At 39.0% G+C, this 144,179-nt stretch overlaps 1 protein-coding gene across 2 annotated transcripts; it reads left to right on the top strand.

The window, feature by feature from the left end:
* Positions 1-31,789: 31,789 nt before the first annotated feature.
* On the top strand, positions 31,790-101,429 carry CCDC50 (coiled-coil domain containing 50). Of its 2 annotated transcripts, XM_037039864.1 has the most exons (12): positions 31,790-32,252; positions 59,745-59,807; positions 61,331-61,457; positions 64,772-64,862; positions 72,183-72,300; positions 76,659-77,183; positions 85,591-85,706; positions 86,117-86,161; positions 86,275-86,379; positions 88,068-88,147; positions 91,522-91,628; positions 95,179-101,429. In XM_037039864.1, exons 1-12 carry the CDS (start codon positions 32,204-32,206, stop codon positions 95,196-95,198), a joined length of 1,446 nt encoding a protein of 481 aa, XP_036895759.1. In that variant the 5' UTR covers positions 31,790-32,203; the 3' UTR covers positions 95,199-101,429. The 2 variants fall into 2 exon arrangements, with proteins under 2 accessions (XP_036895759.1, XP_036895816.1); XM_037039921.1 differs by lacking the exon at positions 76,659-77,183 and having other exon boundaries at positions 31,802-32,252.
* Positions 101,430-144,179: the final 42,750 nt, after the last annotated feature.

Here is a 144,179-nt window from a genome sequence, read left to right on the forward strand (position 1 = left end):
TCCAGTTACATGAATAGAACCACACTTCAGACATAATGTGGATGGTTTCTATGACCTAATCTGGGCATCTGGTTCATATGTTTATCACCACAAATATTTACTTTGTATGTACTGCACACAGATATGTTTTCATTTCTCCTTGCTTAAAAACAACAAAAACCTTCCTTGATCCCCTCGAGCTCCTCAAGCTCATATCCCAAGTTGTTTTTTCTTCCCTCTAGAACAAAATTCCTCAAAATAGTGGTCTATTGTCAGTGGTTTCTACTGTTTCACCATATTCTGTTTAATCAAAAGTCCATCAGACTGTTCCTGTCAAAGCCAATAATAACCTTTTCATTGATGTTCTCAATGAAATGGGAAAGTCTCAGTTCTCATCTCACTGGACCAATGATCGCTTCAGATGCAGTTGAACTACTTTTTCCTGGAGACAGTTTTTTATTGGAATTCTAGAGCATTCCTTTTTTTGTCCCCTCTTTCTTGGTAGCTATTCCCACCCAGTCTCCTTTGCTGATTCTTATCTGCCCATTCTCTAACCTTGGAGTGACCTGGGTCTCAACCTTGGATGTTTTCTCTTTCTTATCTAGAGTTGATCCCTAAATGGTGTCATCACAATACTGAGCAATATGGATCTGCTGAAAACTGTCAAATATGTATTTCCAACCAGGGCTGCTTCTCTAAATTCCAGATTTACATATTTAATGGTCAACTCAAATCACTGTTGGGAAGATTTTGTTACACATGTCATAACAAGCCCAAAATATCTGTGGTAAGGATGGGACTTTCTAAATAGTCCCTGTGTGTCTCTACATTTCCCGGGTATTTCCCTGACTCTGCTAATTTAGATTGAGATCATGTGCCTAATGGTGGCATTTGAGAGTGTGCTCACCTCCGTTTCTCTTATTCTGTTCGAGGGATGGATGGTGTAGGCACAACGAGGAGGAAAATGCTAATGTAAATAAGGCTTCATGTAAACACAAAATAGGTCTTAAAGCAAGTTAAATCGCTCCGATTATAACATTGTAACACTAAGATTTGTTAATGTAGTTCGCCTAATTTATCCCAAAATACAATTTGATAATTTGAAGTAGAGTGCTGCTCTAAGAAGAGCCTAAATTATGGCACAATTTCAGCAGCTGTCAGACACTCACTCTGATATTATTGGTTGTGAAAATGAAGAGACATTTGCTGAAGAAGCAAAATATGTGGTACAACTGACATCTGTCACAGTTCAGATGTACATGTGTTTCTCTTGAACATATGGAGGGAAAGATTAGAAAATAGACTATTGGCAATATTGTTATGTTGATGTAGGGCACAGGCAGTGAACTATTGCAATAGACTGATGAGTGTAGGAAGAAAATAGCATCTTGGCAAACAAACAAAAAGGACTAGTGTTCAGAAATAGAAAGTCTTGAACTGTTGAAAGAGCTGTCTACTTTTAGATCCCAAACACTATAAAATAAAATTTAGAATGCCTAAGTAAGAGAGGCTCAGTAAATATTTTAGGATAAAGGGCATAAGTCAGATTCAGTATGTAGTCTTTAAGGTATGTTCCAGATACTGTAAAGGCAATTGCTACTAAGTTGTGGAGTGAGGATGCAAAATAATCAAAATGTTTTTTAAAAAATCTCTGTGTGTAGCAAATAGTTTAGAAGCTTCCCAGATTTTTAAAGTCACGTCATTGCCAAAGAAACGCTGGTTGAAAAATGTCTGATACTTTGAGACAAAATGAACTTTGAGCCTCCAACTTTATGAGAGTAGAATGAGATCTGAAAAAAAAACATTCAATCCTCAGGGAGGAAATATTACCCAAGTAGTACATAACCGTGTCCAAGAATAATAATGAAAAAGCAAAAACTTCAGAAATGGTGGAGCCAGCAGAAACAATACAGTGGGCAGAGGACTCCTCCTAGACCCTGACAGCCCTAATCAAGAAACCCTCTTCATCCCCAGGGTAGAAGATCTTTATAACATCTGCCAAGTGGGATTTCAGAACTGCTGGAGGTCTGCATTCTAGATGTTGTATGTTTCTGGTTCTTTTCATTTATCAGTGGGACTACTGGTGATGGTTATTCTGGCCCTCTTTCCCTGCCAATTATTGAATTTGTGTGGTATGAATAACTTGTCCTTTAAAGTTACAGGTCTGTGAATGAAGAGGACTCACACTACATCTGATAAGGACTAGTCGGTATCTCTTGGAGAGCCTGTTCTGTCCTGCATACAGTCAGTGAAAGGGATTTAACCTAGTCTCTAATGGGACTCAGTTGAGTAGAGTCTATGTGTTTAGGAAGAGACTGAAGGATTGACTTCAATAGAGGGAGCACTCCCCAAGTGCTATAGGTACTTCCTAGCATTTAGATATCCAGGCTTTCTTGCCAATATTTTGGTGGCAGCACAAGTGACTAATTCTGGCCAATGGGCTTCAGTGGAGGTGATGCTTATCACTTGAGAACTGAGGCAGTTGAGAACTAGGCTGTGTCCTCTGCCCCTCTCTTCTGTCTTGGCAATTTTGAAAACAAGCAAGATATAGCAACATCCAGATGTTGTAGCCAAAATAGTAGAAGGTTGTACTACATGAGTTAAATTTAATGTTTGGATTCTATTATACTAAGCCTCTGAAATTTGTATTAAAATTGGTATCGTCATAGCCTAGGTCAAACTGACTGTGGAAAGGTGGAACAACTTTTTACTCCAACTCTCTCCAACACCAAACTGGCTCTTGCTCTAGCTACAACTGGCTCAATAAGTAGAAAGTGCCCTTTTTACCTTGTTGCCCAGAACACACACCTTGGAGTCAGTTTTGAACCTTGCCTTTTTTTTTTACACTGAATGTAACATTAAAGAACATTTTGTGGGCATTTTGTCCAGAATCAGATTCCTACTTATCAATTCACTACTGCTACTCTAATTTAAACTGTCCCCATATATCATCTGGAATATTAAAGTTGCTTAACTAAAGATTTTTCTACTTCCACCTTTGTTCCTCTTTCATAGTGTATTCTATACAAAGCATCAAGAATGATGTCATTAAAACTTATTTCACATTATTCACTTCCTCCTAACTTTCCAGTGAATTCCCATATGATACCCAGTGAAAGCTCAAGTCCTTTTAAATATCCTGAAGATTCCCTCCCTTCCACCTTTCACTCCATCTTCTTCCATTCTCCTTCAAGCACTAGCTAAGTCACTTAGAAATTTGGTTAGTTTCAGCATATAATTTAACCTCTCTAAGTCATAATTTTCTCACCTATAAAACAGGCCTAGTGATAGCTATCATATGGTATTTGTGTGAGAATAAAATAATAATTATAGAAATAATGATTAAAGTGATAAAAACAAGTTAAAGCCCTGGCTGGGGTAGCTCAGCGGATTGAGCGCGGACTTGCGAACCACACGATCGTGGTTCGATTCCCAGTCAGGGCACATGCCTGGGTTGCAGGCCAGTTCCCAGCAGGGGACTCATGAGAGGCAACCATACATTGATATTTCTCTCCTCTTCTTCCCTTCCCTCTAAAGATAAATAAATAAAATCTTTAAAAAAAACAAGTTAAGCTTACATACTACTTACTGTATGTCAGGTACTAGTCTAAATGACTTTCACATATTAGCCAAATTATCCCAGCACTCTCATAAACATTATTATTATCCTTTGAATTGGGGGAGACAGAGAAAATGAAGCACAAGCAGGTATATAATTGCCCAAGGTCCCATAGGTAGGACATACCAAACTTAAGATTTTAACCCAGGTATGTAGCTCTAGAGTTTATATGCTTAACTGTGACATTTTGAGATATTAAAATATAAAATGTCTGGCATATGCTAAGTGTTTAAATAATATTAGCTCATCTCTATCCTTTTAGTAACATTGTAAAAATAACTTTTTGCAGAAGTTACACACAAATCTGGGAGAAGAACAAGTGAAAATAAAATATGCCTTAGGGAATCTCACTTTATTACACAGGTAGAGAAAAATGTATTACACATACATTTTTTTCAAACATGAGAACAACTTCAGCAAGAAACAAAAATTTCCCAGGAAATGTTATGAAATGTTAGAGGTATACAACAGATGAGTCATTCCAAAGTTAAATGCGATGAATCAAACTTTGGTCCTAACATTAAGCAATAGTGTTTCTCCTCATTTATATGAAATGTTCTAAAATTCTAACTTAATTTAAAACTTTATGATTTCTATTTGTGGTTTACCCAGTTCCACTGTTTATGCCAAAATAGAGAGAGTAGGCCACAGTTTTAAATGGTAAAGGCCTATCTCACTTTAACCTGGAGTAGACGACCTTGCCGCCCACTGTTAGCATGACAGACGTCAGATGCATCCACAGAGGAGCAATTCCACTGGAATCTTTTCTGAAAATATGAGCCCTGATCTTGATCACCACTATAGGATTAAGAAATGTCAACTTAATTTCCTTCCTCTTAGATATAATTGCAAAAATAATATTTTAGAAGTCAATTATAAACTTTGAAATGAAAACTTACCTTATTTATTAGGCTGAGAGGACGTTAGATAGTCTATAACTATCTAGGCAAAGTCTATCCTTTGCCTCTATGGGTTAGTGTTTTAGCTTTTCTAGGTATTAAAAATTAAATATAGTAATTATTAGTCTTTAATAGCAACCATACTGTTTTCCAGTGAAGAAGAGGAAGGTGAAAGCAAGATAAAAATTTTTAAAAAGATGAAAGGAAGCAGAAAAGTGAACAGAAAAAATATAACAATAAAAAATAAACAAAAATAATTAAATAGAAAAAAAGAGTTTTTTTCTTTTATTTAGAGACCAGCTGGGAATGGTGTATGACTCAAAGGGAAATCAGAAGAAGCAGCGTTAGGGTGCAAGAAGTCAGCACTGGGCACAAATAATGGGGAGCCTGGAAACACAACTGGTGTAGCTGGACTTGATTATACGTCACTTATACTGAGCAGTCCTATTCAAGGAGCTGCAAAGGGTGATGTGAATACTTGGATGTCCTGAAATATTTGTCCTTTCTCTCAGGAAGGGAGAAGTATTTTCAAGCCCTAGGGTTTCTACCCAGAATGCAATCTATGTTAACTTTTGGTAAGCTGTCTGATCGCCTAAGACCTGAAGACCTCACAACTGAAGGAGAGTTTGGCCTGGGCTACCACTGCGTGTGTCCCTGCCTGGCTGCTCAGAAGGGTGTGATGGGCTGGAACTCTTTCTCCCATTTCAAAAGCCTGTTGCATTTGAAAGCCTTTAGAACTAATCGAATCTAATGACTTTCAAATGTTCTTAGCATTATAAAGGAGTAGGGACAGGGGGTTGCTGAGGGGATCCCTGTCCGGAGACCAAATGAGGGTCAAGAAGGCAGCGCTTCAGGTCCCCAAACCAGCTGCTTCAAGCCAAACAGCTTCACTCCCATATGTTTCATTTACTAGGACCACATAAAATTTTGTTTGGAAAAAAAATATTTCTACTTTTAAAAATAATAATAACTTTTGAAAACCACCAATATTGTTTTAGCTTACTATTTTGCAAATGAGGATACTTGGGTCTAAAGAATTTTACTTTGGCCACAGTCGCATAGTTAGGTAAGTGGAGAGCTAGGACTGGAATCCAGATTTCTAGACATTTTGCCTCATGGTCACTTCAGCTATAAGTTTTAAAGTATGGTATTAATAATTTTTAAAAATGCCATTAAAAACAATTGCTTTGTACTTATTATTAAAACTGAACACATAGTACTTCGCATTCTTACCTGGTTAAGATCTGATATTAGCTAGTTCTTTATCTGCAAGATACATTTGTCAAGTGAAAATGAAAATTGCAAGTAACCTTTAACTCACTTCAGAACACACGGTCAGGATCTTATGTGAAAGGAGAGGTCTTTTCGTATGATTTGAGATCACCCACCCATCCCTAATGTAAAGTCTCCAATAATTTTTTAATGTCTATAATATTGAAATGTAATCACTTAGGTCATGAGAAAATATCTAACTTCCAGCAATAAGCACAAAGTTTTCTAAAATAGATCATAATAATAACAACAGGAACTCTTATTTAGAAATAAACTATTTTACTGACTTGGGGATATTTTCATGAAATGTATTAAGTAGACAAAAAAAAAAAGCAGACCACAACTCTTATTGAGATAATTTAAATTGAGAAGAAAATTCCCCAAAATATTAAATAGGAACTACATCTGCATTTTATAATTTGAGTATGAAGTTCTTTTTTTTATAATTTCATTCACTTTCTTCAATGGGAATATCTTATTTTTAATTTTAAATTCCTGTATTTAAAAAACTATTTATTAAGGTATTACTTTGACCAGTACATTATCCCGTGGATAGACAGTTTCTTAAAGGACTTCAGATGTTTCCTGAAAGGGTTACCATGTTGCCCTATTGGCACATTTGTGATAGACTAAGTTTGCTAAGTTTCTGACAATATCTGTCATTCCTGAGAGAGCATCACTCTGATGCACAATCATATATCAGATTCTCTTGTTCCTCAAAGAAAAAGCATCTGTTTGTGTAGCATTTATTTCCCAATGGTCTCTGATCCAACCATTTCCCAAACTGAAAAAAGTTTGATTTAAAAGGTTGCTAATTTAGCTGTAGCAAACTGCAGTTAATTTTTGAAATTTTTAGTTGAAATCTCTGAATGGATTTGAAGCATTTAGTAACATTCTTGAAACATTTAGTTAAAAAAAAATTAACTGTACCAGTGGGGAGCTTTATATGTGAGAATAAATAACTGTTTTATAACCTGATGGTTATTGATCCTATTAGGACTTTCTAACTGAAAAACAATAGGATATCAATATTTTGAACAAGTGGATTCCTTTTAGCATGAATATAAAACAAAAACACATATGCTTTCAACACATATGCAGCATTAAGGGAGTGGTTATTTTTTATTTAATATTAATTAATGTTTAGGAAAAAGCAGCTCAGAAGATTCTATTATCTCCTCTAATAAATCACGTTTTACTTCGTTCTTAACTCACCAATGCTGAACATCTTTGAAGATCAGAAATTTTACTCAATGGAGCCGGAAATAGTTCCTGTTGATTTGTATCTTATTTATCTAGAAACAATTCACTTCCTGTAATGATCAACTTCATGTAATGAAACTTCCATTTTTAGTGTGTGTCACTGGAAGTGTTTCTAATGAAATAGGCTTTACAGGTACCTATTAATCTGTATACTCATCAATAAAAGGAGTTGTAGAGTGAGATGTGTAATGCAAAGAGACGGGCTGTTTCAAAGACCACTGAATGTGTATAAACACTAAAAGGAGAGATTGTGAGAGAGAGATGTGTAGACAGAGAATAGGATGCCTACAAGGTTATAACTTAAAGTTAATGTGTGATGATTTCTGGGTAGTAAAATAGCAGGTAAATTTTAATTCCTTCTTTTTCATCTGTGTTTTTGAAATTCTCTACTATCGTATTTTTAATTGAATATGTTATTGCTGTTCTATGGCAGTTGGTCCAGTTTTTCCCCATCACTTTCCCCTGCCCTGCCCACCCCTACACCCCCAAATCCCACAGTCAATCCCTACCCTGTTGTGCATGTCCATGGGTCACTCACATATGCTCCTTGACTAGTCCCTTCCCCTTCCTCCTCCTCCCCTCTGGTCACTGTCAGTCTGTTCCTTGTTTCCACGCCCTTGGTTCTATTTTGCTCATTTATTTTGTTTATTAAGTTCCACTTATAGCTGAGATCATATGGTACTTGTCTTTCACCCCCTGGCTTGTTTCCCTTAGCATACTTTTTTTCCAATTTCATCCATGCTATTGGGAAAGGTAGGAGCTCCTTCTTTCTTTCCTGTGTAGTATTCCATTGTGTAAATGTACCACAGTTTGATCCACTCACTTACAGATGGGCACTTAGGCTGTTTCCAGCACTTGGCTATTGTAAATAACACTGCTATGAATATAGGGTTGTATGCACAGGTTCTTTTGAATTGGTGTTTCAGTATTCTTAGGGTATAATCCCACCAGTAGAACTGCTAGGTCATAAGGCAGTTTCACTTTCAGTTTTTCTGAGGAAATTCCATTCTGTTTTCCAGATTGGCTGCACCAGTCTGCATTTCCACCAACAGTGCACTAGGGTTCCCTTTTCTCCACATCCTCACCAGCATTTGTTCATTGATTTGTTTATTGTTAATGATGGCCATTCTGACTGGGGTGAGGTGTATCTCATTGTTCTTTTAATTTGCATCTCTCTAATGGCTAGTGATGTTGAGCATCCTTTCATATGTCTCTGGGGTCTCTGTATGTACTCCTTGGAAAAGGATCTGTTCAGGTCTTTTGCTCATTTTTTAATTCAATTGTTTGTCTTCCTGGTGTGGAGTCCTGTGGTTCTTTATATATTTTGGAGAGCAAACCCTTGTCTGAGGTATCATTGGCAAATATGTTTTTGCATATGTTTGGAATCCTTTTTCATTCTGATGATGTTTTCTTTAGCCATGCAGAAGCGTTTTATTTTGATGTAGTTTTCATTTGTTTATTTTTTCCTTTATTTCTCTTGCCCGAGGAGATATATCAGTGAAAATATTGCCTTGTGGAATATCTGAAATTTTCCTTCCTATGTTCTCCTATAAGACCTTTATGGTGTCACAGCTTATATTTAAGTCTTTTATTCCTCTTGAGTTTATTCTTGTGTATGGTGTATGTTGGTGGTCTAGTTTCATTTTTTCAGCATGTACCCATCTTTAATGTAAAATATATATAAATCGAAAGTTATTTTTAATAGAAAAACATAAAAACATTTGATTTTGAGATTTTATTTGATATTACACATCTAAATATGAGCCATTTTCTGTTCTGGGGATGGCTGTTAAACTGCCTAAGGAAAACTTCTAGAAGAGGTAAGATATCTATCTTTTCTACCTGTGTCTATTTACCTCACAACCCATTCATTGGTCATATACCAAACTCTAATAGCACTCTAAAAACAGAAATGTCACTCAAATTTTTCTAAACATGTTTATTCTGGAGTAGAGATGAGAGCAATAAATTTTATCCAAGCTATAAAACATGAAGATTCAGGAAGATATCTATTAACAAATAATGCAATTGAAATGATAATCAGTTTATTACAAACAAAATGAACTTTTTGAAGTGGCCTGAAAAAAATGAAACTTTTATTATATAAGTTTATCTAATCATCCTTCCCCCTTCTTATTTTCTTGTACCAACTGATGGAGTTTCGTGTAACAACTGAAGATAGTGGAGTGAGGTAGATGTTTTAGGAATGAGAATGTTGTGGTTTCAGCTGGGGAAAAATGGCTTGTAATTTCACTAGAGTCTTCCCTTAAATCATTTCTCTTTCTCTTTCTCTACCAAATGTCACTTAATGAACTTAAGTAGCTAATTAAAGTAATGAAAGTGTTGCTGAAGAAGAAAATGGGTGACTTGGGGCAGATGACAGCATTTTTCTACACTGAGCAAACACGCTTAATTGTTTCTCAGTTCTTCGATAACTTTTACTTTGTAGACATAAAAATTATCTGCGAAATTTTGTTTTTTTCTATTGAGTAATTGTAATGTTAATAGAATATCAATACAATTGTTGGTTAAAATCAATTATACAAAGACCATTCATTTTAAGAGAATGATATGACTATGCAATAATGTAATTTTATTATCGTTGTATATTAAAATGTTAAATTATATTTAAAGTGTTTTCATGGAAATAATAAGGTACATTTTATTGCCAGGTGATAATGAGTGTATGTTTTAGAAAGAGAACTCCTGTAAAAGAAGCAGATTTATTATCTTGAATTTATAAGACTAGGAAGAAGGTAATTAGGAAAATGTCAATATGAAGCTTTTATTTACTTAATTCATAGTCCTCTTCTCTGCATATTTAAGTGGATCATCTTTCAAAAAGCAAATTAATACATATGCCTTTCATTACTGTTTTGTTTCCAATGATTACACCTACATAACTCTCCTCAGAAATTTTCATCACTATTTTTAAGAAAACCATTTTTATAGGAATCTCTGAAGAAAAGTTTTTTAAAGAATTTTAAAACCTTTTGTTCCTTTTTTTAGTAAAATGTCAGCATTCGTTCTTTCACCAGAGATGACATTTATTAATTAAAAATATTTTTCAAACTGCTTTAGATACAGAATATATTTCACTTAAACATAAACATCCAGAGTCTATTGGGTATTTTTACAGCATCCCACACAGATTTGCTTTATTATTATGATGTAATATAAATGTGTTTACTAACATTGGTGTATGTTTTCTAAAGTAGGACATTGGCTAGTTAAAATAATATAAAAAGTCTTCTTTTCTTGTTTTCATTTCTAGTTTTTAAAAAGATATGGCTTTGAAAGAAAAGACCGCATGTATTTTAAATATGTTTCTGTCTTAGAACTAAAAATTAACATTGCTAAAAAAATATTTGAATAAAAAATACCTGAGTAGGAACACCTTTAGAACAGAGATAGCAAAGAGTGACTACTTTTGCAAATACACACCAGAAATACGAATTTGTTACTACTTGAGATACTGAATCTTAAAAAATGTAGTTGTCTCCTTGCTTATCATTCAAATATGATGATTTCTACTGGACATAGACAAGACATTTTGCCAGAAAGATACCCAAAACGCCCCAAACAATAATATACCACCAAGTAAAATTTCCATACTTGCCTTGGTCATGATATTTGCTCTTCCACATTTTGTGGTAGGCGGTTTGCCCATCTTCCAGATTATTCACAGAGGCGCTCTTTTCTACTGTGCAGCTGAATAAAAGCTGGCACATTGTATATTTGTCTTGCGTATTGTTTAACATAGAGGAAGCTGGTGACCCTAACTCTGTTGTTGGCTGATAGACAAATTCGCATTTAAAAATATGCTTAAAGACTAATATAAGTCAAGCATTTGCTTACTTTGAAATCTGTGTACATGGAGAGAGGTTTGCGCTAATCTGGGACAATTTAGATCAGAAACTAACCTTACTGGTAATTCATTCTTCCCCATTTACATATAATAAAACCGAGATCAAAGGGGTCCCAGAAAGAAACCTTTTCAATATGCTGTCAGCGATGCGTGCATCTCAATGTGTGGCCCTCTCTGGGTCAGAGGCATTGTTTAATTGTAATCTAGCAAAATGCTTTGGAGTTCGATTTTTCTGTATTTTCTATGCATAGAAATCAGAAGTTAATTTTATTATTAATCAACATCGCAGTTTGGCAAAACCCTCAGTGAATGACCACATTTCCTCACGCACTTACATTGAAAAAATCTCATTATTTTACAGGAAGAGCAACAGAAACCCCCCAAGAGCAATGACTTTGACTAGTCAAAGACAAAATGTGAGTGCTGCGGATAAACTCCAAAATGATTGATTCCCAATTTTGTATTTAGGTTTTTCAGACAATTTGTTTTCCAGTAGGAGAATCCCTATAAATAAGTGACAAGAGGCTACACATTACTTCCACTGCCAAAAGAACTGCTTTAATTTTCACTGACTTTTAAAGCCACACTTGACAATATGGTCTTGTAAAGTTGAATTAGATTCAAAAGCAAGAAACTAGATCTCTTTTCTCAGCCCAGTGGCGTATAAACAGTAGTACATTCTATGTTGGTTCTCCTCAACACAAAAATAAAAGATAACTCCCTCTTCCTGACAAAGAGGTAGGTCAGTTAGATGACAGATAGCTCTAAAATTTCAAACTGGAGTAAATAGTATTTTAAGTTACTATTTTTAAAATGTAAAGCAATCTATACAAGCTTTAATGAGGGTAAGTTACCTGCCTAAGAGGCAGCATTATATGAATCTAGCTCCAATGATTCTCATTGAGTTATTTTTACTAGAAAATGCATCAAACATTTTTTAAAAAGATAAATGTAATATTACAAGAATAGAAACTTATTTTCTCTGACTTTCAACGTATACATTTGTAGATGTCATAGGCTAAATTATTTCATTTTACCTAAATCCCCTACATATGTTAGGAATGTGATAAATATAGTCAATGCATAATGTGCATGTTCACGTTGTCCTTCTGGGAGTACTGAATAGACATCCCCTTGCATTATTACCCTCAAATTTCTTTACAACACAAGTTTTTGTCTTGATGTGTGTCTCTGAGGCACTCTCCTTTCACAAGTAATTTACTAACACACTCATTGGATGAAAATTTTATTTTTCTTCCCCCAAGATCTACTTTTGAAATACAAAGAGATTGACAGTATTATTATTTATGCATCCCCCATCTTTGGTCATGGAATAGAAATAAGAATCGAGTTCCCCCTAATTAGAAAAAAATAAGCTGTAGTTGACATTGATTTAGTACAATGTTGGTTAAAGTTAATGTACTTGAGAAGATCAGCATCACAAATTACATTTAATTTAAAACAGCAATTACTGAAGGGATGCATGATGATTGATTTATATAATGTCTTAAAACATTATTGCAATAATGCCATAAAAATCAAAGTGATGAAAACAGGAAGATCAGGATTAATTTATTCACGTGTAGGATTTTCAGTTCATATGTTTGTACCTTGGGTAAGATATGGCCATACACACAATGATTCTGAAAGACTATTACAGATAATAAAGTTGGGAGTCTAAAGCAAAGAGTGGTCGAAAGGCTCTTATTCATATTAAAAATCTTCTGTGCTAGCAGATGTTACTGGACTAAAAGAATCCATTTGTCTGTGAGTACCAAAACCCAATAGGACATGAACAGGAGTTTGCAACTAAGTAAGGGTTTATTTTTAGGAAATGGACCATACCTGGAGAAAGTTGAGCTCTCCAATGGCTTCCAGAGGATGAGTTATATAATGGAAAAGTAATTAATTGTGGTGACTAAGGGAGTTAGGGTCGTAGTCAGGTGTTGGTCCCTACTGATTGATTGGCACTAGGGTAGAGGGTCATTGAACATTGCATCTAGTTCTGACGTTAGCCCTGGTGCCACCTCATCTGGTGTTGCTGCTTTTCTGGGCATGGAGCTGAAACACTGCTGAGGCCTAGATTTTATCTCTAGTTTGACCAAAATTTGTCTCTGTGATCATCAGATCAAAGGCTTTGTTCTTAAAATTATTCTATGCTGAGTCCTGAGGGCTCAATGATTTAAGGGAGTGGACATGCAAGGGAGAAGGAGGCAGATGAGGCAAGGTGATAGATGAGGCCAGTTTGAATCAAAAGCAATTAAAAGAGGAAAGTTCATATTAAAGAAGTAGAATTTCTTCATAGTTACACAGAGCAAAATTTACTATCCAGGTCAACATGAATATGTTAATGGCTGGGGAACGTTGCAGAGCTCGCTTTTAAATGGTGGTAAGTGTGCTTAAATTACAAAATAGAACCAGACACATGGAAATAAAGAACAAACGGACAGTATCCAGAGGGGAGGCTGGAGGGACATAACGGGCAAGAAAGGTTAGGGGAAAGCAAAGGGACATGAATAGAGGACTCGTGGACACCAACATTGCCGGGGATTGACTCCCGGAGTGGGGGCGATGGGGTAGGGATGAGCAATGGGGAAAAAGGTGGGACACCTATAACTGAACAACAATAAATAAAAAAATTACAATGATGTGTTCAAAGAAAAACATTTATAAAATATAATGCATTCTGTCAACATGATTCATTACTTGGAGAAGTGACAGTACTACTCCATTAATGATAGGAAGAACCTAATCTATATATCTATATCTATATTATAATAGAATGTAATATATTATAATATATCTATATTATATTATAGCTGCTCATTTTATTAAAAGCAGGCATTCCTATGCATGCCCATGCACTCAGACACATACCTAAGCTTAAAGCAGAAGCTAGGAATGTAGAATCTTTGGTTAGATTTTCATAATTTGCTGCTTAACTTCCTGATCCCAGGAGTACTTAACCTCAACCCTATTCATACTAAGACTGAGCGAATGCAAGGCAGGTGAAAATGGGAACAACGCCTTTCATTTGACTAACCTAGAGGCAGATGGAGGTCTTCCGGACCGTGATGTTACTTGCAACCATCACTTCATTTTAAACAACCAGATAAATTAGAATGGGGAAGAGCTCAAAGTTGAAATGAGTGATAATGGGAACATTAATGTCTCACTATGTTGGGGAAGGATGGCTTTATTTTGCTGCAAGCAGCACTTTTAAAAATTAAAGCTAAATCCAATTAATTCAAGGTTGGCAAATGACCAATTACTCTCTTTAATAATTGCTTTAATTGTGATGGTTTTCTTTTTGAAGTCAAATCCTCAGTATATCTCCAATTCTAATTTTATGGCTCTGAAGATGTGCCAGTGACCTATGACCTTGGCATTTACTTCTTCTACCAAAAGATTTTAGATGTATTAGTTGCGACACTGACTCAGTTCCAAATGCATAAACTGAAGTGTATGATGATGTTAAAGAGGTGCAATCACTAAACTTTACACTAACTTTTCATTCCTTTAATAAATTTCATGAATAATAATCACTTCTCAGCCTTTTGGCTGGGTGTTCTATAGTATTCTGAGTACAGGTCTTTTACCTCATTGTTTAAGTTACTAGATATTTTATCTTTCTTGTTGCTATATTAATGGGATTTTTTCCTAGTTTCTCTTTCCAATACTTCATTGTTGGTGTACAAAAATGCCACCAATTTCTGAATATTGACTTTGGATCCCGCTAGTTCTATGGATTATATTTTCAGTTTCTTGAAGCACAGAAGACTTACTTGGGATAAAGTCCAATTTATCTATTTTTTCTTTTTCTTCATACATTTTTAGTATCATGCTTAAGAAATGATTGCCTAATCCAAAATCAGGAATATCAATGCCTATGTTTTCTTTTAGAATTCCATAGTTTTATCTCTACGATGTAGGCCTTTGATGTACTTCGCATTGTTTTGTATGTGGTGTGAGGAAAGTGTCCAACTTTATTCTGTCACATGGGGATATTTACTTGGCCCAGCACCATTTGTTAAAAAAACATACTTTTTTCATTAAATGGTCTCCACATGTTATATAATTCAACTGGTATGTTTTTATCTCTGAATTCTCAGTTTCATTCTATTGATTAATTTGTCTATCCTTATGCCTGTACTACACTGAAGATTCATTTAACTTTGAAATAAGATTTGAAATTGGGAAGTATTTTGGATCTGCCTTTTTTTTCCTTTAAATTTTAGGATAAGGTTGCTAATTTCTGTTAAAAGGAACAACTGGGATCTTGATGGGAGTTCCACTAAATCTGAAGATGGATTTGGGAAGTACTGCCATATGAAAAATATTAAGTCCTCCAAGATGAACACAGGATGTCTTTCTAATTAAATTTTCATTTCAAGGCTGTTTCGTAGTTTTTGGTAAACAAGTGTCACTCTAATTTTGTTTAATTTACTCCTAAATATTTTACCTTTTCATGCTATAATAAACAAAATTATCTCTTAATTTAATTTTGCATTGTTTGTTGCTAGAATATAAAATATAATTTATTTTTATGTATTGATCTTGTATCTTGCATCCTCAATGAATTCATTTATTAACTCCAAGTTTTTTTTGTTTGCTTGTTTGTTTGTTTGTATACAGATTCTTTAATATTTTCTATGGGGAAGACTGTGTCATCTCTAAATATAGTTTCTCTCTTTCCTTTCCTATCTGTGTGTCTTTTCCAGCTTCATTGTTCTGTCTATAATTTTCAGCACAATGTTGAATAGAAATGATGAGAGCAGATCTACTTGTCTTGTTCCTGATCTTAGGAGGGAAAGCTTTCAGCTTTTCACCTTTTGGTGTGATATTAGCTCTGGATTTTTTGTAGATGCCCTTTACCAAGTTTAGAAAATTCCCTTCAACTCTTGCTTTGTTGGGTGTTTTGTTATAAAAGAGTGTTAGACAAATACAAGCGTTTGTCAAATGCTTTTCTTCCTCCATTGAGATGATAATGTTTTGTTTTTTATTCTGTTAATATGTTGTATTACACGGATTGATGTTTGTATGTTAAACAAACCTTGTATTTCTAAGACTAGTTCCATTTGGTCATAGTGTATGATCCGCTGTACAAGTTACTAAATTCAGTTTGCTAGTATTTTATTGAGAATTTTTGCATCTAAATCTATAATGGATATTGTTCTGTAGTTTTCTTGTTATGACATCATCCAGTTTTGGTATCAAGCAAATACTGGCTTCATAAAATTCATTGGAAAGCATTTTTTCCTCCATTATTTTTTTAAGAGTTTCTGAAGAATTGTGGGTTTTTTTTTCCTCAAAGATAGGGTTGAAGTAAATAGTGATGTCATCTGTCCTTGAACTTTTCGGGAAGTTTTTTAAAAAATACAAATTCAATATTCTTACTTCTTATGGGTCTATTCCACTTCTTAATTTGGATTTGGTACTTTGTGTCTTTCTAGGAATTTACCCATTTTACCTAGGTTATCTAATTGTTGATATATGATTGTTCATAGCATTACTTTATAAGTATTTTTACTTCTGTGTGGTTAACAGTAATTTCCCCACCCCATGGAATTTGATTATATATTTTTTTAAATTTAGAAATAAGACACTGAGATATTTTATCACATCTTTGTTATGAAGAGCCATGAGATAGGAAGACTTATTTGGCAGAATTCAGGGTAAAGTATATTAATAATAACATATTCACCAAATATTAAACACCAACAAGAATTAACATCTAGAGAGAACTTTACTCCAGTGAATGGGCACGACAGCAAATATTTCCAACAAATACCCTACAATGTGGGAGTTTAGTCTGTTTTCAAGTAACATTTTTGACAGTGGCTGAGAGCATGGAAATGCCTGGTTATAAGTGAGTATTGGCTTTAATTCTGGTCCAGAGTGGGAACTTCAAGGATCAAATATATGGTCCTTCTCTTATAGTACCTGATACAAAACCAAACACCTTTCAGAATCATAACTAATATGAAATCATTGAGCAAAGATTTGACTGAAATATATTCAATGGAAACAGGAAGAGAGGAAAAACTGGCTGCAAAATCCAGGGTCTATTAAAGATAATGCAAAATTAAATTAGCAGTGTCTGTATAAGAAAAAAAGAAAAGATTCTCTAAGTCTAAAAATTTTTAAGCAGCAGGAAACCAGACTCTTAGAATTCAGAACAGAGGAAGAAACTATGAAGAAAAAAGGTTTGGGCCTTGGTTTAAATAGTAGACTCCTCGGCCAACAGGGCCTCTTGGTTATGATGAATGACTCCAAACTCACCTTCTGCCTCCAGCTACCGCGGTGCTGGGGGTTGTAAAGGTGATACAGCACTCTACCAAGTGTCTGGATCTCCATGTGCCACTATCATTAAAACAAACATTTTTCTTCTCCATCTTTAAACAACAAATATTTTCTAAACCACCCATTAAGTCTTCCCCCTACTGGCTCTAGTTTCTCCATCCCCACAAGGTCAAATTTCTTGAAATAATTTCCTGCCTCCAGTTCTTTACCACATATTTAATTCTACCTATTTCAATGTTACTTTTACCTTCATCTTTTCAACTCCCCCCAAACAGTCCTTTTCAACAATCTCCTTGACACTAAACCCAGCGAACACTCTTCAGTCCTCATTTTCCTAGATAACTTGATGAATCACTTTGGTTGACCACATTCTGCTCACTGAAAACCCCCCTGGTTTTTTCTTATTTTGCTAGTCATTCTTTTTTAGTTTCTTTTATAATTGCCTCCACTCCTGACCTTTAAAAGATGAACTTTCTTGAGATCTGGTTCTAGATTCTCTTTTCATATCATGTTTCAATTCTTTCTAGGTAATGCATGACTTTAATCAGTACCTACATGCCAGTGACTCCCAAATGATTTCCTATGTTCTCACCCTTCTTCTGAGTATATACTGTACTTCTTTTTTTAAATTTTATTGAGTCTAGAGAGATAGGAGGGGAGAGAGAAAGAGGGGGAAAGAAACATCAATGTGAGAGAAAAACATCAATTGGCTGCCTTTTACACATGCCCCAACTGGAGTCCAAACTTCTACCCAGGCCTGTGCCTTGACCAGGAATCAAAATGGTGACCTTTTGGTTCACAAGATGATGCTCAACCAACTGGGCCACACTGGCCAGAGCTATACACATATTACTTACTAGCTTCTCAACCATGTCCAAAATTAAGCTACTCATTTTTCTTTTAAGGCTTCACTTCACTTCCAATATTTACTACCTGAGGAAGCAACGTGACCATTTACCCAGATATTCATTCAAGAAACCCCCTTTTCTCTCTAACTCCCCATTGTTTTCAACTAATTGCAAAGTTCTTTCAATTATCCTCAAATATTTTTTCAATCTTTTCACTTCTGTCTTGCCATCTCCCTAGATTAAGAAGCTATTACCTGCACAGTTGAAATATCCATATTCCCAAATCTCTTCTCATCCACTGTTCTTTTCCTTAGATCCATTTTCCATGCAGCTTTTAGTGTAATCTTTTGGAAATGCACATACCAGTCTGTAATACTCTTATTTAAAGCCCTTCAGCTCTTTTCACTTATACTTGAGATAAAGGTTGAAAGTCACAATATGGTCTATAAGGTTCTGAATTATCTGCCTGCAGCTACATCTGCAATTTTACCCAGACCCATTGTTCCATGCCCACAGTTTAGCCACACTGACCTCCTTTCAGTTCTTCGAAAGGGTCAAGATACTTTCTGCCCCAAGGACTTTGCACCTGCAGGGAAGCACACTTCCCTCTACACACTCACGCATGTACACACACAAACAATCCATTTTAAGCCTCAGTTAAAATGATCACTTCCTAAGGAAAATCTTCTTTGATTTTTCCAAACTAGATGGGTCTGCCTGTCATAGTCTCTCCCTGCCTTGTGCGTTTCCTGAAAAGCTCATGTCCCAAATCTTAAGTCAATTGCTTATGTTTGCTCACTCAAGCTCTGAGTGATGTGGCTCAGTTGGTTGGGCATCCTCCAGCAAAGCAAAAGGTCACAGGTTTGATTCCCAGTCAGGGCACATGAGAGACGCAACTGATCTATGTTTCTCTTTTACATCAAGGTTTCTCTCTCTCTTCCTACCTCTCATCCCTTTCTCTAAAAATAGATAAATAAAAGTTTAAAACTATATAACAAGATAATTCAAGATTCTTGTCATACATTTTCACACCCAACGTTGTATCTAGTTCAATAATAGATCCATAGTAGCCTCACAAAAAATTGATTTGAATTATGAAAAATCCACTGCTTTCTTTAACTTGGAATGGTTGTCCTTTTTTCTCAGTAGACCTGTTTTGTTTTGCATGCATGCATTCTAGTTTATTACTTCCTTTTCTTTCATTTATAGGAGTGACTTGCTGCTTACCCACAACATATCATTATGTTACCTTCTCCTTGACTGAGCTGTCTCCTCTTCATTAGGTGGTTGCCAGTAAGTCTTTTTGGGTGGTAAAACATTATTTAAGAGTCTACGTAAGCCTAGTCAAACCAAGAGGGGGACTCGTATCATTTTACATGATGGCCTGAAGATTTAAAGGAAAACCATAAAGTTGTTCAAACATTCTTGACTTTGCATAATTTATTTTTCTTAGATCTAGTTGGTTCACAGTGCAACCTTGCCTTCCACAAATTTCTCTTCATTCTTCACCATGATATTTTTCAAGATTTCATTGTGAGAAACCTTCTATGTTATTAATATATTAAGTGATGGATTAAGTGAGATATTGAGAAATTCAGTTTTATTAACTAAATTCTTGGCGATATAAATACTTCTATAGGCCATCAGCCAAAAGAGCAGTGCTTTAGGGAGAAAATGTCATTATCATAACAAGTATTTTTCCCCTCTGACAGAAACCACTGGGCAGAGTCTATTTATGAAGCTTTTATCCTGATTTGTATAATTTGTAACTCCTGCCTGGGTATGAATTTTTAGCTCAGCTGTTCATGACTCCATTAACCATTACAACAGGATGAACTCAAATTTATTGGCACTACTGGGAGCTTTGCTAACAGGTGGGGTTGAGAGGAAAAAGAGTACTGGAAGGTGGAGAATATGCGATCAATCAATTTTGTTGGCTGCTGGGATTCAGCTCGATACACAGCTTTGGCATGAGGCACCTCCATCAAGACACCCCTTACATATTTTGAATGGACATTCTCTCTGTGAAAGGAGAATTTAAGACAAGAATTTGGACCGTATTATCTAGAAACACATTCCCATTTCCTTTTGAAATATCTCTGTTAATTCACAGTTAATACCTATTTATCCCTAACCATGTGACCATCAGTGAACTAAGTGGTATAAGGGATAAAATCATCCAAGAAGCTGTGTTCCATTATGAAAAGACCCTTCGGTAGGATTCAGAATGCCTAAACTCAATCCGTGATGCACTGCTCAAGAATGTCATGACGACTGATGATGAGTCCTGATTTCTTTACCGTCTTCTTGGTGTTTCAGGCTAATGGTACAATAAGCAATTGCCCGTGGAGGATAATACACATGATCCTGACTCACACTCACACTCACACCACTTAGAGTTACAGTTTTCTGCGTAAACAAATGTAGAATAGAATGGGGCACACTTGTTTGGATGGAACTTGATAGCAGATCTTTTACTGGGAACAGATATATGTCAGAGGAGAAACTTGGATGATGGATTTAAAAAGGAATCTAGTAGAACTCCTTAAAACAGCCCTTATGCAAGGAAAGACAGGGATTTGAAAACTAAAAGTGCTAACTTCCTTCACCTTGACTGGGGCAACTCTGAAGTGAGTTCTTCATTGTCACTGCAAGTTCCCTATCGGATTATGCTCCAGTTGCCCACAGTGGTAACTTGCTTGATTACGGACTCTATTGGCTAGCTTCCTTTCCCAGGCTCACTTTACTCTCCTCATTGATCTGGTCCAGCATCTCCTTCAAATAAACTACTTACGCTTGAATCCTTGTCTCCTTGTCTCAAGGGGTGCCTCTGGAAAAAGCAAATTAAGACACCTCTAATACGATGTGAATATAATTCTCACATCTTGTTTATAACCTTAAAGCTCCATTGTACAGAAACTCACCAAACATAGGTATGTTGATATCATTTTACACTTTCCCTCAGGTATAAGATAAAAATTAGATTGCTTTAATAACTAAAAAGGACAGGTGACATTCAGTGATATATTGAGCTTGTTCACTGATTTCATCTATAAATTAGGCATAATGGTGATGGAACCATAGTATATCTCACAATTTGCAAATAATCTATTTGTCATCTATTTTATTAGTTGACATCTATTCTTGTTTTACACACAAGACTCCATGTTAGTTTCATGAATTGCCTAAAGCACCACAGAAATATTGATAATAGTACAGAAGACCTATTTGAGGGTCCTTAAGCTGCTTGAGCACTAATTAGGCTCCTCTGCTAAGGAGGGGACATTTTCATGCTGGAAGTTGCTGTAGATTTCTCATTAGCCAATTCCCTGAAGGAACTTTGGGTCACCTCTGGCAGACCTTTCCTCCCCAGCACATGAGAAATGGGCAACTGACAGGAACGAAAGTGCAATCCACCTCATTAAAGGAAAGAGAGATTCATAGAGATTATGGGAAGAGAGAGAATCAAGATTATTCACTCTCCAGTTTAATTAGCTAATGAATGCCTGGACAGGAACTGAGTCACTTTAATGATACAGAATTCTGTCCCTACTGCACCATGTGAATACATAAACATAGATCCTTGGAACCTGAGCTTACATTGAGTCCTTAGCTTGACACTGAAGTCTGTCCAAGCCCTAGTCTCCGCCTGTCTCTAACTGTTTTCTTGCTGACCTTGCTTCCACGTGCCCTCCATATTTTAGTACAGTGTGTTTTACCCTGAGTCCTTTAGAAAAAAAAACAAAAGAAAACCCCCCAAACGAATGCAAACAACTAAACCTGAAGCAAAATTACATTCCAGTATTTTACTGGAGGGTGCTGAAGGATGGCAGAAGATGCCACCTCAAAATATGCTGCTTTGATGTGGGACTATTTTGTGCTAAAGACACTTGAAAAACAGCAGGTGCAATAGGGCTCTCTGACTTCCCCCTTCTCTTCCTGAAAGCAGGAGATCAGATCCCCAAATGGAAGATATCTTCCCTATACCCGGGGAAAAATAACAGTTTTATCACTGAGGAAAATATATAAATAAGTCTTTCTATGCTCACAATTATCTTTCTAGCCACTTCTCTGTCCAATTAACTACCCTAGCCCAAACTCCTCCACCTTGTCATGTTTCCACAATCTATTATTCTTTGTTCTACTCCGTATATATAGGCATTTAAATCTAACTGCTTCTTTAGGTTTTGTTTAATTATAAGGTTACCTACTAGACCATCTAGACTATCTTTCAAAGGATGTTTATTTAGCAAACAGCCTTGGAAGACAAAGTATCTCCTCCAGAGCCTATGGTAGTTTTGTTTACAGTACAGTATAAGATTTTATCTCCCATCAAGGCAAAGGTCAAGATTAGGGGTTCCTAAGTGCCAGGTTCCTCTGTAACGTACCTCACTGAGAGTGAAAGAATCACCTGGCCCTCCATGCATTACCCTGTGTGATTTGGGAATTGGGGAACTGGTGCAAATGTTGATGTTGTGTCTGTAGTTGTTTCTATAACAAAGTACTTTAGTCTTTCGCCCAGGAATCTTGTGTTTTCTGCCACTGTCCATGAAACTGTGACAGGCTAACTTATTAGCTTGCAAGAGTGGAGTAAAATCTCAGACCTTTCGTGGTTCTTGATATCTGATAGAACATCACTGATTGGAGTTTTAATCTGCTTAAGGGTACATTAAGGTTACATTTAATCTGCTTAAGGTTATTACATCTTCCAACATCTACCAAGATCCAGCTGATTTTTACAGAGCTCATGCAGATGAATTTATTAGGAGGATGCTGATGACTAACTTTGCTACATTTCTTAAATCTTTGAAGATGTGTCAAATCTCTTAATTCCTTTGCAGTGTGGCACTGTTTTTTATTTACTATTTTGGGGGTGGGGGAATGCAGCTACAGGGTCTTCCAACTGGCATCCCTAGCTGGCTCTTATTCCAAAGGTCAGATAATATAAGAGTTCTGCCAGTTGTTGAGTATATACACCCTGGTTACACATTTGTTGACTGCGGAAATAAACACAGTGCTATAGTCATGTGGGCCCAATGAGAGACAGATTTTGATCAAAACTCCACTAACACTTGTTCTATAAGCTCCCTCTATCATCAGGGGTCTAAGATGACAATTCAGGTCTGATTATCAGTCACATCAAATCTTGTGTCTTTAACAGTCTTTTAAAAATCACCCAGGATTAATTATCTTGCTGTGGGGAAGCTTTGCCTGCAGAGCCCCCTCCGTCTGCCATGGATGAGAATAAGTCTACCAAGTCATGATCTGCTTGGGGAGGAAAAGTGGCCCATCTCTCAAAGGAAAACAGCCAGGAGCCTTTTCCTCAATGGGCTTTTATTGGGTTCAATTTGCAGAAGAATACAGGTAAAGCTGATCAACCATTGTCAGACAGTAAAGATCAAACAATAGATAATATACCAAGAACTATGAGGGCTTATTCTGAGTCGGGGTCTGTTAGCTAAAGGGCTACAAAACTTTAGGAAACAAACTTATTTCCTTCTTGGGCCTTTATCAGGAAATTAAGGGCATTCTTAGCAAAGCAGGTTTCACAGGATTTTGTGTATTCTTTCTTAGGCCTGATTGCCCCAGGGAACCCGCCCTTTCCAGCACAGAGCTGCACCGCCCTCTGTCATTGCTTCAGGTTTAAATCAAGCAGGGGAAGTAAGACAGCCAAGAGATTAGGAGATTTCTTGCAGACAGAATATAGACTCAGGCTATATCAAAGCTCAGGGGCGAGCATCCATCACCCCCTTTTTTATAAGCCCCCCAAGTCCTTCCCTGAGGGGCCCTTCATGACAATGCTTGTTTTAGGTTGTCCTTCCTTTGAGGAATCTTCCCCATCATTGGCTAACTGGTCAGACTCAGGGCCAGGCAGGGTGAAGTAAAGGGAGCAGAGGTGCCCTGCCAGGGAGATAAGCTTTGTCTCCTTAGTTGCTTATGGTCCCAAGGTCTCTTCACTCAGCCTCAGCCATGGGGGGTTACAGCTTCTGAAACCAGGCAGGGTGGTTCCCAGCATCTTGTCAAATGGCTACAAGTCCCTATGGTGAAGGTTGAAGGAAATTTATATGCCCGCAGTGACCCAGTTTCCTTTTCAATCAATAGCACCTAGCTCTGTGAATAGACAGATACGGAAACTAAAAAAGGACCGTGATTTTCCATGTGGCATTTAATGCCAGGCACATTCTCATTTTCTTTCTCTCTCCTCTCTCTCTTCTTTCTACTTTCATTCCCTCTGCATGTATATTACAACTGTCCATCTCTGTTGTTCCTAGGAAAACCACGGTAATCAATCATTAAGTTCTCCTAATTGGCACTCCACGTTTTCTGAACGTTAACTTTTTACTTTTTAAAATATATATTTGATAGGCAACTCCCTAGCAGCATTCTCACTGATGAAGGCAGCCACTACTAAGCTTTTCAGTGATGTCAATGCGTTTCTCACCTGTGCATTCACCATCTCCTTAAGAAAGGTGGTATCCTTTGGGTTTCAGGTTGCTTGCTCTCCCGTGTTGCATAATAAATTCATTCTAACATTTTCACTTCCCCGAGCCTTCTGAAAAATTTCTCAGTGACAGAGGATGTTCTGGTATCTCCACTTCATTTACTGTAGTGTAGGCCATCACCAATTCCAGGCTTCAAGAGATCAGCAAATTCTTAAGCTCATCCCTCCCTACTCAGGATGTACTAAATCTGATTCTGGGCATTACCCTGGAGGCAATGAGGAATGGTAGGCATGGCTCCTGAGAACAGGAAAGGCCATATTATGTCATTGGCTTTGAGAAAAGTTCTTACGTGGACTTTAGGTTAGGCTGTTTTCCTCTGGCAAGTGGAAAGGACTGATTCTGCTAGCTGTGATGTAGCCATGCTAGGTCTCAGCCACTTGGTGCCTTCAATCTACATGACTCAACAATTAGTGCTGAAGGAAACAGTTTTTTATTAAAAGGGTTCCCACCTTGGGGGTACTGAGAGCGCTCCTGCACAGAGCCCTCCTTTTCCATAAGACCTAGAATTTCTGTTGATCCCCAAAAGACTATAAGCCAAAACCATGCCCAGAACTTCCCCATATTCTTATCCATCCACTGAAACAATGACGAAAACAGATCTTCATCCTCTCTGGGACATGCACTCGTGGGTTTCAGAGTCACCATCCTCTCTCAGCAACCCTCTCCTTCAGGATCTGGGGTGCGTGGTTCCCAGCCTCTGTGTAGCACTTCAGGAAACCATGTGCCATGTCACCCTCTCCCAGCGTGGGACCCTGCCTCGAGGAGTGGGATCCCATCCTCTGCAGTATCTCAGCATCTGGTGGGCCCTGCATCTCCTGGTCCCATCAGTGGTCCCATCCATACAGGGAGCAGGGCCAGAAGCCCAGAATATTCAAATGCCAAAAACCCCAAAGGAGAGATAGTGTATACCATGCTCTAAAGTCCCATACCAAAAGTCCCCATACCAAGAGTGACTTCTCCATCCATCTTTCAGAGAGACAGAGTCTGTGGCTCAGCATCCTGGTCGCAGTTCAGCTCCAAGCTTCCTTCCTGTGTCTGTGTTTGTCCTGGCAGGTCCCCGCAGCTCTGTTGCTCTGCCGTCATCTTCTCTAGACAGACAGACCTCATGGCTGACTTCTCTGCAGACCTCCTCTGACCTTGAGGCTGCCCCACACCCTGACATTTGGCCTGCCCTGATACAAACGCTCAACTTAGAACTTCCTATGTGACCTCATATCCTTCCTAGGGTGCATTAGTGTCCACCATTTTTGTCAGCTCCCCAGTGTCTTCTACCCTCTTTTGGCTGTCATTTTTAGTCAGGGCAAGAGTTCTCAGTGACGCACAGGCATCGTGAGGGCTTCTGCCCCCCCCCCCCCATGTAACAAGCCCACCACGCACTCTCACGGTCACACACACAGTTCGCCCTGGGCAGCAGCCTTCTTCCCTTCAGGAAGGGTGTGGCTGCTAATTTTGCCTCTATTATGCAACGTGCCTTAAAATGCTGTACCTTCTGCTGTTCCCTTCCCATAATCCTGCCGTGATTGTTGGGTGTTCCCCTATTATCGGGGCACCCATGCTATGCACCCCATTACAATGAGAAAGCAGGGAATTTGAAAGGTTTAAACTCCCAAATATCCTTATGCCAGACCCCAGGGACATATTCCTTTCCTTTGTTTTAGGAGACCCATCAAGTCTGAACTTTTTTTTCTTTTTTTTTAAATATATTTTATTGATTTACCATTACAGTTGTTGTTCTGTTCCCCCCTTCATTCCCCTCTCCCCTGAACCCCCCTCCCCCACCATTCCCCCCTTTAGTTTATGACCACATGTCTCAAGTTCATTAAATTCTATATTTCCCCTACTATTCTTGCCCTCCCCCCTATTTTCTACCTACCATCTATGCTATTTTCTGTACCTTCTCCCCTCTTCTCCTCCTCCTACTCCCTTGTTGCTAACCCTCCATGTGATCTTCATTTCTATGGTTCTGCTCTTGATCTAGTTGTCCTCTTGGTTTGCTTTTGTTTTAGGTGTGGTTGTTGATGAACCTTTTTTTTTTTTGGTAGCTCTTGCAACTTTGTAATTACAAATGCTCCTGTACTGAGCATGTGTGACAGCCACTTAACCTCAAAATTCCTTTCCTTCCATCTACATTTCTTTCCTCTTAACCAAAGGTGAGGGAAAGCTTTAATAATTATTATTCCATTACAAGCTAGGAATTTTTGCCACTCCATTTAATAATACAGCGGTGGAATGAGTTGTTTTGGCTTCCAGAAAATGAGTGACCTAATACCAAAATCTTATCCTGAGGACTGGTTTTTGAAGGTCAATTTTTGTATCAGTTATATTTGCCTGGGGCCATTAGAAAACAGAATTTGTGGTCAAATTTACTACAGTTAACACTTTTTAGGAGGTGNAATAATTATTATTCCATTACAAGCTAGGAATTTTTACCACTCCATTTAATAATACAGCGGTGGAATGAGTTGTTTTGGCTTCCAGAAAATGAGTGACCTAATACCAAAATCTTATCCTGAGGATTGGTTTTTGAAGGTCAATTTTTGTATCAGTTATATTTGCCTGGGGCCATTAGAAAACAGAATTTGTGGTCAAATTTACTACAGTTAACACTTTTTAGGAGGTGTAAGAGCAGTGGGAATAAAGAGGAAAGGAAAATGAAACTGAGAGCAAACGAATGCAAAGTGGTGTTTTCTTTGCCGGCCACATTTTGTCAGGAAGTGAAGGGTAATAGGATGATATTTTTCACATTAACTCTCAAGCAGTTAAGCAATTGTGACGTTTCAGGAACAGCAGTGATGTATGAGTTCCAGTTTCCTCAGTTGTTGAAAGACTCTTTTCCCCCATTGAATTACCTTGGCATCTTTCCATATATATATATGTAAGTTTCAACTAAATGCATATATGTCATTTTTGGATGACATATAAACATTTGGGTTTTCTTATGCCAATAGTAAACTATCCTGATAACTGTAATTTTATAAGAACACTTAAAAACAGGTAGTGTAAGACCACCAAATTTGTTTGTTTTCAAAGTTGTTTTGACCATTTTAATCATTTGCATTTCTATATTAGAATCAATTTCTACTTTAAAAAGCCCATTAGAATTTTAGATGAAATTGCATTGTATCTACAGTTCAATGTTGGGAAAGGTGGCCTGTTAAAAATATTAATTCTTCCACTTTATGAATACAGAATAATTCTTCACTTTAGATCACCTTCAATTCTATGAGCAATATTTTGCAGTGTTCAGATTAGAAGCCTTACATATACTTGTTAAACTTATTCCCAAGAATTTTATATATTTTGGTGCTACAGTGCATAGGTTTAAAAAATTTTTATTCTCTAATTGTTGCTAGTATATAGATATACAATTAATTTTTGATTATTGATCTTGTACTCTATGCCTTTGCTAAATTTATTATTTCTAATAGTTGATTTGCAGAAAACCCAAGAAAACTTGAGTTTTCTACTTAGACAATCATATCTAATCTAAATATAGTTAAGTTCTTTTCCAGTCAACGTGCACTTTATTCTCTCCCGTTTTGTTGCACTGGGGAATGTCGCATGGTAAATTGCTGAATCAAATCAAGGAGATTGTCTACCTTTTACTGTTCCCAGTCTTAGGAGAAAACAGTGCAATATTTCACCAAGCTGTGTGTTTTTCATAGAAACCTTTTATTATTGGGAAAGATTTCTTCTATTCCTGGTATTCTGAGAGGTTTTTAAAAAAAATTGTGAATTGGTGTTCCGTTTTGTCAGATATCTATTGAGATGATCAAGAGGTTGAATTGAATTACATTGACTGATTTTTGAATACTAAATCAATTTTGCATTCCTGGGAGTAACTGAATTGATGTTATGTGTTATTCTGTTTATGTATTTCTAGATCTGATTTACTAATATTTCATTGAGGATTTTTGTATCTATCTTTATAAGGAATATTGGTCTTACAGTGCTCTCTTATATCTCTGTCGGGTTTTACTATGCGGGACACATAAAATGCGATCAATGGGCACGTTTCCTCCTCCCAACATTGCCTTTATAGCAATTTAATTTCATTTATCCATCCACTACTTTGTGCTCTTATTGTCATCAATTTTACTTCTACATACTTTATAACCACTTCTTTTTAATGATTTTTCCTTAGAAACATCTTTATTGTAAGTGTCCTTTAATACTTCTCTCTTTGTATATATACTGCAGAATTTGTATAACTTCCAAAACTGTCTTTAGGAATATTTAAAAAAAGAAAAGAAAAGAAAAAGAAAAGATTAAAAACACCTAGTCTTTTGATAACTTATCCTCATATTTAGATTTTTTCTTTCCTTTAAATCTGAAATTCCATGTTATCTTTTCTTTCAGCCTCTTGAACTTCTTTTTGTATTTATTGTAGTAGTGTAGCTATGGTGATTACAAATTTTACTTATCTGAATTCATTCATTACAGATTTCATTAATCTGAAAGTATTTTTATTCTATTTTTATTTTGAAGGACAATTTTATTACATATTAAATGCTGATATAAAAGGTATTTTTTCTTTTTATCACTTTAAGTTTGTGATTTTATTAGTTTCTGATCTGTATTCCTATGTCAGTCATGTTCCTTTTGCAATGGCGTCCACTGCATAATTCCACTGCATGATTCTTTAATGGACCATACCATCAAAGCCCACAAAAGAATAAGGATTTGGGACTTTATCAGGTTTTCAGAGCAGGTTTATGACTTTTTTGCACCTACTTGCTGAAATATGTGTATGTATATCTACAAATATGAATTGGGTTTCAGACTTACTTTTTTATAACCTGTTAGGGTGATTTTGGGTGGCATTGCTACCCTGTATTAAATATCTGCAATAATTGGCAGGTACCATGATCCAAGAGAATCCCCAAATTGAATTTTCATTGACTTAGGTCACTTTTTAACAATGTGGCCAGTGGTGTAGAATCATCCTGGGAGATAAATGAGATAAGGAATCATAAATAAAAGAAACAATATTTCAAGAAGGCAGGTAGTGTCATGTCTATTACATGCTAACAATTAGCCAATAGAAGGTGGACTGAATTGACATCTCAGTATGGCAACATGGAGGTCATTGTTAAAGCCAATAAAAACAGCTTTATGTTTTGACTGATGGGGCTAAAATGTATGATTGGAATGATAGGAGAGTGGAGAGTGGAGATCATATGGATAGGTGGATAGGTCTTACGACCTTGTAGAGATCCCATGAAATGAGGGGAATTTTTAAGGAAAACAAAGCTGTGATCCTTTGGCATATCTTTCAATATTAGAGTCTTCGCAGGAAATAGAAGCCACATTCAAAACGATTTAAATGAAAATAATATAATGAAGGGATTATTTAGAAAGGGTTGGAATACATCAAGGTTACCAGGGAGAGTGAGAAGACATTACCATCCTAGGCCTGAAAGGGCACTGGAAAGGAATAGTATTAGAGTCCCAGGAGAGTTGGAGCCACAGAAAAGAGGCCTCTACAGAGGAACTGTAGGTAAAGAAACACTGTATGGGCAAAATGTTGGCCTAGCCTCAGGACGGGGGAGTGGAGTACCCATGCTGAAATCTCTCTCCTCCCTTGTTTTGGTGGCTGCCAGTGCTTTGTGTTGGTCTAACTCAACAGGAAGCCACAAGGCAAGGAGGCCCTGGTCATGTTTTCAGTGTGAGCCACCCAGGGCAGAGCATGACCCAGCAGTGGAGTCAATGGATTTGGGGAGGGAAACAGAAAATACTGCTATTATAAATACTCTCCATGACCATAAGAAGTTTAAAAGTAATAGTCATGAGAATACAGGGAACTTAAAAATCCCCATAAAAGTACCTTTTTAATATTGCCTCCTTCCTACTTACACATTTTACAAGGTGTCCTTTTTGCCTAGTACAGGGGTCAGAAAACTTTTTCTGAAAAGGGTCCAACAGTATGTATTTTAGACTTTGAGACCTAAGTGGCAAAACTGAAATATTGTATCTATATAATCACTTAAAGTGTGATCACAGAAACACATAAAAAACCAGTTATTCAAATCCAGTGGGATGGATTTGACGTGTGAGCCCTGGTTGGCTAGCCTGTTGCCTAGAAAGCCTTCTCCTAACTTTTTGCTAGGCTTGGGTCTGCTTTATTCAATGTCAAGTCCAAATAAAACTTCTTTAATGTGGCCTCTCATACTGGGACTCTGAGCTGAGTGTTGGAAAAAATCAACTTTTACTCTATTAAGATTGTTAAATTTTTATTTATTTATTTATTTTATATTTTATATTTTTTTTATTTTTAAGATTGTTAAATTTTACTAGTTTAAATTTTTAAATTGAAAGGGTGCCGGGGCAGGGGCGGGGGAGGGGTGCGTAGATTTCAGAGTCCAGGAGCCTGCAGAAACCCTAGCTGCTCCCGGGGCCTCCTGGTTCGCTGCTGTTGTATCAGCAGAACATGTCCTCTTCATCTCTCTCTTACCGTTGATTCTGGCTTGTCTACTCGTGAAAGCAAACCTTCCCCACAGGAAGTAGAATGCGTGTCTGTTCCAGTTTATACAATAGGCATAGGCGGGTATTCTGCTTGACCTGTCTTGACCACACACACCCATCCTTAGTTGAAAGTGTGTGGGTGGGGGAGGAAGGAAGAGTGGTGGCGGCGGCTAGAGGTTCTATGATTACACACGTTTGGGAGAGAGGCCACTTATAGGGGCGGGTTTTCCATAGGACCCAAGAATTCTGTTGCCAGGAGATGGCAGACAGAAGATGTTGCCTATTTCGGGGCGGTGCGGGGGCGTGGGGGGGGGCGGATAAAAATGTCACAACGCTAGTCCAATGTGTGACATTCCCTAAGAAAGAGATTTCCGACACAGGCTTTTATCAGCCCCCAACTTCACATTTGGTAGACATGCGTGCGTTTCTGATGAATGGATGACTCAGTTCCCCCAGCTGGTGTGAATTGGCCCACGTTTTTCTCAGCTGCTCTCCAGTTCTAGTACGCTGTATCAGAGATTTTTTTATGCCCATACATAAAAGCAGCACACAGCATGCGTTTGTGGAAATCTCAGCCCAAAGCCAGAGTACAGAATACTATGTACACGGCTGGCTAATGATTATATTCTGGGTGACCCGTGTGGCCCTCTGTTGAGGCCTTCAGGACGCGGAGCCCCCACCAAAGGCGCGACCCTGGCGCGGGGGCGGGGGCACAGCGGGGCCCCGGCCTCAGGCGCGTCACGCCGCACAAAGGAAACAGCTGGGAGGCGGCCGCGGGAGCCGCGCGTCGCTAGCCAGCCACTCGCAATTGCGGTTTCAGACCTGCAGCTCCCCTCTCCGCCCCTCCCCACCCAGGCCCGCCCGCCCTCCTTTCTGACTCCTTTCTCCCTCCGTACTGGACGGCCCGAGTCCATTTCCGGGCTCCGGATAGTTGGTATTGATCAGGGCGGGGGGCGCGGGAGCAGGTGGCTGTGGCGCGGCAGCTGGGCCGCCAGCCTGCGGTGCCAGAGCCGGTCTCCCTCGGCCTTTGTCGCCAGCCTTTGCCCTGCCCCTCTCCCTGTTCCCGGCCCGCGCACGCTGCCGGCTGGATTAGCGTCGGGCGCTGTTGCTGCGCGCGGGCCGAGCTCCTTGCCGCCAGCGGCGGGGAAGCGGGTGGCCAGGGGCAGCCAGGACCCCGGCCCATCATGGCTGAAGTCAGCATAGATCAGTCCAAGCTGCCTGGAGTCAAGGAAGGTAGGCGCCGGGGCGTGTAGCGCTCGCGTGGGCCCCTCCCCTCTCCCAGCCTGGGTTCGCTCTGGGCAGGGGCGTCGTCCCTTCGGCCCCAAGGCGGTCGCTCGTCGCCCACCTGGTGCTGGCCTGCCCTGGACGTGAAGGGAATTGAATTTAGGCTCTACTCGGGGACCTTGGGCAAATCACTTATGTTCTAAGCCGTAGTATTACCCTGTGTAAGGAGATTGGTGGCGGTGGGGGGTGGGGGCGAGGATAGCAGCACCCTCATCAAGTGGTTGTGCAAATATTCTGGTGTACAACAAGGAACTGGGTAAATCTGATTTATTTGTGTTCTTAAAAATCGAGGCCCAGCATAGCTGGCTTGAAGGCTTGGACGCGGGGAGGGTTTGACATTCAGTTCCTAGTGGAGCCTTTGTTTTGAAACTTGACTCTTTCCCTCCTTGTCTCTACTTTTCCTAGCCCAGCGTCTGGCTGGCTGACTTTCCCACCTTCCCCAAGGTTTAAAAGTTTAGTCTTGGCACTGCCCAGCGCTGCGAGCTTGTGGGAAGCTGTATAAGCATTTTCTTACAGAAAGCACTGAGCAAGGGGGAACGGACTGAACGGTGTCCTTGATTTTTTAATGGTTCTTTGTACAGATATCCAGGAAAATAAAGCCTGATTAGTAGTGACCTGTCTTGGCTACCAGCAAGTATTCCTTTGACTTCCCTTCCCCTTGTTTCCATCAGCTGCTCCAAGACCTAGCTTTTTTTTTTTTTTTCATTGAGATCCTGGGTGCTGGATCACCTTAACCTTTAGTTAGCTGTCTTCAGCTGTTCTTTGTCCCTAGGAAGCATAGAAGTTCCAGAGTACTATCTGGGTTTGCAAAGGCTGTCTTTGTTGTGGCTGTCATCTATATCAAACGTGCATTGTGGCTTGAGGTGCCTTGGGAATGTAGAATTGAAAAGAGGAATCTTGGCTTTCTTGAAACTTCATGTTTCTTTGTCGACTGATTTGACTCAAATGGTCTTGTGGGTCCTCAAGTTGACCCCAAATCAAAAGAAAGCTTGACTGTTTTGTTTCCCAGAGATCCAAACACTAGGACAGAGTCGCAGGTTTTGTGTGGAATTTTTAGTGGGGCTGGGCTGGGCCTAGGCTTGTCCTCTTGTTTCTGAAGGATGCTAAAGTTTAGGCCCTAATCTCGATGGTAGTACTTTTCAGTCCTTCAATTCCCACCCTAGCTTTGGTGAAGATTGTGGCATTCATATGTAAATGTGGTTTTCACAGCACTGTCCAGACTAGGGAACCCAACTGATTGATAGGAAGGGCAGATTTACACTTTGAAATTCCTAGTCTTTGAAATTTTTTGTATGCCTTTAGCATTTTGGGTCTGAGTTGTGTTTGTGGGGGGAGGAGGTGTGGGGAATGGGGGCTTTGGTGTCTTTGCCGTAGGGAAAGTGACACTTGAGTAGTGTGTGGTGCTTAGGATGGGGATTAGAGTTCCAACACAACTTCAACAGCTAAGAATCTTTACACAGTGCTGTGATTTTGCCTAGCTCCCTCTACCTGTCAGTGACCTGGAAGAAACTTGAAACTCACTTTATGCCAATGCAATTATATTACTCTTAGGTCTTCTGATTTCTAACCAAGACATGAATGATTTATTCTAGTATATTCATCTTCAAGGGGTGCAGCGAACACTTTCATCTATAAATACATGATGTTTCTGTTGCTAAACTCTAGTTTAACACACGTGATTTGCTTTCATGTCACATAATACAGTGTTTGGTAATCCAGTTTACATAATAGGGTACAGTGTTAAGGAAACTCAGTTGGCTCTTTTGTTAAGTTAGAGTTAAATATTGGTTGATTTTGAAAGTGTTCAGAAATTGTTGAAGATCATTGTCTTTGTAAGCATCTGACTTTTCTGGTTCAGAGATTATCAAAGGAAATGATGTATTGTATACTAGCGCCGTCCTAATGGTGGTTTAGTTTTTGATCTGGGAAGTAGTCAAGTCTAATAAAGTGTAGCTTTCTCTAATATAACTCTTAATTATGCCATAGTTACTCCCTAACAATGTCTTTGGACCCTAATTAAAGAGTATAAAGCTCGTGCCTATGATTAGGTAAAACATACCCAAACATTGAGACTGTTCTTAGTTCTGAGACTCCAACTTAGTTTGAAAAGGAAGTTTAGTTTGCTTAATATTCTGGCACAGATTTTTAAACCCCATTAAAAAAAATCTGCTGTACTTTTCTTTTTTCCTTTTAAACCTCAAGTAGGTTTATATACAATTACAATTGGGGATCATGGGGGAGGTTACAGAAGAGGTTGAGAATAATGCAGTGGCCGTGGCTCTTTCCCACTGCATTATTGCTTTGGCGGGATGGGGAGCCCTGTGACTTTTGTTGTGAATATCTCAACAGAGGTCATGGGTAGCAGCTGACATCAGGCAAAGGGAATATTTGAAATTTTTCTTTTCTAGGTTAAAATCCAGTGCTTGTTTACTTAGTTTTAAAGCAGTCAAAGATATTTATCATTTGGACAGATCTTTTTTAAAAAAACAAACCAGGGCAGTATTTTTATCTTGGGAAATCTCTCTTAAAATAGGAGAGAAAGGGACAAATTTGAGTTCATATGTAGGTGAAAAGAATGAAGTCTAACTAAATGTCAATACATGCTCCTGGTTTAAAAGTGTACTTAGAACATCTGCATGCTTTCTGTTATAGAAATACTGTTGCCAGTGTTTAGGAATAATGCTTTATTTCTTCTGAAGCATTTGCAGTTCTATGCAACAACATTTGAAATAATTCCCAGATATTGTTTATCAGCATATAACTCAAATGCATCATGTAATCTGTGAATGCTAGACAAAGGTACAGTCAGATTCCAACAATATTCTGGAAGTTTCTTAGTTTAGATCATAGATGGGAACATATTTTTCTGAATATGAGCTATTTCCATCAATTAACTTTATTGCTGAATTGTTTTTCTGAAACAACAATTCTGGCTTTCCTTTTTGCTCTTTCCAATCCTATTTAATTCCTTTGTCACTATTTACTTTTGTTTGCTTATCACTGTAATCTTTCCTTTCCTTTATCTAATAATGCTTTCACATTATCTTAAACTTGTGGTTCAAGAGTGTTAGCCTGTCTAGACCCTTTTAAACTTTATTAACTCCTTTGTAATCTCCCCACTTTTAGCCATGGAGCACTTACGTTCTACCCATCCCATCTTCTGCCAGTGCCAACCTTTTTCTTCCTTGTATTTCGTACCCTTACTGTCCTTCAGATGGAAGGACAGTAAGTTAACTGTGTGTGTGTGTGCACTCACACACTTAGCATCTGAAGTCCATGCACCTAGTAGTGACTTACTTCTTTTAAGTAAAGTTAGCTAGCTATTTTGTGAGCAAATCCTTTTTCCTTTAATGAAAGGTAAAGATTAATACATTTTCAGAAATATACCTAGAAAGCATTTTAGGTGCTTAATTTTAGGTGATTCATTTCAGGCCAAGAACACCCCAGTGGCATAAAGTGATAAATTAAATTAATGGCATAAATCCAGAACTTTAGGGAGAAAGATACAGAATCATGTCTGGCTCAATAAGTTAGGTAAGAAGTCTGGGAGGATCTACACTCACATCACTTGCACAGGAGGCAGCCAGTGAGATGCACAGTCTCTGGCTCCAGGTCAGACTCCCTTTCTTTTTGCTTCGGAATTCTACAGCATACTTTTCTGGTTGTTTTTGAATAAGACCATGGCTGGATCTTCTGGAGTTGGAGGTTTGTTTCTTAGCTTTTTAATCCTCATCTGGTTTCAGGTCTTCGACTTAGACAGCAAATACTCAACAAATATTTGAATGTGCAAAAGAATGAATACATTAATAGATCCTGTCTGTTAGTGCAGGATTCTGTCTTTGGCATAATTATTTTATATTCCTTCTCAGAGTATAAACTCTTATAGGGTAGGCCTCATACCTTTTAACCATGACTGTCATGTATCATAATGCTAGTAATAAATTTAGAAAAACTTCAAAAAATTGTTTATTTCTCATAGGTGCATATTATAAGTAGAATTCATCCAACACAGACAGGTATAAAAGAAAGTAATAAAGAAAAAAAGAAAATAATTCCATACCCTTCCTTCTGACCTTGGAAGTAATCATTATTAAGGATAGCATTTTAATGAAAACATTTTAAAACGCTGTTTCGTGGTTTTGATTTTTATTGGAGTTATAGGTTTAATTCTTTTTCCTTAAGTGCAAAGCAACATTACATAATTTGGCAGCTGGAGAGAATGTTTTGCCATCTATTGAGGGAGGGGTGCTCTCACAATGAAGCATGCCCTGTGGTGCATGGACATTATCTGCCTGTGGTGGACAGGCCGTCATGTGGTATTCAAGGAGATGTGAAGAATTCTGTAAATTAATATGGGGACCCCTCACACACTTCTCACGTAAAGGAGAAAGAAATCTTTCAGTTTTTTGCTATGTGCAGATATGCAATACTTTGCTGAGTGAATCAGTGATTTTTAAAAAATGGATATAGCTGTTATTTTCCAAATGATTCTTTAAGTAGCATTTCTGAAGCCATTAAACATTTTTGTTTGTTTGTTAGTTTGAATTAACTAACAGATACTTAGAGGACAACCCCTGCTTTGTGGGAGACTGTAAAGTTAATTGGCATTTTTAGAAAGGGTCTCAGAGTAGAAAGCATTAAAAGCCACTGATCCAGGCCAGCAGCCTCATTTTCCAGCTGAAAATCTGAGGCCAGGTTGGAGAAGTTACTATACCACACCACAGAGGCCACGGTGCTAGGAATTGGGACCTTGAGACCTAGCCTTAGAAAACTTTGTGTATTCACACAGTTCAGCCTTCCCACCACTCTCCTTTCCCACCTTCTGCGTTCTTTCTCACTTTCCTCTCTTTTTCTTACCTTCTCTGTTTCTTTCTCCCTATCTGCCCCCTTCTTCTCTTTATTTTAAATTATTCTGTAGATATGTGAGATCCATTCCTGATATGTTTCGTATGTTTGAAACTGTAGAAAGAAAATGATGTATGACAAAACAATTTCAGATTTTCTGAAGTTATTTTAGGGATAGTGTTGGGTATGAAAGTTAATATAAGTTAACACAGTTTTTACTGTATTTTTTTAGAAGATTTTATTTATTTATCTCAGAGGGGAAGGGAAGGAGAGAGGGAGAGAAACATCAGTGTATGGTTGCCTCTGGTGTGTCCCCTGCTGGGAACTGGCCTGCAACCCAGGCATGTGCCCTGACTGGGAATCGAACAGCGATCCTGTGGTTCACAGGCCTGCGCTCAATCCACCGAGCTACACCAGCCAGGGCGATTACTGTATTTTTATTTAAGAACATTTTTTAGGTATTACTTTGATTCAGCAAATGAATTACTGGGTGAACTACAGGGGTTTACACTCCTGCCTCAGTGGTTTTTTCTGCACACACAAAAAAACACATTTCCACTCTTAGAACACTCAGTTTGAAAGGACTAATGCTTACTGGCATGGACACTTTAAGATGAAATGAATTAGGGAAGAAAACTCGAAAGTCATAGGCTATGCTTTTTCCTCAGTTCTTATCTCAATAAAAACATAGGAGTTAAAAAAAGGGGGGGTGGGTCTAAAAAATAGGAGTTTTTTGGAATAAATGATTTTTGTCTCGGTAACAAAAAACAATGTTCAATTTTAATAGAAATACCATAAGACATAAGTAAACTCTGCTTAAAATTCTACTTCTCTAAGTACAGGAGCATATTTTGAAATGAACTACCCTGCTCTGTAGGGGAAACACAAACCTTGCACCAGGTATATTTGAAATTTCAGAAGTAGCCAGTGGAAAGGCCTCAGGATTAATATTTTTGACAGATGACCCATTTAAATGTGTGCTGTGCTTCAGACTGGAACATCAGGATGTCCTAGGTCTTGGGTGAGACCTACAAAGGATAATTGGTTTTTTTATTCAGAGGGACCTTGGGGATTATTTAGACCATGTAGTCCTAGATGTTTGACTTTAGAAACTGGTCTAAAAGAGTTTAAAGATATACTTTTAAAAGTACATGACACAAAAAATTATTTTTGCCATCATTTAAAAAAACACATGTATGTTAAGATTTGCAGCAACATGAATGGACCTCGAGGACATTATGTGAAGTCAAATAAGTCAGAGAAAGACAAAGTATGATCTTCATTTTATGTGGAATCTGATACATACATACATACATACATACAGTCATACATAACCAAGCTCATGGATACAGAGAACAGAGATTGGTGGTTGCCGGAGGTGGGATGTGGAGTTGGGGGGCGGTGGGTGAGAAATGGGTGAGCTGTTTTTTTTTTGAAAAAACACAATATTGTATCTTAAAGAATTTATTCCTGTGATTACAGAAGAATACATATATATTACAGAAAATTTAGAATAGTACAAGGAAGAAATTTACAATAATCTATAATTCACTTTTGGGTGAGGGTATGTGGAGCTGGTCTTCAAAGATGACCTCTGAATGAGCCATGCCTCCCAGTATTCACGCCTGTGTGTAGTCCCCTTTCCTTGAACTTGGGCTGGCTCTGAGATTTGTGTGTGACCAGTAGTAGGGTAAGTGATGTAGCGTGACTTCTGAGTCTCAGTCGCCGGGAGCCTTGAGGTTTCAGCCCCTGGTCTCTTGGAACACTTGTTCTTGGCAAGCACCCTTGTGGAATTCAGCTGCCATGCCAGGTGAAGCCAAAACCCCAGGGAGAGCCCACATGAAAGGGCTCTGGTTGACAGTCCCCGCTGAGCGCTTTGCCGACAGCCGGTGTCCACATCTAGCAATGTCTGTGATTCGAGTGAGTCTTTCAGTGACTGTGGCCTCAGCCACCACGTTCCACATTAGAGAACCCTTGTGAGGACTGCCCAGCTAAGCCTGGATGACCCACAGAACCATGAAGGATACTCAAATTATTTTAAGCTACTAAGCTTTTTTTGCAGGGAGGGGTATTGTTACACAGCAATAGGTAAATGGCAAGGGTATATATTGAGGCAAGAGAGCTAGACTCTAGGGCCATGTGGGCTTGATGTACATTGCTGCTCATTCATATACTCACTCACTGTGTGACCTGAGGCAAGATATTAGGTACTGTGAACCTTAATTTTCTATATTTGTTAAATGGAAATTGAGAAATTTAAAAGTATTCCAGTGTCTGGCACATTGTAGGTATCGAGTCAATGTTAGCTTTCATTAAAAAACATGCATATACACATTAAGGTATGTAGGTATGCATATGACAGCAACTACACACTGTCATAAAAATAGTGACAACTTTGTAATAAACTAGAACCAGTATATAACCAGTATATATACTGGTATATATATTGTTTTGTTTTTAGTCAAATTAATTGAGGCATAATTTACATGCCATGAAATGTTATCATTCTTAGTATATAGTTTTAAATTTTGACAAATGTGTAGTCTGGTAACCACCACAATAACCAAGATATAGAACAGTTGCATAACCTCTAAACCTTTTTCCCATCTCTGCCAGCCACTGATTCATTTTCTGCCCCTACAGTTTTTTGTCTGTGCAAACATACCATATAAATGCAATCACACAAGAAGTAGCTTTCTTGAGTTTAGCTCCTTTCACTTAACATAATATTTAGTTATTATGTTGTATTAGTCATTTTGTTCATTTTTTAGCTGAGCTCTGCTGTATGGCTGCACCACAATTTGCTTTTCTGTTCACTGGTGGTTTGCACTTTTTGGTGATTATAAAGTCACTGTAAACATGCATAAAGGGTTTTTTGGGGGAATGTAAGTTTTCATTTCTTGTGTGTAAGCACCTAGGGTGTGATTAGTGGGTATAGGGATGAGTGTATGTTTAGCTTTAGAAAAACCTGCCAGACTCTTTTGCAAAGTGGCTGTACTACAGGTCTTTTTTTTTAATTAAAATTTTAGCTCTTTTAATAGATGTGTAATGTTACCTTATGTGGCTTCAATTTGCATTTCTCTGTTGACTAATGGTGTTGAACCTCTTGTCTTGTAGTTATTTGCCATGATATCATTTGTTGAGTATCTTCTAAGCTTTTGTCCTTTTAAAAAATAATCAGACTTTTATTTTTGAGTTTTGAGAGTTCTTTGGATATTCTGGATTCAAATCTTTTATCAAATATAAATACATACATGCACGCTCATATGTGGTCTTCAGCTGTGCAGTATGAAAAATAGAGACATTTATTGAAGCGGATAAAAGATACAAGAATCATTGCACTTAGAACAATGATGCCTCAGTCTCCTTCAAAGATAGCACCTTGGGACCTCATACAGATTGCCCAGTTGCCATCAGGTACCCTCTCGTATTTTCCTGAAACTCATTGACAGACTGAAATGTCTTGCCTTTCAAAGCTGATTTTATTGGGAAAAGCCACAAGTTGCAGGACACCAAATCTGGGCTGTAGAGGGCTGCATCGCCCGGGTGATTTGATGTTTCAATGAAAAAATCTGCACAAGACGTGATGCATGAGCAGGTGTGTTGTGATGAATCTGGCAATCACCTGTAGCCCATAGCAGCAGCCTTCTGAATCATCCAAACAGTTTCCATGGGTAAGTGTTTAGGGTTAACAGAAAATTTGATGCAGTTTTGTTGCTCTACTCACTCATTTTGAATGCGATGGCCACACAGTACACATACTCCTCAACAGTGTCTCCTGTACCCACTGACTAGACAGTGAAATCGTCATTGTTTGCACATGCCCATTTCAGTCCACTGACCTTGGCTGCCAGGTTACATGGATGTTGTACAAACTATTCTCGTTGTATTAACAATGGTTGGACTTTTTTCAGAGTGTGTCCATGTTAGCCTTATAAGAAACTATCAGTTGTTTTTACACCTTGGTACAACATGAGAATGATCTGGGGAACTTTCCTGTAAACACATTCTTGGCTCTATTTACTATCAATTGAATCTTTAAGAGATGGTCCGAGAAATCTGTAGTTTTTATACCCAGATTACACACTTGGATTTACACAATGAACATTTGGGCTATCCTGAGTATTGAGAATACTGTGGTATCTTAAAGCAGAGATGCTACCCTATTATTTCTTGTAAGGTTTTACAGTGGCAACTCATTTCTCCACCAGTGTTGAAGAATAAGTGGCATCTTGTTTTCTCTTCCAGTGATTGAAATTTGCTGCCCTAAAATAGGGACCTGCAAGTTACGGCACTTGGTCCAACCCATTTCACCCCTGCTTGTTTTTGTATGTATTCGGCCAGTGAGCTGAGAGTGGTCTTCACGTTTTTTATGATTGAAAAAAAGAGAGGGAGAAGAATGTTTTGTGACATGTGAAAATAATACAAAATTTCAGTGCCTACAAGCCAAGTTTTATTGGAATATGTCCATGCTCATTTGTGTATATATCTCTAGTGGCTGCTGTCATGCCGGTGTGACAGATGAGTAACTGTGCAGAGACCCTATGACTAGCAAAGATTAAAATTTTTACTGTCTGGTACTTTATAGAAAAATATGGTCTCTTTTAGACCATTTCAATGAAATTAAAAATAAAACTTCCGTATTCATCTTTTTTTCTGATGTTTCATTTATCACTGTATTAGTTATTATAACTATTATTTAATCTAGTGGTGCTGGTCAGGACTATTGTTGATAAAAGCTTTATGACAGGATTTTTTAAAAGATTTTATTTATTTATTTTTAGAGAGAAGGGAAGGGAGGGAAAAAGAGAGGGAAAGAAACATCAATGAATGGTTGCCTGTCATGCACCCCCTACTGGGTACCTGGCCAGTAACCCAGGCAGATGCCCTGACTGGGAATCAAATCTGTGACCCTTTTGTTTGCAGGCCAGCATTCAATTTGCTGAGTCACACCAGCCAGGGCAACAGGATATTTTTGTTATAGTGACTTTTAAAAATATAGACATGTTTGGTTTAAGAAGGAAAAAATTGAACTCTTTATAAATTTCTGGGGGCTTCAAAATTGACTAAATAAATAGAATCTTATGTAAAACAAAAGTATGCCATATACCAGCTCTGAGAAAGGGTCTGCGGAGTTTCACGAGTGAAGTGCATAAGTGAACAGATTCAATTTTTTTTTTAAGTTTGCTTATGGTTTTTAGCTTATCATTATTACCAACTCTCTTCACATGGTGTTACTGACATTTACGTGAGTGAAGTATCACTCTGTCTTCTTGGAAACCTGGATAAGAAGTACTTAGGTTTATTTACCACCCGACTTTTGAAGGCTTAGTGTATAATGAGCATTAACAGTCCTGATACAGCTCCTTACTGGTCAAATACCAGGGGAGTCTTCACTGGACTTTTTTGGCTTTTACTTTTCTAATGAGTCATGAAGGTTGAGTCACTTTCCATTAACTTTACTCCAGGACGTTTAACTGCATATGGTAAAACCGTGAATGACTTATAAGGAGATCTTTTACCTCTTCACTGCCTCATCATCAGCAGTAAAATTTGTTTGTTTTTTTTTTATTGACTCCATAGAAGAGTCCCTGATTTTTAAGTATTATTCACTAATTTTGAGTAGCACCTTTCCACCAAATACTTTAAAATACTAGCTTTTTTTTCATGTCTTGAGGTTCTGTTCAGATTGGTAAATACTGACAGAAAGTCATGTCTAGATGGGAAACCTCAAGTAGAAAAAGAGAAAGAAGGAACTTGATTAATAGCCTCACCCTCCCATCTGTGCATCGTGAGTGTAGCCTAACATGTGGGGAGGCAGCTATTCCGTTCACTCTCGATGTCTGCAATTTCAAATCACTTTCTGGCTTTGTCTACAGTGGGTTTCTTACCCTGTCAGTGGTTGCTGGACCCTGATAGGTCTGCTTCTATTGTTTCCCCAGGTTTCCATGGTCAGACCTCATTATTTCAAGTTAGGCTTTAGTGTACCCACAAAGCATTTTTGATTTTTTTTACAGTTACCCCAGTAAAGCTCCGCAACATTATCTTTGTCAGATAATTTTGGCTGTGTGTATGTTGCAGGGTACAGACAGGTTTAGAAAATGGTTAGAGAGCTATTGATAACGGCTTCACCATGCTTTTAACATCTCTGAATTCTAGGAGCTTGGTTTCAGAGGCACTTAAGCTCCCAAACTAGGATAACTACTGAGGCTTAAAGGCAGGGCTGTTAAATAATTTATAGGCCAAACTCGGACACTGGGTGAGTGAAAAGGGTATGATCCTAATAATTTTACTGTGATAGGTATTTACTGATGACCATACAACTGAGGGAGACATTGCTGAAGTCCTAGGGGCAGTTGAATGTGATGGCTGAGTGAGGTCCTTATTATAAAACCTTTTCTGGGTATGTAATGTAAAGTTTTGGCAGTTGGAATCCAAAGGGCACCTGTCTCCCGTAAACTGTCTGGAGGTTCTTAGTTCATTTTCTATTTCTAATTGATCACTAAATGAAACCTGATGACTGTTCTGCAGAATGTATTGGAGTACCTATCATTAGGATTTTATTTAGCTCTTCATATTTGGGTATCAGAATTCTATTTTTCTTTAGTTGTCCTTTTGTTTCCTATTTATGGTTTCTCTCCATGTACCTCCCTAAATGTGGGGAGCAGGTGCTGAAAGGATTTGTGCAACTGAAAGGAGGTGCCTGCACACACTTAGATTCTCACTTACTTCGCAGTATGTAACTGTCATATTCTTTGTCATTTTAAATAGAGCAGGAGGCTATCTTTTTACTGGATACATTTCTGCTATGCATCTTTTCAGTAGTTGAGTTCCTTCCAGAATTATTTTGTAGTATTTGCTCTAGTTTACTGATATACTTAAATAATATATCCAAGTTGAAATCAAGCCTGTAGTATAAAATTTAACTTCAGCAGACTTAATTTCTTTGTAAAGGGAAGTGTCCTGAATGTAGACTGTGAAACCTGGTTTTATGTTTCCTTTTTACCTCTTACTAGGTGTGAAGACTCAGAGAGAACACTCAGTATTTCTAAGCTTCGGTTTCTTTAACACTGGTATAGTCTCTTGACCTTACTGTTCAAGTTGCCCTGTAAATGCTCATACTTTTCCTCCTTTCAGACTATTTTTTCTGTGACCCCCTCTAATCCTCTGCCTGGGATTTTTTTCTCCACTGGCCAAATATAGGCTACGTGTGTCCACCCCACCCTTCCCTGATCTGCCAAATGCTGATCTCTTCAACTCTGCTTCTTTCCTGAGTGTGACTTCAGCCGACTCGGAAGTACATCCTTAAGCAACATGTCTTAGTCTCTTTGTTGGTCTGCTGGTTCTCTGGCAAGAAGGTTGTTATCTGACTGATCTCAGTGTTTCTTGGGCATCCTCTGCATAGCAGATACTGCAGAAGACCTGTCACGGTCTGACAGCTTGTGCTCAGCAGGCCAGTGGATCCTGCGCTGACTACACTAATGACACTGGAGTAAGAGCTGTGCTCATTTGCGTGAATTCACCAGGATAGGACTAAAGAGAGCAAGTCATTTACTTCTTCTTGTATGAGTTTTTCCCATCTCTCATTTCTATGAGAGGGTTTATTGGTGTTAAGCTTAACTCAAGACTGAAAAGTGTAGTAGTCTCCTTTGGAGACAATGATCTTACCTGCTTAGGGATCGATTTTAATTATGTATGGCCCCGTTGTAGCGTGCGCATTTTCAAAGAGGGTGATATGGTGCCATTTTGTTGCTATTACTGGAAGATGCAGTTATTTTCTCAGATGGTGTTGGAGTCATTCAGAACTTTTGTTTACTCTTTTCTTCTTTAGATTTGTTTTTAGGTAAAGGAGGCAAGGTTCTTACAAGTTTTTAACTAGAGATCAAACATAACATGTATGATGTTCTTAAATGCTTGGTTATAATGGGTGCTATGTGTGAAGAATAAGAAAATGTTAGGTTGGAAACAACCAATGAATTCACAGATTGCAAACTTGGAATGGCTTATGGTCAAAAGAGGATTGGAAATCTCAAGAGCTTTTGCTTTGGGGATGGATATATTTAATTTTTACTTATTTTAGAATAGTTTTCTAAGTTAGGGAAAACTAGTCTCTTTCAGCTTCATAGAGCACGTTAGATGTTAACACTGTTCTAAAAACATCCAGTACCACAAAAATGCATACTGCTAGACAGATACTATATTAGTTTTTAAAAAATCATCAAAATAATTTTTGGCTCTTTGAAAAACAGGTTAGGCAGATGAACCCTCTAGAGCAGGAAGGTGTTTGGATAGCATGTCTTCCTGTTCACAGGTGCAGACTGCCCTGATTTTCTTTCACTTCCTCTGCGGGGAAATCACAACCAAGTCTACTTAGGGTAGACTGAAGCCAGTTTTAATAGCAGTACGTGGAGAAATCCAGGCCATCTAAAACACATCCCAGTTCAACTTTCATAATTCGGTGATCATCAAGAAACTTTCTAAATATAAAAGGTGTTCACCTTCTAGCCTGTGCTCTGATCATCGGACCCCAGGTAAACTGGTAGGTGGCTCAGCCTACATTTGTGCTCATTGGGCAATAACATGATTGCATTTTCCTCTGATACCAAAGGCTCTATGAGAGGCACTAGTTGAAAACAGGGTAAGTCTGCCTTTTTATCAGGCATCAGATTAAATGAAAGGTTAGTTTAAGACTTATTGGCAGTTAAAGCTATTGTACAGATGGATAAAAGCAGACCGTAACCATTTCTATGGTAGAAATCGTAAAACTCAGCAGCAGCAGTGGAGAAGGTGGAGCAGTATTTGGTGGAGGAGAAAGTTAAAACACACAGCCATCCTGTCTGGAGAGTCTTTCATAGAGGATGTGACTGTCCTATTTCAAATGATGCGCTTGCATCCAGGAGACAACTATGTATCACTTATACTCAGTCCGTTACATTTCATGCACCCCTGTGTCAATGTTGAAGGTGTTCCTAAAGAGAATTTGGACTATTTCTTTACAGGTGAGGGCACTGAGGCTCTGATTTGCAAAGTGACTTGCTAACGGTCACTTGGTGAGCTGCTGATAGGCAGAATTAAAACTCGGACAGTACCTGGAATTATTGATCAGAACAGGGTTCTTTGTACTTCAACTTGTTTTGTTCCTTACATGCTCCAATGAAGCAATTATATTTCTATAATATAGGTAAGAAATGTCCACCTTTCTTACAGTAAAGATATTAAAGTGGCACTTGGATTTGGCAGAAAGCTTTCAGTACAGCAGCTCAAAGAGTAGAAGTTAGGAACTTTTTCTAGTTTTACACATGCAGTATTTTTAATCTCCTTGTTAATACAGGGTTTAGATTTTGACTGGCTATACTTTGACTCAGTAGACTACCTTCCTGTCTTTCTTTTTTAATCCTCACCTGAGGATACTTTTATTGGTTTTAGAAAGAGAGGAAGAGAGAGAGAGAGAGAGAAGAAGGGGGAGAGAGACACACACGCACAGAAACGGACATTGCTGTGAAAGAGAAACACCAATAGGTTGCCTCTGCTATGTGCTTTGCTCTCTCGCATGTGCCCCTGCTGGCAGTGGAACCCACCACCCGCCCTGACCAACCGGGGAGCAAATCTGCACGCCACGCATGTGCCCCGACTGGGACTCAGATCAGTGACCTTTCACTTTGCTGAACGATGTCCAATCGTGCCACCCTGGTCAGGGGCTCTCCTGCCTTTCCTGATGACTCTTCCGTTTTCATGATCTGTAATTACATGACTTTCACATAGAATTATACTTTGCTTTCTGGTCCTGGAAATCTAACTGAAAAAGTTCGGAGTGGTGGAGCTTATCAGACAGCGTAGACAAACAGATTTTTCCTTTCCCTCAGGCCTACAACATGTATATGAAGCGTGTTCACCCTCCACTGGACAGAAGAGTTTAAAGAGCTCTAGAAATGTAGTGAACTACTGATTATATTTTAATTCCTTTCCAGGAAACAATTCCTTTTCATGCCTTCATAAGAGGAAGTGGTGATTGCATAGTCCACTCTAGATTTATAGTACAGAAGTGACTGGACCTGTGAAAATCAGTGACTTAGTAGGACCTGATTAACTAATGAGAAGAATTTGTTACCTCTGGCGATGCCAATATACTAGGTTTCATTTATTGAACTTCCTCTTACTGAGTGACAGATGTTTCCTTTGGCCCTTCACTTGTCTAATTTAGTCCTTACACTATTTAGTTCATTGTATAAATGAGGAGCCTGATGCTTAAAGATATGAAATAACTTGCCCAAGGATTTTTAGCCTGTAAGTAAGTAGCATTTGAATCCTGATCTGTAAAGTTGTCCTTCTCCGAAATACTCTTTAAAAACCAGGCAGAATCCAAACAACCAAGTTGCCACTTCATGCAGGCTGTTTACTTTTGTATTGTTGAGGACATCTCAGTTTCCTTTTTATTGGAGTTTATAACTAAGGTTCATTCAGTTTTTGCTTCTCTCTTCCTATAGCACTAGCTGAGTTTCTGACTTTCTTTGGGAAGAGAGAACCACCAACAGTTCACATTTAACTTAAATACCACCAAGGTGAATGCAGATTTCTTTCTCAGAAAAACAAAATACCTCCTCTGATGAACTACATGGAGAGCCACAGTGGTTGTTGGAAGAATTGGGCTCAAAATCTACACACGCCTTCCTGTTGTCTGAAGAGGGCTTTTCTGGTTGTGCTTTGAGACGTGGGCTGGCTTCTTCCACTTGAGTGTTGAGTTATTTCCTTCTGTGTAGACTGTTCATAGGAGAGGGAATCTGATTGTAATGTAAGCCTACTCATATTATGATTAGGAAGATAAATCTCCTGATCTTCTGGCAGGCATTCCCCTAGATTAGAGTGAACTGAGTTGATTCTGAAAATGTACCCATGATCTCAAGGTATCTTTCAGAAAAATGTTTCTGGTCAGTAAACATCACCAGTAACTGAGCATGTGGGAGTAGAATTTCAGAAGTCTCAAGATTTACCCATTTGTTTTCTGTTTATGCTTTTGGACTTATGTAGTCCAGGATTACCGGAAATGTGTGTGGAGTTCTGACAGATGGTTACCGGAGTGGAAATGTGAATGTTGCGATTTGCTTGACGCCAGCAGGATTCTGGGAGGATATCTTTACGGTGCTCTCTTATCCCATGACCGTTATTTACAATAAAGTTTTTGGAGGGAATTTTGAGTATTACTCACGATGTTTTTGAAAGTGAAATCAATTTACTAATCATAATAGCAAAGAAAGTGCTAGCTAAAGTTATCTCTTTGCAGAAGAGAAGTAGAAAGTTTGAAATATCTGACTCCAGGGTACACAGAACTTGCAGTAGCTGGTACTTAAGGAAACTCTCCTGTAACATGAAGCCAATAAACCTAAATGGTTTTTCTTCTCTTGGTGTAAACTTGTACTTAAGTTGGGTTGGATGTGATCTTTTGGGTTTTAATGGGCAGGACTGGGTTTATCCTGCAGAGGTTTAAGGAGATGCGTGGCTTTTCTTTCTAGGCTAAGGCAAACAGAAACCAAACCACCTGGGAGCTGCCAAACCATCTGAGGGCTCGCGTAAGTGCCAGGAAAAGAGCCATTCAGACAGTGGGGCTGCCCGAGGTTGGGGTTGCCTTAGGGATACATGAACTCGACATAAAAGAAGTTCTTACTATCTGGATTTTCTTAGTGGAAAATTGCTTTGGAAAAAATCCTGTCTGCTTTGCTTGTCTAATGGTATTTAGCCTTTTGAGGACCCCAAGTGTTTATCAGTGGTCCATTGTTTTCTACCTAGAATGTCTCTCCCTGTCAGAATAGTTTGTGAGTACTTTTTAGAAATACATACAGTTTTCCTGCAGTGCACAAGTACTTACAGTGGTTAGTATTACTCTCATGTTACAGATGAGCAAATTTAACTAATATTAATTTGTTGAAGATGACTCATCTAGTAAGTGTTAGCGCCGGGACTAAACTCTCAGTTACACCCCACTGCATCCTTGTGCTGTAAGTGGTAACGGAATGCGCGTGTCACCAGTGTACGACAGGGAAAAAAAGCTGTATGAGACTTTCTTCTTTTTTAAGCATAATTTTGATAGTCATTTTCATGTTTAATTATGAAGTTTTATAAATCCCTTAAAATGTTTTAAAGCAAGAGTTCTTTCTTGTAATCATTTCTGTGATATTAAGAGTAGTTGCTTACTTAGCTTCTGGGTGATTCATATGTTCGTACCTTGTTCTGCAGTGGAGCATCCGTGTAAGATATGACTGTTCTTTAAAGAAGGCACTGCAAGTAGTACATCTAGGAAAATACTCTCCAGTGGTGATCAGTTTAGTTCTCAAGGCCAGTCAGAATTCACCAATGCATACATTTGCTAATTGGAATCCAGTTTCTTTAATGTTTGGTGTACATTATTAGTTATCTGGTTGGGGGTTATTCAGTAGCAGTTCTCTTTCCCAAAATTGAATTTCTTTAACTGCACTGAATACTAGTTCACCTTCCTTTCCAGAAAGAGATTTGTTCACTTGGTTCCTGTGACTGTGTATACACAGTGCCTGCTTGATCTTTTCACCCTGTTGAGGTTAGCTGAACTACCACCCCATTAGGGCCGATGAAGAAGAAGCATGTGAGAATAATGTGCAAGCACTTTGAAGATAATTCAGTGGCTGACACAGACCAGTCATATATATCCGAGGCCTTTGATTGTCCACACTGGTAAAGTGGGTTATATCTGTTGAGTAAATATAAGCACACATGCACACTCACACACACACAGTTAAAATGGTTTTACATGTTACTGAGTGGTCTAGTTATCTAAATGAGCACTATTCTGTCTATCACACTGTGATTATTATTTTGAGCAGTGCCGTCCGATAGAACTTCTGTAGCGGTGGAGATGTTCCGTATTCCTCATTGTCCAAAATGGTGGGCACCAGCCCCATTTGGCTAGTTCGTGCTGGAAATGTAGCTAAAGAAACTAAAGAACTGGATTTAAAAATTTTACTTAGTTTGGAGAAATGGCTACATGTGACTAGCGGCTATCATAACTATAACATTTTTGTGTGTGTGATCTAGTAGATGGAATAATGATGAATAGGTAGAACATACAGATTGGTCCAGTTTAAAGAAATCTTTTCTAATATCCATTCCATCCAACATCCATTCCATCCAACATCCGTTCCATCCACGGTCTGTGTGGATGCAGGTCGTGTGGCATTTGGAAGAGAGCGTAGTGATTGCTTGGTGGGAATACAGGTGCAGAACTCAGGCATCAATTTATTGGGAACTCAGACCGAGTGACCTCTGGTTGAGCTCATTTTGAGATTATGAGATATTTCTCGAGAAGAAAGGAAGCCCCCGATGTGAGTGATCTGAGTTAATATCTGCGTCTGCATTTTCTAAGAATAGACAAGATCTGAGTTAGTACTTTCCTTGGGTGGCTTTTTGTTTTTTGTTACTGCCGACACGGAAAAGTTTGGCTTCAAAGTCACCAGTCTGTCAAGTTGACGCCTGCAGCTCAGGAACCTTGTGAGGTTGTCTGTGGATATATGTGTTTTTTATCATTCATGATAACTCGAGTCAGATATTTCCTATGGAAAGTGCAGTCTCGATCCAGCAGTTCTGCCAGAAAAATTGCAGTTTTCCCTGGCTACCTTTCCTCATCCCCCTTTTCACTGACCTGCTCACTCACTCACAGTCTTGATGGAAATTTCTGACTCTGTCATTTTCACTTTTCCAATAAGTTACCCAGTTACCCTGTGGTCTCTGATAATGATGTAGATGGTCGTGATATTAAAGTAGTACTTCTGATTTGAAGACATATTACCTCAGCATTTTCAAAACCCACTTGCCTACAACCTAGTGTGTCTGTGGTTAGCTGTAATGCATCTGCTTGCCAAACAAGTGGTTTGGGTTGCTGAAATTTTCATTTAGCTTTGAATTTGGGGGATTAGAAAAAAATAACTCAGGAACCTATTTTGATAAATTGCATCAAAGTGAAGTTTTGGGATTAAATCATTTGTTTTGCTTTTGAAAGTGTCTCTGTACTCTGCTCTGTCTTGTGCTTTTGTCGAAGGTGTGTGTGTGTTTATGTGTGTAGGCACACACTTAAAACTAATGCTTGAACTACTGATAATGTGCACCATATAGTTTAATTGTTTCTCTTTAGATTCTAGCATGATAACTGGGATTACTTTCATGTTTAGTACTAGTGACCCACTTTTCTCTAATGAAGAATTAGTGTTATTTCTCCCCTATTATAATGAGCAACTTTTCATATTTCTCTGCTTGCTTTGTTTCTCAGGAAGATGGGATACATATTTGGGGTCTTATGTAGACTTTATTTTTGTTAGCATACTTGTTTCCATTAAAAAAACACAGTTTTCATTCTGTGACCTTAAGGAAATGGTATAGTTCGGCTGAATCAATGAATAGTGCTACTACAGCTCAGTTTTCTTCCTAGTAAATATTTGTTGCTTCACTGTTGAGATGCTTAAATAAGGTTAAAATATATATATATCTTTTGTTATAAAATAGAATTAAAAAGATGATAGATAATAAGATTCCCCTTCTTGGTAGATAAATTGGGAAATAGAGCAATTTTTAAAAAGGAAGATTAAACTACAGTTTAATCCTAGAGTACCTAATCAATGTTAGGATTTTGATGTTTATCCCTTCTAGTAGTTTCTAAATAAAAATTAAGTTGAAAGTGAGGTAGTTCAACTGTAGTCGGAGTACACAGTAGACTTAGGTTACAAGGTCAGTCCTGGGATCTACCCGTACCGTGGAGAGGACCTTCAGGACTGTGTGCGCGTGGCCTGTGTGATAAGCCACGTGGCTGGTCATCTGTGGGGTATATAAAACAACAGAGTGCCTGTGGTTACACATAATATCCGCATACGCTCTGGGGAATGTGAGCGCTCCAAGGCGGACCGAGGACCAGTGGATAATCTGTACTGGCTGGCCAGTTTTGTCCTTCTGAGGACAGTTTTACCTGCAGTTATTTGGAAGGGAGATGAGTTGAAAGAAAGTGGACCTTCTGTGGCTGAAATATTTAAGAGGACTCCAGGTGATTATTTGGACAGAATGAGATTTAACTATTTGACAACCACTAAAATCCCTTCTGATGATCAGTTTCTGTATTTTAAGAAAGTGATTAATCAGTCAGCACGTTTTTATGAACAGTGACTGAGACCACCTTGGTGGTCTAACCAAGGTGGTGGTTTTAGCGGGTCAGGTATTTGGTAGACCTTTGTAGAGGCTCCTCTGAATTACACCATTCTGGTCCTTGTGTTACTGGGCGGGGGACCTGGCACTGAGTGGGTCTGCCTAGGGCCAGCTGTAGTGTGTGGGTTCTTGACTTCCTGCAGGAAAGAATTTCCCAACACGGATCCAAGTGACTTTAAGGGTATGTTTATTAATGCTGGGTACAGTGAGACAAAGGCTTAGCATAGAAGAAGCAACAGGGAAACCCAGGCTGGGCTGCTGTAGCTCTCACTGGGAAGTCAGAGAAAAGCAGGCTTTGGAGACAGGTTCAGGGGATCAGCCTGGGATGAGCTGTTGCAGCTCATTGCTATCCTGGTTGCCAGTCTCACATAGACCCTTAGAGTTGGGGACATGTGGGTGGGGGGAGAAGAAAGGGAGTGAGGAAGGTGGGGGCATGGTCCCCCAAGGGAGAGCATGCGCTGGGTCCTTTGTCTTGAGAATTTTATCTGTCTTTTGTAGGTGGGAATCTTAGGGAAGGTCTCAGGGGAGGGTTTCAGCAGAATATTCATCAGTTCTCCAGGTGTGCCCTTTCAGGGGCGTGGTCCGTACTGATTGGTCAGTGCCAGGGCACCGGGTCTTTAGTTATTGCAGTTGGCCCTGGCATTGCCCACCCAGTGTGACTGCCTTTCTGGTCCTGGAGCTGAATGAAACACAACCGCGGCCTAGATGTTATCTCTAGGGAGGTGACCTTCTGCATGGCTGTAAATTGCTCTCAGCCAGTTTGTTCAGCTCTCTGTCTTAGTTTTCCCCATTCTCCTTGCCAAGGAATTTTCCTAGCTTCTTACTGTCCTGCCTCACAGCTTTTTATAGAAAGGGTAGCTTTCTATTTTCCTATACTGTTTATAGTAGGATAATTAACCCTGAAAATGTCTTTCTGTTACTAGGATTACTGAAAATTACATCCCTTCCTCATTCATTCATTCATTCATTCATTTGTTTATTCATTCATTTTTTTTGTTTTATTAACCTTGACTTGTTTTTCATTCACCTTACACTTAATTTATTAACATTTTCTAATTTTCAAGATTATTTGGTAGTCTGCAGCTGTAGGAAACGTCTGAGGATGTGATCCGGTTTTCTCAAATGGCCAGAAGACCAGATCCAGATTCTGATGAGAGTGTCTGCCAGCCCTCCGGCACACTTCCCATTCACTGCTTCCAGAGGCCACCCACACGTGCTGTGTGCAGTCAGGTCGCTTAGCTCAGCGAACGTGTTCTCGTGTGAACGCCTTTCTCACAGCCCTGGGTTCCAGTCTTGGAACACCACTGGTTTCTCAACGTTATTCCATACCTTAGAGCCGTCGTTTCTTCGTGAATTGACTGATGTGTTTATTGTGGTCTGAAGGGCCCAGCGTTTGGCCACCTGCCTGAGTGTGCCATCTTTCTGGGTATCCTAGTATTTTATCAGGGACTTGAACCTTTTCATTTTAATCCTTCTGAACTTTGGGGTGATGGGAGCCGACCCCTTTTACTGACATTTGAGGCAGTGTGGGTAGACAGGCAGCCCCTTTGCCCTGTTTTAGGTGAGCTGGGGGGTGTGGATGGGTCACTCCTGCAAAAATATGCAATATTTCATGGTGCATCCTGTCTACTAGTAATCATTTTTTCCCTCAGGAAGCCCCTTCCTCACAAGTATTTTTTTGAAAGTGTTATCTCAGGTTCTGGGGTAAAGGTTGGAGAGAAAACGATTCATAAGATTTTTCCTGCCTTTCAGGATTTTTAATGTATGCTGGGGAGGCAGATGAGTAAAAGTAATTATAATGTGATTAGTGATATAATACTATATTTAGTACATACTATGAGATCACTGAAAAAAAGCATAGATGAATCTGTTGGGTGGGTGTGAGAGAGTCAGTTGTATTGGTTTTGGTTGTCTGTCTTTGGGATTGGATTAACAGAGAGGTAACATTTGAATGGGGGTTTTGAGGTTGATGATGAAATTTTTCAGACAATGTAGTGTTCTCACTTACCCCTCCCGCCATCTATGTAACGGTGACTGGGTTTTCTTTAGACTTGCAAGTCTTTCTCATTCTCTGCTCCCCTCCCCACCCACACCAACCAGCCAACTAGAACACACGAAAACCATAACCATACAAATCCCCAAACAGTTGAAACATTGTAATGATACTCGATGCCTTAATCGTGTGTAGAATGTGTGGAGTTAATGTCTTTGTCTTTCATAACAGATGCAGAAATGTGTGTGCAGTTTGTAGGTAGTTGAGTAAAAGGGAATACACTAAGGATAACGACTACAGGGAGGTGCATGTGATTTAACTGTATGATCTATCTCTGCTCAGAGGATCTTCAGTCTCCCAGACAGATGGAGTAACCATAGCATGTTGGAAAGACTAGGGAATCTGGGGACTTGATCATCAAAGTCGCCCTGCTATTGGCTACTTTAGGAATTGTAAGGAAGGCCAAAAAAATTTGTATCCTTCTAGGTTCTTTCAGAGCTCTAATAATTAAATTAATATAAGATAGATTAATTGGAGAAAAACAAGTGTACATATGTACTTACGGGGGCCCAATAAGGATATGGACCCACAGACAGTCTGAAACAATTGAGGCTTATATGCCCTCCTGAGCTGGGGAGAAGGGATAGGGATCTGGGGTTTCAGAGGGAGGAAGACAATAGGAAGATGGAGGAATGGATGTTTGGTGAAAGGGATGTTTATTATGCTGTGCAGAGACTATGAGGCAGGAGAGGAATTTGATCTCCAGGCCCTACTGAAACCCCCCAGCCCCCCTCCCCCCCAGCTGTACTCTTTGTAGTTATCTCTAGTAATGACTCTTCCTCTGAGCCAGGCTTCCATCTAAATTCTTTTAGGTAGTTAAGGGAGACTAAAACTTGTTCTTGAATCTTCTGGGTTGCCTTCAGCTCAGAACAGCCCATTGCCAAAGTGGCACATTTTGGGCATGCTCATTTTGAACCCCTTCAGAACAAAGTAAGTGAGAATGCCGTCAATGCCTGTGTCCTTTACCTGTTAGCACCTGCAAGAATTAGGTGTCATTCTCCTCCCTTGTACTTAGATGTCATGAATTTCAGTAAGATGGAAATTTTTGGACACTGAACATCGGAGAAGTATTGAAGGTTCCAGTTACCCTTTCTTCCTTTGTATAGTCACAAGTTACTTAATGATAGGGATAGGTGCTGAGAAATTCGTTATTCGGTGACTTCATCCTCACGGGTAACACCACAAGGTGCACTTACCCAGACCTGGATGGTATAGCTTACTACACACCTGGGCGTGTGGGATGGGCTACTGCTCCTGGGCCACGAGCCTGTACGGCTGTTACTGTACGAAATGCTGTAGGTAGTTGTGTATCTATACATTTTCTAAACATAGACAAGGTGTAGTAAAAATATGGCGTAAAGGATAAAATGTGTGTGCGTCTGTACCTGGGCAGGGGCACAGGAAATAGTGCTGTGGAGGGAGGTTAGACAGCGGACAAGGGAGGGAATAATGGGGAGAGGGAAGGAAAAGGTGGGGGAAAGAAAAAGCACAGAGAGAAGAGAGATAAAGCTTGAAAAGAGAACTAATAAAGGGGAGAAGGGAAGAAGAGAAAGAAAGAAATGGGGAGTGGAGAGAGGGAAGAACTGGACTGGGAGGAAGGAGAGAAAGAGGAAGGGAGGGAGGGAAGGGAAGGGAGTTTGTGTGCATGTGTGGGTGTGCACTTGCATGTGGGGGAAGGTGTAGGCCTGCTCATGGGCTCCGCTTCTCCCCAGCCCACTCCTCTGGCCCCCGCTGGGGCCGGGGGACACGTGGCGGGGGGACAGCATGCTGAGCTTCCTCATCTGGTTAAACCACCCAGTGCTGGCAGTTAATTTTACATCGTAGTTGCGTCCAGCCTTTTCTTTCAACATGGCAAACAAGGCTTTTGCTCGTAATCCATTACAATCGGTGGAACTGCTGTTGTATGCAGGGGTTGTTGTTGAAACGTGCTTATGTGGCACATGACTGTAAGTGAATGGTTCAAACATTACTTAGATATTATTCTCATCATTTTCATCGTTCTGCCCGAAAGAAATTTCGGTTGTCAGAGGGACCAGCTGTGTTTGCTGTTTGGGGACTCATAATTGGGGCAGATGGTTAGGGGAGTGTCCGCCGTCCCTAGGTGCTGCTCTTTGCGAGGACGGTAGTGGCTCTGGGGTGGGGGTGCGTTTTGGTGTTGGCACCCGGTGCTGGTGTTGATGTCACCACAGTCACATGTATGAACCCTGCTGGTGCTGAGAATGTCGGCGATTTGGCATTGGGATGAGGTTTCTCCAGTTTCCCAGCATCCCACTTCTTCTCTTCTGCAGAAGCAGTTTTATTAAAGCTTAAATAAGGAGAAGAGACTCTTCTTTCATAAATTAGGAGCCATTTTTTGTAGGGTAGCACATAAAGGCATGGAATTTATGTGTTATTTCTTAGTTCAGATCGGGGTAACATCTCTCAGGCACACCCATCTAAAATTCATTACTACTCTCTTCCCAAAGAGGGAAACTCTTCGATGTTGGATGGAGAGTGGCGGAGAGGTGAGGGAAAAGTGGTCAGATCTCAAATGGAAACTTTCTTCGGGAGTCTCCACTGCAGTCACTGCCTGGGTTTTTCTTGTAGATCACCTGTGAAACACTGAAAATAAAAGGAACTTTTTATTGTCTTTCTTTTCAGAAGTGCATACAGGCCAACTCTGATTGCTAGAGGCTTATTCTTGGGAGATGGTGAGACAAAGTAACCTGCGTCCCATTTGTATTGCTTTATTTTGGGATCTAGAAAATTACCTATGTTTTATTTCATCCTCAGTTTCCAAGGATCTAGTGCATATTTGTCTTATTTTAATTAGTGTTGAATAACATCACTCTGCTGACATACTAAAGCATAAACCTGGGAGACCCGGTTTTTTCTAGGAGCTACTTGAGCAGAAGTGTTTGGGGCCAGAAGAGCTCGGCTTGGTTTCCAGTTCATTTGTTTGCTTGTTGGATTATGTTGCTCAGGCTACTTTATTTCTCTGAGCCTTATTTCCTCATTAATGAGGATATTGATAGAACCTTTTTCTTCGAGTGGTCAGGAGGAATAAATGTGAGAGTGCATTGTAAGATACAATGCCCATTATCAATGTCAGTTGTGCCTGAGTGTCATTACTAAACTTTTTAAGACAGAGTGAGAGTCTGGAACGTCTTTCTCATTCTTGGAGAGCGAGTGCAGAACAGAGGATAGCCATCATAATCCCTGGTCCCAGAACAATGAGTATGTATTCCGTCTGCTAATAGCATTTACACACACACAAAACCAGAATAATTCACAAAATTATACCAGAATTTAAAAAGCAATTACAGACAAAGTTGAAAGAAAGCTTTTAGTGAATGTATTATTAGTCCAGGCCTTTTTATGTGGGTGGAAGCTAGTAAAGATTGAGTCATAGGAATTATATTTTCAGACGGTTCTGGGATGTGGGTGAAAGAGTGACAGAGGTGGATGAATGACATCACGCCTCTTCAGGCTCCAGTGGAGGTAAGGGGCCCTCTGTTCAGAGTGCTTACCTCTGCTGCTCTTCCTTTGTGATTCGTTTCGTGTATTAACTCTTGGAAGTGTCTTGATGTGCTCTGCTCAGGTCACGCCCCTCCTTAACCTACTTGCAAATGATAACAAACGTAACTGCACCACTGTTTATACTTTCAAAGAGTTTTTCTGTAGGTCTTTCTAATATTTATCAAGTTATATTTTTGTTTATCTTTTTGTCATTTTCACCTCCTTAATGTCTTGGATGTGACTTATTCGTCCTAAGTGAGTGCTCTGCAACTGTTTGTGGAATAAATGTGTTTATTAGGTATACACTACGCTGTTTATTTAGGGGAATCCGCATGAGAATCGAAAGTGAATGAGAATCATCTTTCTCTTCAAGGGTATGCATATATACAGGGTTGGGCATGGGCAAAAGTAGGTTTATAGTTGCACTGTGACATTCTTTTGAATTACTAGTTATTGTAATACTCATAACCTGCAGGTTAACTAGCTTATCTTACAGGCACTTCCATCCTGTGAAATACTGGGTAACTCACATCTGGGCCTCGGGTTGTTAGGATTTCTCAGAATATATCTGAACAGGACTTTTTATTAGAATGACTGGCATAGCAGTTGCGTTTGAGCAAGGGGTAAGCTAATCTGATCAGATTTAGTTTAATATGGTTTTGGGGGCAGAAGTGATTGCTCCATCATAACACCATTTTGGAGAACCTTCCTGTCTCCAAGCACTGCCTACCTTTTTGTTGCAGTAAGGGACAAGGCTATGTGCATGTATGTGTAAACATACGTAATGCTAAGAGTGGACAAGGTGCGTTTCTTCATTTCATTTTAGTTACATGTCCTTAGAGGCAAATCCAAAGCTGCAGAAAGAAATCTGTAACTTCCGGTAAGCTGTAGGGGGCATTTTAATAAGTCCTACCCATTGCAGTAGTCTGAAACTTTGGGGAATTTTCTTTTTCAATGTCAGCTTGTCATTTGGAATAGAGTAAGGACATATGACTGAGACACAAACAAACGAACAAAACAGCACTTTTCATAAGAGCCCTGGCTATATATTTGTTTTAAGAAGCAGGAGTTTGAACTGCAATTTGGGGCAGAATGGACCTTGGAGACTACCTCTTTACATTTTCTTCTAAGAAAATAGATCAGCAAATACTCTTGTCTGGATCTCCAGTTGGAGGCAAAGTTAAGGGCAGATTCCTTGTATATGCCCAGATTCCTATTTTCTTTGGGTTTGCAGATTCTTTTTAGGTAGCTTCGTCTTTAGAGAGACCCAGAGAACCAGTTCTAACTTGTGTCTAAGGGTGTGGACCTGTTAAAGAATGATAATCCTTAGAGTAGAGATCTTACCTGAGGAACTAATGAAGATGCAGATTTCCTTTTTGACACCAGGACAGGCATAAGTCTGTGGAAGAGGACTCTCTGAACCCAGAAAGGCGGAAGCATTAGCTAGGTTTATTTATTCCTCTGACCCTGTGAGAAGTCAGCTTTCTCTCAGCTGCAATATGCAAAACATTGTTGTCTTACTATTTCAGCAATACTTGCCCTTCGTTTGTGGAAGTGGGTTCGAATTTCTGGACCTCTGGGTTCTGATTCTGTGGTTAGTATCTTTAGGCTAGGGACCAGAGGCACCCATTATTTTGTGCTCGTCACCAAGTGGGTAGTATGTGAGATTCTTTGTGAATGAAAACTGTTAACTAGACACAGTTTTATGCAATGCAAATTATAAAGTTGATCATCCTAAAATGTGAGAACTGACTTTTGAAGTAAAGAAAATGCTTTTTCTTTTTATGTTAAAATGCTGCTAACGAGCCTTCCTGTCTGCTCTTCATCCTCTGCAGTGTGTCGAGATTTTGCTGTCCTGGAGGACCACACCCTGGCCCACAACCTGCAGGAACAAGAGAGTGAGTAACAGCCCTCATCCATGTTTTCTTTTTAGTAGTGGCAGCTTGAGGCAGGTTTCTCAGGGTGAGGCAGGGAGAGAACACAGCCACCGGGCAGCGCCATCCATCCCTCTGAGGGGTTTGTCTAGGCAGCTGACGCCTGGGTGACGAATGAAGTTCTGGGTGTTTTGAAGTATGACAGCTGCCAGAAATTAGAAGACTGCAGGGCACATTGCAGAAAAAGAGGGACTTGAAACTTTTTGTTGCTTAGATGAAGCTTTTCTTTGCCTAAATGTTGTAGGAGGAAGGCATTGGTTATACAGGTGTCAACGCAGGGAATGCCCAGATCCGCAGAGAGGTTTTACGAGTTTGAGCCAAACTGATGACAGTTGCCCGGAAGCAGAATATCAACAATTTGAGAAAACGTGCCTAAGAATGGCGGTTTTGCAGTTTATTTTATACATTACAGTCAAAGAAGGAGGCACAGGGAGAATTACATGAAATCCATTGGTGGTAGATTAGGGAGGTGGGAGAAGGCAAATCTCTGAGACCGGATAGAGGGCAAAGTGGAGAGACACACCCTTCTTTTACATTGGCGGGTACAAGATGGCTAGTGATTAGTGTTCCTAACACAGAGCGGTGGTGTGCAGGGGAACAAGGTGGCGGTGGGGTTCTGTGGTCTCCCACTCTGGTGCGGGTGTATGCTCAGGAGTCGGGAAAAATGGATTCCTCTGACATTCCAAAGGTGTGTTATCTTAGGGGCAGAAAGACAGTAGACAGGCTCAGTTAAGGTAAAGATTGACCTTTGTCACGGAAGCTACCAGACTGGGACATGACTACCTGCTATGACTCACTTTTAGTTAAGATAGTTCAGTTTCACACTGACCTATGTGGTTACGTCAGTCTCTAAGTTTGTAAGGCCCCCAGGCAGGCGTCCCCTGACCTTGTTAGGATTAGTGTGTAGCTCTATTTTCGTCCACACGTGCATCTGGGGTGTGTAGAAGGCTGGTGTAGGGATCTGTTTCTCCCCTTAGGAACAGGGGCCTGAAGGTCTTGGTCCAGACAATGAACGTGTCTAGACTGTGGATTTTTCTGAATATCTGTGTATATAATTATGAAAAATGAATTTGTTATATACTATACAAAAGTGCATGTTAATCAATATGTAATTTTTGAATCATTAATTAATGTGTCACAATAAAAATAAACATTGAAACATGTGGGTTACAAGCAGGTGGCAACTTGTGCAGCAGAAAGAACACTGGCCTTGGCTTTAGGGTATTTGTGAGGAAGTCCTGGCACTGACACTGCTTTTCCAGGTGACCAAAGGCACATCACTTACCCTTTCTGATCCTCTTTTTTACTTAATGGAAAGATGGGGATACTAAGTCCTGTGCTGCCTATTTATACAGTGTTATTGAGAGCATACACTGATGTGGTGGATATGAAGCTCTTTAATGGCAAAGCTCTTCTTATGTTTATTATGTGGTTTATTATTAACAAGCCAGTGCATTGTAATTCCTCTTCTCAATCTTTCTGTCCAGTTGAGCATCATTTGGCATCGAACATTCAGCGGAACCGTTTGGTCCAGCATGATCTGCAGGTGGCGAAGCAGCTCCAAGAGGAAGATCTGAGAGCTCAGGCGCAGCTTCAGAAGCGCTACAAAGACCTGTGAGCGCCTCGGGGAGCGGGAGGAAATCATACTGGACCGGTTTTCTGTGGAGCCAGCAACCAGGGCAAAGAGGAGTAACTCCTGTTACTCTGATTCCTCTGTTAGATTAAAAGTTTGTGTGTATTTGTGTGTGTGTGTCCATCCTTCTCTTTGATTTGGAAAATTGTCTTTGGAACACTGACTTGATTTGGGGATGTGTGGATTCTGGTGTGACATCTTAGCATTTTGACTGTGTGACCTTGAGGCATTTGGTCCACCTATTTTCCTTCCCTGTGACATGGGTAAGGTGATTTCTGTCTCTCTGCTGCAAAGGTTGGCTGGGGTGTCCAGTGAAATAGTGCATATGAGAGAACTTCATGAGTTGTGTTGGGTTCTTTTACTATTCCCTAGCAGTGTTCCTGGCTCTTATATTCTTTAAACCCCTTGCTTTTCAGGTATAGGTAGAATCTTCCAGAAAACTTGGAATTGTACACTCACTTTTCTTAATAGCCTCAATGTCTGACTGAAGGTCTTTCTCAGTTTCCTCCTTTAATAGATAATGGAAAGGTCTTATCTCAGTTCCCTTATATAGTGCAATAATGTTTTTTTTTTAATTTTTCAGTACCCTAAAACTCAGGGCACATTTCTTCTTTGATAGTAGCTCTTTGATATACCTAAATCTCTAATGATGGATTTAAGCACAAGATAATTGTTTTGAGGAAGAAGGGGTAAAGGAGGAGTTGAAGGGACCCCTCAGGTGTTTTTTAGTTGTCATGTTTAAATAGACAGGAGAGCCTGTTATTTTCTGTTGTCTTTGAAGAAGGGTTTGTCTTTTATTTTATTACTGGTAGAGAGGACTTTATTCATCACTTTTTGTTTAGCTTCCTCAATTTGTGAATAAACATTCTTAATGAATTTTTGCTACCCCTGACACCGTGGAAGGCACTGGAGACAACAGATATGAAGCAATACAGCCATTGCCTTGCATAGCCTTAGTAACCTAGCCTGAACATGCTACATGGAGATACTTGCAGCAGGCACAGAGAATCGAATAATACATTTCATAGTACGTGCCTATGAAGAGAGAAGAGAGTGAGGAAACCTTTCCACCATAGGTGATGTATTTAATCTGAACCTGCATGGGTAATTGGGAGTTGATGGCGATAATGGGGGACAACCATTCTCATCAGAGGGAGAAGCATGTGTAAGGTGGGATGTTCACTGTTGCTGAAGTGGGAAGTACCATTAGGTAGGAGAAGAGGCCAGGAGCCAGACCAAATGGTCACGTAAGTTATGTAAAGGAATTTAGATTTTATGTTAGAAATAATGGAGAACTGACTATTGAAGAAGTTTTAGATTTTTATTTAGGGACTTACTCTGGGGGCTGGGTCAGTAAAGGATTGGAAGGGGCAAGATTGAAGGTTGTTATTGAGCAGTGGCCATATTAAGAGACGAGGAGGCTTGAGTGGATGACAGTGGGCAATAGAGACACAGAGGAGGGAGATGAGGAGGCCTGACTTGGGGGTCATGTTTATGGAGTTAATATGGGACAGATTTGAGATGTAAGGAGACTTGGTGTCACAAACTATGGAAAGATGAGAGCCAGCTAGAATATTTTAAGAATTCTAAATTATGGCCTTTTACGTTATTCACAATTCTCTGTTATGAAGGCCAGTTTTACGGTTATACAGAACTTGAAGATCCTAAATTAGGGTAATGAAAATAGGTATAATGAGGTTATTGAGAGCTTATTGAGACAAGCCACTATAAAATATAAATCACTTTTGGAAACTGATGGATTTGTAGGTGCTGAGAGAAGAACCAGGTTTTACTATATTTCTGCCCAGTACTTCGTGGTTTTGGGGATGTTCCTGGCTGAAATCAGTAAGTTAGAAATGAAGGTTTTTGATTTTCACAGCCTGCATTCCTGACTGCGGAACATCGGGGGAAGAATTAAATGCTGCAGAGTTGAAGGAACGGGGACCCTTCACTCACTGCTTCCTGGGTTTCCTGCTGGAGGTCAGGCTTGTCCTGACTGTTGGCTACTCTTTTCTTGCTTGATTTTGCTTCCTCAGGAGTCTGTATAATTAGCTAAGTGAACTAGAACTGGTCCTTCTTGGAAATACAGTTTGAAATAATTAAGCCAAACTTAAGCTCATTTTACTTTCTGTGCTAGGAGATAACATTTCCTACGTCATTTGTGACCTTTAACGCCCACCTCATTTGGATTTGCCTTCTCTATTGTGTTCTGCTTTCTTCCCATCTGCTGTCACCTTGTGTGTAGTTAGTAGTTGCTTACTCCTAATCAGATTTTAGGTTAATTTGGAAGATGCAAGGAGCAAAGTCTTTGAGAACTAAACATGATTTTGTGTGATTTATAATTATTATGTGAGTGGATGAAAGAAGGATATACTTATATATTTATAAGTAGAAATTATTATTATTGTTGTCTTTTAAAGTATATTACTTTTCAAAAAGATTTTATTTATCCTTAGATGGGAAGAGAAGGAGAGAAATATCAATGTATGGTTGCCTCTCGTGAGTCCCCTGCTGGGAACTGGTTTGCAACCCAGGCATATGCCCTGACTGGGAATTGAACCGCGATTGTGTAGTTCGCAGGCCCACACTCAATCCACTGAGCCACACCAGCCAGGGCAAGTAGAAATTATTTTGAGTAGGTTTTTGTTGTCCACAGTCTTTTATAGCTGATAAGATGAAGGGAGAGAGCATGATCTGCTTTCACTGATCTGGAGGTTCCTCTTTGGAATCAGGCCAGAGAGGTTTCCACTGGGAACCAAAGCTGTGGAATATACATGTTTTCCCCTTTTTAAAGAATTATTGAAACTGAAAAATCTAATTAAAATTCTGTAAAAATTATTTTAAAATCATACCACCCCCCCTCGGTGACCACAGTATTATTGACACTTTGATCTCACTCTCAGCGTTTTTTGTGTGCTCTCTCTGTTTTCCGGTATTTGTGGACATTGAGCTCATGGTGTCCAACTCCTTTGCAGAAACCATGCCTGTGTCACGGTGGAGTGGTCCCAGTAGTGTGAGGTGACATGGTGATGTGGCAAAAGCATGTCGCTTTCCCTAGTAGTGTGGTGTCTGGGGATCAGATTCCAGTTCTGCCACTTATTTCCTCTGTGATTTCAGGGAGATGATTTCACTACCATTAGCCTCAGTCTTTCCATCTGTAGGTGGTGACAGTATCGACCTCTTCACCACTGTTTTGAAGATAAAACGAGACAAAGATATGCACTGGCTCATTGTGAGAGGCTGCAAGTTGTTACTAATCTTCTTTATTCATGTTGTTTTGACCTTTGTTTTTCAGTGAACAACAAGACTGTGAAATTGCTCAGGAAATCCAGGAAAAGCTGACTATTGAGGCAGAGAGACGACGCATTCAGGAGAAGAAGGATGAGGTGTGACTCGGTCATTGCCCCACACCCACTGGAGGAAGGGCTGCTCAGCTCAGGAGCATTTCTTCTCCATATCCATGGGCTCAGTGGAGGGTTGCCACTGGGTGGGCACTGGAACTCGCCTCTTCTGGGTGCACAGTCCAAGTATTGCCCTCCATGGACCATTGTCCATTGCCCCTCAATCGGTTGTGTGTGATGAAATCCTAAATGATGATAATGAGTAATTTAATATAAAGTGTGACCTAGTTTCCCAGGGCTGCTGTAACAAATCCCCACAGACTTGGTGGCTTAAAACAAGAGGAATTTATTCTGTCATATTACGGAGGTTGGAAACTGAAATTGAGGTGTTGGCAGGGCTATACTGCCTATGGAAAAGATCCCTCTTTGCCTCTTCCTAAGTTCTGGTGGCTCCTGGCAGTCTTCGGCATTTCGTGGCTTGTAGCTGCCTCACTTTAGTCTCAATCTCCATTTTCACATGGCCTCCTTCCCTGCGTCTCTGTGTCCTCTTGTTTTTCTAATAAGGACACCAGTCATTGGGTTGAGGACCCACCCCACTTCTATAGACCCCTCTTAGTTATATTAGCAGAGACCCTATTTCCAAGTAAGATCACATTCCAGGTCCTTGACAGAAATGAATTTTTAAGGGACACTGTTCAGCCAGCACAGGGTACTTGTCTATGGGCTCTACCCACAGCTTCAGTGGGAGCAGACGTGAGTGGAGCCTGGACAGCGGTCGGGGCAGCCGCGTGAGAGGCCCGAGCAGTCGTTGCTCACACTCATCTTTGTGAATTGTTTCACTTCCCTATGATATGCCGACTCAACGCACTGATTGGTTTGATTCTGTATATATTTTTAAATTGTATCATTTTGAAAGCCAAAATGACTAAAATTAGCAATAGTATCTGATTTGTAAAATTTGAATATGCAATTATCTATTCCATGCTTTTCTGTTAAAGTTTTCAGCATTTCTTATTTTCTACTTTGTAGTAAGTCTGTGTCTTGCCTCCTTTCACACCTGTTCTACTATTCTTGGACAGCATCTTGATTTATAATAAGGAAGACGGTGATTTATCATTTTTAATAGTAGAATGGTCATATGCTTTATTGTATAATTACAAGTGCTTTTCAGGGTTACAGGGGACACTCTTAGTAATTTACATAAATTGGGACTGTCCTCTGCTGTCTGGCACCGATTAAGCCACCCTTGTGACCGTAGGCCTCCTTGTTCAGTGCCAGGTGAGAGTGAGACACCTGGTATGAGTGTATCCAGCTGATTCTTTAAGATACAAACCATGGTTCTGTGGTAATCAGAACTGTAGGTGAGAACTAGGGATCGCTTTTCACCCTTCCGGTTATCAGCACAGCAGCCCTTTCTTACTACAGAATGTGTTGCTTCTCTATAGTCAAGACTGCTTTGGAGATGGAACTGGGAACTGAAAGACGTGATTATGTCTTGTAGACAGGAAAGCTTCTATTCAAAAATAACAGAGTAATGGTTGGCTTCTTATAAATGCTGTTGGTGTCCTATGATTTTCTTCCCCATCCCTCCACCCCATTCGGGGGAAAACGGGTGCTAAGAGAAACCAAAACACTTTATTTTAGGAACGTAGAATCTGAATAGCAATCAATAATTTTATGATACTATATAAAGTAAGCAGTGTAGTGAATAACTTCATTTTTCAGATGAAGAAATTCTGACCTGACCTGGCTGGTGTAGCTCAGTAGATTGAGCACAGGCCTGTGAAGCAAAGGGTATCCAGTTTGATTCCCAGTCAGGGCACGTACCTGGGTTGCAGGCCAGATCCCCAGTAGGGGACACATGAGAGGCAACCACACATTGATGTTTTTCACCCACTCTTTCTCCTTTTCTTCCCTCTCTCTAAAAATAAATAAATAAAATATTTAAAAAAAAAAGAAATTCTGACCTGAAGAAGTGACTGGCCCCAAACTATATAATAAGATGCCAGAGAAATGTGTGTACAGTACAGACTATGCTTCTGACTTAGATACACTGTGACGTGACATAAAATGTGTAGATTTTGGAGTCAGCTGCCCTGGGCTTGAATCTCAGCTGGTCATCTTTTAGCTGGGACTTTCAGCATCTGACTTAACCATGTAGAAACTCAGGTTCTAAATTGGGGAAGTCATGAGTTATGCATAATTTAAAGAGCTGTTAGGAGGTTTAAATAAGATTATGTACATAAGATGAATTAGTGTATCTAGCTTTGTTATGGTATAATTTTATTGTGTTCTTTTTCACAGAGCTCAGATATAAAGAAAGTAGCATTTCCTTTCAGGAGACATGTTGAAAAGTAAAAAATAGGAAAAAAAGGGAAGGAAAAAGATTTTAGTATTCTTACCAGCACTGTGGACTCTCCCCTTTCTCGCTTCCCTTTCCCCTCTTTTCTCTTTATTCCTTCCTCCCCACTTTCCTTCCTTCCTTCTTCTTCTTTTTTAAACTGTTACACAGTGTCTTGAATGTGGTAGTTGCAGGTCTTTCTAGGCGCCCTGTTGAAAGGGCTTGTAGCCTCGGGGAATACTGGACTGTATGCGTTTGTGATTAGTGAAAGTGCTCTGATTTCACTGGGTTTGTCGTTTGGTCGCAAGCATAAGCATTTGTCAGTGTTGTTTAGTAAAACTAAGGAATGTTTGTTTAGTTACTTTAACCTAGTTATTCTTAAGTAAAACTCTAAGAAAGAGTGTGTGTGAAACAGAATAATAGAGAATACCCGTAGACATAAGTTTGTCTTTGGACCCAGGTCCAAATGTATGTGAAGCTATTTTAGAGAAAAACTTTTTTTTTTACGCTTAAGTAAACAGCATGGTCAGCCATGTTATAAAAAGTCTGTGGCGCTAGTCCAATTTGAAATCGTTTATAATATGAACTTCTCAGGGATAAACTTAGGAACTAATTTACATTAAAAGTTAATCTAGTAGGAACTAAGGTACTTTTTTATAGCATTTTTACACTGATTAGAATTCCATGTTTTAGAAGAATTTTTATGTAAGTTGGTATAATTTGGGGGATAGCTCAAATAGTAATACATTTTAGGACTAAATTTTTTTCCCTACGTTTTGGCACTTACTAAAAATAAGTTAATACAGGGCCCTGGCTGGTGTAGCTCAGTGGATTGAGTATGGGCCTGCGAACCAGAGAATTGTGGTTCAATTCCCAGGCAGGGCAGGACGGCACATGCCTGGGTTGCAGGGGAGGGGACTCATGAGAGGCAACCATACATTGATATTTCTCTCCTTTTCTCCCTCCCTTCCCCTCCAAAGAAAAATAAGTAAAATCTTTTTAAAAAGTTAATACATATATGGCCATAAAGGGGGAGTGAATGGGAGGCTTCTGGTTGAGAAAAAGTCTTCTCTGTTTTATCCTGTTTATACTGGTGTTTTTACATCCATAGAATTGTAATTTTCTGGTTTTCCTGGTCTTAAAGAGTAACTCTTGTGGGATTATACCTGCTTTGAGTTCCCTACTGAGTTAGATGTTAATACATCTGTTGCTAATTGGTAAGGAATTTAGCAGTCTGATGGAATGGCTTTCTTTTTTTCTTCTTTCTGACAGTCATTTGACAGTCATAATTTTAGATCTCTTTTGGGTTGTTGTGATACCCAAGATTTCCCCAGGGAGAAGTAACACTGATAGAAAGTCGTGTAAAGCATGAAAAATACTGTAAGGAAGCCAACACCTTGGCTCAGTGACTTGTCAGACGCTTGAGGGAGATGGGCCAGGCCCTTCTGGGCCCCGTGGCCCCTTGTGTGTGCTGATGCCTCTCTCAGAGCACTCACTTTGCATGTCTCGATTTATGTGGTCATTTGCTTCTAATACTCAATAGATAAGGACTTTGGGGATATTTTGGTCTGTGCCAAGTTTATTACATTTGATATCTTGCAAAGGAATAAATATACCAACCAGTTAGGAAGTTAGAGGCGGGGCAGATAACTTGTTCTCTAAAAATTAGTTTCTATTATAGCAGAATTTCTCAAATTCCTGTACTTTTCACTGCAGAAATAAGGAAAGACTGCTAACACTTCCCTAAGTTGTTGTGTTTACCAGGCACCCAACCATGTCTTGTTTCTCTGTAGGTCTCTACCAGAGTGATTGAAGAGAATCAGTAAATCTTTATTTTCATTAAAATGACTTTCCTTAGTAGTCTAGAGATTTTTGACTGTGCCCTTATACTCACAGCTTCAGATTTTTGAGTTGGGTGACTTGGATAATAAAAAAAGGGAGAGATGAGATATAGTGGTACATTTTTATTTCAGTAAGTGTCTTTACTAGAAAATCTTCTGTGTCACAGAATTATTATTCAATGTGTGTTAATCCAAAGTAAGTCTACCTGATGAATATGATTATTTTTTTTAAAGGCATGGAAAATGACTTCATAAGGGCTTATGAAGTTTTTAGGTTAATTTTTCAAAGTTATGTTTTATGGAACACTAATTATATAAGGTTTATACTTTTGTGTAAAAAAAGGCTTCTATCACAAAGTAAGTTTGGAGATTCATGAGTTATAAGAAGAAAACAGGTTTCTTGTATCAAAATTTTAAAACATGCTAATCTGCATTTTGAAGAGTTAGATATAATACATGCTTTCCATTGAATGCTTTGAGATTTTTAGGAGAATCTTTTGTGACCAGTGTTTTTATGAACACAGCTTGGAAAATCCTGTTCCAGACTAACCTTCAACAGGAAGGAAGCTAAAGACCAAGGTTGTTATTTATGTCAAGGGAGATGAAGCTGCTTCCAAGCATTGTGACTAATAGTTGCCATCACTAACGTGTATCGGGAAATTCTATACATTAAAGCCTCCCAGCTGAACACACTACACAGTAACAGTGTTGGGAAGCAGCGGGGAGAACTGACTTAAGCTGAACCACAGTTATATTACAGCAGCTATTTTCCATTGAATCTTTCATTCTTTCCCTTCTAAGCCTAGCTAACCTTTGTTACTCAGAAAAGAGGTAAGAGCTTAAAATAAGAAAAGGTTCGGGTGCTAAGGTGCATGCTAACTTATGATTATTATTTTTCTACTTGATTAAGATCACTTCCTTTGACTAGGTGGTGCATTGTGATGAAAGGGCACTATCCTTGTTTCTCTCCTGGGTCGTCACACTGAGAATGTGGCAGTGTATTGCTATGTATTTTTTAGGACTCAATTTAATAGTAAGAAAGCAGTTATAAGGTGTCTGGAGTATAGTTTAATAATTTCTGCTAGCATTCAATCTGATAATTTTTTAAATATTTTTATTCAGTTATAGCAAAAAACATTTTTTGTTTTGTTTGTAAGGCAAACCAGACCACTTAGGAAAATGTAGTGTTGGGTGCCTGGTAAACACAACAACTTAGGGAAGTGTTAGCAGTCTTTCCTTATTTCTGCAGTGAAAAGTACAGGAATTTGAGAAATTCTGCTATAATAGAAACTAATTTTTAGAGAACAAGTTATCTGCCCCGCCTCTAACTTCCTAACTGGTTGGTATATTTATTCCTTTGCAAGATATCAAATGTAATAAACTTGGCACAGTGCCTGGTACCTGGTAATACTCACAGATTGATTAAAATGGTACATAAAGGATTCAAGAAATTTAACTGTAAGATCGAGTAGTTCAAACTCTTCATTGTGAGGATAAAGAATTGAAGCCCACAGAAATCCATTTTAGTAGTTAATGCTTCTTTCCCAGTGTGTCTAAAGCATCTCTGGCTTGAACTGGAAGTAAGAAGAAAGTCATCTAGAGTTCCAGACTCGGGGATCTTTTTCCATTAAAGAGTTAGCAGTTCAGATTGCTTTGTCTGAAAATCAACTGTGTGCTTAGTAGGACTGTGTTCTTTACCCCTTATTTTGAGTAGCAGCATTTTGTGAGTGTCCCCACTTGTGCTAGACACTGTAACATGGGCTTGTACATAGACTACTTATCCAACTGTATATGCATGTGTCTTGCACACAGTTTTATGAGAAGCCTCTAGCATAGGTGGCACTCAGAGGCAATGGGTTGATAATGTATTTGTGAGTTTGAATTTAGGCATTATTTAATTTAAAGTCAGATTTGTAAGCCTGTTCTGATGACCATTGAAAGCAGAATATATGGATAATCATTGCTAATTTACCTACCTTCGGCATTCAACTTATTTCTACACTGATGTGAACGAAATTGATTTATTCAGATGAGTTTTTTAGGTCTGCCTTACAGTTTTAGTGTATTCTTCATTTTGACTGATTCAGAAAATTGAAAAAGGAAGAACAGTAATCAATTCTTGCTTCAAAATTTGCACTAACATTTGAGCATTTCTTGTATTCCTTATTATGAATATAAAGACATAAGCAGCTCAGACTGCCTGTGATTCTTACTTATTGTTTGCTGCATTGAGTATTGTTGCTGTGTTTGTATCAGCCTTTAAGAATCTGGTGACAACTGTGGGCCTTGTCTTTAGAAAAGTGTACATGAAACAAAGTTTATGTGCAGCATTCCACATCCTGTGTTCTAATTGGACGGTGGGTCATTCTGCAGATTGACCAATTAAAGTACTCAGGATTTTGCTGATGATGTTCTTTTTACTTACTTTACCTGTTGGAATCCAGTTCTTCAAAATCTAACATGGGTGCAAAGCCTTGACTAATTCCTTTAAGAAGAAATAATACCCACTTTTTGTACTCCCATAGACACTTTACCCCCCTTTTGAGGCTTTATAGTTTAATTGTATTGCAGTTATTTGTATACACCTTTGTTTTTTTAGGGGGATGGCAGTATTTGAGGGGACAGGATCAGAGTGTCATTTATCACTGAGTAACTGCTGAAAATTTGCATGGAGATGATGTGAAGGGGAGACAGGAGGAAGACCGTTTCTCTTTTTCAGTTAAAACAGTAGTACTCTGACGCAAAGTTCAATCAGGATCCGCCAAAACTTCTTTTAAAAGTATTTAAATTACAAATGCAACTTACAAAGTTTTATGGATTACTGCACCCTTGTCTACATAGACTTACTGAATCATCAAAAGGTCCACCAATATGAATTTTTGTTGTATAACTAACTTTAGGGTACTGGGTTTGAATATCTTCAGATCCAAGTTAGGTTTAAATTCTAATTAAAAAACAAAAAAAGCCTTTCTCTCTCCTCTAGATCTTGTGACACTCCTGTAAGGCAGTCATCTGTGGCATTTGAAGTGCATGAGCTAAATGCCAGAAAGTCTGCGGACCCCCAGGCAGAGACCGCCCACAAAAGCTTGGGGGTGGAATGTGGAACTGATGACCTGCAAGGTCATTGTTTGGAGTTTGCTCCTGCTTTGGTAATATTTATCTTTATTCTTTCTATATTTGCAGGATATTGCTCGTCTTTTGCAAGAAAAGGAGTTACAGGAAGAGAAAAAGCGCAAGAAACACTTCCCTGAGTCCTCTGGAGCCAATGCTTATGGAGAGAGTTACTATTATGAAGATGGAGGTAACATCGCCCACATCATGACCTACTCTATCCTTAGATTCAGCTGCGAGACAACCCTTTAAATTTGTCCGTAAAGGGACCGTGGGGCCCATTTAGATTTGTGGTGGAATACTGTTTGAATGTAAGGAATTCATGTGTTCCTTTCTGGAAGACAGATCCATTTTCAGGGCTATTACAGCTTGAATACGCTTTTGTAAGATTTGGCATGTATTCTTTTGTGCTCTTGCCCCTGGGAATGCTGTTATTACATCCTTAGCACATAACCTGGGATGTGGAAAACGGTGGGCTTGGTTTGTCTCAAGGAAGTCTGGTAGGAGGTTTGGAGTGGCCAAGTGGTACAAGTAATGAAGGTAGGTGCACCTTCTTCCATTAGTTATGGGATAACAAAGCTTTTCCTCACGCATCTTGTGTTTTAAACAAGCTGATGATTGAGCTCGTTGGTGACAAGTTAAAATTTATGATCCTCTGGTCATTATTTTGCTCTTGATGCTTTCTTTGCTATTTGGTTACCATACAGAAAACTTTCTGAGGGAACGAAGTCCCTTTCAAGTTCCTCCTTCTAGTGCCTGTGCTTGCGTCTGGTGGTGGCAGTTTTCGTGGTGGTGGCTCTTCCCTTCAAAGTGTGTTGGGAAACGAGCATCTGCAAATATTGCACAGCCCTTGTTAAAGATCTGTCAAAAGAAAGACGTTCCCTATAGTTTCTAGTAACAGTGTTTATTGTAGCCCAGCTCGAAGAACATACTTAGGATGACAAATTCTAAAGACTGCTTTGAGAAAGTAAAGATTTTAAGTTCAGTGAGTTCAGAGGTCCATGCAAACTAATTATCAATTGCCTCTGTAATTTCATTGTAAAATGTAAGTAAGTAGGTGTTAAGTAGAATGAGGGGAATGTGTATATAGATGATAGGATTGTCACAGTTTAGGTGAATCTTGCTCAGTCACATTGTTGCTCTAAATTGATCGTACTCAGTAGAGCTCAGCTCTGTGGTGTAAATGGTAAGCAGGCTGATTCTGTGTTTATTGTTTGCTGTGCCCTTCTTCTGTATGTGAAATGCCCAGCTCTTTTTTCATATCCAGTTTTCTTACACTGGCTTTTCTAACACAATCAGGTATTGTAGCATTTGAAAAGAGAAATTATTGCCACATTTTTCTGTACAAGAGACCAGAAGGTGAAGAGTTATTTTTCAGACTTAATTAGAATCTTAGAAATGTGGTCTGGTGTTTTCATTTGTTTTTACTTTTAATTCTGCTCTGGAGGCATGTTCACTGCAAATAAAAGTAACTATTTTAAACTTACAAGTCTATAAAAACATTAGGATGGCAAGTAATGAAGTACCCTCAAATACTAATTTTAGCCTTTTCATGTTAAAGCCTATACTAACTTGAATTGGAACTCAGACCTACTTGTTTTGACCAGACTACCATTATCCTGATTCATATGTATAGGGAAGGAATTAGTGGATTTCCAGGGACACCTAAAAGTTAAAAAAAAATTCTCTATATTTAAACCGCTTTTGTAAACTTAAAGACAGTGGTATAGATGCCACTTTTTTGTAGTTGGAGGGTATTGGAAATAGGAAGTATTGATCTCCTGAGCACATGCATGTAAACACTGGAATTTGTCTCTCAGTTGTGTTGTCAAGAGAGATTGTTTGTTGCTGAGCATGTGATCCTTATTTATGCCATTTGGCTTCAATAAGTTGAAGTCACAGAAATCACACTGCAATCTAGTTCGTCCTTACAAAGCAATCCTGTGTTCTTTTCAGTGGTCTTTCCCAACACATGACAGATGGTCTCCCATTGTTCTTCTCTATCTTTATACAATGATTTTTGCCTTACTTACATAATAATCACAATGTTATTACAGAAGTAGTCTTTTTAGCTTTTACTTTACTTAAAATTTAATAAATCAATCTTTTGAGATGATCATCTTTAGATTTTGTACAAATTTGTAATTATATCAAATATCTGTCAAATTTATATAACAGAAATGGTCTATCATATTCATTTTTGAATTCATGTTTTTCTTTCAAAGATACTTACCTGTTGAAGGTATATTTTTTAAAGTTATGGTGTTTAGAGTCATAGATCTAAGGAAATTATTTATTATAAATCACTAGCCTTTTTCTCATTTGTAAAATAGGGATTATAATAATATATCCTCGTGGGTGTTGAGAAGATCAAATAATCTAATTTTGGTGAAGACATAAACTCTCAAGCACCATTATTTATACATATTTTAATGTTATTTGTGTATAATATAGTATTTTTATATCTAAACAAAAATCTTATTTTGAAAGACAAACATGGAGGCACAAAAATAAAACGTGTGTGTGTTTATATATATATATATTCATGTATATGTATATGTGTGTGTGTGTGTGTGTGTGTGTATATATATATATATATATATATATATTGGCTATAAGGAAGTCAATTATATTTGCCAAATAACTTTGTCTGAAGAAACATACATGTCTCAATACTTAACTGAAGAGGGTTTTAAAGGATTCACACAGGTTTCCCCCACCTGTCTTTTTTTCTCTTTCCCAGATTTAAGGATATCATAGTAAGTGATCTAGGCAATAAATATTTTTATCCCATCAACTCTGTGCAAATGTAATGACAGCTCTGCTTGAATTCTTTAGCACATTTCCCTAAAGTAAAATTACTAATATTATTTAACTTTTGAGAAGGAATTTAAAAACAGCAGTACAACAAAGCAATCCTAGCCTCACGGATCCGGGTGGAGAACAAACCCCTTCTTGTTTGGTGCAGCCGTAAGGCAGCCCTCACTGGGCAGCTCTCTCTGGGCCACTGGCTTTGCCACTGTGAGTCTTTGTTCCCTGGATGGGCCAGCCTCTCAGTAGCTGGTCTGTACTGGCTTCGTTCACCGCAGTAGTCAATTGGTTCTTTCTCAGTTGTCAAGATACACTTAAAATAATAGTTGGTTTAAAAGAGTAGATAGTTTTTTTAATCATGTAGTAAAGTGTTCTGTTGTTTTACTTTTATTGTTATGTAAAAAACTAAATTTAATAATAAATTATGAAGATAAATACTTTTACTGACGTTTTAGAAGATATCTTAATTTAAGTGTCACCTTTGAAGCAAATTTTCTTTTCAAGTTCAAGAGGAAACAATTCAAAGTGTTTGAGAAGCTTACAGCATCAGTGATACATTTAGCATGTATCTTCCCTTCCTCTGTACCTTTATTACATTAACAATGACACACTTAAAACCAAACAAAAAAACTCATAAAGCAAAACCAAACCAAACAAATAAACAACAAAACCTAGAAACTAAGAAAATGCATAGTTTATTTCCTTAATATCTGGTCAGCTTAGGATAGCTGTTTCAAAGACGACTCAAGTGGCTAATTCCATCTGTCTTGGCAATTTTCCATGGAATTAGGATGTCTTATTATAATTTCGAAAATGTATTAAGAGTCTTAGGAATGTTAAAAACACTTTGCAAAGTGAGTATTAATTTACTTCACACTGTGCTTGCGCCTCTGCGAGACCTGACAAGAGCACCCACCCACGTGCTGCTTTTGAACATTGTGTTAAACTGAGGGGCTTGTATATTTAGCACACGCTGCATTTTTATGCAGAGATTACAGAATCATCAAGTTCTTTGAAATGAATTTAGGAAATGGGTCCTTTCTGTGTTTCCATCCGGTATCCTTTTTTAATTTTTTCCTCCACCACGTTTCAAGTAACACTGGGAGCAGAATTATCCAAAGATAACAGTGAGATTCACCCATTTAAAATTATCCTCTGCTTTATTCTCCTGCACGGCGAACTGCAGTATGGCTGGGAGTGTTTGCTTTGGCCACCTAAAGGGAAAGGAAAGAGGAATACTAAAGTTCGTGGAGCATTTCTCTGAACTACATGGAAACTATCAACATTCTGATGTTGATTTATTGTTATTTCCAAGAAGAATATTTGAAAGCCTCTGACCGGAATCACAAAGCTTAGTTTTTTCTGTTTTATAAGATTCCCTCAATTCCCATTTTTCCCTCACATACTAGTTCCAAATTGGTTTTGTAAGTATAATTTAACATTTAATGGTTGTAATTTTTGTTATTGGCAAATATTAAAGTACTTTGTTAACTTTTCCTAATCATGATTAAGCTTTTCTTTCAGATTTATTTCACTTAATTTTATGTTTTTACCTTTGTGGTTATGCACCCAAAGTCCTTCCAGTAAATGCCCATCCCCTATTTTCAGTTTAAGTTGAAAAAATCCTCTCCATTTTAAAATAGGTTAAACGTGGGCCCTGTATCAACCGTACAGTGAGTTCGATCCCATTGAGTTAACCTGCATTTCTGTTTTTCACGTTCTTCCGCCTCCACTCAGACCAGCCACGGTCAAGGAGGGCAAGGGAATTGGGTTCTGGACTCTCAAGGTCTTGTAAACACCCAAGTAATGAAAAGACTGTGAAGCAGAGAAAGGAGAAGCCGAAACATCCGTCGGAGAACTTGGACGAACTGGAAGACCATCGTTTATCAGAGAAATCTCTGTCCTCTAGCTCTAGCAAAATGAGGGACCCTCCCCAAATTAACACTGAGCAGCGTGAAAGGAAGTGGTCTGGCCAGGAGAGGCCCCGGAGACCTCCTTTTCCCAAGATCAGTGGTGAGGTGTTTCTGAGCACAGCGTCTGATGACTGGGAGGCCAGCAGCAGCCCTCGACCTCGGAATTGGGAAAAACAGTCCAGACACCAAAGTGGACTTTCACCAAAGTCTTCTCGAAAAGCAGGAGCTCACTACAAGGAGGCTGTGTATGGGAGGGAGCATGGGCCCAGGGAGCGCGGAGAGAGGAGGCCCAGGCCCAGGACGCCTCCCTTCTCTGACGGTGAGGAGCTGCTGGAACTCCATGACACAGGTAATAAAGGCAGCTACTAGAAGGCCACCTGGGGCCGAATATTACGTAAGGTGTTCACTTAATCACAAGTCAGTGTGAAGAAGGAAGGTATTTGTAACTTTCCTTTTCTGTTTTCCGAGAGAACACTCTGATTCGTTACAGGGTTCTTCCAGCCCAGATTGCAGTGGGTGTCCCAGATAGAGTTCTTCACTTGCCAAGGTCATACATACATCAGAGATTCAGATACCAATCAAAGCTCCAGAATTTCTGGTTTTCCTTCAGTGACTCCAGAAGGTCTGGGGACGCTGCCTTCATAGTATTTGCCTAAATAGAAGACCCCTGAGGCTGGAGTTCTAGGTTTTCTTGACCTTATATTTCCCTTCTGTAAAGTTAGAGATTGGGTTAGGAGGCAGTCTCTTAACACAGTGTTTTTCTATTGTGGACCTCAGTCTATTTTCATCAGAATCTGCTGAGCTGTTTTCTAAAAATGCAGATCTTTGGGTCTCACATATAGTACCATCTCTGGAGTGTGGCCTGGCATTCTGAGCTTGTTTTAGACCTGGAGATGATGGTTATGCACTTAAGGTTTGAAAATCCTTACCTTAGGGGACTTTCTATGCCTAATGTCCTTCCACTCTAACTCTCCAATTGGTGTTCGGAGGTGCCAGTGTCAGGTAAGTTCTTGGTGTAGGCCCTTCACTTTATGGCACTTCACAGATGTTGCATTTTTTACAAACTGACAGCAAGACCTTCCACCACCAAGAAGGTTATGACTCACTGTATTGCTGTATGCACTCAATTGTGGTGGTGTGGAACCAAATTTGTACTATCTCCAAGATACACCTGTAGTTGTATAGGAATGAAGAGAATATTAGGCTTAAGTGTTAAATTTCTGGCATGTCTGAGGCTTAAATCTAAAGTCCATCATTGACACAGTAATACTTCTTTCTATTTTGTCTGGAAACCTTGTGGCTGTACCACTATAAGTCATAGCACTACTCTGTCTGGTATTTTAATTTGACCTTGCTTATCACCCTGGATCCATGGGGTTGGCTAAAAAGTTGTTTGTTTGTTTTTCATAAGATGCCTCTACTAGTACTTAACTTGTCTTTAACTTCAATTGAAACAATTTTATTAGATTGTATTGTGACAGCTGTCATATCAGTGTGCATTTAAAACATACCAAAATTCGTGAATTTTTGTGTAGTCATTTTAATATTGAAGATGGAAGAAAATAAGCAACATTTTTGACATACTATGCTTTATTATTTCAAGAAAGGTAAAAATGCAACTGAAACTCAAAAAAAAGATTTGTGCAGTGAGTGGAGAAGGTGCTGTGACTGATTGAACGTGTCAGAAGTGGTTTGTGAAGTGTTGTGCTGGAGATCTCTTGCTGGACAATGATCCACAGTCAGACCAGTTGAAGTTGATAGTGATTGAGACATTAATTGAGAACAGTCAACATTCTACCATGTGGGAGATAGCCGACATACTTAGAATATCTAAATCAATAAAGTTGTTGCTAAAAATGAGAAATGTGCCTTTTATTTTACAGAAAAATCATACGGACTTTTTGGCCAACCCAGTGTTTTTACTGTCACTGAGCTTTTACAGAGAGGCAAGGGCTGCTGGGGAAGGGAGCACCAAGAAAGCATCTGTTCTCTTCTTCTCTGTTACTGCTTGGGCAGCTTCTGCTTTTGGTCTGCAGACTGGTCTCGGGGCTGCAGCTGCAAGTTGACTTAGGTGCTTCTTCCTATTATGTCAATTCTTTAAGTTATTAAAGGACTTGGTTATAACGAAAATAAAAATTTAGTTCAGCGAGCATATTCAGTATCTGCCACAAATATTTTTGCCTCAGGCTTGTGTTTATGGGTTTGGGCATAGATCTGGGCCTCAAAGAGTTAATAACGCAAACCAAAAAGATGGATATGTAAATAAACAAGCAATTAGATACACTTTGAACAAAGATCTGTGGGGGCATAGAGGAGGAAGTGATGTAATCTATCTAAAGTAGGCTTTATGGGTAAGTTACACTATATTCAGATTTAGAAAGACATGTTGGAGTTCTAAAGGTTTGGGGGAAGAATGGTGGTTGCACCAGCCTCTATAGACTAAACACTTGATTCACAGACCCCACTAATGTAGTTGTAGGCAATTTTTTTTTTACTGGCACAGGGGTACTAATGTGGCTACTACGTAGCTGCTTATGTCTATCATTTTGTATTCAGCTTTACAAATTTCATCTTCTTAGCCCTTCTAGGCTGGATTTTGCAAATCTAGCCCTTGTAGGCTAGATTTTACAAATCTAATGTAAGAGCTTAATCTTACATTAAAATATATTTACTAGGCACTCATGTCTATTTGTAAAGTTATTAGCATAGGCCAAATTTAACTTAGTAATGAAGAAAGTAGCAGGATGACAAAGAGCTAGTTCTAAGCCCTTGGACAGGATATCAGAATTGGTTGAAAAAGGAATGCAAGATAAAATTGCTAGGTTAAATATAAAATTGGATGATCTTCTAAAGAGCAGTAAAACCCTACCAGCTTTGAGGGTCACTTCTCCATTGAGCTGGTCTGTCTTACCAGCCTCTGGCCTGTAGGTTAACCTCCGTCCTCTCAGAGCTGTAGCCCTTCTGCCTCTTTCTGCTACGACGTTTCCCCAAGTGTCAGACTGGCGTATTACAAAGTATTCCTGCAGTGTGTCGGACAACCTGTCAATCATCATTTTACCTTACTTTTAGCAGAATCTATTTAAAGGTATGTTTTATTTTTGTTTTTTTGAGGGTCTTTTGTTCTCATACTGGCAAATGATATGCAGAAAAAGACAAGCACAAATTAGATTAAGAAATGAATGTGGAACTTGTGGAATGTGGCTCATCTGACCTTTTGAAAGTGAATTTTCAGACTATGTTTATGTAGGCTGCCAAAGTGAGGAGGGCTGTTCTGTTAATTTTTTAAATTAACGGTGTCTTTAAAGTTTTAAAAGCATCTCTCTGTTTTCTGTAATGAGGCCTTAGACTGCACTGTCTGAACTCCGTCCTTACATACACAAAAGTGCTCTCTACCTCTGAGACAGAGGACACTGCATTGAGTGGGCAGCCCTGTCAGCTCAGAAACCCGGAAATTATTCTGGGCTCTGGGGATTTTCCACTTACGACACGTGCAAGTTCCAGTGATGAAGCAAGAGATCAAAGAAACTTCTCCCGCTCTATTGGCTTGGTCAAAAAATCCGTTACATTTTTTCCATAAAACAGAAGACATGCCTTTCATTTTCACCAATAACTTTATTGATCTGGATATTTTGAGTGTGTTGGCTGTCTCCCACTATTGGCTTCTAGTGGGTAGAGAGGCCAGGGGTGCTGCTGAACATCTTCCAATGCATGAGACAGCCCCACAGCAAAGAATTATTTGGTCACAATGTCAATAGTTCAAGAAACTTCACAAACCATTTTTGTTATGATCAATCAGTCACAGCACCTTCTCCATACACTACACAAATATTTTTTGTGTGTTTCAGTTGTGGTTTTACTTTGCTTGAAATAATAAAAGCATAATACACCAAGTATGTTACATTTACATTCTTCCATCTTCAATAGTAAAATAGCTGCACAAAAATTCACCCATTTTAATGTTTTTTAAAAATGCACGCTGCTAGGACAGCTGTCACAATGTAACCTAACACAGTTGTGTTGAATGAAGTTAAGACAAGCACTGCTAGAGCCACTGTGTGGAAAAAACATAGTGGACTTTTGGCCACCCCCCCCCCCAAGTGGATGTAGGGGGAAGTATTACCTCAAATTCTAACTATTTTTATTAAGGTACCGTTGACATATAGCATGATACTAGTTTGATGTGTACACCATAGTGATTCAATATTCATATATATTGCAAAATAATTACCATGGTAAGTCTAATTAATATCTGTTATTATAGACAGGTACAATTGTGTGTGTGTGAGATAAGAACTTTTAAGCTCTACTCACTTAGCAACTGTCTAGTATGCAATACAATATTATTAACTACAGTCAAAATGTGTATAATATATTCCCATGACTTATGTTTTAATAGCTGCAAGTCAGTACCTTTTGACCCTTTATTAAGATCACTTATTTTGCCCCTACCCCATCTCTACCTCAGACACCCAGCAACATGTGTTCTGTATCTAATGAGCACATTTTTAAGATTTCTTATGTAAATGATATTGTATGATATTTGCCTTTCTCTGAATTATTTCACTTAGCATAATGCCCTGAAGCTCTATCCATGTTGTCACAATGGCGAGATTTATTTTTTATGGCTGAGTAATATTAATATTCCATTGTATATATACACTCATGAGCCAGTAGAGACATTTTGGTCAATGACAGACTGTGTTTATGATGGTGGTTCTGTAAGACTATGATGGAGCACTAACCAGTGTATCTTGGTTGGAGCATCATCTCATAACTGAAAGGTTATTGGTTCAGTTCCCAGCCAGGGCACGTACCGAGGCCGCAGGTTCAATCCCTACAACCTGGGTATGTCTGGGTGGAGGCCAGACATACCGGAGGCCACCGACTGATGTTTCTCTCTCACACTGAAGTTTCTCTCTCTCTCTCCCCTTCTCTCTTTCTAAAAAGCAGTGAAAAATGTCTTTGGGCGAGAGAAAAAAGTACGATGGAGCTGAAGAATCTCTGTTGTCTAGTGACATCATAGCCATCTTAGTGTCAGAGCAAGAGGCCTTACTCACCTGTTGGTGGTGCTGGTGTAAACCAACCATGACCTGCCAGTTGAGTAAAAGTATAACTGTACAATTACATATAGTACACAGTACTTGATAATAATAATAAACAATTGTATTACTGGCTTAATGAATTTACTCTACTCTTACTCATTTTTGAGTGTACTCTTTCTACTTATTAAGAAAAACTTGGCTGTAAAACAGTATGTCCTGCTGTGCCATCAGCAGCCTCATACGTCTCATGTTTACCTTGTCTCTTGATTGCACCCTTTTCTCTTGTACTTGATTTGATCGTGTGTTGTTTTGCTACACAGGCTTGTAGCCTAGGAGGAGTAGGTCATACCCTACAGCCTAGTGTGCAGGTTCTGCCATCTAGGTTTGTGTGAGTGTCCTCTAGGGTGTTCTCACATTGACGAGGTCCCTGAACAGTGCTTTTCTGAGAACCGTTGTCACTGTTCAGTGGCACATAGCCATATTTTACTCCTCTGTCCACTGATCTGTCGGGGGGGCTGTCAGGTTATTTTCGTGCCATAGATACTGTAAACATTGTTGCAATAAATGTGGGGGTGCATGTGTCTTTCCAAGGTAGTGTTTTTATTTCCTTGAGATAAATATACAGAATTGGAATTGCTAGATAATGTAGTAGTTCTGTTTTTAAGTTTTCAAGGAATATCCAAACTTTCTCATAATGGTTGCACCAATTTACATTCCCACCAACAGTGCCCAAGGGTTCCCTTTTCCATACGTCCTCACCAACACTTTGTTTTTGGTACTAGCCATTCTAACAGGTGTTTTTATTTGTATTTTCCTGTTGACTAGTGATGTTAAGCACCTTTTCATGTACCTATTGACTGTCTGTATGTCTTCTTTTGAAAAAATATCTATTCAGATCTTTTACCCATTTTTAATCATATATATATATATATATATTGTTATTGAGTTTTATTAGTTCTTTACATATTTTGGATATTTACCTTTTACCAGTTGTGTGATTTGCAAATATTTTCTTCCATTTAATAGGTTGCCTTTTGATTTTGTTGATGATTTCTTTTGCTGTGAAGAAGCTTTTTGGTTGGTTGGTTACACTTGGGTTTTTTTTCTTTTCTTTTGTTGCCTTTGCTTTTGGTGTCGAATAAAAAGAAAAAAAATGATCTCCAAGACCAATGTCAAGGATCTGACTGCCTAAATTTTCTTGTAGCAGTTTTATGGCTCAGGTCATGTGTTCAGTTCTTTAATCCATTTTGAGTTAATTTCTGTGTATGGTGGAAGACAGTGGTCCAGTTTCACTGTTCTTTCCCTGTTGTTTATTGTTGAGTCTTTTGTTGTCGATGATCATATGTTATAGGCCTTTTTCTGGGTTTTCTGTTCTGTTCTATTGATCACTGTGTTTTTACCTGCCAGGAGGTCGCAATCTTCTCAACCTGTCAAGCCAATTAAGAGTGTTGCATTTGAATGCCTTCTGAGTGTCTTTGATAGATATTACAATATTTTCTCACTTAATTTTGTGGTGTAGAGTAAGGCATAAGAGTGCAGAAAGCTTAGTGTCTTGAAATCTGAGCATATCTCTCTATATTGTTTCTTTCACTGGATGGCGAAATTGAAGGAGCAAGGCCTAAGTATGGCCTTTCCTATCGTCCTTGACTAGGTTTTGGGCTGCTCATTGAAGTGCCAGTTTTCTGTAGACGGGAGAAAAGTATAGTAACCTACCTTGTCCACTGACTTTGCCGAATACTAACTTTCTTATATAATTTCACTTATTTTACCTAAGATATTCCTTCCTAGTCATGACCACACTAATCATAACTCAGGGAGGTTTATATTCCACTTAAATATGGCCCCGTCTTGGGAGTGTGCCGCCGATGTGTGGCCGTCCCAAGCCACTCAGAAATCTGGGTTGAAACCGGGCCAGGCTGGCATAAGATTCAGTAGCTCTGGAAATGATGTGAAGTTGAAGTGGATTCTGAATTCTGGGTAATCATGTATTAATTGGCCTAGAGCTAAGAAAATCTTGTTTAATAGTCTTTTTTTTTTTCTGTTTTGGTGGAAAAGGCAGATGAGTCTGTGGCTTTAGACTTGACCACAAAGCTAGGTTCAAAGCTCTGCAAAGAAAGGGTTCCCCATCTAACTTAAACTTTATTCACTTGCCCAGATTTGAGTTGTATTTTATTTTCTTTGCTATTTGCTATTTTTTAAAGCAAGCAAATCAAGTGTGGTGAGGCATTTTGGTAAAAACTGTTTTAATGTGTGGTTATTTTGATGGACACAATACACCAAGCTGGTAGTTTCAGTGCTGATTGCAAATAAGAATCAACTGTTAAAGATTTTTTTTTTAAACAAAATTCTAAAGACCAGATCTTTCTTGGCTACTTATATTAGAATCCCTGGGGTTTGGGTCAAAGAGTTTCATGTTTTTTTAAAGCACCACAAGTGATTTGAGTTGAGAACAACTAATATGAAGAAATAGGCATTAGGAGTGAATGTTCCTTCTCCCATCAGTAATCCATTCAGTGAAAGCCACTATTTCGGATGGCTAATCTTCTTCACTACATTAATCATTTTAATTATTTCTGAATGTAAAGCATTCACATTGTTGAATAGTTATAATTTGTAAAAGGTACAAAGAGTGAAATATCTCTAATTTTGCAATGACCATCATTACCATTTACTACTTAATTAAAAGTTACAGAACGAATATGTGCTACACATAAAATTTCAGAGTAGAAAGCCACGATTCGCCGCCAGTCCATGCCTGGTCCTTTCTCAGCGTAGAGTCATTGTGCCATTTCCTTTGTGTTATATCTTCTGTGAAATTTAGCAGTAACATTACACTGATCAACGCTCCGAGAGAGCTCTAAAAAGCAAGGGGTTGAGTTGATCATCAGAGCAGAAGCCAGCCATGTCAGGGCCATAGGGCGGCTGGCAGGCACTGGGTCACATAACTCTANCTACACATAAAATTTCAGAGTAGAAAGCCACGATTCGCCGCCAGTCCATGCCTGGTCCTTTCTCAGCGTAGAGTCATTGTGCCATTTCCTTTGTGTTATATCTTCTGTGAAATTTAGCAATAACATTACACTGATCAACGCTCCGAGAGAGCTCTAAAAAGCAAGGGGTTGAGTTGATCATCAGAGCAGAAGCCAGCCATGTCAGGGCCATTGGGCGGCTGGCAGGCACTGGGTCACATAACTCTAGGATGGGGCGGGGGGTGGGTGCTGTTTCTGCTGTGGGTGATCTGAGCTGTGCTGGGCTGAGGCATGTAGAGGGAAGCCTCTTATTAACACCTCTGGGCATGATGGCTTAGCCTCTTTAAAACCTCAACTCTGTAACTTTCTTTTCTCCAAATTCTTTTTATTTCAGTGACTTAACTTACTCCCCCCTACCCCCACTTTTTGTTTGGTGAAAGCATCACAGTTTCTTGCTGATTCCTGCTTTTGAGGAAACTGTGTGAGAGGGGAGGTTTTACCAGGCAGGTTTGGGTGTGGAAATGTGTTTAAGTGTTTAAGATTACCTGCATCTCCACTTCTGTGTCTAAGCAAAGAAATTATTTTAAGGGCATTCTCCAAGGAATTTTGGACTGGCAACTATATTGTCAGTATTAGACAGTAAAGAAAAGGGTAAAATTTAAGGTAAAAGTTTCTTTTTACCTTAAATTTTGCAACTTTATAGAAGATAAAACTTGGTTGCCTTACTACATTGAGTTTTTTCTAGGAATGAAGCCGAGAGGGATGAAAGAAACAGTGTCCACTCCGTCACGAGGGAGCCACAGGGGTCAGGAATGGTACGATGCTGAGATTGCCAGGAAACTGCAGGAAGAAGAAATTTTGGTGAGCAAATTTTAATGCACAGGTTCAGGTGAATAAGGTGTTTTTTGGTGAATTGAGTCTTTCTTAGATTATATAATAGGCATTGGAGTAGTCCTTTATCAGTTGAGAAAGTAATACCTTTTTTATAGGTAGAAAATCAAAACAACAGGAATAGTGTTTAATTTTATTTACTGAGTAAACATTAGCAAGAGAATTCCATATCCTTGTCTCTTCATTATTGAGTTCTGATAATTCTCTAGGAATCTACTGTAGGATTTGGTAAAAATAGATCCTGCGGCTGGTGAGTGTGTACCAACCAATTACCAACTTGAGGTACAACTAGTTTCAAGTACCAGTTTATGTTTATGTAAGATTTTTAAAAATGGACAGAACACAAGTGAATTAATGTTTTTGCATTCTCTGTAATATAGGCTACCCAGGTGGACGTCAGAGCAGCTCAAGTAGCCCAGGATGAGGTGAGTTCGTGATAACGAGGTGGTTTGTTTAGCCAGTGTGCCTTGGAACTTTGACAGCAACTTTCTACCTGCAATTCTGTAATCAGTAAGAATATGGACTGGATTTTTTTAAGGAAATCGCTAGACTTCTAATGGCTGAAGAAAAGAAAGCGTACAAGAAAGCCAAGGAACGAGAGAAATCGTCATTGGACAAAAGAAAGCATGAGTCTGATTGGAAGGTAGGTTCTATTTTGTTGTTTGTTTGTTTGTTTGTTAATGGTAAGTAAAATTAGAAATGTAAATGGGGTGCTGCTTTTAGGGTAATCCCTGCAAATATGTTTAGGATGTACAAAGTAACTATCATATATGTGAACCTGACTTGTAAAAGTTGTTTCACTGTAGAAAATCATATTAAATTCTTGAAAGTAACCATGTAGATAGTTATTGCTAAGATCGAAAGACTCATTTCATTCATTTTAAGACCCATCAGGATATGAGTGTCCTCCGGTCATGAGCAATCTTAGTTTTAGTACAGTTACTTACAGGAGAACATAGCATTTTCCCATGCTTGCAGATTTCCACAGTGGCCTGTTCTTCCCGTCTGTACTTTCCGTGTGTACTGATTTTGTGCTTCATCCCTGATGATGGACTCATTGTTCCTCTTTCCTCTTGGTCCTTGTCGGGCTGACAGATACCCCCAGCAGTCATGGCTTATGTCAGAGTGCAGGCACTGTCCAGTATGAGCTAGAGCTATTTATTACCTTCCCTTTCATGATTCAACTAGGAGGCAAAACAGTGATGTCAATTCACTCTACTGTAATCTAATTATTGTATATGGTGGCTGCAAATACAGTTTAACAGACTTTACTCATTAGCTACTTTGTGCAAAGCATTCCTGTGGACTTGTAGGGAAAGACAAAGACATTTCCTTGTGATAATGTAGAATGTAGGCAGGAAGGCAGAATGTAGACAGCTAACAAATACAGGGTCAAGTTGGCTGATGAAAGCATAATGGAAGAACAGCAGAGGAGTAAAGTGTTTCTAGGGAGAGAGTTTGTGTTAGACCTGGACAGATGGTGTGTGTCCACCTGTTCTCTGAGAGGTGCCTCCCTGGGTCTCTGGTCTTGTCTGACTCTTGGCTCTGAGGAAAGAGAAGCTACAGAAGCCATGATAATGGTGTTGCTCTACTTCCTGTTGCTCAGTTACACGGTTGTCAGTCTTAAAGCAAATGAAAGTATTTTCCTTGTTAATTATTTATACTTATCTCTCTCTTTAACCATCTTTGAAATTGAGGATTTTTTTCTAACCCATTTCATTTTTAGTAGAAAGGTTCCCAAATGGTTGTCCATTAATTAAGCCACAAATAATTGCCCAGGAGCTACTCAGTTTCTTTGTTAACCCTGTGAAGGAGCAGGTATTTTTAAGGATTACAAATCAGTAAAGTAAAAGAGGAAGGCTATTTTTCTATCAGGTATCAGACTGCTGTGCTTCTAGATTCTTTAACTGGTGCCGGTACAGTTCTATTGGAAAATGCCTTGAAATGGGCCTTAGTTGTTGGCTTGAAAATTATCTTCCCTAAGTCAGGTGTTCAAAAACACGAGCACACACCTAGATTCCACAGACTCTGGGAGCCCACCAGGTCTGGTTAGCTGGTGTGCAGCCACTGTGTTGGTAATGGGTGGCCAGGCACACCCTGGGGGGAGCATGTTTGCCTGGGTTATGTAGCCCACTGATCTCACTACCCTGACAGCCTTCAGCCTACCTCTGAGACTCATTGTTTTAATCTCTGAGTGGTGTACTTAAAAAAATATTTTATGTCTTAAACTGAATGTAAGTAACCTGGAATAATTAAAGGAGAGTAGTTTGACATGATTTAGATACATTCTAAACCTAATCTGTTCCTTTGGTTTTTTTTCTTCTGTTATAGCCCAGAACATCTAAATCACCACACTCAAAGTCAAAAGACAGTGACGAACCTCACCGTTCTAAGAATGACAGGCCAGCACGGTGAGTGGGTACCCACAGAGGAGAGGGAGGAACTTGGCTTTGGGGGTGGGGGTAAAGAGAAGCTGTAACCCAAGGAGAGGGTGTTCTTTTCCGAGGACATCCAGGCACCTGCACTCTCGAGGTGGTGTCAGGTCGTTCCGGGTAGTCTCCAACTTTTGTTTCCAGTCTTAAGTTGGGTGGAAGAGGTCGAATGAGAAAGGTGGGGCATTTCACAGAAGCTGGGGTGGAGAGAGGATGTGCCTTTTGTTAGGACCGACCGGTTCTTATCTCTGTCTTCGCTGAACCAGTGCCCTCAGCCAAGAAGGGATGAGCTTAAACATGTCCTTAAGTGAAGTCTCAGGTTTAATTTTTTACTGAGGTTCGTGATCTGTGTCTGACATTTACACATGCTCAAGTTCATTTCTATGTGAGTCTCAATGTCCTAGGCAAATGCTCACTGAGTCATTACAGGCCATTCTAAACCCCACCAGATCAGATCACTGTGGCTGTGTAGGTAGGTACTGTCTGGCTTCTCTCGGGCAGTCCTGGGTCACAGGAATGGAACAGCTGCTCTTTTGACCTCCAGGTGTCAACCTTTAAGTCTCTGGGGGAAGCAACCTTTTTATTTTTCCCTTCATTGCTTTCTGTTGCTTTTCAAAAGGATATATGATTGGAATAGGAGGAAAGAATATTAAATAGAAAAAAACAAAAAATACTAAATTCAACATTTGGAAAATTCTAAATTATTAGAATATTGGATTTTTATCCTGATTTTTAATAATATATTTATTAATTCTTAAAATATGTTTTATTACACTGAAGGCATACAGTATTGCTATTCCTTATTTGCCTGTACTTAAGCCACGCTGCTTTTTTTTTAAAGTGAATGTATTTAGTGCCTTTTAAAAGCCATACTCTAGCCCTGGCTGGCGTAGCTCAGTGGATTGAGTGTAGGCCTGCAAACCAGAGGATTGTGGTTCGATTCCCAGTCAGGGCACATGCCTGGGTTGCAGGCCAGTTCCCAGCAGGAAACGCATGAGAGGCAACCATACATTGATATTTCTCTCCCTGTCTCCTTCCCTTCCCCTCTAAAGATAAATGAATGAAATCTTATAAAAAAAAAAAAGACCATACTCTATTTCTAAGTCCTTGGGCTTTCAGGAGGTAAAGACCCTTTAGAAAATTATGTCAGATTTGTGAAGTTTAGTGCAACAATAGTAGAGTTTGTCTAATTGTATAAACTTGGTTCTCATAGCGTTTAGTTAAGCACATGCCAAACAGTTTTTAAAGCAGATTTTAGTGCCACAGGGTTTAGTCTTATGTACATCCCTGCAGTATCCACGTAAAGTAACAACTGACTAATCTGTTCTAAGGAAGCGAATAGCTGTGCAGTGGATTGAATTCTGTAGAGTTATTTTGCCATCTTTGAAGTCCAAGGACTCCTCAGAACACTATAATTTTGCAGCAGATAAGGCACAGCAGTGTGGAATAGCCATTTTAAAAGATTTATTAAAGTTGAAAACAAGTTCTGGGAATGTAATAGGCACTCTTAAGACTATTTGGCATATTGCAAGAATAAATGATCAAATGATCCTATATGAAAAAATGGCTGTAAGTGAAAAGTGACCTATGACTAGTGGATCTGAAGTCTTTTTGACCTGAGAGGATCATTTGTGTTTAAACATCACTTACAGAAAGATTATACATACGGCAATACAGAAATGAGAAGCGCTGTGTAACTGTATGTTCCTAGTTTAGAGTTAAAGCCTGTTACCTTACTGCAGCCGTCTGCACAGCTCATGTCAGAATGTGTGCTTTCTGGTTAGCATCGTTGTGCTCCTTGTTCAGAGCCAATCATGGTAGAAAAGTGTAGCCACTTGTACAGACAAAGGTGGTTTCAAGGATGGAAAAGCTTGGACCTTCCTGGTCAAGATGTTTATTTACTCCAGTGTTGTTACAGTAGCAGTGGAGAGGATGCAGATTCTCAGAGTTTGTAGCATTCATGGTCAGAAGTCAGTGTCTGTGTCTGTTACAAAATTTTTCAACTCATGTAAGGACACACAGAACCGGCTGGCAATCTGAATTAATTGTACCTATTTGTATTTGGAAAAAGTTTCGACCCAAGTTCCAAATTTTAACCACAGGATTTTATACTGGTAATACTACCTGGCATTGTACTTTCTTCCATATGTGTAGTTTTGAATGAAGGTGTTGCCGCTGGTAAAAATGTGTACCTCTGTAGTTGAGTGTAGTATAGTAGTTAAGAGCACTGGTTTTGAAGTCCATTTGAGTTTGAGCCCTGGCTCTGCCACTTAACAACTATGAAATTAGGTAGATCACTTACCTCATCTTTAACTCTAAAATAGGTGTATGACATGAAGGCTTAGCTTAAAATTTAAGTGATGTGTATTTGTGTACAACCACAGGGCAGTCCTTACTGTATGTACAGGTTTACATCCCATGCTGACCTCTTCCAGACACTGAATACCCAGCAGAGGTCTCTTGCTTGGGGAGAGGGTGAGAAATTTGAAAACATTTGCCTTTATTTTTATATGACAGAGCCCATTGTATTTACTAGCATGACTTTCCAAATTGCAGAATACTTATGCCTTCCAGATTGTATACATAATTACACAAAACATCATAGGGCATGGTTATATACTGACAAGTATTAACCTCATGTGGTTCCGTGCTTTAGTGCAACAACAAAACAAAAAAGGAGAGATTTTATTTTTCATCTTCATTAAAGCCAAATGTTTGCAAAAATATTTATTACATGCTTAAAATAATAAGTTTAGAGTAGTAAAAAATCCCCAATGTTTTTTGCATTGTTTTGTTTTTGACATGAGACACTGCAGATACAGTACTGCCTTTTCCTTCTCTAAGCTCTAGTTTGCCACCTAGTGGATTAAGGGATTTTGCAGTAAATTTTATATGTTGACCAATGTCCCTTCTGTTCCTTGCTCCCCTCTCCTGTCCTCCCATTTTACCTGCCACCCTCCCTCTCTCGCCTCCTCTCCCTTTCTTTCTTAATTTTATTACTTCCTTTGTTTCTGTTTTTTGCTTTCTTAAAACCTACCAAAACCATGTACATTTCTCATTAATGTCCGTGGTCACATCACAATAATCTTTGTGTCTCTAGTCCTCAGCACAGTGCCTCACACACATGGGGTGTCCGAAAGTTTGTTTTTTGTTGAATTGTGTGCACCAAAATCAAAGAACAGTAAAATAAAATAATTTACCCAAGTTCATGCAACTGGCCAGGAGCTAAAATGAGAATTCTAACACATTCTGACTTTCTGTTCATAATGAACATTTTTACCACGCCGCCCGGTGAGCAGTGCGGTTGCTGCCACCGCTGCTTCCAGTATCTCTAAACCGAGCCCTCCCTTCAGGCCGCCCCCACCTGCCGTGCCAGATGCCGAGGACTCGGATTGCGCTTACTTTACGCACCAGCATAGTTCCGCGCGCCATTTCTCAAGACCAGAGTCCTCTCATAAAGGTAAGAAAGTAATATATGTTCAAATTTAGGATCTTTTAAAGTAATCCTCATGGTGTGGTGGAAAAATCAAATGCTGTCTTATAGGTCCTCTCAGCAGAAACATACTCTGCTCAGCAGAACATTATCATATTCTTCATTTATTAAAAAAGAAGCAGAATTTTTAACAATGCAGAAACAAAACACCTTAAATTGAATGCAAGATTTTCTATGTATTTCTATTGCTCTGCAGAGAGATTTCATTGCTTCATCAGATTCTTCATCAGATTCAGATGGTTGTTTCTACTGTTTAGATCTATTGGGATTTTTCTATTTTAGCTCTTGTTTACCATCTGCCCAAGTCTGTACTGATTACACTTAAAATACACAAATACATACACACACACAAAAACACTTATGCAAAAAAAAATGAGGCAAGGAAGATGAGGAAAGAGTATGAGATTTAAGTTGGACCAGATCTTTAAAATAAAAGAAATGGTTGTGTGTAGTTACTTTTCAAAACATATGCATTCACGAATGTGTTCCTTAAAGATAGTCATAAAATGAGATAACAAAAAAGTAGTTTCTTGTATTAATTTCCTCATCTAAAAATGGAAGTGATTTTTTAAAATCTTCACCCAGGTGCATGCTTAGTGAGGAGATGGGAGGGAGAGAGGGAGGGAAAGATCCATCGGTGGGAGAGAGTCACATCCATCGATGGGTCAGCTGCCTCTGGTTAGTGCCCCAGCTGGGGACCGAACCTGCAACCTAGGCATATTCCCTCACCGGAAATCAAAACCATGACTCTGGCTTACGGGGCTTTGCTCCCATCAACTGAGCCACACCAGTCAGGGCTAAAAATGGAGGTGATTGTAATAGTGTCTGTGTTGTCAGGATCATATGAGTAAAATATCTGAAAGCAAATATTAGGTCTTATTCATGTTTATTGTTTGTTATGGTTTCTTCAAAGATTTCTTATGTTTTCATTATGCTTTTCCAAATCTAAAGACAGCCTTCTCAAACTTCTTTTTTTTTCCTGCAGTCATTTTAAAATGCCAATAGACAGTGCCACTCCTGACTAATTAACTCAGAATTTCTAGGGGATGAGAGTTGCTGCTAGTCATTGGTATTGTTTCAAAGCTTTTCCTCCTACCGTCCCACCCCTTTCATTCTGAGAGCCATCTAGTAGTGAGAATAAGACACAAGACATTATTTAAAAGGTGGAACTTGTTGGATTTCATCAAAACAACCTCTGCACTACAATTTCCATTCTTTTGTGGCCTTTTTACCATCTTTGATTTAACTGGAAATAGCTCATGGTGTTTTTTTCTTATGCTATATGCAGGCATTATTTTTTAAGGCCTGTCTTTCTGTTCTTGACATATCTGTGGTATATAATACTAAAATAACACATGATTCTATATGTAAATATTTTATACTTAAGAGCAAAGAAAACACAAAATGCATAGACATAAAGATGAATAATTTTGCCCAAGTAATCTGAGAGAGTTTCAAGGTTTAAAATTTTTAATTTTTTTTTTAAGATTTTATTTATTTATCTTTAGAGAGGAAGGAAAGGAGGAGAGAAATATCAATGTATGGTTGCCTCTCATGAGCCCCCTGCCGGGAACTGGCCTGCAACCCAGGCATGTGCCCTGACTGGGAATCGAACCGCGATCGTGTGGTTCGCAGGCCCGCGTTCAATCCACTGAGCTACACCAGCCAGGGCTAAAATTTTTTAAATTTTTTATTTTTTAAAGTATTTTTAGACTTTTAAAATTATTGTTGACGTTCAATGTTATATCAGTTTCATGCATACAATATATTGATTAGACATTTATATAACTTATAAAGTGATCACCTTGATAAGTCTAGTACCCATCTGACACTATAGCTATCACAATATTATTAAATATATGTTCTGTGCTGTACTTTAGTTCTTATGACTTTTTTAAAAAATATTTTATTTATTTATCTTCTGAGGGGAAGGGAAGGAGAGAGGAAGGAAACATCAATGTATGGTTGCTTCTCATGCATCCCCTGCAGGGAACTGGCCCCTGCCGGAAACTGGCCTGCAACCCAAGCATGTGCCCTGACTGGGAATCGAACCACGATTGTCTGGCTCGTAGGCCCACACTCAGTCCACTGAGCTACACCAGCCAGGGCTTCTTATGGCTTTTTATAACTACCAATTTGTACATCTTAATCCCTTTACTTTTTTCACCATCCTCCCAACTCTCCTCCCATTTTCCAGTCATCAGTTTGTTCTCTGGATGTGTTAGTTTCTGTTCTGTTTTGTTTTTTAGATTCTGTGTATTAGGTGAAATATGTGGTATTTATCTTTCTCTGTCTGGCTTATTTCACTTACACTAATACCCTTTAGGTCTACTCATGTTGTCTCAAATGGCAGGATTTCTTGTTGCATTGTGTGTGTGAACCACACTTTTTAATACACTTGTCTATAGATGGACTCCTTGGTTGCTTTTGCATCTTAGCTATTGTAAATAATGCTGCCGTGTAAACATAAGCTTATGTATGTCTTTCCAAGTTGGTGTTTTTGTTGTACTTGGATAAGTACCCCAAACTGGAATTGCTGGATCTGTGGTGGTTAATTTTTAATTTTTTGAGGAAACTCGGTCCTCTGTACTGTTTTCCACAGTGGCCACACCCGTCTGTGTTGCCACCAGCAATGCCTGCGAGTTTCTCGGTTGTCTCTTCTGGACAATTATCTATTCAGGTCCTCTACCCAGTTTTTAATTGGATTGGTTTGTTTTTTTGGTGTTAAGTTGTTTGACTTTCTTACATATTTTGAATATTAACCCCTTATTGGATGTTTAACTGGTGAGTATCTTCTCTTCATTCAGTAGGTTGTCTTTTCCTTTGGGTGATGGTTTCCTTCAGTGTGTAAAAGCTCTTTTACTTTGATGTAGTCCTGTGTGTTTATTTTTGGTTTTGTTTTGTTTGCCCAAGCATATATATACATACATATATAGAGAGAGCTAAGAATGATGTCAAAGAGTTTACTGCCTGTGTTTTCTTCTAGGAGTTTTATGGTTTTGAGTCTTGCATCTAAATCTTTAATCCATTTTGAATTTATTCTCGTATTGATATATGATATAAGAAAGTGACCTAGTTTTATTCTTTTGCATGTGTCTGTCCAGTTTCCCCAGCACCATTTATTAAAGCAACCGTCTTTTCCCCATTGTATATTCTTGCCTGTGTTGTCTTAGATGAATTGACTCTATAGGTGTGGGTTTCTTTCTGGGATCTCGTGTTCTGTTGTATTGATCCATGTGTCTGTTTTTATGGCAGTACTATGATGTTTTCATTCTTACAGCCCTGTAGTGGAGTTTGATATGAGGTAGTGTGATACTTTCAACTTTGTTCTTTTTTTCTCATGATCTCTGTGGCTATTCGGGGTCTTTTGGGTTCCATATAAACTTTAGGATTATTTGTTCTAGTTCAGTGAAAAATGCCATTGGTATTTTGATAGGGATTGCATTGAATCTGTAAATTGCTTAGTTTCAAAGATTTTTCCGTTAATGATGTCTCTTCTTTTTTCCTCCCTTCCCAGGTTTCCATTACAAGCAGTAGAAACCTAGGAATCTGCCTTGAAAACGGACTCACTGTAGCAGATGTTGCTGGATGATACAGAACGCATTCCACGCTTATTTCTTCCTCCTGTGTTTGTATTCCTGGGATTTATCCTCAAGTGTTTTTCTGACCATAAATAATTTTTAATGCATTTAAAGTGATGTTTTGCTTATTTCTGATCATTTGGGCAGTACAAGAAAATCTAGCTTCTGAACATTGACCACCTCCACGCTGCATATGCCTCCTACCAAATGCCGTTTTTCTTACACACGGAGTAGGGGCCTCTAGGAACTAAGCTTCATTTAGGAATTAGAATTTAGTGAAGGTCATATGATCAAGGTAAAACATAATGTTTGGATAAAATGCAGATAAAAGAAGGCAAAAACAGTTTGGGGAGGTGCATTAGTATATGATATGGAAAGACAGAGACTTTTAGTTTTTGTGCTCTTCAGGAAAAGAAAAATATCACGACTATAAAGTATTAAAAACCATCTGGAGCAGCTGAAACACGTCACTGCGACCACCAGGGCTGTGTGAGTTTGCAGATCCCGACACGTCCTCCAGGGAATCTTGGCCTGGGCGCCCTCTCACACTTTCTTGCTATTGCTTCCTCAATAGCAAGGCTTCTGGAACCTCTAGGCATTGTCCATTTATTGGTATTTATTGGAAAAAATTATTTCTATTATATCTTAACTCAGGTCTCTGTGAAGTCAACTAAAAATGAAAACTTTCTATTTCTTCTTTTAGTTTACACTTACTCATATAGCCAAGGCAAATGGAATTGGGACGTAGTGATCTCATTAATCTCTCTGGCCATGGATTGAAGTTTTCCTCTTGCTTAAAAAACATAACAGTATTTGCTGGCAACCTCTCACAAATGTTTTACATATGTTCTAGTAATTAGACTGATTCAACTTGAAGTTGAGAAAATACTTCGTAAGTTTTTGATTCTAAATATTCATTAATGATACATGATCATGAGATCCTTAATACAAGACCTTTAAACTCTTCTTCAAGAAATCTAGTCTTTGTCTAGCTCCTAACCTTATGGAAATACTTCTTTTCCCATACTAGTAAGTAAACCCAAATGTCAGTCATGCTGTATTTACACGTACACACAAACACACACATATATGTATGTACATATGTATGTGTAATATATTCACAGCTTGACTGCCTATTATTTTCCACTGCATGGTGTTTGTTTAGGAATGAAATGTGTAGGCAACTAGAGAAAAAAGCTCTTAATCCATTTTTTCCCCATTGGGAAATGCCTTCAGTTTGCCTTACCTTCCCAGATATTTAGCGTCAGGTAGTATTCAGGAAGCTGTTTAGAGTCGTTTTGAGAGTAGATTTGGATCTTTCATTCTCAGAAGGGTCTTTGGTTTCATGAAGTTGTTGGATTATATGAATTAAGGAAAAAGGTATCTAAGAGCTAAGTTTTAGGGAAATGATAAAGAGCGAAACAAAACCCTAAGGAAGGGAGTCATTTCAGAGAAATGGGGAGAGGGAAAATAATAGGACTTTGAATGGCCGTGATGAAATGAATGAGGAAAATCGCCTTCATTTTGTCAGGGGCAAACCAGAGTGATCCCGGCCTTACATCAAACTGCAGAAGTGGTGGTTTCAATGTCCGGAGCTGAGGCCTGTTGACTCACAGGAACGCTGTGTGTTTCTTCATGTCTGCCCTGTGGTTTTGCTTCTTCTTTTTTACAAGTTTTTATGGTAGATTTAAAGAAAAAAGAAGTATTTTTATTTGATAGTTAAGGCAAATGGGTAATATCATTTGCCATATTTTTATTTTATAAATGTTTATTTTTATATTTCATGCATTGATCAGTTTTACTTTTAAAATTCTGCATTTCTCTTGCCTCTTGTGTACTTTATCCGATTGTATTTATTATTGTGAAATGCCAACTGAGTATATTTCATTCCAAAATGTCAGGCCACTTAACACTTAACCAGGATATTAGTGTTCTAACTGTCTTAGTGACCAAAGGTGACATTTCCCTTGTGACATTCAATTCAACTTCTGTACTGAAATTTGATTTTTTTAGCTTTTTAAAAGATTAGTATTCTAAGATATTTTGATTTAACTTAATTTTTTGTAGAGCAGACACTTTTTAAAAAGAGTATCAGAGTAATTCTTTCCCTGTGAATAAGGAGACAGAAATCAAAGTCGACCAGTGAAATTCTTATTCTCCTTCAAATAATGCGATTATCTTTGAGATCATAGAAGCAACTGACAAGAGTATTTTAAGAAACTGCCAAATTTCACTGCGTTCTCTGCTTTTCACTGTCATTTTTGTATAAGTGTGGAAGCATTTGTTTTGCTCCTGTTCCTAGTGCCAGAACACACACAGTTTTATTTTTAGGCCCACAATGCATTGTTTTTTAATGTTGTGATGTAAACGGATGCTTCTGGCCTTGGAAAATCTTTCTGTTTCTATACCTCTGTTCTCCGGAGGCCAGACTCTGTTAACCAGTGTGCCAAACGAGCACAACATGTTAAGGAGCCTTATACTGGACACATAACAACCCCTCCCCCAACCTTGCTTTTTGTAGGTCATTGCTGGAAGGCAGGTGAGGTAGGGTCCACTTAAACGTTCAGAGTTAAAAAGATGTCGGCTCCATGTCTGACTTGGTACCAACTGTATTGTTTTACCGAGAGCCTAGAGTTATGCACACACTTTAAAAGAACATCGAGATTTTTAGAAAGTGACTTTGAATGCCATTGAAATACTATTTCTCAAATGTCTTTACAAAAACTAGCAACAGTCTAATGAACTGCAAGAAAAAATACATGGCTTTTCATTATAGAGAAACATCTGAAGTAGAAAAGAGAGATATGGAGAGAGATGCTCCCAGGAGGAAAACCTTTCCAGAATGTCAGTGGCCACTTGGATCCGCATCATGGTGTTCCCAAGTGTGTGACCAGTGGCCTGAGGTTCCCCCGAACTCACGGAGGGGAGCCGTGAGCTGGACCCAGTCCCTCCTTTCCTTCTCCGCTGTGGCCCGCGGCCAAACTTCGGTGATGGATAAATTCATTGCTGACTTTGACTACACCTTTCCCTCCATGTTGGGACTGTTTTGGTATGAAAATAATTAACTTTTAACTGATAATTATTTTTCTTTAATACTGTCAAATATTCTCTAAATTCATCTTGTGCCAAATTGTTCTTTGAAACACCTATTACAGTATGGTGCATTCATTTTACCACAAAAGTGGTTAACATTTTAGAGCCTTGATTTTTAATGAGTGTTACCTTTGTATAAAAATCACTTTGGGGAGTACCTGGGTTATTAATTTTTTCGGTGATGACTTTCTTAAAATTTAACTGTGGTGATTGGCTGTAAAATCTTCGGCCAAATATAGGGACAAGTCACCTGAGTAATCAGCTTTCTGAAGGACTGAGAGCAGAATACAACTTGCATTCAAAGGGTTTTTTCTCTTTTGGGAAAACAGTATTTGTGTAGGGGATGTCGACGTGGGAAGGGAATACTGATTGGAAACATTTCACTGTACAGAGTATGCCATAGTCTGATAGCATTGGCTTTTTAGAGAGAATCGTAAAAAATAAAAACGTGCTTATTCAACAAAAAGGAAAACACAGATTTTTAAAGTACTTTGTTCATTACTTACTGCTCATTGTCAGAGAAGTGACTAGTTGAAAAGGTCCCATTTTTCCTCACGTCTGGTGGTGCCTGTGAGTCTTAAAGCCATAACTGCTTATCTTCCTGTTGCCAGAATCCTTTTGTCCCCTCTGCCCGTAAGAGGTGACATGGGCAGGGAGAAGCAGAGACTGTCCAAATAGTGCTGCGTGGGGCACAGAGTCATCCAGATTCCTGGGGGAAGAACCTGTTATCCTGATGGTGTTACATAAGGTCCTTAAAGGGAAGAGTCCAGGCTGTTGTTGCTCTTGCCGTTTAACTATTGTTGCAAAAGCTGAAGTTTCATTCTGGAGAAGCAGAGAAGGAAGCGGTAAACTGGGAAAATCTCACTTCTGCGAAGTCACTTTTCTGATGAGACCTGCACTTCCTGTCAGCAGTGTCTCAGGAGCAGTATTGCCTTAATTAGTGTGATTCCAACCGAGGTCAGCGTATTGTACTTCTTATATGTAAAGGACTGTCAACTCTCCATTATCCCCAAACATCCTTGCCACCAGGAAGTTTGAAACTCCTTCCACTGGGCTGTGGGTAACCGATATACCGGTAGATACATCATTCATGTCAAGTTTGCCTTGCTGTCTGCAGACAGGTGGCGTGACCAAAAATGCTGCTAGGAGGGCAGGAGGAATTCCCTGGGCAGACTCTTCAGGTGATCACTTCCTGAATAATTGAGAGTTGACTGTCTTCTTCCATTATGACTATGTAGGTGATATTTCCAAAGGTTCTGTTATGCACTGAAGTCAACTCAGTATTGTCTTGTAAGAATTTCATCTGCACTCTTAGTATGGAAGTGCACAACATGAACAACAAAAGAAAACCAAACGAAATAGAGACCTTTACTTGAAATTAGAGATTTGATGTTGTGAAGAGTCTTTCTGGTTTACTATTTCTCATGGAAAATTAACCGGGGAAACTCGCTGTGATGGGGAAGACACCAGGCTGTTCGTTGCAGGTTGTAGTTGATGCCACAAACTAACGTGACCATCTAAGTAATCATGTTGATGTGTGGAACTGTCTGGTCCTAAAAACCACTCTTTCCCTTATGTATTTGTGTGAATTGCCTGGAAACATGTTCCAAATAGATTTAATGTGCATTTGTGTATTCTCAGCAAACTAGAAAGTGTTTTTTCTCCTTTCAAGTGGCTCCTCATAGCCTAGGGGTCCAGCAGTATGCTGGTTTCAGCATTTCAGACAAGGACAGAATTAATTGTATAACTCAGTTCCCCACTATTTATTGCTGAGGTTCATGTATAAAGAACGGAATTAAAAGACAGGGTTTGAGGGTTATTTCTTTCACAAAGAGCAAGGATTAAGAACAGTTAAGACAGTTGGGAGAATTTCCTGTCACATGTTACATGCTTAGGATATGTTTTTGTTGCACTGAATTTCAGACCGTCACTGCTAAAATAGCTTCTACCTGTTAAATTTTGTGGGAGGGGTTTTAATGTTAGAATATTTTAAAAATTTCTGATTGAATCAGTCTTTGAAATTCCTGCAGGTTATAACTTCAACTCTTGCTATAAACTGAAAGCCTAGTGCCCTTTCTCAGAAATAACTATATTTTTTACCTGCCTCTTAAAGGCAACCCAGTATTTATCTCATGAGGTATTGTACATAATGAGGAGGTATAGTAGGCAGAGAGCATATAAAAATGATGATCCAAAATGAGAATCCTCTGAAATGGTGTTTTCCTTAAGAAGAATCTCTTCCCAGCACAATATTATATTTTAAAAGGTGCTGAATTAACCAAGTACAAGAGTTTGCTTGTATAAATCAAGTTGCTCAGGAAATTGGAGGTGGTGCTGCCATTTGTCTTACAATCCGGAAAAGCACTCTTTTGAGACAGATGCTACACGGTACCCAGACAGTTTCAGATTCTTTTGACATTGGCCACGTGGACATGTGTCAACAACAGGCGAGGCATCGTCCCAAGTGCCCGTCCATCTGTAGCCAAGCCCCAGAGGGAGAGGCAGCTCTGGAATAGCCACTTCGTGAAACTGAACAGCACCTTAATGGAACACAGTTGCCCGGGCACAGAAAGCAGAGGCCACCTCAAACCACATGCCTATCTACAGATTAAGTGAAACTGTGAGGGACACTTTGTGGATGCCTTAAAGGTGACTGATGTGGGGGACTGGTGGGTGTGGGTGCACCCATCTGGGTAAGCTGAAGGAGACAGTCTGTTTTAATTCACCTTCACACAACACAAGTTGTTCCCGCTCATGACCTCATTGAGGAAAACAAGAAACATGGTGCTGGTGACTTTCATGTGTCTTGGGAGGCGGAGGTGGCAATGTCAGTTGGACTCTCCAGTGCTCAAGCCTCCCTTAAATGCCCCTTACACATCTACATTAATTCATCTATGCAAGCTTGTGTTTTTATGGTTTGTTTTTTATACCTATGTTCCATTTGATTCTATAAACATCAGGATTAGCATTGATATTTTGAATAATTTTTAAACCAAAGTATTGTATAAGTTTGTGTGCTTGTTTCCCTGGCTGGTCTGAGGCAAACACCAATATTGTCCTTTTCTCTTAATAAAGTCATACATTTGTTTAAGTCCGTGCTCTCTGACTCATGTTCTCTTCACCGTCTTCAAAGACTTAGAAAGTTCTGGGACGGCTATCTGTTTTCTTTACAAAGGAGCCCTAATATGTCTTTCTTCAATTACGGTAAAAGTGTCTCTTATCCAAGTTCCATCCACTTTCTGTAAACACCCACAACATGATACTGATGTGTTCATTGATCATGGCAATTCGCGACAAGTACTCCCAAGTCTAAAGTTGGTTAGAAAAGTGGGTTTTATGGTTTTAAGTTTTGCATTAAACTCAGTCGTCTGTGTGTGGTGGTGGCCGGCAACTATGTGGACGTTCATACAATAATCCAGACGACTGAGGACCCCATGAGTGCAACGACTTCGTCTGCACTGCACACGACACTTCATGGACTTTGAAAACACACATTAATAATAACTACTGTTTCATTTTGCCTCTAGGAGGCAAAGGTCTTTATTTTATTTGGCTTGATAGGATAACCGTGATGTGGGAACTGATTCTGTAGAAATTCAGCAGGTTACTTAAAAGTAAGATACTACTTCAGTGACTATTAAAGTGATTTTTAAAGAGGTCACTCTAATAGTTTTCCCTGGACCACACCCTCGAGGCCTCTTCTCTGGCCAGTATTACAGAGAATCTAAAAGATCTTACGTATCTGTACTATATGTCACAACCAGATGCCTGAGGGACACTGGTGGTGTTGCAGGTGTTATTTAGTTAAAGAAAGTTTGTATATTTTATTCATTTCTAAAGGATCACTGGATGAAAATTGCCAGTGCAGAAAGTTGGCGCAGCTAGAAGCCAATTTTTAAAAAATGTACCTCTGACAAGAACAGATGGGTGTGGACAACAGCAGGGTGATTATGGAGGTATGTATGAAAGGCCAGTAATGGAAAAAATACAATAAAAAATAACGCTACAATAATAAGAAATGTGTAATTCATGTAAGCTCCCTTCAATCTGTAGCGGAAGGTGCCTAATATGATTGGGTGGGTGTTTGTGGGTGTCACGGTCCTAGTGTGGAGAAGTAGCACCCCAGAAAGCCCCTCCTTAAAGATAGGCAGGAGAACATTGGCCACCCCCACCCCACCATAAATTTGGAAATTCAGAGAGATCTTTAAGAGCATTTTGGATTACTACAAGTCATAGGGTAGGGGGTGAAGACAATTTCACCCCATGTCAAGGGGCAGAAGACTACTTGGCTCCTCCCCCACCCCCCATTACATATAGGTTGTGTGCTTGCTAAAGACAGCATGAAAGTCAAGGAACTAAAGACATGTATAGGAATGAGATTAGGGTCCTTGTCCTGGCTTTGCTGTGTATAAACTTGCTTCCAAACCTGGGGACCCCGCCGCTTGCCCTCTGCACCTCAGTTCCTTCACTAGAGAGGCCGGTTGCTGTGCGCGTTGGTGCTCTCCGAGCACTCCTTCAGCTCTGACACAGGGTCCTTGCTGGCCAGGCCTGCTAGGTTTTTAAGATGCTCTGGAAAAAAAGAGCCTCACGCAGTACCCAGGGCCTGTCAAGTCCCCAGAACTTCCTAGACATGTATTTGCTAGGTCTTATTTCTGATTTATGTTCCTTAAAAACACAAGATTTTTAATTTCTCTTAATTTTATTTATTTTTTGTCTTTCTTGACAAAAGTTGTACGTATACAACGTGATGTTTTGATTTACATATGCACTGAAATGATTACCACAAACTAACACCCACCTTTTATTGTTACCTTTGTGTGTGTGTGTGATAACACGAGATCTGTTCTCAGCAAATTTCAAGTTTATAACACACTGTTATAACTGTAGGCACCATGCTGTGTTGTATATTAGTGTCCAAAGCCTATTCATCTTAAAGCTGGAAGTTTGTGCCTTTTGCTGCCCTTAGGCTCCTGACTGCACTATTCTGCTACAACCAACTCCACACCCAGCACACTGCCCTTAACTTACATGTGTCCCGTTAACCAAAATCTGTCTTTATTCCCAAATTTCAAAGGGGAGCTCCTTCATGAAAAAAGTCTGTGGATGGTCTTGTGAACCCCTCTACCTCCCACTAGTAGACCTTGCTTTCATACTCCCCAAACACAGGTCTCTCACCAATTCCTATGCCTAATTCTACAGCCCTGGTTTGGGTCATGTTAATCATGACAGGTGTTAATTAAACCTGCCTCACCAGATTACTTGGCAACATTGCTTACCTTACAAACAGCTCTGTCGGAGCCTGCCTGACGGAGGAAGACTTGCCTGCTGACGTGCCACGCTGCTGCCCTCCAACCTCACACCAGACCTTGGGAGTTCTCACAACACACCTGAGGATGTGAGTGTGAGTGCATGTGAGTGTGTGAGGACATATGTCTGCAGTATGTCTTCAAACTTTGGCTTGAAAGGTGTGTGTATAAATGACAATGGACTTTTCTGACCTGGAGTGGTGAGTACCAAAGGGTGTATATCAATTTTCCCTTTTATGGATCATGCAAAATGCCTCAAGTCTTAAAATCAAGTCTTCATCTAGCCTCATCACGAATATTTTCTTCTGTATGTTTTTTCCTAAAAGTTTTGTTGTTTTAAGTTTTGCATTGAAGTCCTTGATCTACTTTGAGTTGATTTTTAACTAGAGGCTAGGCATTAGGTCCAGTTTTGGGGGGGTCGGTTTTGGTTTTGTTTTGTTGCCTGTATGTCCAGTTGCTCCAGCACCATTTTTTGAGAAGGCCGTGTTTGCTCCATTGAGTTGCTTTTGTTACCTTTGTCAAAATCAGCTGAGCATGCATTGTGTGTGTCTCTGAGTTCTCTGTTGGTTCCCATTGGCCTGTTTCTTCCTCTGCCAGTACCACCGTCTTGATGACTGCAGATAGACAGTATATCTTAGAATCGGGTAAACTTATTTCTGAACTGCATTTTTCAAAATTGTTTTAGCTATTCTATTTCTTTTGTCTTAGGATTTAAATTTTAGACTAATTTTGTACACATCTACAAGAAATATTGCTGAGATTTTGAAAGGAATTATATGAAACCTCTGTATCAATTTGAGGAAGATTGACATGTTTATTGTTGAGTCTTCCAAAAAAAGAAAAAAAAGAAAACTAATGCTATGTCTCCATTTATTTGGATCTTTCACCAGTGTTTTGTAGTTTTTTAGCATTTGCACTCAGTATGGGTTTAGTTGGGTGTACTTGTGTTTAATTTTTGTGTGGTTGTAAATGGTGTTTTGTGTTCTCGTGTCTTGCTAAGATACAAAAGTAAATGGATTGGGTACGTTTGTCTTGTACCCTGTAGCCTTTCTGAGCTCAGTCATTCTAGTTTTGTGTAGGTCAATTGGTTTTCTACATAGACAATCATGTCATCTTTAAAACAGACAGTTTTACTGCCTCCTTTCTTATTTGTATGCCTTTCATTTCCTTTCCTTATTGTACTGCCTAGAATTTCTAGCACTGTGAGCAATGAAAGAAGTGAGAGCGGATATCCTTGCCTTGATTCCAATCTTAGGGACAAGCATTTGCTTTTGACATTTTAGAATAATGTTAGCTATTTGTCTTTTTATGGTGCTTTCTATCAAGTTGAGGGATTTCTTTCACTGCTTGTTTTCTGAGAGTTTTTCTCATGAATTTGTGTTGAATTTTGTCAAATGTGTGTATTTAGCCTCTTCATAGTGTAGATTACATTGATTTTTGAGTTTGGAGCCAGGCTTGCATCCCTGGTGCAAAGCTCACTTGGTTGAGATGTGTGCTTCTTTTTTATATAGTATTGTTGAATTTCATTTTTAATGTTTTGTTAAGGATTTTGCATTTATATTTGTGAGCAATAATAATCTGTATTTTTGTACTGTCTTTCATTGAATTTTGTATTAGGGCAATGCTAAAAAATAGAGAACTTTCCTGTTTTAATGAGATTATGTAGAATTGGTGCTCTTTTTAAATAAAGGTTTTTATAAAGAATTTTGCAGTGAAATCATCTGTGCCTGGAGATTTCTTTTTGGGAGGTTTTTATTTTTTAATATATACTTTAAAAATTATTTATTTATTTATCTTTAGAGGGGAAGAGAAGGAGAGAGGAAGAGAAATATCAATGTATGGTTGCCTCTCATGTGGCCCCTGCCAGGAGCTGGCTTGCAACCCAGGCATGTGCCCTGACTGGGAATCGAACTGCAATCCTTTGGTTTGCAAGCCTGCACTCAATCCACTGAACTACACCAGCCAGGGCTTGGGAGTTTTTAAAAATTCAGTTTTTTAAAGTAGTTACAGGGCTATTCAAATTACGTTTTTCCTATTGAGTACATGTTTTTCAAGAAATTGGACCATTTCATTCAAGGTGTCAAGTTTATGTGTGTGGAAATGTTCATTATATTCCCTATCTCTTTGATATCTGCTGGGGTTGTAGTGATGCCTCCTTTTTTACACCCGATATTGGCGATTTGTACCTTCTCTATTATTTTTTGGTTTTTGCTAGTCATGTTGGAGGCCTGTCTATTTTATTGACCTCTTTAAGGAATCATCTTTCAGTTTCATTGATATTTTTCTACTTCTCTGTTTTCACTTCCATTAATTTCTGCTTTTTATTATTTCCTTCTGCTTGTTTGGGGTTTGTTTGGTCTCCTTTCTAGGTTCTTGAGGTAAGAGCATCAGTTATGATTTGAGACTGTTTTCTCTCACCCACTGTAAGCGCTGAATGACACAAGTTTCTCGGCTTTGGTAAGGTAAGTGTTACTGCTTTGACTGGCTCACGCATTGTGATGTGTGGTGTTTTCATTTTTGTTCAGAACGATGTATTTTTTAAAATCTCTCTTGAGGTTTACTCTTTGATCCATGGGTAACTTAGAAGTGTTCTGTGTAGCTTCTAAATTTTGGGAGGTTTTCCTGATACCTGCTTCTAATTGCTAGTGTGATTCTGTTGTGGCTAGAGAGCGCGTTCTGCACGGCTTCAACTGAGTCACACATCGGGGTCTGTTTTGTTTCCCTGCATGTTGTTTGTTTCGGATGTGCATTTTTTGTTGTTGGGTGGCGTGTTGGAGGAGTGTTGACTGGTGATGTTATTAAGTTCTTCTATGTACTGACCTGTCTCGTTTCATGGATTCCTGAAACAGGGGACAAAGTCTTCAACTATATAAATGTGTCTCTTTTTTCAGTTCTGCTGATTTTTGTTTTGCATATTTTGCAACCCTTTTGTTGATACATACGCATTTAGGATTACTGTGTCTTCCTGTCTACTGTGACCGTTTTATCGTTATGTTATAATGTGCTTCTCTGTCTCTTCTGATTTGCTTTGCTTTGGAATGTACATTATCTGATGCTGAGAAGGCCACTTCTGCCTACTTTTGATTAAAGTTTGCACGATGTAGCTTTTTCTGCCTTCTTAATTTCAACCTGCCTATATATTATGTTTGAAATGGCTCTTAGTAGAAAGTATAAAGTTATATATTTTAAATATACATTCTATCATACTTATTTTATAACTGGTAAAGTGTTTACAGTTAATATAATTCATTCTCTGTAGGAGCTTAAGTTGACCAGTTTATATTTTATTTTCTGCTTTTTACATCTTTGTTTTCTTGAACAAGTCTCATAACTTCATTTTGTTTTATTATGATTTTTGAGTGAGTTCTTTAGTCCATTTTCAGTGGCCGCTGCGGGTGTTGCGTTGAATGTAATAACTTAACACGGCCTGCAAGTGTCGTTTTGCCAATTTATGTAGGAGCCTGGCCTCCTCATGTCCCTCTCGCCATTTGTAATTGTCATAAGTATTTCCTGAACGTGTGCTTTGAGTCACCTCAACAGCGTTATATTTTATTGCTTCAGCCCTCAACTCTTAGGAAACTCAGTAGAAGGGACTCATGCCCATCCATATTTTTACTCTCTCAATGGTCCTTTCTTCCTTTTGATATCCCAAGATTTCTTTTTTCATCACACCTTATCTGTCCAGAAACTTTCTTTAGCTATTCTTTTAGGGTGGATCCTCTGAAGTCAAATTAATTGGTATGTGTTGATCTTGTAACCTGCAATTTCGGCTGCTTCATCTATTAGCTCTGGTAGCTATCTTGTGGTTTCTTTGGGATTTTCCGTATATATGCTCATATCATAGGAAAACAGAAGTACTTTTACTTCTTCCTTACAAATTTGGATATCTTTATTCCTTTTTTATGTCTAATTTCTCTGGCCAGAATCCCAGTAAAATGTTAACTAATAGCAATAAAAGTGGGCATCCTTGACTTGAGTAAAATGTTAGCTGTGGGTACTTCATAGGTGCCTTTTATCTTGTCATGGGAGTTGTATTTTTAGGTTTCTGAAACCTAGGTATTTTTATGAAAGGATGTTGAATTTTGTTAAATACTGTTTCCGTGTCAATTGAAATGATTCTCTGTGTGTGTTTCTTTCATTCATTAATGTAGTGTGTACATTGATTTATTTTCTCTGCAGATTGTGTTACAAAGCCCTTATTAACACTTAGTCAGACTTTCATTGAGCCTAGGGTCCACCCAGGTCAAAGCTGAAGGTCTCCTGAGGTCTTTCTGTTCTGAGTAAGCATCTTGCCCCAGGCATGTGCATGGCTTTCTGAGTGTCCCCATAAATAGGGGTGCTTTGGATCGTTCCAGTTTCACAGGGAAACTCCATAGATTTTTAATGTGAGACTCAGGCTGTCTGTTGTGCATCTCCATTGTAGTCTCTTGCCTCAGGTGTCTTCCAATAATTCACCTACTTTGCAGTGTTTTCAAGTGATGCCCACTGGTTTTCTGTCCTCATCGAGTTTTAAGGTAGGCAAAACAGAGATGATCACTTCTTCAGGCAGCTCCCTGGTCTGGCTAGAACAGATTTACACCATTATATGCAAATAAGTTCGGCTCTCTTCATTCTGGAACCAAGAACAAAGCACCACACTGGGAACACACACGGGGCCAGAGAGGGGGTGGGGCCAGGACGGGTGCAATGTCTGGACACTTCCCTGCCGTGTTTATTTTTAAGTTAACTGCGAAGGACTTAACTTTTAATTTTTTAGATATGGTCATGATATTGGGGTTGAGTTTTAAGCAAAAGCTTCCTACTTTTCAGAGATATACCCTGAAATATTTATAGATAAAATGATATAAATGTCAAGCAGTAGGAAATGAATAAGGTATAAAAATTAAAAAAAGGTTAGCCACATGTCAATAATTGGGGACAGGTAAATCATGCTTATTATAATAACTATTCTTTCAAAAAAAATTTGACTCACGTTTTAGAGTGATCATTGAATGTGACTCATGCAGGAAAGTTTTAAAAATAACAATAAAAAAATTCAAACCCAAACTATGGAAAGCCCACACTACAGTAAGTATATATGAGTCCTTCAGGCAAAGGACAATGATCTTGGATGAAAGGTCAGAAATTCAGAAAGGAATGTGTGTGTATATATGAATGTTATATATTTGTTGGTAAATATAAATAAGTATTATCTAAAAATGATAAGGTGTCTGTTAAAAAATCCATATGAAAATAAAGGAAATGTATAAAATGTTATATGTATATTATGAAAGAGTAAATGAAGTTCTGTGAAGAAGTATTTCTTAAACTTTTAAAATATGAATCATTTGGGATTCTTGTTAAATTGTAGATTTTGGCCCAAAGGTCTGGGGTGGGACTGGAGTTTTTGCGTTTTTATCAGGCTGCCACGAGGTTGTTACAGTGCTGGTCCAAGAACACACCGAGTGGCTGGGAGAAGTCCCTGCCATGCCTTGAGAGAGAGAAATACCACTTTCCACCTGACTTTGATGTGTCAAAGAGATTTGTTGTAGTAGTTATTGGACTAACAAAAAGAGTAGGAAAATAATGTAAATGAAAATACCCACACAATAGTGAGGGAAATGGAGAAGAAAATAGAATCAATCTGATAGGAACATAGATAAGGTGGAACCAAGAGAAAGCCAGGAGTTGGATGATAAATTCCAACCTAATTATTTCAGTAGTGATATTACATGTTTGTGGGCTAAATGCTCCAGTCGGATGACACAGGGTTGTCAGTGTGATAAAACCCAATGATAGTCTGCTTATAAAAGGAATACCTAAAATATATGATACAGAAATGTTGAAAGTAAAAGAATGAAAAAACATGTTCCAGGGAAACAAGGAAGCTGTGATAAAGGTCAGGGAAAGGCAAACTTTAACTGAAAACATTACTAGAGCCCTGGTTGGGCAGATCAGTTGACGGGAGCTTCATCCCGAAGCACCAAGGTTGCGGGGTCGGCCCCCAGTGAGGGCACATACAACAATTAAGCAGCGAATGTATAAATAAGTGGAACAGCAAATCGATGTTTCGGTCTCTCCATTTCTCCCTTCCTCTCAAAAATCAATCAGTACATTAAAAAAGGTTTAACACTACTGGAGAAAAAGAAACATTTTGTGAGAGTGAAAACCTTCCCAGGATGATTTTGACCAAGTGGCAAATGAACTAACAGCAAAACTGTGTAGGTTGAGCTGCCTCAGAAAGTAGCAAGTTATCCATCCACCATACTGTGCTCCAAACTCTCTAAACTCACTTTCTTCAAACATGCATGCCCTTTTATAGTTCTATGCATAGATATGGACACATCTAATATGAGGATTTCCTCAGCTGTGTGAGCTACACAGGGGGGGATGGTGACATTTAACCAAATGCAACTTTGGCTGGGACTAAATCTTACTCTCGGTGCCTGGCATGGTGCCCAACACACTGGAGCTCAGCGTGGAAGTGTCTTGTGTTGCGTAAACAAATGGGTGGACAGAAAAGAGGACTCTTAAAATCCTCTCCAAACCTGACATTCTTGGGACCCCCAGTGACTACGCAGTGTTCAAAAATGGTTTAAAAACACAATTAGGGGATACCCCTGAACACTTCATGAGACCATTTTTGGAAGCAAACTTCAAATGGGGCAGACGGTAGGTGGCTTATATAGGATAAAGAATAAAGAACAAGGAAAAGGAAACTAGAAAATACCTGATTGGCTGGGACCACCTGGTCAGACTTGTTTGGAGTGGGAATGAGGAACAAAGTGTGGAGCCTGGTGTGGAGCAGGTGTGCGGGGATTGGCTGACTGGATTTACTGCGGGCCTGGTCGAGGAGAGCATTTGCAGGGCTACAAAAGTTATCTAAGTTTCCCTTCGCTGACATGGTGCCCTGAGCAGGTGCAGCTCCATCTTGAGCCTGCAATGTTACTTCAGGAAGAGTTTTACTCAAGGTCTGATGAGTGAATTAATGAATATTAGGGAGGCTCTAACGTAAGGGTCAGAGAGAGCCACCTGGAAACAGCAGGTGTGCTTTTAACCCATCAGTTGTTTGTAGATTCTGTTTCAGAAATGATGCTTCTGATGAGTGCCACACATTTAGGTACAGAGATTTGTGAAAGAAGTTTCTTTGCATATTTAGCTAAAACAGGGAGTCGGGTAAAGCTGGCCAGCTCACAAGGGCACTGAATTTAACATGATGTGCCTGTGCCTCTGTCCCCTGACCACCCCCCCCACCCCCCCCACCCCCCCCCCCCCCGCCACCAATCACAGTGGGTCGCTGTAATTGGATCCCTGGAGTCTTTTGTAATTCCCACCATTCAGTAGTTCACCTCCAATTTCATCTGCTGTCACCCTCTCAATCTCTCTAGGGGGCCCTCAGAGAGTTCTTAAACAACGCACTGTGACTTTGACACAGGTAGCCTGCATCTAGCCTGAGGAGAGAGCCATTCTTTACTCTGACAAAGTCCTTCAGTGCAGTGACTTCCTAATCACAGACCCCTCATTCTTTTCCCACAGGCCCCTGGCCACCACTTGGCAAGCTCTCTCAGGGCCAGGGTGCCACAGATGCCCCTCATAGGCCTGATGTGGGCATATGCACTTCCTACCCCCCCTCTGGGTGGGGGAGCTGCCTGTTCTTGGTACTCAAATCATCAACAACTCTCTCCAAAATGTTAAAAGTGTGCCAATCCTTCTCCCATCTTTATTTTCCCGGTCTTCTTGTGTCCTAAATATAGGGAGGATTTCGGGAGTCATCCAGCCATTTTTAGCCACTGCTTTGATATGTATGCATGATGCTATAGGTTTAGAATATATGTAACATCTAAGGCATATTGTAAGGTGGAAATGCAGTGGAAGCGAGACATGTAATTCTGAATATTTTAGTAACCATACAAAAATAATAAAGGCCTTGGCTGGTGTGGCTCAGTGGATTGAGTGCCAGCCTGTGAACCAAAGGGTCACTGGTTTGAGTTCCAGTCAGGACACATGCCTGGGTTGCAGAACAGTCCCCAGTAGGGGATGCACAAGAGGCAACCACACATCGAAGTTTCTCTCCCTCTCTTTCTCCCTCCCTTCCTCTCTCTCTAAAAATAAATAAATAAAAAAAATATTTTCCCAGATATTTTCTATTTCTAAATTAAAATAATTTCAAAATAAAAAATATAAAGTGGTGAGATTAATTTTCATTTTATTTAACCCAATACACCAAAAATATTATCAACAAGTAATAAGTGTAATAATTAGTTATTATTATTTTAAACTTCTCTTCCCATAATAAGTTTTGAAATACGGTGTGTTCTACACTTACAGGCTTGTCCGTTGAAACTAGCTATATTTCAAGTACTCAGGAGTCACATGTGGCTAGTGACATATCTATTACCCATCAGCTCAGATGGAGACATGGACAGCTCCATTTTAACATGTTAACTAGCTATTATATAATAATGGACGTGAAATCTTATAAACTGCAAAGTGACTGATAAATACTGAATGGTGTTTTTTTTTTTTTTTTTAACCTGTAGTCTGTATTTTTGACTGTTGTACTGACATTTTGCCAGCAGAGGGAGCGCTAAGATGGCAAGACAGCGTAAACCTTCCCGTTCTCAGAGACTGGGCATCTTTTCAACTGGACTGGCTGGATGTGTTGGGAGAAATCGTACTTCTACAAAAACAATACTTTATAAAAGTATCATATGTTAGTTATTTATACAATATTCTAAAAGTACTTAGAATATTGATAAGTAGAATCGAAATCAATTTGTGAATCACTCATACTCTCCCTAAACAGTCATGATTTTTTGCTATATTCAGTTCCAGGCTATTCCTTGTATACAGGACTTAACTCTCTATAATTATAGTAATAATAAAGGGAGTATTATTCCCCTTATATTATAAGGGGAATATAATATAAGAGGAATATAAGGGTCAGAGATATTTGTGCATGCTTAAACGCTGATGGGAATGATCAATTAGAAGAACATTCACGACTATTCGAGAAATGGAACTGCTGATGGGATAAAATTCATGATAAAGTAAGGAGCTAGACACACATAGTCATTCACATTCTATGTGTATAACATAGTCCTCTATATAAAGGTTGGACCTTATAAATCACATCATAGAACAGATCATACCCAATAGGATATCAGGAGAAAAGCGTGAGCAGGTGATACAGATTTGGTGGTAGAACTGGATGGTGTTTCTCTCCTCCCTCCCCCCCTCCCTCCCTCCCACTTATGTGTGGTGAAAGGGGAATTCCTGTGCTGAAAGTGAGAGGGTAAAGTTGGAAGTTTGAGGAGTATGAAATAAGAATCAAAGTCCTATTCTACCACAGAAAAGGGAGAGTTGGAAACTGTGAAGAATGTTGACAGTTTGGAGTGATCACTAGAGCAGATGATGGAGAGACTGACGAGGGATTGCTGTGCGCTGTAGATTGAGAGCAGCTGTGATTGGATTCTACACATCACGGCGGCATCAATCTTCATGGCTGCTTGGTTTTTAGCAGCTGCATCAGCAGCCCCTGTGTAGAAGCACAACAAATAAATGGTTGTGAGTGACCCATTGTCAAGGGTTAGATGGGCATGGGCAGTAGAGTGAAAGGCCAAAAAATAGAAAGAGGTTGAGGTGGGGCACCATGAAATCTTGGGATGAGGCCAATGGGCAGCAAAATGACAGCCTTGAAGAAGAGGAAATAGTTCTCCAAAGGATCGAAGAGATGAGAGTGTATGGGTCAGGAAATGAGGGAGTGAGTGTAAGGGATGAAATGTCTTGATCAGAAGGAGGTTATTCTATACATGGAAAAGGACATAAGCCCAAGGAATAAATCATTGAAGTAGAGTGCAAAGAGAGATGACTGTAATTTGGGGTCAAGGACATGGAACCCAAGGTGTTCTAAACTGTCATTCACATAGGCATTGAGTCCAAGTACAAAAAAGACGTCGTGAATATTAATTTGAATTAATAGCAAAGAAAACAGATCCAGAAAGAGCAATAATTTCATGATGCTGATCACTAAGGTAGTCCTTGGATAACCAGGAAGTTGTGTCAATTTCTAGGCATGGGACTTGGCAATGAAACAAAAGCTGCTAGAGTGAAATGAGAATGCATTCGAGATAATAAATGTGAGCTGTTTTCAGGCCATGTACCATGGGACTTAAGAGCCTCAGAAAGATTCGGATTAAAAGACATCTCTGACTCGCCAGCTGTGGTGCTTGCACACGTTGCGTGTGAGCTCTGAAACTTAGTTTCCCTGTCTATAATATGGGGGTAACAATGTAATTCGCTTCAAACTTTACAGAACCTTTTCCTTTTTTTCCAAACTATTTTTTTATTTAATTCTTGTTCAAGTACAGTTTTCTGTCTTATATTCCCAGCCCTGCCCCCCCCCCAGTGCTCCCCACCTCCCTCCCATTTCCGCCCCCCCACCTTAGTTATTGTCCATGTGTCCTTTATACTTGTTCATGTGAGTCCTTCCCCTTTTCCCCTGTGATTCTCTCCCCCTCCCCTCTGGTCCCTGTCAGCCTGTTCTGTATTTGAGTGTCTTTGGTCATATTTTGCTTGTTTGTTTTGTTGTTTAGATTTCTGTTAATGGTGATATCATATGGTATTTGTCTTTCACTGCCCAGCTTATTTCACTCAGCATAATGCTTTCCAGTTCCATCCATGATGTTGCAAAAGGTAGGAGCTCCTTCTTCCTTTCTGCTGCATAGAGTTCCATTGTGTAAATGTACCATAGTTTTTTGATCCAGTCATTTACCAATGGGCATCTAGGTTGCATCCAACTCTTGGCTATCGTAAATTGTGCCTTTTTCTATGTTTAATATTCAGTAAATGACAGTGCCAAAATCTAAGAAAAATTGTCAAACCAGGTATTGTTATTAATACAAGCTGGACCATATTCAAACTGGAAGGATGCTCAGAGTTCATCATTTCTAATAGTTTCAATTGTGGGCAAAGCAAAACAGAGAAAGAAGCCAAGTGATGTTCCAGATCATATGACAGGATTATCAGGATGTCCAACTCCCAGTTGAACATCCTGAGGCTGAACCTACCGCATCAGCCTCTCTCTTTTGTTCAACTGAGGTGGGCTAGCTCATTCTCACTGTGGGCCTTCTTTCCTAAAGAAACTTGGCCTGGCCTCTCAGAATATTTCCCCCTGTAGGGAAATCACTACTGCTCATGAAATCAGCTCAGGTTTTTAAAAATGTCTTTTCTTTTGACAGCCGTAAGAGTTAGAGTTTTCCTCTTTGCAGCATAAATCTGTTTTTCTTTATCTTCAATCACGTAACCTTCTTCTGTCCTTTAGTGAGCCCTCTTTTCTCTTCTACTGACAGCTCTTCAGGCGTTTGAAGACGGGGACTGTGTCTCCCCTGACACTCCACTTCTCTGACACAGACACTCCTGGGTCGGCGGTGTCCTTTAGTGACCCAGCCCAGGCTCTTGGCACTTCTGATTGCCATTTCGCCTGTTTCAGTCTGTTTCTATCCCTATTGGCATCTTAGCTCCAGGCATGATCTGAACCCCAGAAAACTGAGGAGGGCTGTCACCACCCCAGCTTTGGACACTTTCCATGCAGCTGAAGCCTGTGTTGATTTTTTATTAAGCTTTACATCTGTTTTTTTTTTCATGCACCACTATTATGGACTTCCCTAGAAGTACAGATGAATTTTATGACAAAAGACTGGGCTTGCTCTTTTTCTCCAGCTGACATTTCATTTTGTAGATTTGCCTATTGCTCTACCTTGATGATTTTCTCTGGATTCTGATCCTGAAAGATTGGATTTATGTGTATATTTGAAGAACACTGGCTAGGGCTGGGGTGATTGGCAGCTGCTTCATTTAGAAACCTGGAAAATATTTTCGGAGTCAAAGCCCCTGAGTCTTCTCTCTCCCTGGCCCACAGGGGAGGGAGGGGACCACACACAGCCTCTGGCTTCTTCCATATCGATAAGGAGTCAGAGGTGCAGGGTTTCCACACCCCAGTGTTTGCACTGTCCCTGGTCCGTGTCCACTTTTTTTCTCAGCAGAAGTCAAAAGCATTATTCCTTTTTGGAAGGGTTATTTTTACTTTTCAAACTATACTCTTTCCACCACTTTGAATTTATATGTTTTTCTAGTTTACATGATAGATGTATTCATAAATGGATGTTTTCATTTGCTTACTTGGAAAAATAACATTTCTCAATCTGCTGATCCACCAAATTAGAGACTATGGGCCTCTGACTTCTTTAAAGCCAGTAGGGAAGTTGAGTGAACAATACATACTTTATTTTGTAAGGACAGGAAAAGTTTGTCTCCACCATCTTCAGGTCCCTGGATGGGTCTGAAAATTAATTTGACAAACACAAATGTAACAGGAAAAAATATATGAATTTTACTAAAGTTTTACCTGTACATGGAAATGTTCATAGTAGAATAAAGACCAGAAGAAATAACCAAAGCAGGAAGATTTTATATGCATTCCAGACAAAGGAACACTACTTTGGTGAAGAAGCGACAGGAGAGGAATTTGGGGTAGGGGTATTTATTAAACGGCGGAAAAGTAACTAGGAATGCGGGGTTAGTTTAATTGGTTTTTTTTTGTGTAGACTTCTTGGTTCCAAATCCTCACCTCTGATGATCAGAAGGGCTTCCTTCCTCCTGGTACATGAAGGGCACCTCTCATGTGGGGACTTGTGACCTGTTCCAGAGAAGGACAAGCAAGGAGAGGTCACAGTGACCTTCCTATTTCTACCTCCTTTTCCTACTCCTTCGGGTTCAGATATTCAATATTCCAAGGTGCCATTTTGGGAATTAGTGTGTCCTGAACCCATCAACTTCCTCTGGGTACTCATTTCCACTTAGGAAAGTATCCATAAGGTAGAACTCGCCGTGTGTTAGGACTGGAGAACTTCACCGATGCTCACAGTCCTAGTGCTCACAGCACCTCCACCTGGTAGGTGCAGCTGTGAATTCCCATGTTGCCAAGGAGGAGGCTGGTCAATGCAGGGCCAATGCAACACAGCGGCTTGTCTTTAACCAGTGCATATGGACCTCTAGGTCTCAGGTTAGGGACTGAAATAGGGCGCGCACAGGAATGCAGCTGTGAAATGAAAGTGCTCACCACCTAGGGCACAAGGCACTAAGTAGAGCTACTGCGGAGTCCTGTGCAAGTCACTTTAACTCTCTGGGCCTCAGTTTACTGATCTCTTAGACTCCCTGGAGTGAGTCCCCCTTCCAGCTCCTAAAATAACGTTTTTAGCCATGCCAGTCGAATGTTATAGTAAAGAACAAAGGGCTCAGTTGGTGAATAAAAAGACATGAGGTTGTGTGTGCGATTTGGGAGTCATTCTTTAACGAAAATACGTGGTAGTTCTAGGGACAAGCCCTTTTGCTAAGGAAGAAAACAAATCACAGGAGAGAGAAAAGTCAGTGAGAAGAGGGTAAATAAGACAGAAACTGAACTCGGTTGCTGTGTCCCTGGGGTCGGTGGGGAAGTGACCTGTGGGTTCATCAAGCAGGACCATGAGGTGTGAAGAAAGACATCAGTTCCCCGTGAAACGGGTTATCTTGGTCTACACCAGGACGTCGCTGTCTGGCTCTGCCCTCTCCGCTCTGTTTTAATTGACTGTTCAGCACTTTTTGATCTATAGCAATTAAGAGGCAGCTTCTGCCGATGGAAGCTGGTCAGGCCTTTGAATCTGACACCAAGGCCAGAGGGAGAACTGCATCTACGGTGGGCGCCCGGGATGTCGGGAGATGGCAGGCGCCTGCCCTTCGGAGGGGGGTGGTCTTGGCAGGAGTGCGTGCTTTCGCCCAGAGGAGGCCCTGCTAGTGAGACGAAAGCCAGCCGTGTGCACCGAGTTGGCAGATGCAGAGGGGGAGGCTGGCCCTAAGGATCACATCACATCTGTCAGAGACAGTGATCAAAAGCATCGAGACTCAGACAGCTGGCAGTAGATGACCCCTGGATACTCCACTGGTTCAAAACACAGCTGATCCCAAAGATGGAGAGAAAGCAAATGAGTGTGCGCTCAAGACGAGCTTCTGCCAGTTTAAATGATCTCTCTCTCTTTTCTCTCCATGCTTTCCAATTTACCACTTGAAAAGCATTAGGAAATAATATTCTATATACTGCCTACAGTTTTTGATCAGGGTGCTTCAGATGGACCCCATTTATTGCTGGGGAATTCTAACACTGCTGATCTGAACTCTTCTTCAAGCAAGAGACAACACTTGGTTTTTCTTTTCCTCCTATCAGTTCACAAAAACCCGCTTCATTCCAAATTTTAAAAAAAGGATATTTCGCTAATGCCACGCCCAAGGCAGAAAGTAGTGTATCTTTCTATATGGGAAGAGATACTTTAATGTCCCAAATCACAGTTCTTTGGCTATGTTCTTTCTTCACTGTTTCATTCAGCCTGTGACTTCATAAAGAGAAAGGGTCACTTTTTCATGGAGGTAATTTAGTGTTTCATTTTCTTTGTAATCACATGGTAACTATTTTAATTTGCACTCTCAGCAGGAAAATATTTGCCATTTTGAAATATGTATGTTTACTGCAATTAAACCAACTGTGGTGCAGCTTGATCATTCTGAAGGTTTGAATTTTGTTAAAATTCCATTAAAAACGTATGTCATAGAAAAACCTTTCACTGCTCTATTGCTGGTGTCCACAATGTGGACACGAGGCCCCAACCAGTCGCAAGATGTGTTGACAGCAGCCAGGCCCGGGAGGCCTCACCCTGACCTCACCTTGTGCTCTTTCCAACCTGCCGTCCCATTTCCATTTTCAAGTAAAAATCTATTATCTGGTGACAGGCAATCGAAGATTTTCACATTCTTCTTGTTCAAAATGCATCTGGGATACTCCCAGCAGAATGTTAAAATCTAGGATCTTAGACTTCGACCTAACCCGACAGAATGCGAATCTGCACTTCTGACTCAGCGCCCGGAAGATTCATGCACGGATTGAAATGGGTTGGTGCTCGAGGCACTCAGGCGAGATTTTCAGATTTAATTGATGGGTGTGCTTCGTTAAGGTGGCTCTTTAGATTTTACATGATTATAAAGCAATATAGTGTGCATGCGTTTTTATTTCAACCCATAAGCCATTGGTTATTCTTTAATTTAGCTTGTTACATGACGTAAGTTTAGTACTACCAATAAGTAAAGAGATGACTGCTTGAAATCACGCACACGGCTAGGAATGCTCTCTTACATTATACTGATTATTGGACAGAGCAAAGACTCGCGGGGCTGGCATTCTAGCCCTTTGCCCTGTCTTAATTTGACAACGGATAGTAGGGGACTGGGACAGTATAAAGCACACTTTTAGAAATGAAATGGGGGGAGGGGCGGTGTGTGAAACCACGCTATTCTCTTCCACTGAGATACAAGCAACCCATTAGGGAGTTGATTTTAAAGTATCCTTTGCAAACGTAAGTTAAAAGCAGGGACCATTTCTTGCCCTCTTTCTTGTACGTGAATTTTCACAGCAGGGATGAGGGAAGGTCTGGAATTGCGAACTGTTTCATTCCTGGAGGAGCGGGGTTCCCTGTGCGCACTGCTGTTTGATCCTCCCTTATTTGCCCCCCTCGCCTTCCAGACAGTGTCTGTCCTGCACCCTGGCCTCTCACTCTTCCGGGAACTGATTACAACACCTTCTTCTTCAAAACCATTGTCCGTCATGACAACAGAAATGCCTTTCAAAGGATGGACCAAAATCATGTCAGAGAATGTTATCCCCTGCTTAAAACCCACAATGTCTCCTATTTTTATAAGATTAAGTAAAAGTTCTTAATAGACCTACATCCTAACATGCACTGTGATTCGACTCTTACCCAGTTCCCTAATGCAATGTGTGATCCTTGACTGGGTCCTGGGTGAGAAGTTCCTATTCTATAAATGACATTAATGGGACATTTGGAAAAATTTAAATGAAGTCTATATATCAGAAGTATCCCATAAATATTAATTTTTGGTTTTAATAATTTAACTGTGTTGAGGAAAGATAATATCCTTTATTTTAGAAAGTTGTACTCAAGTGTTTAGAAGTAAAGGTACATCATTCTGTTTGTAGCTTACTCTTAAGTGGTTCAGAAAAAAAAATATTCAATAGAGAGAGAGAGAGAAAAAGAGAAAAGGTGAGAGAGATACACATAGATAAATGCATGCAGAAAAATATTAACATTTAGGGAATTTGGGTGAAAGGATTTTAGGATTTATTTTACTATGACAACACCTATTTTGTGAGTCTCAAATTTCGAAATACAAATGAAAAAGAGAATGAATTTTTGTCAACTTGTCATGCTGATCATCTTGTTTTGCCATGACATGTATGTTATAAGATAGTAACCCATTACTATCTTATATGACTTCTATCTTCATGACTTATTTCTGAGTGAAATGAAGGCTTATAAAATGATAGCCATACTAAGATTCAAATTCTATAAGCCATGCGTACATGTATATTTTAAAATAGAATATGGACTGGGACAATTAGCTTATAAATGCTCAAGATAACTAGTCCTTAGCAGTGGGATTATGGGAGATTTTAATACATTTTTTTCTTTGCTTGTCTATTTTTTCTTGATTTATTTAAATGCTAATGTTTGTTAAATTGTGAAAATGATAAAAGTAATATACTTGAAAATTCTGTTACATTTTACTTTATCTCATTTAGAAATTAGGATTACAAGGCACAGATATATTTTGCTTCTTAATTTGCAAAATGTTAGAGTTTATTTTATTAAAATCAATTCAGTGGTTTCCCTTGTATTTGATTTTTCTTAGCTGTTGAAATGGAAAATACACTAAAAAATGTTGTTCTTTTTCAAACTTTAATCAATAGTTCTCAGGTACTTTAAACACTTAAATTTTAACCGTAGCTTTTGAAAACTGATGAACTGAATGGGTTGGACAAGTGTATGTACACAATTGCCTCCAACCCACTGGCAAAGGCACTAAAATGCACCAGGAAGGACGAAAGTCAGTCACAGAGACAATCTCTTTCTTTTTAGGTACCACAGAGTGGTACATATTTATTTAATGAATAATCAATTTCTGAGTAATTGAGTTTGGCTACAGCAGAGTAGTCACTGTGCTTTGAAAGGATGACCTGCTAATTTGCAATTTTCATCTAAACACTGGAAAAATAGAGAATTTAAAAAGGCAAGGTGCATTTTTCCTTAGTTTCTTTTTCTTTTTCTCTTCTTCCATGATCAGACTTGGGAGAAAGACTGTACTTTTATCAAAGCTAACAATACTTATATACACACACATATTTAATGAGAAGCCACACATGGTAAAAAATAAGTTAGAAAATACGGAAAAAGAAACAGAAAAAGGAAGATGACTCATAAACCCAGAGCAGTAGATGAGCACTCAATTTACTCTTTCTCGGGCCAAGCTCACACGCGCGCACACACACACACACACACACACTGCTTTCACTAAAATCGAATCATATTATCTCGTAAAACACCCTTTAAAATTAATATATTGTGAAAAATGTTCCATGTAAATGTTCCACTGTGATGGTACAAGAAGCAACTGAAACTAGTTTACATTCATTTGTCATTTCCAGTTTATTTCCCTCTCTCCCCTAACAGACACACTATTGGAGGGCTGTCTCTATAGCTAAGACTCCGTGCATCTTCTTAAGTGTTTTCTTAGGACAAACTGCAGGAAATGTGATTACTATGAATTTAAAAAATATTTTTGGTATAAACTTCTTCCTCCAATATGGGGCAATGTTGTACACTCCCTCTTTGAGAGACACGTTTATCCTGCATAATCCAGGACATTATTTTTAATCCTTTTCAACTTAATAGTTGAACTATATCTGCTCTAAGTCACATTTCCTTGATTTCTAAAGAGTTACCTTTTTTCTACACTTATTGGCTATATATATATATATTTCTTATGTAAATTATCTTTTATTTTCTTTTGAAAAATTTACTTAATTTATTGGGATGACATTGGTTAATAAAATTATACAGGTTTCAAGTGTACAATTCTATTAATACGTATCTGTATTTTGTCTGGTGTCTTCACTCCTGAAAATCAAGTCACCTTCAGTCACCATTTATTACCCCTCTCCCCTCCTCTACCTCCCAGAGGCCCCTCTCCCTCCGGTAATCACCGTACTATTGTCTGAGTCTGTGAATATTTTTTTTCTTATTCCTGTTCCTTTTATACCCAGCCTCTGAAACCTCCTCCTCTCTGACAGCTGTCTGTCTATTCTCTGTATCCATGAGCCTGTCTCTGTTTTTGGTTCGCTTGTGTGATTCATTAGTTTCCACATATAAGTGAAATCATTTGGCATTTGTCTTTCTCTGACTGGCTTATTTCACTTAGAATGATACTCTCCAGGTCCCACCATGCTGTCACAAAAGTTAAGATTTCCTTCTTTTTAACAGACAAGTGGTATTCCCTTGTGTAAATGTACCACAGCTTTTTTATACACTCATCTACTGATGGGCACTTGGGCTGCTTTCAAATCTTAGTAACTATAAATAACACTGAAATGAACATAGCGGTGCATATATTCTTTCAAAATAGTATTTCAAGTTTCTTTGAACATATTCCCAGAAATGGAATCGCTGAGTCATAATGCAGTTTCATTTTTTAATTTTTCGAGCTGTCTCTATACTGCTTTCCACAGTGGCTGCACCAGTCTGCAATCCCAGCAACACTGCACTGGGGTTCCCTGTTCTCTGCATCCTCACCAACACTTTTTGTTTGTTGATTTATTGATGGTAGTCATTCTGACAGGTATGAGGTGATATAGCAGTTTCTAATTCTCAAATATAAGAATACTAAGGATAAATGAGTTCTTGATTTCTTTTTTTATACCAGAGAACCCATTTTCAAATGAAGTCTTAGGAACTGTGTAAAATAGATGCAGTGTTGCTGTATGGGTGAAGTGGGGCTGTGGGAGTAGAACATGTGTCAGCAGGGAGAAGACATTCCCGGAATGTGTGGAAGGGAGAAACAGACGGAATCACACAAGGGGGCAAAGAACACATCACCTATGTTTATCACGGACAAGGGAGTTGATAAGAAAACCTGGTTTACTCTTTTTCTCTCTCCCTCTTGCCAGCTCATTAAAGAAGTCTTAAACCACAGAGCATGTTCCCAGATTTAATTTAGTCTGACACGTAGGAAAAACCAGGAAAACTAAGATTATGACTGTCTTATTGAGTGTTGTAGTGCTCGAGTTGCAGGGATATAAGAGGGCCACCAGTTCAGTCCTTCTCAGACCTGAATATGCAAAACCATCAACTAAAGGTCTGATTAGAAATGGGTTTCTGGTTGGGGCCTAGGTGCTGCTTTACTGAGCACCTCCCCAGGGGTGCCTGTGCTGCTGCTCCAGGGAATACTCTTGCAGGGGCGTCCAACCCATGGCCCGCAGGCCACATGCGGCCAGGATGGCTATGAATTCAGCCCAACACAAAATCATAAATTTATTTAAAACCTTTTTGTTTTGCTCAGCAGTTTTTGCTAGGGTTTGTGTATTTAATGTGTGGCCCAAGACAGGTCTTTTTCCAGTGTGGCCCAGAGATGCCAGAAGGTTGGACACCCCTGTGAATCTAGCTCGCTTTGCTATTTTACGGACAAATTTCTTGAGACTTAAAGATGTGAGGGCTTCTATTCTAGCTGCCTGTATGGCACATTAGCTGACCAGAAACCTGCCCCCAACACACACACAGACACACACACGCACAACTACCTGGATACTGGGTGAAATGTAGTGGATCCTATTAGAGGCACAACTAAGTTGGTGGTGAGGGAGGAAATATCCAGGAACACGAAGTAAAGAGCCAAAAACTAGGGTGTAAGTGTGTGAACAGGCCTGAAACACACTGAGAATGACTGGTCCAATTTTCTAAATGACTTTCAGAGAGGGAAAGTACCTTGCTCAAAATTATGTTTTTGTGAATCCAGTGTAAACACCTGTATTACTGTCCAACAGAACCTATTTTGACAAGCAACAATGGCAGGAGACCTGAATACAAGAGAGTTTAAAACTCACTATAATGCTACTATGGTTTAAAAAAATACACACCAATAATAGACACATATATCAGTAGATCAGCACCGAAAGTGAAAACAGAAATAAGTGTAAACATAAGTATATATTTTCTTAGTATCTGAATAGTCTGCATCTCAATTCAGGTAGAAAAGGATGGGTTATTTATTTATTTATTTATTTAAATACAATTTTAAAAATTTAATTATCATTCAAGTACAGTTTTCTGTCTTTTACTCCCATCCCAGCCCACCCCCCCATGCTCCCCACCTCCCTCTCATTTCCACCCCCCTTAGTTGTTGTCCATGTGTCCTTTATACTAGTTCCTGTAAAAGATGGATTATTTAATAAATGGTAATTGGACAACTGACTTTCCTTTGAAAGAAATCAATATAGGCATACAATATGCAATGGTACATTGTAGTCTAAACCAAAATATTTAAGTAAATTATAGCAATGAATTAAAATAACTGTGAGAAAAAAATTTAAATGGTTTGCATAAATCTTAAGACTCCAGAAGCCCGGAATCACCACAAGAGGACTAATTTAATTATACACCTATAAAAACTTCTGTACCGCCAAAGGCACCCAAAACAAAGTCATAAAAGAAAGAATAGCATAGGAGAAAACTGTATAACACTTATTGATACAGGGTTACTGAAACTAGTATGAAAAACCTCCCAACAAATTAAGAAAAACCCAAACAACTCATGTAAAAAAGTTTAAGAAATACAAACAGTTGGCTTGGAGAAGAAATGCAGATAGGAAACCTAAGGGTATCAGGGAAATGAAAGTTAAGACTGCAATGGCCACTCCACTTGGTTGGTGGCATTGGTCTTAGGTTTGGATTGATAAACTCACCAGAGAAAGAACAGGCTTTATTCAGCACCAAGTTTATTTCACTTTATCAAAGGACAAATAAAAGGCAGCAATGAATTATTCATGGTACTAATAGAGAGGGGTCTTTTGACTATTAGGCAGAGCTTGCAAAATCCTCAAATCACTGCACACTCAGGCACGTGTAGTTACAAGTGACAAAGATGAGCTTTGGAAACCATCAGTCCTGGGTGGTCCACAGTTGTGAATACCTTGTAATCATATCACTGTCTTGGTAGAGCCACATCTCATCAATAGCATGTAATTATTACTTAAAAGATCGTCCCGATGATAATGTGTAGGTGCTTGTGCAGTCTACAGTCTTCAAGCGGCTCATCATTTACCTTAGATCTGCTTAGGTACAGTTCTAGTTGTCAGTTTCACAAGAAGAATTTAAAGAATAGTCAGATACATATACATGTGCATATGGGTCTATGTATACACAGAGAAAGAGACATGCATGTATGCATTTATATGAAAAAGTATAAATAAATGTATACCTGATTGTTCTAGACAGAAGAAATTTAGTTTTACTTTATAAGTAATTTTATTTTTCTTTTCATTATTATGGCAAACATGCTACTTTTGAGTTTTATTTAAAAAATATAGTTGATTTCAGGGACTTTTGTAGAGGAAATAACAGCCCCAGCTAATACTAAGTCTTACCTGTAAAACTGACTACAGGGTGGCTTGACAGAGTCTCAGTTTCTTAGAGGACATTTTGGGTCTTACTGAATGAAGTCCATTGGTGCTGTTAGAGAGCTTCTGTGTCTTGCTGACTTATTCCTTTTATCTAAGTTTCCATAGAGGTTTTCCAGTAACTGTCAGATTTCCCTAGCAGCTGGGCCCCTGAAGACTTGGATTAGCTAGATTTTCTTTGCTTGTTTCCCCCCACCCCCAGTAAAATTCTCTAATTCTGACCTCCTGACACTGAGCTATTCAGTCATATCGTGTCTCTTCACATGGAGTCGGCATCCCCCTAGAACCTGGGTACATCCACCTAGAAAGCTTGTCTGGCCCAATAATATTGACTGGCCAAGCCTAGGATAAGATTTCAGAGGTCTCAGAATTGAGGCCCTTTGGGCCCTGGCTGGTGTAGTTCAGTGGATTGAGTGCAGGCCTACGAACCAGAGGATCATGGTTTGATTCCCAGTCAGGGCACATGCCTGGGTTGTAGGCCAGTTCGCTGCAGGCCAACTCCCAGGAGGGGACACACAAAAGGCAACCATACATTGATGTTTCTCTCCCTCTCTCTTTCCCCTCTAAAGATAAATAAATGAATAAAATCTTTAAAAAAAACAGAATTGAGGTCCTTTGAATGTGACCAGAACAGATCTCTCTAACTGAAGGTGTCATTCAAGTTCTTGATGGCATCATCCTCAGCAGAGCTGATTTGTGGCTCCTTGTGCTGGCATTGAGATCTTCGTAGGCAGCTCTGATGGATTTCAATAGGCTTCATTTAGAACCTTGAGAGTGATACTGACTAATGACTTCTGAGGTTTGCTCTAAATTGAGAGGACAAATGACAGCCTCTGCTTGCTCCAGGGGATCTGGGAGAATCTTTATTATGGCTTCCAATGCTCCCATTGGCCTCTAGGACCAGGTTCTCCCTGGGGGCTTTACCTCATGAGAGGGTGAGGAAAGAGATTCCTGGGGATTACAGGGCAGTCTGGGCCTCTTCACCAGATCTGGAAGTAGTTTAGATGCTAAGATTCTGCTTCTGGGGTGCATGTACCATTGTAGGTTTGGGGAGGAAATTTATAGGATCCTTGGCTAACCTGACTTCCATAGAAGAGTCTAGGAAAATTCTTGAGTGTTCTCTCACCTACTGTGAACTACAGAAACAGTTCTGGGCTTCCTTCTAGTTCACACATTATCTGGAATGTCATAACTTTGGAGCTTTCTGAGATGGTTTCAGGGACTTCCAAACAAATTTCCAGATTCTAGGGCCTTTAGAGATACTATGACAAGGTTCTGTAGTTCTAAGTTCTTTTATGACTAGGACGGCTAGACTTAGGGTTTGGGGGATGCAAATAAAAGAGAGTGTTTACAATTGAGAAACCAAAGGAATCTTCTTAGAAGAGGAGGAGGCTGTATCTCCCAGCAACTGGACCTCCTAGGAACCACTAAACCAAAATACAGATCCCCAGTTCATGAGGTGTATCTGTATTATCCACCCCCCACACCCACCACCACCACCAACACTGGGTACAAAGAAACACTTAAAATCAAGCCTAGGGGATGAGGGAGACCAGTTGGAGTGGTGTGCATGAGGTTCTGGAAAAGCTAGGTTTCTGGAGCTACACACTAGCTGGATTAGACTTACTCTGGAAGCAACTAGGAAGACCCATGGTGAGGTTTTGAGGTCCTTCAGACTCATTGGGAAGAGAATGAGGATATCTCCAGTTTCCAAGGATGAGATTAGCCCAGGAGTGACTGTCATTCCATGACTGGTCCTGGCTCTCATTAATGAACAGTTTTTGCTGCTTGGTATGACTGTCTTTCTTAGGCAAATTTTCACAGATTTTGGCCTATTTAAAAGGACAGCCCTAATACTTATGAGATCCATGGGCATTTAGGTAAATTATTTATTGCCTAAAATCTTGTACATTCACTCTTCAGAGGAGTAATGCAATATGGATGAGGCCTGAGTTCTGCCTCAATGCATAAACCATGCTCAGCATTCTCACAGAATGGTCTTCTCTGTGTGCAAGTCTTTTGGCAACCTCTGTGGTTTTTAAACTTTTATGGCCCAAGGATTGCTCAAGGTGAAGCAGGTGTCCATGGAATTTTATTTTAGTACTAACTTCCTACAGCAATGATTGTTTGCTTCTCTTGTTAGGGTACTGGCCTTTACAATTACTTCAAATTCTAAAAAAATACATGAGGAGATGTTATTTTCATTTTGCTGAATAAATGTAGACAATAAAAAATTAAATCACTTACCCTAGATTGCATAGCAGACAGTTGAATCTGTTTATAATAAATTCAAATTTGACCTTAAATTTAATTCTCATTAGCCCTAGAGATCCCGAAACTTTATTATGCATCAGAATTATCTGGAATCATTTATGAAAGGCAGATTTGTATGAAGGTCACTCCCAGAGTTTATGATTCAGTGGGCCCAAGAATTTCCTTTTTTAATAAGTACCCAGGTGGTGTTGATGTTGCTGGTCTAGGCACCGTATTTTGAGAATCACTGCTGTAGGTTATGCTGAGGTTTTCAAAACTCTCACTATTATAGTTATGTGTGAGGTGTTTATACTGCTCTTTAACTCGTAGGGTGCCATCAACATCTTTTATATTTTAATACACATGTGAGTATTTCAATGAGAGTTCTGGCTTCTATTAGACTAAAGTTTTCATTCTTCAGATTTTCTCTTTCAAAAGAAAGACTTTACCTCCAAAGTAATATAATGTAACTCAGTAATTTATTTTTATGTCTCTGTGAGTACAGGACAAAATCTTGGGTCTGGAGGAAATAGGTTATCCTGACATCTTTGGAACATGTCTGAGGCCAAACAGCATTTTTTTCTTAGAGAAAGTAAAATGTGAACCCTGAGTATACCTGCTCTGGTTGGGGGTACTGAGGGTCCATTTCCCAACTGTCTTATGATTCTGAGTGCTCAGTGCCAGTTTCCTGTACAGTAGCTGTGTGTTGCCACCCAAGCACCTCCATGGCTGCCGTGTTTTCCATCTGTCATGTCAACATCAATGACAATGATGCTTCTGTGTGGATCAGATTAGATATAAGGAAAGAATTTGACCATTTTTTCTAAAAACATGAAGTCACACTTTTGTATTTTGAAGTCTGAAGTGAGCAGGGCAAAACTATTTTGCTAAGATAGTGTGCCTCTGAAAACAGCAGTAAAATGAACTAATAATTCTGCTGGAACACTCACAGATGGCTGTCCTTGACGCCTGTGAGCTACCCAGGTCTCCCTGTTTCAGAGGTCTTGAAGGTCCTTGTCTACTTTAAACTGATTGTACAGGGTGAGGCCAAAAATAGGTTTGCAGTTGTTCCTGTGGAGACTAATGCAGTACTTAATAAATAATAAGGCAACGATAAACTCCATATTTTGTGTACTCGCAACCGTAAACCTTCGTTTGCCAACCCTGTATGTTACTTCTGCTGCTAGTACTGAGAGAGTTTCAATATAACTGTGTTTATTGTAATTCTCATGGCAATTTTGTTATGATTCACTTATCAAAGACTTGAGTGCAGCTATAACATTACCTTTCAGGTATGGGTGGCCTATTGGTGCTATTTATTTCCTTTATTCTAAAAGAATTATAAGTGCCATTCTGTTTTCTGGAATAAAAATGTTTAACATTTAAAATAGCATTGATTTAAACCTCAAGGTTACATTAAAATGATGCTGTTCAGTTTTCCTATAATCCTTCACTGAATGAGAGTGTGATAGCTGAAGCTGACCAAGAGTTCTGAAGGGTGCCTTTTGAGAGGATTCAGGAATTGGTTGCTAATGAAGAAAACCCCTATGCTAAGAAACTCACTGTGGGTGCGCTGTACCTTTGTGCAGAAAATACCTAAATTGCTCAGAGTTTTTTATGAACAAGGCAATTTTTGAAGCTGAAAAGCATAAAATAGTGTTAAAGCTCTCATAGTGAAGATAAAATTATTCCTCACCCCCCCTCCTTGTCCCAGTTTCCAGTGGAACGCTCTCTTAAAATTGCCCTCCTTTCACATCCTCTTTTGTGAGTGATGGACACGTAAGGAATTTTATTTTGATTTGGGTAACTTCAGAGATAATAGCTTTTGCTCACTGGATTCAGGACATGTTTGTGTCTGTGCTGTTTTCTGGCTCCAAAGGGCATCATTAGCTTTTTAATGTTTTTTTTTTTTTTTTAAATCTCATTATACCGATTCCATGGTCATTTGGGCAATGGTAAAGCACTTACAGACTGGCAACTGGAAATCCTTTGTATCATTATTTAGAATCCAATGGGAAAATGGAAACCACGTTAGCCACTTAAAATAGATATTTGATTTAGAATGTCATTACACAAGCTAAAAGAGAACACTGGTAACCTAGAATAGTTGCTACAGGAAGAGCCTGGGATGAAGATGGAACAGGGAAGATAAGGGACACAGTAGGCTGGTTGGGGAAATGCAGATGGAAGCTTCAGGCTGACCAGGTATCAGAACTCCAGCAGGTAAAAGGATAAGGCATGAGATAAGAAGATTATTCTCCTGTCTTCCCACCACCGAGTATCATCTAAAAGTGCTATCTTCTGGCAAAACTCCACAATCAGCCAGCTGGCATGGGAGACTGGGAAATATAGTTTGTATATTTTGAGCCCCAGCATCTCAGAGTAGAGTGTAGAGTGAATTTTGAGGTACAAACAAATGAATAACAAATTAGCATATTCAGAATAATTTTTAATACAGAAAGAATATTTTCTCATTGGGCTTTTTTCCTGCTATTATACTACCATCACTGTGGAGTCTTGTAACTAAATATATAATGAAGTTTTGGCTTCTGCTCAAGATGGCAGCATAGGTAAACACGACTCGCCTCCTTGTACAACCACATCATAGATCAGCCATCACTCAAAAATGTCAAAAATAAAGGTTGAATCGAAGTCTGACACTACGGAATTAGAGAAGCCACATCCATGCAGACTGCTAACAGGGTCAGAGATAAGGAACAGTTGTTTTTCCTTTACTTCTAGAATGTTTTGCCCTATTATTTTCTGCCTCCTACAAAAATAGTTTCACCTTACACTCATTTCCCCAGAAAATGTACATATTTACAAAAATTTTACATAGAATTTACTAAGAAGAGCTAAAGAGTTTTAAAGGTAAAGTGTTTCACATATTTATTGCACAGTTTTGTTTTCCTTAAAAATGAAATGCTTATCTTTTGCCCCCTTTCCTTCTTTTTTTCCCCTCCCCTTTTCCTCTTTCCCTTCCTTTCCTCCTTCTATCTTTTCAGTTTATTTATTCTTGAATTGTAGTTTCTACTTTTCATTTAGAGAATCAAAGTTACTGCACTCTTTTCTTATAATGGCAACATATCTCAACAAAGAAAATACAGTTGAAACCAAAAATTGATTTACTTACTTTGAATAATTTTCTTGATAAAAAATACATAATCCTTTTTTTAATGCTGTTTTCAACAACACAGTAGAATTAAGTAATGGAAAGAACCCTGGACTTGGTGTCCAAAGACATGGGATCAATATTAGGATCTACCAGCTGGTATGTGTGTGAACTCTGAATTAAGGTAATACTCTTTAACCTAATACAACTCAATAAAATAAAGTATTTAAAAACTTATATGACTTTGGAGATAAAACATATATGAGAGCATTTTGTGAACTGCATATTACATTACTTAACTTGTGGAATTTGTTTTTATTATCCTGAATGGATAAGAATCTCCAGACTGTATAATCATATTTAAACATGAGCATCAAATTTCTCTTGGAACATGAGACATTTCAGGGAAATAAAGAATACTTAGTGACCTGAGTCAGGAAACTCTATGTAGAATGCTTCATGTATTGCTTATTGTATGAAGTATGTTTGGGAAAAGTCCAGCCATTGTTAATGTGACAAGAACAGTTTGCATGACATTGATGTAACCTGGTATCCAAGGAGAGTGGACTGAAATGTGCATTTGTAAACAATGACAACTTCACTGTACTAGTCAGTGGGGGCAGTAGACACCATTGAGTGAGCATGTGTACTGAGTGGTCATGGCATTCAAAATGACTGAGCAAGTACAGGAATGAATCTGCATCAAATATGACGTTAAGCTTGAACGTTCTTTTGTAGAAACTACTTGGATGATTCAGATGGCTGCTCTCTGGGAAACTGGTGATTGGCAGCTTCATCATGACAATGTGGCGCTCATGCATCATGTCTCATGCAGAGTTTATTGGTGAAACATCGAATTGCCCAGGCAATTCAGCCTGCCTACAACTTAAATTTGGTGCCCTACACCTTCTGGATTTTCCCAAAACTAAAATCACCTTTGAAAGGGAAGAGATTTCAAACCATTGATGAGATTCAGGAAAAATGATGGGGCAGCTGATGGCAATTAGGAGAACCGTGTGAGGTCCTAAGGTGCCTACTTTGAAGGGGACTGATGTTTCTTGTATCTTGTATCTTTTTCAATAAATGGCTTTATTTTTCATATTAACTTGTATTTAATTGATACTAGTGAAAAGACCCATAATGGGTTACAGTGACCCATTAGTCATAATGGGTCATAATAGTCATAATATAGACATCTGCATTACCTAACCCTCTCCTGGCCTGCCTTTGTATATCTGATATGGTCTCAGCAGGTTACTGGAGTAGAGAGCCGTGGTAGTTCATCATGGGCTCATCATGGAAGGGGACCCTTCGAGCCCTGGTAGTTAGAGCCTTGGGGTTTGTCATGGAAGGGGACCCTTTGATTCTATGGGTTTTTCTTCTTGTGACCTGATGGTTTATTCTCCTTAGAATGGTTAAGCTATGGCTGACATTACCTAACTGTAGGTGCCTACTTTATTAAGAACATTGTTGGTTTAATGGCATGTACGTTGTATTCCTGAGATTCTGCTTGGCAGGAGTTTAATGCTGGAAGCAGAAAAAGCATAAACTGCCCCTTTGGTACCCATTAACTTACATATCAAAGTCTCATAATGAGTGGGCACTACATCGAATCACTATTCTTTTTATTTTTCCTTAAGAGTTTAAATAAGGCTTTATGATTACAGAGAGAACCCCTTAAGGCTACACTATTTTAAATCAAGCCTACCATTTCTGATAAAGATATACACTAAATCCTCAATGTTATCAACAGGTTCTGTGACTTGAAGCAACATGATATAAAACAAAAGCAATTTTATTGTAAGCAAACTGATCTAACAAGAGGGAAGTTCCTATGGAATCTCATTAATGGGAAAACAAAATAACATTGCAGAAAATGATATTATTTGAAGATGTGGTGTACTTAATTTTTATTTATTTTATTTTTTAAAGATTTTATTTGTTTATTTTTAGACAGGATGGAAGGGAGAGAGAAAGAGAAGGTAAGAAACATCAGTGTGTGGCTGCCTCTTGTGCGCTACACAATGGGGACCTGGCCCTCAACCCAGGTGTGTGCCCCAACTGGGAATCAAACCTAGGACTTTTTGGTTTGCAGGCTGGTACTCAATCCACTGAGCCACACTAGCCAGGGCTGCTGTATTTAATTTTTTTAAATATCAAATTTATTGGAGTGACATTGGTTAATAAAATTATATAAAGTTCCAACATCTTGTGACTTTTCCTTTTACATGTTGCATGATTCTATGCAAGGTACGTTTCTTTGAGTCTCAGTGTTATTTCTAATATTCTTTGAATTCTCATAGGTGCATTTGATATTTTTTATAAATCTTTTTTTAAATTTAATTTATTTATTTATCTTTAGAGGGGAAGGAGAGAGGGAGAGAGACATCGATGTATGGTTACCTTTCCTGCGTCTCCTGCTGGGAGTTGGCCTGCAGGGACCTGGCCTGCAACCCAGGCATGTGCCCTGATTGGGAATCGAACCGCGATCCTCTGGTTCGCAGGCCTGTGCTCAATCCACTGAGCTATGCCAGCTAGGGCTGCATTTGATTTTTAAAATAATGTTTTAGGGAGACCCACATTAGTATTTCTCTTTCAAAGTATATTATTTAAATTAGAATAATAATTTCAAGTATGTCAATGGATCAATGGAATACCTTTTACTTACATAAGATTTTTCTCCTGCATATTCCAGTTTATGTGCCTTGTTACAATAACAGTTCTTCTGATTTACAGAAGCAATTTTAATATTTTTATTTTCCAATGTCTCCTAAAATATTTTGTATTTATGTACGATGAGACATTTTTGTTTTCCCTTTTATTGAATTTATTGCGGTGACATTGGTTAATAAAATTATATAGGTTTCAGGTGTATAATGTGATAATGCATCACCTATATATTGAGTGTATTCACTACCTGAAGTTAAGTCTCCTTCCACCACCTTTTATCTCCCCTACACCAAACGAGAAACTTTTGTGCACAAATGTTTACTTGGGGGTGCACATATAACATTATGGACAAAGATGTTATTATCTACAATAGGAAGGACCAATCAATGAATTCCTGGTTTATTTTTGGGTTATATGTCTTTCTATACATCTATATTTTGAAATTTAAATTAGACCCTATGATTTTATCATATGGCTAACCACATAGGAGTATTAGCAAGTCCTTGCACATATGTATTTATTCAACTTTGATGGAGTGCATGGTATGTGCCCACCATTGAGAAAGACCATGGGGATATGAAGAGGAAGACAGAATCCAAGCCCTCAATGGACACTGAATTTACCTGTCTAGAGACTATGCAGGTAAATAAATACGTTGACTATCCTGAAAGAGTAAGACAGTCTTACAGCTGAGGTTAGTTCATGAGCTATGAAAATGCATAGCCGGAGAATTTCCCCAGTCCCTTAAGAGAAAACAAACACTTTCTGGGTGATGCTCAAGCTGAGTCAAAAAAGGAGAATGTGCAGAGGTGCAAATGTGTGGATGGATTCATTCAGAGGATTGATTTCAATATGAGTGAAATGTCAGAATTTGATATATACATTTCAAAATGACTAAAACAGGCTGCAAAGCAAATGTGGAAAGACAAGGTAATGGAGAATTCTTGGCAGTGTCAGGTTGTAGAGGCATTGCTCAGAATTGATATTTTATTTTGAAGACTGTAAGAATCCTATCAGCTGTTTCAAGCAATGTTGGAGATGAGAAATAGTTTGATTAGCCCTGCATTTTAGAAAGATCATTCTGGTACTATCGTGGTAGAAATATTGAAGGTGAATAAATTGCAGGCAGGGAGCAGAGCTAAACACCTAATGTTAATGGCAAGGGTCTGAAGCATCAGGGACTGTGCAGGGGAATGGCATCTGACGGAACCCAGGGATCTTCTGCAGGTAGACTCAACAGAACTTGGCCAATTGTTTATGAGGAGTAGGGCAGAGGACAGTATCAGGCATGATTCTTGTGTTCTGAGTTAGGTAAGGTGGAGCTTCCATTGCTCAGAAAAGGAGGGGGTTTGGAAAGGTAAACCAAAGTCCTGAGTGATCCTGTGGAGCCAAAGGCGGTCCTCGAATACGTAGATAGACACGTGCTACAAAGGGCATTTGGTGGGGCCAAGACCTTGGAAGACATCCAGTTTGGAAGAGAAGACTTGTGTTTTATCAACACAGTGTCAATTGATATGGGAAGTATGAACATGGCCACCAGGCAGATCAAACACAGTGAGTAAAAAATATCAAAGATGGAATCCTGAGAATTAGCATTTCTTAAGAGGGAGCTGAAAGAAATAGAATCCACAGAAGAGGATGAGAAGTTGCCACATATGTAGATGGAAAAATAAGCGAGACTTGCATCTTAGAGGCTATCCGGGGGACAATTTTAATAAAAATTTGGCCCAGACTTCCTCATATCTCAGAGAAACAAAGGAGAATTAAGGCAAAAATGTGTTAATTTTGTTAGGAATAATTGGGTAACTGATCATCTCTGTGAGAAAAATTTTCCTGGAGAGATTGAGATAGAAATAATGCAGTAGCGGGGTGAGGACAGATGGCAAGGGGAAAGATATAAACTACTTCTAAAGAACTTGGTTGCAGAAGAAATCGGGTTGAGGAGGTGATAGCTCGAAGACCTTGAAAATTAGAACACGCATTTTTCAATAGTGGGATTTATTTATTTATTTATTTATTTATTTATTTATGGAGAGAAAGGGGGCTGTAGAGAGAGCTGTTGTGATACAGAAAAGAAAGAAGATGTGAGGCTTTTTAAGAAGGAGAGTATAATTTAAGGCACAGTTGGATTATGTTTAGATCTGATACATGCTACGCTTTTTTGTGAGACTGGAGAGAGGTGATAAGAGCACAAGTGAATGCAGCTATTTACAGACTGACAGGGTTGGGCTAAATCATCTTGTAAAGTAGAAGCAATCTCCTCGGTAAGTTAAAAAATGATGACATGTCAATATTTCTGTGGATTTTCAAACTCTAGTTTATTTTCACATGCCTTCTGATGGTACCCATGGAATTAAAATGATATAGTATAGTGAAAATAGACAATGATTTTCCCTATCAAGAGTTGTGGGGGACAAGATACTGATAGATTTTTAATCACTTTTTAATTGCTGTGGATGTCACTGCTTGGTACTTTGGCATGGCATACGTTTGCATACACATGACAAAAGAGCTACAGGCAATAGCTGAAAATCATTTGTAGGATTGAAGGTGACAGGGACATCGCAGAGTCACTGGAGAGTCCAGGGTCTCTCAAAAGGTTGGGACTCAAAAACATATTTCTGATGTTAGAAATATGTCACATATACAGGGCTGAATTTTCCAGAGCATAAACATAATTAATTTGTTAAATGTAAACTTCAACATACAGTTAAGTCCTCACTTAATATCATTATTAGGCTCTACAACTTTAAGTGAAACAACATAAGACAGAACCAATTTTACCATAGGCTAATTGATATAGATAAGAGTTAGTTCCTATGGCATCTTATCAATATTATAAGGAAATGACATTGAGCAAAATGATGTTATTAGAGGACCTGCTACACATTGATTTTGTCACAGTACTTGGGCATTTCTAAATTCTGCAGCTGGGAACTTCAGAATACAGAAATGACCTTCACTTTTCTTGCCCATGGAGACATTCTGGTGTGTAGACAGTATTGATGCCTCTTGGAAGCATGACTGAGGAAGCTTCCATTCTAGGGTCAGATATTTAAATTTTTAAAAATTAGTATTTTGGAAGTATAGTAGAAATAGAAGAAAAGGAATGTTTGTTGACAGAGTTTGTTCATTTATTTAATAACATATTTGTTGACTGGAAATTAAGACTTATCTATTGTGAAACTAGTTAACATAGGTCCATATATAGTCTAATTAGAGATATTATGCTAAAAACATGATTAGATGTAACTGTAAATTGCAGACTTCTGGGTTAGCTTATTGTTTACTAGCAACTGAATAAGGGATAATTTTTATAAGCAGAAAAACTCTATTCATACATAAATCTGCCTCAGTGTTTTATTTACCAAAAACCTTACTGAGAGCTAGAAGCAGACAAACTATCCATTGCGAACAACTTAGAATAGGAATATACAGCTCCCTTTTACCAATAGGATTGTCAAATAATTTGTTAAAAGTTTTGACACCCTTGATAGAAAACTATTCAACCAAAATTAAATGACATGGTAAATTTGGTAATCTTCATTGTCCCTTACATCGGCTATTAGATTATGTGGCGTTTAGTGACTAATTCTTTTCCCAAAAGCCTCATTTCTTTTTACTCAACATAAATAAGAAGCATAAGAAATACACAGTGTTCATTTCCTACTGTCTTAAACATTGCATTTATTTTGCTCCTTAGTCCATAAACCTCCCTAAAGTCTATACATTTTTTTTAAGTCCAGCATTGAATCATTTTACAATAATGGAATAGTAAGTTTTTTGAAAAATAATATTTTCATTTATTAAGAGATGTAATCTTTCCAAGATGTAACCCTCACATTCAAGGCGTTAACTCCCATTGAAAGGAAACATCAAGGGAACTAAGTATTTCAATGTGGCAATGAAAAGATCTGAATGTTTCAGCAAAATGAAGCGGTTATTCACAATTAGTCAACCCCAAACACTCAGGGAACATTACACTGAACTGTTAGGAGGCAATGGTTTCCCGGTGTGTATATGCATTGCTCCAGGGTGCAATTTAGTTAGTCCATTAACAGCAAGCTCATCCTGTTACAATGCAAGAGTTCAGTTTAGAAATGGCAACCCATTTTTTTCTATAACAGATTAAGAAGCTCAGTAAAAACAATAATATAGATTCTGGATGGGCAAGTTATTTCATGAAGTTGCTAAGTATTTTTATGCTTTAAAAGAGTTCTGAAAGATAAAGTTAGGGTGAGGCAAAATAAATTTCTCCCTACAGAGAGGAATTGGTGCACATAGTGTTGATACAAATAGCAATTTTAGTCTGGTGCAATGCATGAAACTTGACTGAACGCTGGTTTAAAACAAACTATAGAAGACATTTTTGGCCGATTGAAGATGTTTGAATATGGACTGGAATATAGATGTTATTAGAGAAGAATTGTCTATTTTCTGTGATGTAGTAATAATAACACAGTTTTGTAGGAGAATGTTCTTATTCCTAAAAAAGCATGTTGAAGTATTCAGGTTAACCGGAGAGTAAAAAAATTTAATAATGAACATTTACTTTTTTTCACTGTGTCTAAGATAACATTGATGGTAAGGTACACCAGTATTGATAACTAAGAAAAATGCTGTCAATAAATACAATACATGCTTTCATACCATTTTCATATTATATTACATTTATCAACAGAGCTTGTTAAGTCAGTTGTGACAGTTTATAAAAAATGCATATCCTTTTGTACTTAGTTAAAAAGAAAAATATATAAAAATTGCTGAAATTTTTCTGAAGCTCCTCCACATTCAGAGTCTGACTCTGATGAATGGCATTTGGACTCACAGCCATCTGCTTCTATGCCCTTTCTCACAACGCCGTCTTCTGACCCATCAGGGGAGTTGATGTTGCGGGATTTCCTCGGGTGCTCCATCCTTTATTCCAAGACTTCCGCCCAAACTTCAGACGCAGAGGTGGAGGAAGGCGTCTTTGCTGCTTTCACTTAGACAGGCAGTGACCACGTCCCCAGTGTTACCTGGTGACAGAAATTACAAGGTCTTATCAGTTCAGCACACATCCCAATTTTAGGGATGTTGAACCTGGAAAAATATATTTAAGTAAGGCTTTTGATAAATGAAACTTTGGTATCTAGTTCAATTCACACCCCTGGAAACACTAAAGCTTATTTACTGAATTTTATTTTTACCCTTAATTATGCTTAATATGTTTATCTGGTTTTAAAGCCATAGTTCATTAAAATGAATACCTTTAGAACTGAAAAGAATGAAATAATTTGCATATTGCTCTATAATTTGAAAACTACTTTTATATGTCCCAACTAATTTAACCTTGCAATAAATTAAATGCATATTGGGCATTATTATTGTTAGGTACTTCAGGATACCATTTGCTTTATTGCAGTGATTTTCAAGTGGTGTGCCACAAGAGGCACGTTGGTGTGCTGCAAGAATTTTAAACATAGGCAGCGCCTGACTATTTAATCAGAGGCACTGACTTTTCCCCCTCAGGTTGTCAAATAAAAAATAAAAATAGCAATAGCTGTCTGGTGTGAATGAATCAAAACTACTTAGTTTTTTGTCAGATTGGCAAAAAATAAAACATTTTTGGTGTGCCGCCGAACTTTAGTATTTGCTTTATATATGTGCATGAGATGAAAAAGGTTGAAAATTTTTGCATACTATTATTTATCCCTATACCCACTTTACAAATGAGGCAACTGAGGTTCTGATTTAATATTAAATGGTTAGATCCTGAGCACTATTAGTAAATGCTCACATCAGCATTCCAGTGCAGGCTTTACAATGCCAAAAGACTTGCTCTCTTCACTGACACTTCTACTAATGAGGAGAGGGTGAGGGCAAAGAGAACAACGCCGGCGTTAGGGAGTACGGATCACAGCTACAGAACCCCGCAGAGACACAGACCACGGGACAACACGGAGATACAAGACCTCAGAAACCGAACAGCCTGGAGACGTGAAGTGCTGCAGTAAATAATGCTAGAATAGCGGGTGCCCATGACATTGATTTGAGATCTTGAGAAAATATTGACCACTGCTTCTTTTTTCCTTCTTCTTTTGTTTATTCATTTATTTTTATTGTTGTTCAAGTACAGGTTCCACTTTCCCCCGCCACTCTCCCCCAGAACCCCAGCCATCCCCACCTTCCACCCCTGATCCCACCCCCTTGGTTTTGTCCATGTGTTCTTTATACTTGTTCCAAAAAACCCTTTCCCTGTTTTCCCTCATTATTCCCTCCCACCTCCCCTCTGGTTACTGTCAGTTTGTTCTTAACTTCATTATCAATAAGGAAGTGATACGGAGAGATCTGATATCACATCCCTGGGAGGAGTAGAGAGGGGTCATAGAAGGAGGTTGCCAGAGGCAATGGTAAACAGCCTAGGATGGGATTGGCTGAGAAGCTGAGCACCTCTGGAGCACAGGGGATTATGGGCCATAAGATTTTAAATAAAACGGAGGTCAGAGACTGGCCCTCTTCGTCAGGGACGCTTGGGTGATGGAGATGCAGCTGCCTGCGTTTCCCACAGTACTGTATTTTGGGTGGGAGAAGAAACTCTGGGCACAGCCCAGGACTGGGCTGGCCTGACGGAGTGTTGCCGGGTTATTATTCCTCTTGGGAGTGCCCTAGAGGGAAAGGCTCTGAGACAGAGCCGGCCATTCCTCCAAAATTGGGGATCTTTTGTATCTTACGCTGTTTTAGTTTGTAAAATAATGCTCCATAATAAGATAATTAAAAACTAATAGGGGAAATGATAGGGGAACTCAGGAGTTGATGATTTTAGCCTTAATTGATAGGCTTAAGTGATAAAAGTTCTAACTAAAGAGTTAAAGATTTTAGCCTTAATTGATGGGCTTAAGTGGCTAATGCACATGAAATGCCATTATTCCAAAATTGAGTAGCTTTTGAATGAAGAGTCCTTTCCTTTATCACCAAACCTTTGCCTCCAGAATTTGCCTGGACTCAGGGTGGTGGCGGGCAGGAGGGCCCCCCTTGCTATTTGGTTACAGTAGTCCAGCTTAGAAAGCTCAATTTCCCAAATAGTTAATAAAAAAATTATTATTAAAAATTAAGTTTCTGGGTGTTACATGCATTTAAGACATTAATAAATTATCATATATTTTATATTGCACTCAAGTAATTGTGACTTGATACCCTAAAGTAATTCTTCACTATTATTTATTTGAAAAATGATAAAAATGTGCTTTATAGATTATTTGGAACATCTAAAAAGGTATGAAGAAATAAAGATTAAAAGTCAAATAAAGAGAAAAAAATCTAAACACCTAAATCCAGTCTCTGTTAACATTTGGCATACATTTTCAGACATTTTTTCCTTTGCATTAAAAAATGTAGGTGATGTATTAAAGATACTTAGTGGCCTTAATTTCTTCAAGGACATAATTGTAATCATTACATGGTATTCCATTTTAAATAATAATACCTAATATTTTTAACTAAATGAATTTCAAAAAATAATAAAATAATGTAAGTGATGCATGTATGACATACAGAAAGTGAGAGCATGGTTCATTTTTTTATTGTTTCCTTTAAACCCAAATAAAAACAAGTTTAAATGCACTAGGACTCAACTGGGTGAACAGCATTCTGGAAGTTAGTCATTCCTTTGGGAAGATACAGGTGGGAGTGTTAATATTTACCAGTCAGGGATTGTGTCCTGTGGTTCGGTGTCATATACCTCTTTGGAGGGCATTGTAATCATTAAATGTTACCCTCCTTCGGTAGAAGCTGGATCATTCCTCTCATGCTCTGCTTGTTATACACTTAAAGCAAGGATGAGAGATTTCTTTAGAACCAGCTTTATGCCAGCTCCAGGCTATCATAATTCAACACACTGAAAATCCCTTCAAAGAACTGAATGTGGCCTGGCTTGCTCGCCTCATCCTTACACTTTGGGTATTCATCTTACAATTTGGAGTTTTCGTTTTGTATATTTGCCCAACTGTTTTGGTATACTTGGTTTCAGTTGTGATTTCAACATCTGTGAGCTTAAAGTATGAGACCTTGGTGAGACAATTTACGTTTTAATCTTATTGTCTTTATAAAACTTACCTTGAAACTTCTAAAATCATCTTTAGTGTGTACTTGCTTTACTTGCAATGTCTAAGGAATAAAGAGCAAAGGGATACCTGAGCTTCTGTAAAGGTTTTAGAATAATTAAGCGGTTGGGCAGAATACCTTTACTGCCTAATCTTTGCTTCAAGTACAATCTTTCTCAAAGTCATTATCTCCAAGTGTGTCTCCCTCTTCAATCAGACGGATCTTTCCTGTTAAAACAAGGCATAGTATTTCATGCCAAAAACCAACCTTGTATTTTCTCTAATCTATTTTGTAGACATGGTACGTGCTTAGAAAATGTCAAGAGCCCTCAAATATCCTCCTATATTTGAGGAATTTCCCTCGATTTAATTGTGTGTCCCTATTATCAATTCAGAAACCAGAAATCTGTCCTCCTAGTCTTCATTGCAGCAGGAGCATGACCCTCCCAACCAGAGACATCTTCTTCCTAAGAAAGCAATGTGAGGGAGCAGTCACCTGCCATGGGAACCAGTTTCCAGCAAACCTGGTGGCAGAGGCGTCTAGTCTTCAGTGCCAGCAATGTTAGAGGTTCTGGCATCCAGTGTCCAGGCGAACTGCCATACATGTGCCTATTAGTAACAGTAGCATACGCAGAAGCAGACGATGGACTGCATTCTTGGTGGCATGTATCCAACTCTGATTCTATGTTGCCCTAACAGGGGTGTCCAACCTGTGGCCCATGGGCTGCATGCAGCTCAGGATGGCTGTCAGTGTGGCCCAACACAAAATCATAAATTTACTTAAAACATTAGGAGATTTTCTCTATGTGTCACAATGTATTTAATATGTGGCCCAAGACAACCCTTCTGGAAGCAGTGTGGCACAGGGACACCAAAAGTTTGGACACCCCTGAGCCCTAAGATACATTTTTTATATTCTTTTTTAAAATTTATTTAATTATTTTTCAAGTACAGTTTTCTATTACTCCCATCCTATCCCACCCCCGTGTTCCCCGCCTCCCTCCCATTTCCACCCTTCTCAGTTGTTGTCCATGTATCCTTTATACATGTTCCTCTAAATCCCTCCCCTTTTCCCCTGAAATTCCCTCCCCTCTCTCCTCTGGTCACTGTCAGCCTGTTCTCTATTTCAGTGTCTTTGGTTATATTTTGCTTGCTTGTTTGTTTTGTTGTTTAGCTTCTGGTTAAAGGTGAGATCATATGGTATTTGTCCTTCAACACCTGGCTTATGTATATTGAGCCACCTAAAGTGCAAAGCAATTTTTTTAATGGAAGAAATTTTGCAGTTTGTAATTCTAAATACTGAGAAAGACACACTATCTCCCTGCCCATTCTGCTGTGCCCTCTTTCTCCCAGTCTATGCCTTGTCTTAGTCGTCTTGCTCATTTTTGTCATCTTTATCTAACAACTAGCATCTTTTCCCAGGGTTTATAAGTGCATCAATTCTGAAAATGGTTTTTGAGTCAAATTAAATTATCTTAAAGTGGCCCGAGGCAGCTCTGTAAGAATTGTTTACTTTCCTATTGTAAATGAAAAAGGCTTTCCCCTACACTCTTCATAAATAACACTTTAAAAATAGCATTCACTTTAAATTGGTGAGCAAAGTCAATATCTCTGTATAATGCAGATATAGAATTTCCGAACAGGGGTGGTAGATGAAAAGTGGAACAGAAAGATGAACTGGTTTGCAAATGTAAAAGAGGAAATCTTTGTGATTTGTGGAACCCAAGTAACAATGAAAAGTTGTGATTTAGATGAATTTCTTAAATTTAGTTAGATTTTGTTCATCCTCATCTAAGTTGATATGGTTTAATGAATATACAAACTCTAAGTTGAGATGCTTGTGTTCAATTCCTTCTCCCATATTGAGCTCTGTGATTTTGGATAAGTTATGGCTGTTAGAACTTTGTTCATTTGCAAAGTGAGGTTGCTCACACTCCATCCACCTTGAAAGCTTGTTATGGGAGTAGGACGATGAGTGATTAGCTTTCTCATAGTGTTTTATAACTTGTAAGAAGGTTTATTCCTAGTGTTTATATTTTTTCTCTGGAATATTGTTGTTGTGCTGAAAAACTTTTAAGTGCTCTAGAGAATTTAGTATTAAAGTAGAGAATATGTTATATTGAATTTTTGTTCCCTTAAGTATAATCTTTCTATTTTCATGGAGATTATTTTGGAAATAATATTAATATATCCAGTACTTTGGTGAAGATTACAACTAAGAAAATGTCTTTACCTCTCATAATAGTAAAATTTCCTTTTTTGGAGTTTCAGCTGAAAGAAAGAAAAAGATATTCAAATCTAGCCTAAATAGCTACCCAAAAAAGGTTCTTTTTTTTTTCTTTTCATAGAAATGGGAAATTTAAGAAACAAATTTTCAAGCATAACTGGATTCAGGCACTTAAACACTGTCATTAAGAGTCTTCCTTTCAGAGTTTGATTTCTCTATGTTGGTTTGCATTTGAGCTCTTTAGGTGTGAGAGCAAAGTTCAATACTGGAATGTCTAGACTTGCATTCCTTCATTTTAGCAACTCCAAGAGGAGGGTGAGGATTTTCTTGATGGTGCCAGAAAAAAATCTCATGTGTTCTTGGCTCACACTAAATTTTGTGTCTTTCTCCAGTCATTGTGGTTACAGGACTGGAGTGTTCTGTTTGGCCCACCTGGGTCACATGCTCAATCCTGTAGCTGGTGTATCCAGCAAGCTTTGATCCTCAGGGAGTGGGAATAGACGGGACGGGAGGTTCACAAGGACAGACTTTGCAGAGAAAAAAATTTGAGAAGTAAACCAGGGCCAATGTATTAAGAAATATCTGCAGAAAATGCTTTAAATTTGTTTC

Source organism: Sturnira hondurensis, unplaced genomic scaffold (assembly GCF_014824575.4).
Source record: "Sturnira hondurensis isolate 20B ecotype Veracruz unplaced genomic scaffold, ASM1482457v3 Scaffold0000396, whole genome shotgun sequence".
Lineage (NCBI taxonomy): Eukaryota > Metazoa > Chordata > Mammalia > Chiroptera > Phyllostomidae > Sturnira > Sturnira hondurensis.

Coding starts and splice junctions, on each gene's coding strand:
- CCDC50 (XM_037039864.1), top strand. CDS start 32,204: ATGGCTGAAGTCAGCATAGATCAGTCCAAGCTGCCTGGAGTCAAGGAA. Junction 64,863..72,182: donor TTCAGGAGAAGAAGGATGAG/GTGTGACTCGGT, acceptor CTATATTTGCAG/GATATTGCTCGTCTTTTGCA. Junction 91,629..95,178: donor ACCAGAGTCCTCTCATAAAG/GTAAGAAAGTAA, acceptor CTCCCTTCCCAG/GTTTCCATTACAAGCAGTAG.